Genomic DNA, 144,179 nt, shown 5'->3' with positions numbered 1-144,179 from the left:
AGGAAAAATCTTGGTATTGGGATAAGAGCTATGAAGAATAGGTTGTAGCTGTGTTGGAATGGGGAGATAATGAGGAAAATTTTGCTGCAAATAATGAAGATGAGGCCGAGATTGAAGATGGAAGTAGTGCAGAAGAGGTTGTGGCTGATTCTCCAAATCTAGTAGATGAAGAGAGTTCACCTATTTCCATTGAAGGGAGAGTTAGGAGGCCACTTGCTTGGATGAGAGATTATGAAACGGGTGAGGATCTGCCTGAAGAAGAAGATGAGACTAATCTAGCATTGTTTGCATCTGCAAATCCTTTTTATTTTGAAGAGACTGTGAAAAGTGCAAAGTGGAGAGCTGCTATGGATTCTGAAATAAAATCCATAGAAAATAATGATACTTTGGTACTAACCGACTTACCTGCAGGTGCAAAGAAGATTGGTGTCAAGTGGATTTACAAAACAAAGCTTAATGAGCATGGAAAGGTAGACAAGTACAAAGCATGCCTTGTAGCAAAAGGCTATACGCAACAACATGGAGTTGATTATACAGAGGTTTTTGCGCCAATGGCAAGGATGGATACAGTTCGAATAATTATTGCTCTTGCAGCTCAAAAGAGTTCGACGATTTACCAACTTGATGTGAAATCAGCCTTTCTCCATGGAGAACTAAGTGAAGAGGTGTTTGTTGAGCAACCAAGAGGCTATGAGCAGAAGGACAATCCGCACAAGATATACAAACTGAAGAAAGGAGGTGTTTGTTTAGTCGTATAGAAGCACACTTTGTGAATGAAGGCTTTGAGAGGTGCCATAGCGAGCATACCTTGTTCGTCAAAACAAGCAAAGGAGGTAAAATTTTAATTATGAGTTTGTATGTTGATGACCTCTTTTTTAATGGAAATGATGAATCAATGTTTTATGAGTTCAAGAGCTCTTTGATGCGTGAATTCAATATGACTGATTTGGGAAAGATGAGGTATTTTCTTGGAGTTGAAGTGTTGCAAAGACTGATGGCATTTACATCAGACAAAAGAAATATGCTTTAGATGTGTTGAAAATATTTGGGATGGAGGAAAGCAATTCTGTCCATAGTTCGATTGTTCCAGGTTTTAAAGTCTTCAAAGATGAAAATGGAGTCAAGGTTGATGCAACATTCTTCAAGCAAGTAGTAGGGAGTCTCATGTATCTAATAGCAACTCGACCTGCCTTGATGTTTGTAGTGATTTTAATTAGTAGATACATGGGGCAGCCAACTGAGTTTCACTTACAGGCTGCAAAGAGGGTGTTAAGATATTTGAAAGGCACAACAAATCTTGGGATCTTCTACAAGAAGGGAGGGAATGATAAACTGGTTGCTTTTACTGATAGTGACTATGCCAGTGATTTGGAGGATAGGAAAAGCACATCGGGATGTGCATTCATGCTGAGTTCTGGAGTTGTGTCTTGGTCTTCTAGAAAGCAGCTTGTTGTTTCACTCTCCACAATTGAAGCGGAGTTCATAGCCGCAACATCCTGTACATGTCAAGCTGTTTGGATAAGGAGAATCTTGGAGAAGTTCAGTCATACACAAGGTAATTGTACTACTGTGTTTTGTGACAATAGTTCAACAATTAAATTATCAAAGAATCCAGTAATGCATGGACGAAGCAAACACATAGATGCTCGCTTTCATTTTCTACATGATCTTACTAATGAAGGAGTTGTGGAATTAGTTCCTTGTGGCACACAAGATCAGATTGCAGACGTGATGACTAAGCCTCTCAAGATTGACACGTTTTTGAAGCTGAGAAAGCTCATGGGTGTTTGTGAAGTTCCAGATGTAGCAATTAGTTTAAGGGAGGGTGTCAAGATTTAGGTTTCCTGGTTGTTTAGATTTATTTTGTTTTAATAAATCCCTATTAAGTAGGTAGTTTCCAAATGAGCGGGAAACTATACTTTGTTTCCATGCCTTTCGACTAAAATCATCAATGAAGCTAATTAGATACCTCTTTTTGCTGTTTGAGATCGTTGTGATAGGCCTATTCAATAATGAAAAATCATTCCAGTTTGTTTTAAGCTTGTTCTATTCAAGTTCTGATTCACAACAAAACACATCTCTTTTAATTATGGAAATATTGTATGTTGAGTACAAGGTTAAAATCATCAATGAATAGGGACAACAAGTAGAGGCCATAGCTCTGTATTCCGCTTTAGTAGAAGAGCGGGAAACTCTGCTTTGTTTCTTTGATTTCCATAAGATGGGTGATGCCCCAAGCAAGATACAATAATTTGAAACAGAGTGATGAGACTCAGAGCAACTAGCCCAATTAGAATCACAATACGCACGAAGCTACAAAGAACTAGAAGTAGAAAATAGTATTCTTTGTCTTGGAGCCATCTTAATATAATTCAAGATCTGGTGAGCCACATCAAGATGCAGCTGGCGTAACTTGTCCATATATTGGTTCAACACTTGCATAGATTAGGCAATGTTGGGCCATGTAATGGTGAGGTAGAGAAGATGTCCCACCAATTGGCAATGGGAAGAAAGATCAGAGAGCAAAGTTCCATTAGTGGAGGTAAGCTTGAGTCATTTTTCCATGGGAAAAGGAGAAGGTCAAGACCAAGAAAACTAACATCATTAAGTATTTCTAAAGCATATTTGCATTGGGATAAGTGAATCCCACTAGAAGAACGAGAAATCTCAAAACCAAGGAAATATTTCAATGACCAAGGTCTTTAATTTGAAATTGGTGGTGTAGATGATCTTTAAGTTGCTAAATAAGAGAAAAATCATTTTCGGCCAAGATAATATCATCAACATATATGAGAACAACAGTAAAAGAAGTGGCAATCAAGCATGCGAAGAGGGAGTGATTAGCTTGTGACTGAGTGTACCCTACTGCAATCAAGGTAGTAAATAATTTGGCAACCATTGTCGAGATGCTTGTTTAAGACCGTAAAGTAAAATCGGGAGGGATATCCGTGTAAACTTCTTCTTCTAGGTCTCCATGGAGGAAAGCATTATTGACATCAAGTTGATATAAATGCCAATGGCGGACTGCAACAATCGCAAGGAGACAACAAACAATTACAAGCTTTGCTACATGAAAAAAAGTCTGATGATTATTCCCTTAGAAACAAGGTGAACTTTATATCTTTCAATGGAACCATCATATTTATACTTGATTTTGTGAACACATTTGCATCCAATGGATAATTTATTTGGAGGTAGTGAAGTTAGGGTCCAAGTATTATTAACTTCAATAGCTTGAATCTCCTTAGCCACAACCTCTCTCGATAAGGGATTATGCATAGCCTGCTGGAAACTTTGAAATCCTTGGGTAGAAGAGATAGATGCCGAAAATTCTTTGTGAGCAGGGGATAATTTATCGTATAATAAAACACAAGAGAGAAGGTGTGATGTACTTATAGATGTTCCTATCAAGGAAGTAGATGATGGATTGAGCAAGGAGCTAGTAGCAATTTGATAATGATAATCTTGCAAGTATGAGATGGTGCATGCCACTCTCTTGTGAACTGCCTAGGGGGGGGGGGGCAAAAGACTCCAATGAGGGAGAAATTGGCAAAGAAGGTGAAGAGAGACCTGAGGATGATTCATGCAAAGATGATGGGGCCACCGATCCAATAGGTGGAGTAATAGGTAAGTCTGGCATGGGTAATGGTAAAATAGGAGAATAACTAGTTTCACTTGATGAGAAGGGGAAGGAATTTTCATAAAAGACAACATCATGAGAGATAAAGATTGTTTGAGTTTCAAGGTCATAAACTCGATACCCTAAAAAAATTCACTTATGTGCACATGGATCAAATTTGGTTCGAATAGGATTTGTTATAGTTGCATAGCACAAACAACCAAACACATAGAGGTATGTATATGAAGGCTTTGAACCAAAAAGGACTTCATATGGGCTTTTACCAAAAAGGAGTGGAGTGGGTGTTCAATTGATGAGATAGGTAGCTGTTAACACACTATCTCCCCCAAAATAAGTGGGTAGTTTGGCCTGAAACAAAAAGGTACGAACAACTTCAATGATGTGGTAGTGATTTTGCTCAACAATTCCATTTTGTTGTGGAGTATGAACACAATTCTGTTGGTGAACAATTATCATCCAAGCCAAACTCGAGGCCATTGTCACTTCTAACTTGTTGGATTTGGTGACCGAATTGGGTTTCAATGAGTTTGTAAAAAGAAATAAAAATAGCATGAGTTTTAGATTTATGATGCATTAAATTAACCCAAGTGCTTCATGAAAAATCATCAACTATACTCAAAAAATAATGAGAGCCATATCATAATGAACAAGTTAAAAAGGTCTTGTTGTAGTAATTGAACATTGTTATTGCTAGAAGGATGTTCCACCCGTTTGTGCAAGATGTCATGAGAGATAACAGTGGCTATGGTATGCTTCTTAGTATGAAAAAAATCGAGTCCACCTTCCACCTTGCTCCAATCATCGTCTTCAATGATACATCTTGTATAAGACAATGATCATGAGAGAAAGTTACAACACATTGGCATTATGTGATGAGTTTGTGCACTGAAATAAGGTTAAAACCAAAAGAAGGAACACAAAAGAACTCATGTTCCAATATGGGTAACAGGCACACTGGACCCCTTTGGTAACTTGATAGTTGAAGAGCCAATAGCAGTAACGGTGGATGACAAAGAAACTTAACACACCATGTGGTCGGTGGCTCCTGTGTCTTAACTAATATCCATTGAGTCAGTGGGTGAAGAAATTGAAGTGAGACCAAGAGACATACCTAATAACATGTTATCTGATTGAGAATTTATTACTTTGTATATTGTTGTATCTTTACCTTTTGTGTCCAAGCAAAAGCGAAATTTTTCTCCTTTCTTGATTTCTTTTTTCCCTATTTAGCTATTTGGTTACCAAAAGTAAAAGGTACCAGTGTTTATTTATTGTAAACACCTATTGATTCAATTGAATATACACACAAAAATATTTCTGTTTTGTGCTTAACTTTTTCTTCAGCTTTGAGTCTTCAAGATCTCAGCTTGGTCATTTCACTGTTTGGATCCAATGGCGTCAAGTGGGACAACATCCAACACCTTTAGCAAGACTGATGACCCCTCAAGCCCTTGTTTCATATCATCTACGACAATGGCCCTTGTTTCCAAGAACAAACAGGGTTTCATTGATGGTACTATAAAAAGGCGTGAGTCTAATAGTTTAGATTTTTGTAGCTTCTTGGAATATTAATTCTGTTTCTAAGGAGATTATTGCTGGTTGTATAGTCTATGGATATTCGGCATTGCAAATCCAGGACGATAGATACACACAGAAATGGTTTTTTTTTTCAAAATTTTGTTTTTGAGGAGTTAAAAAAGAGTATTTTTTATTAAAAAAAAGTGGGATATGATACACCTGATATGGAGCATATCATATCGATTTTTTGAACCTTGAATCCAACGTGAAATTTCTAATTTGCAACAGGAGCAATAATTGGTTTCACTTTATTTCACCAAGCTGAAAACTCTATGGGATGACAAAGATGCAATTACACAAAAGAAGAAAGGAATAGGAAGACGAGAATGACCCACTTGTGATCACCGTGGATAGTCTCTATAAGAAGGATGTCTTACATTCTAATGTAAACCAGGTTTGATGTGAAACTAATACAAACCAATTTGCTAGAAACTTTCCCTACTCTCAGTCTTAGAGGTGCCTACTTAGAATACATATGTTTGGTTTACAAGTCTTAGAGGTGTCTATGTCTCTTCCTCATTCAAAACTTGATGGGCACTTTTCTCATCTCACCTCCCATCCAACCCTAACCCTAACCCTAACTAAATCCTTCAACCCTAAATCTTCAGGTTGAGCCCAACTCAACCTTCTTCCCATCCCTTATAATCTTGTAGAACTTCTTAATCTCATATCTTAACTCAACTTTCACTACATATATTAATCCTATTTTTTTTAGTATTTGTTTGTTGATTTTTTTTTGGTTCTTTTAAGTGCAAAATTCAGAAGAAAAAGTGTTTGAATTTTTCTCCTTTTTTTTTGAATTTTTTACTTTTTTATTCCATGCCATTTTCTAAAAGAAACAATGAGATGCTGGCCCCAACAATCTCTTCTAAAATTTATCCTAAACTAACTCCCCCACTTTCTCCTAAATCATCTCCAATTCCTGTTTATTTCCTAACTTATTTCTAATTTACTAGAGAATTTCTCTCCAAATTATCTCTAATTCCTATTTATCCTCTTTGCCACTTTTTATCTATTTCTATGGAAATAAATTTAAATTAAAATTTTAAAAATTATTTAAATATTTTAACAAATTATATTATAACTTTAAATTATTTATTAAAAACACAAAAAATAATTATAATAGATTTAATATTATTCATATTATTAATAATTTTATATTTCTACAAAATTCATCACGAAATTATGTACTAACAATATAAATTATGACCTTCCAGACTATTCAAATTAAATGTTATTTAAATAGTAGAAACTTAACATTAAAAAATAAAATACTATTTCAACATTTCAATAACTAAATATATTAAATAATAAAATACTAAAAATATCTAAATAATTACATAGAATAATATTTAATTATTTAAATATTTCAATAACTAAATATCTTAAATTCAATTAATGAATATTTTAAATATTTTATATATTATTTAAATATTTAAATAACAAAATACTTTAAACAATGAAATATTTAACATAACTATATTTTAAATAATTAAAATAACAAAATTATGCAATAAAATAAAAAAATCATAACATAATATTCAAATTAATAATAATTTAATATTTTTACAAAATTAATAATGGAATTATGTAATATAGTATAAGCTTTAAAATAATTATTAAAAACACAAAAATATAATTATAATAGATTTAATAATATTCATATTATTAATAGTTTTATATTTTTACAAATTTCATCACGAAATTATGTATTAACAATATAAATTATGACTTTCCAGATTATTCAAATAATAGAAATTTAACATTAAAAAATATTAGTTCAATTTTCAATAACTAAATTTCTTAATAAATAAAATACTAAAAATAGGTACATAATTACATAGAAAAATATTTAACTATTTAACTATTTCAATAACTAAATATCTTAAATGCAAATAATGAGTATTTTTAAATATTTTATATAATATTTAAACATTTAAATAGCAAAATATTTAACATAACTATATTTTAAATAGTTAAAATAACAAAATTATGCAATAAATAAGAAAAATCTTAAGATAAAAAATCATAGCATAATATTCAAATTAATAATAATTTAATATTTTAAAAAAAATTAATAATGAAATTATGTAATAATAGTATAAACTTTAAAATGATTATTAGAAACACAAAAAATAATTATAATAAATTCAATAATATCCATATTACTAATAGTTTTATATTTTTACAAATTTCATCACGAATTATTGTACTAACAATATAAATTATGATTTTCTAGATTATTCAAATTAAATGTTATTCAAATAATAGAAATTTAACATTAAAAAATAAAATGTTATTTGAATATTTCAATAACTAAATACCTTAAATAATAATAATACTAAAAAAAGCTATATAGTTACATTTAAAAATGTTTGATTATTAAATATTTCAATAAATAAATATATTAAATTCAAATAATGAGTATTTTTAAATATTTTATGTATTATTTAAATAACTAAGTATTTTAAATAACGAAATATTTAACATAACTATATTTTGAATAGTTAAAATAACGAAATTATGCAATAAAATAACAAATCTTAAAATAAAATAATCATGATAATAATAATTTAATATTTTTACAAAATTAATAATGAAATTATGCAATAATAATATAAACTTTAAAATATTTATTAAAAACACCAAAAATTATTATTATAGATTTAATAATAATCATATTATTAATAGTTTTACATTTTTACAAAACTCATCACGAAATTATGCACTAAAAATATAAATTATGATTTTTCAGATTATTCAAATTAACTGTTATTCAAATAATAGAAATTTAACATTAAAAAAACAAAATATCATTTAAATATTTCAATAACCAATATCTTAAATTCAAATAATGAGTAATTTTAAATATTTTATATACTATTTAAATATTTAAATAAATAAATATTTTAAATAACGAAATGTTTAACATAACTATATTTTCAATAGTTAAAATAACGAAATTATGAAAAATTAATAATGAATTTTTATAATAATAGAATAAATTATATTTTTATAGTCTATTAAATTCAATTAATAATTAAAATTATAAAATTGAAATCAGGATATTATTTAAATAACTAAATAGTATTTTAAATCACCAATTTCACTTATATCAATTAATACTTCTAGAAAAATAACTTTCAAAAAAATAATATTCATTAATAAATTATTTTAAAATATTAATCTATATTTATTATACATTTAATATACTAAAATTAATATTTGTTGTATTTTCAACAATTATTTATAGTCTTTTTATAAATATATTTTCAATAAATATGTATAAATCTATATTTGTTTTGTTTTTCAACATAAAATTTTTAATAATTATTGGATATTAAACTACTGTTATTTAACTTTTTAAATTTAATTTATTATACTTATTGTATTTATTGTATTTTTGAGATTACAATATTTATTGACTAACTTAATATATTTTTTAGTATTTTTAGTATTTTTATGACTATTTTATCTGTATTAGTTATTTATTTTATTTCTATTATCAATATATTTTCAATTATTGTGCATTTTTGCTATAATTTTTTAATAGTTATTGGAGATTAAAGTACTTGTATTTATTAGAGATTAAAATATTATTTTAGATGAAATTAGGAGTGTTGATAACGGCTTGGTTTATTTCGGTTATAGGTTATTTGGCCAACCAAATTGGCATGGTCAGGTTGGGGAGTTGGTTACCTAAAATCTAGTAACCATTAGTGAAAAGCACCTAAACCAGGTTGTATTGGTTTGGTTTGATTTTCGATTTGCTCAATTGGTTTAAAAGATTACATTGAAAACTTAAACTACGTTTATTTATTAGAGATCAAAATATTAATTTAGATGAAATTAAGAGTGTTGATCACGACCTGGCTTAGTTCGGTTGTAGGCTATTTGGCCAACCAAATTGACATGGTCAGGTTGGGGAGTTGGTTGCCTGAAATCTACTCACCATTAGTAAAAACCAACTAAATTGGGTTGTATTGGTTTGGGTTGATTACATTGAAAAATTAATTTTAAATTTAAAAAATTACATTAACATTATTAAAAAATAAATTTATAATATAAAATATTTGAGACTAAGAAATATGAGAATTTCCTCACTTTCCCCTATTAAAAAATTATATTAAAAAAGTAGATATATTAAAAAAATTATATATATATATCTGTGATTGGGTCATTCGATTTTGATCAATTTACAAATGGTCACAATGAAACTGATCCCAATTTCAATCGGAAATATTAGAAACTGAGCAATTCGGGTCTATTTGGTCGGGTTGGTTGGTTTCATCAATTTGATGAACAAGCTTAGCTAAAATAAATTATTGTTATTTTTGTATTATAAAAAATTATTAAAAATATTATGAAATATAAATAATTAATCATTATTTAAACAATTAGAAATATAAAACAATTGTATATTGTTATGTGTTTTATTGTTTATCTTTCCTTGACAAATCCCATGTATCGCACGGGTCCCCACTAATAAATCTTTTTTATGGGCAACATACGGGTGACAAACAAGAGAGGAGATATAGAATAAAATATTCAAAAACATAAAATATGTTATTAAGGTTTTAATATTTTTAATTGGGATTAATCGAATTAATTATCTTAAAAGAAATAAATAATAATATGTGATGGGGCTATACAGTTATCATGCATAGAATGATATACCATATATAATATTATTATATTTATATAGAGTCCGATACGAATTGGGTCGGGTTGCCCTCCTAACCCAACCCAAGTAAAATTGAATTCATAAATTTTAACTCTTACCGTAATCCAAGTATCAACCCTACCCAACCCAACCCTGACATTTTCGGGTTGGGTTCGATCCAACCCGGCCCAAGCTGCAGCCTTACCTGGAACGCTAAATGCCTAAAACCCCACGGCGTGCGGCCAACAGCGGCAGCGCCTAGCGGTAGCGGAGGAGGAAGAGATGTGATGAGAAGATGACGGTGCAATGGTGGAGCATAGCGAAGGAAGCGTTGGATCGAACATTCATAGTTGCCAAGTTCCTCTGCGTTCTCCACGTCACCAACACTTACATCTGCACTCCCACTCTCGTATCTTCTTCTTCTTCTCTCAGTCGAGTATAATTCTCGATTTCTTTGAAGGTGGCAAGTATAATGGGGTTTGAAATTGGAATTGCAGGTGTACGGTCCAAGTATGCTACCTACCTTGAATCTGACGGGCGACCTGCTTTTGACGGAGAGGATATCTACCAGGCTCGGGAAGGTGGGTCCCGGCGACATCGTCCTCGTACGGTCGCCGGAAAACCCTAGGAAGACTATTACCAAGCGTGTGATGGGTATGGAAGGCGATCGAGTGACCTTCCTTGTCGACCCCAAGAACAGCGACCGATGCCAGACTGTCGTTGTATGCTACTTCCCTCTTTCCGTGCTTTCTCACTTCTCTTTTCAATTGGGGTTCTGGAATTTTATGGTTAATACTAGGATTTATATTTTGTTTCTTGTGGTGCTATCTGGACTTTCATGGTTTTCAGAATTTCTTTCTTCTCTTTTAGGATTTATTTACTTATTTATTTGTTTTTACATGGAAAGGTGCCGAAAGGCCATGTTTGGATTCAGGGGGACAACATATATGCCTCCAATGATTCAAGACACTTTGGAGCTGTTCCGTATGGACTGATTCAAGGAAAAGTGTTTTTCAGGGTGAGTTTCTCTTCCTGAATTGGGCAATTGCAGAATGAAAACTTTTATTATTTATTATTTTTTAATTTTTTTACTGAAGTTGTATCTCTTATGAAACGAAGTTCCGTAAGGCTGTTCAATTGATTTCTGATACTAATTGGAGGCACCTTGAGAGTTGTATGCTGTGTCTCTAAAATGGGAAACTAGAAATAGAGATACCAAAACATAAACCTGGTTCTAAGATGTTAATAGTTCATAGCTTCTGCATGTTAAGAAGTTTTCGAGACTTGACACTTCTCATGTGAATTAACGTCGGAACGGCCCTTGCATGCTCTCTTTTCTTAGTGACTCACTGATAACTTCATTGCAGCAAAGCTTTTTTCATCCGACTAATTAACATTTAGGAATTAAAGCTTTCTTTGGGTTTGCATCTTCAGATATGGCCACCTGAAGGTTTCTGATCATTGGGACAACGAGGGTAAAAGTCATTGCATCTTGCAGGTACAACTGTAGCTACGTATTGTTTATTACCCATTTGAACCATTTTTTAAAACCCTGGATGTGCCAGCTTTACTCAATTCGTCAGGATTTCAGAATATATTAAAAAGGGCATGAGAAAATGTTGTACTTTGGGGAGCATATTAGTAGTAGTACAAAGCTAAGATCTTATTAAATTTCATTGGAACAAACGATTTGTGATGATTGCTACTAGTAATTTTCAAATTTTTTTCAAGGACCATGGTTATAATTGTTTATCTGATTGGGTGAGTCACAATAGTGACCGTTTATCTCAATGAACTCTAACTTTTTGAACCTGACAAACAGAAATTCCACTTAATCACTTGAGACTCTTCCCTCCCAAGTCCTAAGTTCTAATATATTGGGAAACTCTAATTGCAATCTAGTAAAAAATGACTCAAAAGAATGGGTCTTAGTGGTGAAGAAAGAGTACCTTTTCTTCTAAAAGTTGCAAAAACTAGCTGACAAGCCACATCTCCACATGAATCTTGTTTACTACATAGCTAGGGCTTAAACTCCCAAAGGAGACTTGGCATATCAGCATGCAATAATAAAAAGGTGTTGAAGGGGTTACCAAATAAAGTGTTCCTGTTTTGTATTCTATCTATGGCCAGGCAGTCTCCTGCGGCTTGCACAACCTCTACGAGAAACTCTTTCATAATTATTCCATTCTTTTGGTGTCCTTGACATGACATCAATCAGAAAATGGGGAAATGGAATTTGACAGGAACCCTAAAAATTGAGAGAAAGCAAATTGGAAAACCTCAAATTGATGTGATGGAAATATATATAATGCTCACTCTAGTTCATTTGAGGGGGAAAAATGAAATATAAAGGCTATTGTAGTAAAGGGAAAATGCAAGACATGGTGAGGTATGAGGTTTATGTGGACAGTAAAACTATATACATGGATAATCTAGTGTGTGATTCTTCAGATGGATGTCTATAGCTTCCGTGTCAGTTATCCACATCATAGGAAATCCATGTAACCACATAAACCTGAAAGTCCATGGTGACATGATGGAATGCTTTTGCCATTTTTTTAAATCAATCAAAACTTAATCTCAATAATATCATGAGGGATAAAAAATAGTAGTACTTTGTCTATTATTCTTTTTGGGGGGCAGGGTTGGGACTTGGGACATGTTAGAGTTAGCCGAATAAGGGTAGATTAGTCAACTCACCTTGGTTAAGTTATGAGCTTATGTGGCAGTCTTATTAGAGGTTCTTTGTCCCATACTTAAGTAGGGGCAGTTTAGTCCTTGTACATTTAATTAGAAGCCTAATCACTATTAAGAGGTTGACTGATAGGGTATAGCTATCAGGTTCGACAGTTCTTTCATCTTCTTCTTCTTCTCTTCTCCTTCTTCTTCTCCTTCTCCTTCCTCTTCTCCTTACTGGTTCGGACTACTATAGCTACAGTAGAAACATGGTATCAGAGCGTGACAACTTCAGTTCGTTACCTGTTTTAGTTCGTGACAACTTCAGTTCGTGCTTCAACTCTCTCCTTTTCTTCTCTGGGCTGTCAATGGAGAAAAGTGGTTCGTCCCAGGCCTGAAACATCACAGCTCTTCTTTTTTTTTTTCTGGTGCACAGAACCTCCTTTCCTAAGAAAACAACTTTAGCAGTGAATGGTTGGCTGAAGCTCCCAAACGAAGGTTGGTTATCTCTCCTCTGTGTGCTGTTGGTATTTCTGGGTTGAAAATCTTCAAGAACTTGAGAGGACTGATCAGAACCTAGAGAACTAGGTTGGTTGTTGCCCTGGTTCTTGGAAAAATTCCAAGAACAGGCTGTGTTTACAGTGACCAAATGGTGTAAGGGCTGCTACTGTAGGTGGCCGAATGGTGCAAGGTGTAATGCAATGGTACTAGTTGAGTTTTTGTTGGTCTTATGGTGCCCTCTTAAAAGCATTAAAGCAGGTCTGTATTGTATGTGACAGCTATGGCTGTGTGGTGGTGCTTGTGATGCACAAATTCTGTTGAGTAGTTGTAAGAGAGCTTGCATGTGGTTAGTAAGTGCTGAATTAATGTCGATGTAGTCTGTGTTTTTTTTTTTTTTTTTGTGAAATCAGTAGTGGTGTGGATAAGAACAAAGGCGCGTGTATCTATCATTGTGTTTAGGGACTGCTGTAGGTTCTGGAACATCAAACTCTTGACAGCAGCACTTAGTTGGTGATTGGGAATTCAGATTAGAGGCAGCATTGAAAGAGTATCATGGCAGCAATAGGAGATGACTGTAGTGATCAGAAACCTAGTGTGGTGGTTTCCTCTGACTATCTAGGTGTACAGATGACCTCAATTAAATTGAATGGTGAGAACTATGTTCCATGGGCCAAGTCGGTGGAAGTTTTTCTCAAGGCAAAGAGAAAAGTGAAGCATGTGAAAGAAGATAAACCATCGGTTGACTCTCTAGGGTTTGATGATTGGGAACAGGAGGATGCTCAAATCATGACATGACAATGGAACAGTATGGAACCCAAAATAAGTGCCAACTTCATGTTCTTAGATATAGCTGAGGACATATGGGAACATGCCAAGAAGCTGTATTCTGGGCAAGATAATACTACAAGGGTATATCAGCTCTATCAAGAGTACTTTGGTCTGCAACAAGGAAATAAAACCCTAGAATAGTACTATGCCAGTATGAAGAACCTCAGAAATGAACTCAATGTCTATCATCCTCTCACTCCAGATGTTAAGGTTCAGCAACAATAGAAGGAACAACTAGATGTCACAAGGTTCTTAGTGGGGTTGAACTCAGAGTATGAACCAGTTAGAGCCCAAAAATTGGGGGGCTCTACCCTTCCTACACTTGAGGAAGTGTTTGCTCGGCTTCGCAGGATTTCTTTGGGACAGACAGAGAATCCCACACAGTCTGATAGATTAGCTTTTGTGACAGCCAGAAGAGGCGGACATGGTACGAAAGGGGGAGGACATGCCTCCCGAGGAGGTCATGGTGGTGGTCGTGACTCAGGGGGAGGCCGTGGCAAAGAAAAAGGCAGCTCTACAAGGAAGTGTACCCACTGTGACAGGGAAGGACATTCCGTAAACTTTTGTTATGATCTTCATGGCCACCCTCCCTCTAAATGGGCCAATCATGTTGTTGCTGGTGGGATTGAGGTTAGTGATAATCAACAGGCAGACCTAACTCCTTCCACATCTACATCTATTTCCGGAAGGGAGTGATGAGTATGAGTGGTTCCTTCAGTCCACTTCACAGCACACTACTGCTACTCTTGCCCACTCAGGTATAGCTTGCTTGTCATCTAAAACCTCTCATTGGATTATTGACTCTGGAGCCTTTGATCACATGATCGGGACTCCAGGTGTGTTCTCTTCTCTCTCTGAAACTTCCACATCTCAAACTGTTACCCTTGCCAATGGTTCCTCCTCTCCCATCTGTGGTGTTGGCAATGTTGACATGGCTTCTCTTTCTTTATCATCTGTTCTATATGTCCCTAAGTTTCCATTCAATCTTATGTCTGTTAGTAAATTAACCAAGACTCTTAACTGCTCTGTTACTTTTTTCCCTTCCTCTTGTGTTTTTCAGGATCTCAGGACGGGGAAGAAGATTGGTAGGGGCATGAAGCTGGTGGATTGTATTACCTTGACGGTGGTGGATCATCAGTTGCACTTTAGATTTCACTCACTCCTCTACAGTGGCATTGTCGACTAGGACATCCTTCTCTCAAGGCACTCAAGATACTAGTTCCGTCTTTGAGTCATTTGTCAGTGTTAGAGTGTGAGTCGTGTCAGTTTGGGAAACATCGTCGTGTTTCCTTCAGTCCTAGAGTTGAAAGTCGTATGTTGAGTCCTTTTGCTTTGGTTCATTTAGATGTTTGGGGCCCGATCAAAATAGTCTTATAATGGTTACAAGTATTTTGTCACTTTTATTGATGATTGTTCAAGAATGACATGGATTTATTTAGTGAAAGAAATGAGTGAATTATTTTCAAATTTTCAAAAATTCCATGCTGAAATACATACACAATTTGGTGTTCCAATCAAAGTTCTTCGTTCAAATAATGGTCGTGAATATTTTCTAACTTCCTTTCAACAGTATTTAGAACAGCATGGCATCATTCATCAAACTTCTTGTGCATCCACTCCTCAACAAAATGGGGTGGCTGAACGGAAGAACCGTCATCTCCTTGAAACAGCTCGGTCTATTCTTCATCATATGAGTGTTCCTAAACGGTTTTGGAGTGATGCTGTACTTATTGCGTGTTTCCTCATTAATCGGATGCCCTCCTTTATTCTTCATGGTCGGTCTCCCTTCTCTATCTTGTTCCCCACCTTGTCTCCCTTTCCATTAACATTTCGTATCTTTGGTTGTGTATGCTTTGTTCACAATCTGAGTCCTGGAATAGACAAGTTGGATGCACGCTCCATTAAGTGTGTCTTTCTTGGCTACTCTCGGACTCAAAAATGGTATAAGTGTTACAATCCCATTACTCGGAAGTGCTATGTCTGTCCTGATGTCACCTTTTTTGAGTCAGTTCCCTTCTTCTCAGGAATTGAAGCATCTTCGTCTCCACTTTTACTTCCTCTTCCTCTTTCGGTCAGTGATCCCGTTCCGGGTGTTTCTGTTGGAGTTGACTCGTCACCTCATCCTGTGCAGATCCCTACTGAACGACCACCAATTCAGCAAGTGTATACACGTCGAACGACACCGGCCCCTCCTCCAGCTTCTACCTTGTCCGCGGATCCTATCGTTGTTCCTGTTGCTGAACCTTCAGGACTTGACCTACCCATTGCCTTAAGGAAAGGTAAACGTAGTTCTATTCTCCATCCCATTTCCAATTTTGTTTCAGTATCTCGCCTTTCCGCCTTACATCGCTAGTTTGTTTTACTATTGTCATATATTTCCATACCTAACAATGTCCAAGAGGCTCTTAGTTCACCTGGGTGGAGGCAGGCAATGGAGGAGGAACTCTCTGCTCTTCAGCATACTCACACGTGGGAGCTCACTACTCTTCCTCCTGGTAAGCATGTTGTGGGTTGTAAATGGGTGTATACTGTTAAATACTTGCCATATGGTAGTGTGGAGCGTCTGAAAGCCAGACTTATTGCTAAAGGGTATTCACAGTTGTATGGAGTGGACTATATGGAGACCTCTCCAGTGGCTAAGATTAGCTCTGTCCGTGTGTTAATTTCCCTGGTAGTTATGTATGATTGGCCCTTATTTCAACTTGACATAAAAAATGCCTTCCTTCATGGTGACCTTATAGAGGAGGTATATATGGAGCAACCACCTGGGTTTGTTGCTTAGGGGGAGGCTAGTAAGGTGTGCAGACTGAAAAAGGCAATTTATGGGTTGAAACAATCGCCCCGTGCTTGGTTCGGGAAGTTTAGTGAAGTGGTGAAGAATTTTGGAATGAAAACAATGACAGGTTGATCACTCAGTGTTCAATTATGACTCAAAAGCTAGAAAGATTTTATTAGTGGTCTATGTGGATGATATTGTCATAACTGGCAGTGACAAATTGGGGGTCGACAAACTCAAGGTCTTTCTGCAAAATCATTTTCAAACAAAAGACCTTGGGACATTGAAGTATTTCTTGGGTATAGAAGTTGCTAGATCAAGACAAGGTGTAAACCTGTGCCAAGGAAAATATGTTCTCGATCTATTGGACGAAACAAGACTATTAGGTGCAAAACCGGCTGAGACTCCTATGGAACCAAATGTTAAGTTGAGCAGTGATACAGGGGAAATATTTGATGATCCTGGAAGGTATAGACGACTAGTGGGGAAGCTGAACTATTTGACTATCACGAGACCAGACCATCTCCTTTGCAGTCAGTGTGGTGAGCCAATTTATGCAGAACCCTCGTATATCTCACTAGGATGCAGTTCTTAGAATTGTAAGATATTTGAAGGGAGCTTCAGGCCGTGGGCTATTGTATAAACCAGGAGGAAAATTTGAAGTAGTTGGGTACACGGATACAGATTGGGCGGGCTCTGTGTCTGATAGAAGATCTACTACAGGTTATTGCACATTTCTTGGAGGAAATCTTGTGACGTGGAAGAGTAAAAAGCAGACGGTTGTGGCTAGAAACAGTGTTGAAGCCGAGTACAGAGCCATGGCACACTACATGTGAATTAGTGTGGTTGAGGAATCTCCTACAAGAAATCGGGTTCCACATGGATAAATCTATGAAGTTGTGCTGTGACAATCAAGCTGCACTCCATATCTCATCCAACCCTGTTTTTCATGAGAGAACAAAGCACATAGAGATTGATTGCCACTTTGTGAGGGAGAAGGTTCTTACTAGAGAGATAAGCACAGAACATGTAAGCTCAGGTGATCAGTGGGCAGATTTGTTTACAAAAGCCTTAAGCTCAGGGAGAGTGAACTATATATGTAACAAGCTAGGATTATATGACATATATTCTCCAGCTTGAGGGGGAGTGTTAGAGTTAGCCGAATAAGGGTAGATTAGTCAACTCACCTTGGTTAAGTTATGAGCTTATGTTGTAGTCTTATTAGAGGTTCTCTGTCCCATACTTAAGTAGGGGCAGTTTAGTCCTTGTACATTTAATTAGAAGCCTAATCGCTATTAAGAGGTCGACTGATAGGGTTTAGCTATCAGGTTCAACAATTCTTTCATCTTTCTTCTTCTCTTCTCCTTCTTCTCCTTCTCTTTCCTCTTCTCCTTACTGGTTCGGACTATTGTAGCTACAGTAGAAACAGGACACGTTAATTTCATGCATATTTTTGTGTAGAATAAAAAACACACTAGGTCATGCTGTTAGCACGATATGCCATATGGGCAAGGTATTTTATGCATTTCCAATCAGTGTTTTAAAAGCGCAAGGCGCAAAAATGGCGTAGGGGTCAATTTGCGCCTGAGGTGCAAGGCGAGGTGCGCCTTTTTGAAGCAAGGCGCAAAAATACAAAAAATGCTAAAAAATAAAAAAAAAATGTCAAAAAAATTCAAAAAATAACAAAAATAAAAAAATGTAAACATAGTATTAATAAAAATATAAACTTAAATTTTAAAATAATGTTTTAAAAACCTATTATCTAAAATTAAAATACATAAATATAAGATGTAAAGCATATTCAAATGAGAATTTAAAAATAAAATCAAACATATAAAACATTTTCAAGCATGTAAAACCTCTAATATCTTTTTTCACTCAATTGCATTACTTCACATAGCTAATGTAATGTAAAACATATTACATTCCTGATTCTCCGAGAACCCCCAATTTGATAATGTTGTTCATTCATTCATCCTAATAAAATGTCTTATTAAAACTATAAAATCACTATTCTTTGTGTGAAAAGTAAGAATCTAAGACCTAATGTGGACTTGTTTGGGCTTGCCTCGAGGGGTGTGGCACGGGGTCCGGGGGCGGAGCCCCCGGCCCAGCAGTTATGTTCAAAAAAAGCAAAAAAACATCAAATTTTCAAAGTGCGCCTTTTGAAAGGGCTGCACCTAGGACCTAGACGAGGCACATACCCTGAAATGCGCCTTGCCAGGCGTGGCTTTTAAATCACTGTTTCCGATGGCTGCTAAAGGAAGCCACTCTTAAAATATGGTTAAGTGGCTACTAGATTATGTGGAAGTGGCTATTACTAACATAAGAAAATGAGCGAGTAAAAGTTACAACATTTTTCCTTCTAGACTAGTTGAAGTGTCAATACTGCATTTGAGTCATCTGATCTGCAGCCAACCTTAGGAGGTAGAGAAAAGGAGAAAACAGGAGAAAGAGAAGAGAGGTCAAAGGATTTTCTGATAAAAAAAAGAAGAAAAAGAAAGGGGACAAAAGACTAAACGGGATATTATGGGAAGAGACTAGACAGTGATCTACCCCACTCAAATCCCACTATATATATACTACTCATCCTTTTAGTTACATGGACCACAACTTAAAAAAAAAAAAGTCTGCTCTTGTAAATACTACACAACATAAACATTCTGCTCCAAAACTACCCCCAAGCTGGTGAGTATATGCTGAATCTAGGAGTACTCAACCTGCCCATTATGGCAGTGCTATAAATATACTTTTCCAATATGGGCCAACCTGCCCATTATAGAGGAATCTATTTTTTTTTTTTATATTAAAATCAATAGCCAGTTTTTTCTCCTTCAAGCCAAGAAGGTGACATCATAAGGGGCCATTACTTGGTGCAATGGTAAAATCTTGGTCTACAAGACTAAAATGTGAGAATATGGGTTCCAAGTTTAGCTCAACCATATGGAATCAGATTAAAGCAGGAGATAGAAGAAGAATCAGATTCTGGTTAGACCAGTGGAATGGTGAAAGCACTCTAAAAGAGTTGTTCCCTGCCTTGTATAATGTGGCTTCAGAAAATGAAGCCTTAGTGGCTGATTCTTTCATGATTTATGAAAGTAGATTGTGCTAGACTCCTTCCTTTAGGAGGAGTTTTAGTGACTGGGAGATTCAACAGGATGCAGATTTCCTTGCTCTGTTACAAAACCAGCAGTTAAATCTTAATTTGCAGGACTCAAGAGTTTGGAAGTGGACCAAGTCAGGTGAATTCACAGTTTAATACTTTTACAATTTTATAGTGGGAAGACTGAAGTCCCTTTTCCCAGTCAGGCCATTTTGGGGAATATGGTTCCTTCAAAAGTCAAGTTTTTTGTTTGGGTGACAGCTTTGGTGAGGTGCCTGTCCAAAGAGATGTTCAGAAAAAGGCTTTAACATTTCAGACTTGTGCTGTTTATGCAATATGGAGGTGGAGTCCTCTGGGCATCTATTCCTTCAATGCAAAGTTTAGCTCAACAGTTTGGAATCTTTTTTTTTAAAAGCTCTGAACCTAGATTTGTGCATGCCAGTCTCAGTTAAGCTCTGTTGGAGGAGTGGCATCTACCTAGATTAACCAAGAAAGTGAAAATCTACTGGTTTTCCATCCCTTCGGCAGTGCTATGGGCTGTGTGGTCAGAAAGGAACAAAAGGATTTTTGAGAACAAATCTGCTACTGAAGCCGAGGTCATTAATTTGATTGTAGAAGCTATTGGGAGTTGGATATCTATACATTCTGAATTTAAAGATAATACTTCTGATTATACTTTTTTGGGGGTGCCCTTTTTTTAGGTCCTTTTTTGTACAGCAACTCATTGTACACAGGACCTTTTTTTTATCAATAGCATCAATTTCATTAAATTAAGAGAATAGAGGGAAAGGAATACAAAGGGAGATAAAGTAACTTAGCTCCCGAAAAATCAGAAAACTCAGGGAAAGTAAAGAAAATTGAAAACTAGCCCAGAAAGCAGCCTCTCTATTCACTCATTGCTTGGCCAACCCATCCGCAAATGAGTTGGCACTCCTCTTCACCCAGCTGTACTGAATCTCTATGTCCCTACCCAGCCATAAGAACTGTCTTTTCTCATTGTTAAAGTTCCACAAACCACTGTCCTCTGTCTTCAACCAATTAACCACCACCTTCGAGTCACCTTCCAGAATCAAACGTCTAATATTTAGATATTTTGCTCTTCGAATTCCTTCAAGCGCTGCAAGGATCTCAGTCCTAAGAGAGTCACCTTCTCCAATAGGGCCAGAGAATAAAGCAGTAACAATCCCTTCCTCATTCCTGAAGACTCCTCCAATCCCAGAGGGCCTTGGATTCCTTACACTGCTGCCATCAAAATTCAGCTTTAAAAAGCCCGAGGGGGGAGGGGACCAGAACGGACAAAGAGTCCTCTTGCATCTTGCAGTGAAAGAAATCTCTTTCCAGTTTCTTAGCAAGTCATCCATAGGACAATCTGAAAACAACTCCAAAGATTTTAGCCAGTGGACCGCTCTTATAAGGATTCGATCTAACAAATCTTCCAAAGTTTTTTCCTTGTCAGAAAATATGCGTGAGTTTCTTTCTTCCCACCAAGACCAGCAAACTGCTGCCCTAATACACCTCCACATAGTCTTCCCTCGCTTCTTAGGCCAACTGAAAAAAGGTGGGGAAAACAAACCTTGGACAGTCTCCGAAGGATACCAAGAACACCCAAAACGGGAGAAAACTCACTCCCAAATAGATTTAGCAACCTTACAAGAGACCATGAGGTGGTAGCCAGATTCCCCATCAGCTTTACAAAGAGCACATCTATTAGGAAGTAGACAATAGTTGGGTCTCTTTCTTTGGAATAAGTCTAAAGTGTTGATTCTTTCTAGGAAAATTTCCCAACAAGAAAACCCCACCCGAGGAGGAATAGGTCTGCTCCAAATTTCCTTAACTGGAAAGGATAACCCCATGGGGGTAGGAGGCTGAGTTAAAGTTTCAAAGAAAGAAGCACAAGAAAAGGTACTAGAGCTAGAAAGGGTCCAAAATCTGGTGTCTTCCTTAGCAGGGTTTAGGAAGACACCCTCAAGGGAGGCTAGCAGAGCAACAGGCTATCCAAGTCCGTATCCCTAATTGCCCTATGCAGGCCAAGGTTCCAACCAAAGCCCGGAGTGGAAGCTAAAGGGACTAAGAAAGAAGAAATGGGTTCATTTTTCAAGTATGAAAGAGCATACAAGGAAGGAAACTTGTCTTTCAGAGGAGAATCCCCGACCCAAAGATGTTCCCAGAAAATTATTCAGTTACCAGAATTTAGACCATACCTGATCCAATGGGAGAAAACTGGAAGCAGATTGTGGATGGATTTCCAAGGAGAAGCAGTTGAAGCCCTTGCCAAGATTCCAGGATCCCAGCCATTGTCTTCCAGCCAATGAATGCTAGCCACAATCTTAGTCCACAATTTATCCCTTTCCAAAGAGAACCTCGATAACCACTTCCCTAGAAGAGCCATGTTCCTTTTCTTGAAATTACCAATCCCTAGACCTCCTATTGTTTTACACCTAGAGACCACCTCCCAACTCACCCTATGATCTCTCTTCTCCTCTCCAGGCTCCCAGAGAAAGTTCCTTATTAATTTTTTCAAAAGATTTGAGACCTTTGAGGGGATCTTATTACTTACAGAAAGTAAACAGGAAGGTTAGTTAGGGTAGATCTAATGAGAGAGACTCTTCCACCTAAAGAAAGATAACTCCTCTTCCAGGCCGCTAGCCTCTTCTCAAACCTCTCCACTACCGGAACCCAAAAGCTGACACTCTTAGGATTATCTCCTAAAGGGAGGCCCAATTAAGTCAGGGGCCAATCTGTAATAGCATAACCTAGCTCATCTATAGATTCCTTTAGGTCTCTTTCGTTCACATTCACTCCCGCCACACAACTCTTGTCGAAGTTTACCTTGAGGTTAGATATCTGCTCAAAAAGTTGTATTATCAACTTTAGATTCCGGATCCAATCGAGGTTCCCTCCTTCATAGAAAATGATAGTATCATCTGCAACTGTAGAAGAGTTAAGGGAACCTCCTCCCTTTCTACTCTCCACCCTCTTATCAGATTCCTCGAGTCTGCTCTATGGATCAATCGCCCAAACCCTCTTATCAGGACCTTTTATTAATACAATTAGACTTTACTATTTGTTAAAAAAAAGCAAAAGTTAGGTCTGTATCTATTCGCTCCTCTCAAGACCTGGAATAGTTGGGGCCAACATTAGGTAATGAGTTGACCCTTTTAAGGTGACTACCATTAAAAAAAATAACAGGTTTTGTATTATGTATTTTGATTTGGCTTTTGAGTTGTACATACCTAACTTTTGATTATCTAGTGTAGCTTCATATGCTTTCTCTGGCTCCAATACTATTTTAGCTCCCATATATCTTAGCTAGCTCAAGAAACCAAATCTGCTCTCAACAAACACTTTCAACAACCCACTGCAGCCACACATTGGGAACGTCTTCCATCCCATGAATGAGAAGGGAGATGTTCCCGATGTGTGGCTGTAATGGCTTGTTGGGAGCAGATCTGAACTCTTGGCTCAATTATTTTTCACCATGAACCTGTCTGATGTTAGAAATGGATGTATATTGTCAAATGGTTGTCTGGAACTTTCCATCTTTCATCACATCAGGATAGCAAATTGACAAGGGATGAATGTGGAAAACCATCTTAGTTTACCTTTATTTAAGATGTTCTTTCTTCTTAATGGCATTCATATTTGGATTTTTGCTCTTATTTTGCCTTGTTTAAGGAGATGCTCTTTAGCCTTTTCGTTGCATTTAAAATGCAATGGTACTCATCTCTCTGCAATACAGGTTGAAAGAGTCAAGGGATCAAGATTCATTGCTTTTCTAATCTTCAATCAAGGTGGGCAAAGAAAACAGCTTGAACTAGAGCAACTTCTTGCGTGGATGGGAATTTCTTTCTTTCACCACCTCAGAATTGAATTTCCGACGGGACTGAGCTACGAGTTCAACCTCACATACAACCGAGAGCTTAATTATAATTGTTTCCTAATCTTAGCAGAAAAGGATTATGATTGTGAACTAAAACTCCTTGTACTCTGTTTTCTCTTTTAGCTGGTCCAATTTTGGATGTGTTTCTTTAGCATGTTGATAATCTCTACAATTCTATTATTTATTTAGCATGTTGCCCAACAACTATTTGGAGACTAACAATGGAGTCGGGGGAATGTTAAGCCATGAAATTTGTGAATACACCAATAGTATCCACAGTACGTCTCTTTTTGTTATGAATTAAAACAATGGAATTGAATTTGAAATTTTGAATTAAACCATATTAAGTGCAAACAAAGAACCCTTGAACTCAAAATGCCAGACTTAAAGAGATGGTTTCATTTTCAGTGAGAGAGAGAGAGAGAGAGAGAGAGAGAGAGAGAGAGAGAGATGATTTAAAAAGATACAATTGGAAAGCCCAAATTCATTTTGGAAATGTGTATATATATAGCGGCCAGTTTGGTTAAGCACGATTTTTTAATAGGTTAATTGAAAACTTGAAAATTGGACTTTTTGCATAAAATTTGACCAATTTTGTCAATTGACACTTTTAGTTATGTTTTAGAAATAATAGCAAATTGAATGAGTGGGATAAAACATGAATTTTTTAGGACAACGTACCTATTTGTTGAAAACAAAATCCATTGAATCCAAAAAGCATTCATGTTTTGTTCGTCTTCTCCAACTTCGAATTCGACTCCATCCATTCAAACTGCAGTTGGTTGGAGGCATTGATTCCAGTCATTCAAACGATTTCAGATTGGGAAGCATCGACTCCATATGACTAGGAAGCATCAACTCGATTGATTCAAACTGCGGCTAGTTAGGAAGCATCAACTCCATCCATTAAAACGACTTCAGATTGGGAAGCATCGACTCCATTTGGCTGAGAAGCATCAACTCTACCAATTCAAACTATGATTGGCTAGGAAGCATCGACTCCATCTTCAAAGCAAGTGTTCTAGAGGAAGGTGGTGAATGATAATGCCAAATTGGCTAAAACAACAAGAAAACTGAATAAAACTCATAATGCTTATCTCTGTAATTAATACCCAAACTAAATATCTACTTATATGATCAACAATAAGAACAAATTATGTGCCTAGATTATCTGATATGGAACAACCTAGGTGGTGTTTAACAGATTCAGGCACCATTTGGCATGGGGAAGACCAGATGGTTTATTATAGAGTTGGAAAGCATTCAACATTACACAGTTTGGATGGTTTATTACAGAGTTAGAAACCATCCAACATCACACAGATCAAATAGTGTTTTATAGAGTTGGAAACCATCTGGCATTACATAGATTGGATAGTGTTTTACAGAATTGGAAATCATCTGACATTACATAGACTAGATAGTTTATTACAGTTTTGAATCTTCAATTACAGTTATAAATTTCAGCCCCACAGGTGATAAAATAGTTTTTACACTTTTTGTTCTGTATGATTCTTATACGTTTACAGACTTAGAAACCATCTGGCACTAAACAGAATAGAAAATTGTTTGCAATTTTGATACATAAATTATAGTTTTAAACATCTATCCCCCACAAGTAGTTACACCACCAAAACCATTTAGAACTCAATGAATGTCTTAGTTCTATGTGATTCTCATATTTATAGACTTCGAAGCCCAAATTGCATCATGCATCTATTGGACAGGTGCCATTCCATGATGTTAAAGCACACAAGCCATGTTTGTGCACGACCATAAATCTCTGCCTCTAGTGCCTCTACTAAGACTTCTTCAGCATTCAAATCATCATATGGTTGCCATTTATATAATTCAAGTTCTAGAGTTCTATGGTTGCTATTATATATTGATATTTTGGTCAAAAGATATTGTAGCTTCTTTAGCATTCAAATCATCATATGGTTGCCAGAATTATAAATGTCAACCATTCATTTCCAACTTTCTATTGACTTCTAAGTCTTTTTTCTTTTACTTACATTTTGCAAATACTCAACTAAACCATCATTTACTTACATTTTGAGAGGAAGGGATTTTTTTTTTTCTTTAAACAAAAGAATACACAATCTGAATTTCACCAATGAATCACATCAATTACTTAAAAAATGAAATACAAGTACAAAGAAACAACAAACAAAAAATAAAATATGTAAAATCTCCCCAGGCCAGTTAAAAAGAGTTGAAATAAGAAACAAGAAAAAAAAAATGGAATGGGACCCCAAATCAAGGTTAGAAGAAGAAACCCCTTCTTGCTAACTTTGAAGTTTGTGAGAAGACAATCAAACAATAATTTTGAACTCAAAGTTGGGGAATGGGACCCCAAATCACTCGGACTTGAGCTTAGAGGAAGAATGGGATCCCAAACCGTTTGAACTCACACTTGGATGAAGAATGGGACCCCAAATCACTCAAACTCAAACTAGGAGGGATATTGCTTTGAAGATGGAGTCTTCCTAACCAGTCGCAATTTGAATCGATCGAGTTGATGCTTCCCAGCCAGATGGAATCAATGCTTCCCAATCTGAAGTCGTTTGAATGGATGGAGTCGATGCTTCTAGCCAAGGTTCAAAGTATCGTTACGTATCAACCCGTATCGGCCGATACGTATCATTCCGAGACCCTTCTGATACGCCCCTACAGTGGGTGTATCGGGGGTCTAACTAGTTCAGGGGATTGAGGGGTACTAGATTGGCTCTCCTGAACCAATTTTGAAAAAGAAATAAAAAAAAACTAAAAAAATGAGTACCAAAATGCCCGATACGCCCCTACTGACATATCGAGCGTATCAATATTTTGAACCTTACTTTTAGCCAACTGCAATTTGAATGGACGGAGTCGATATCAAACTTGGAGATGCTTCCAACTAGCCACAATTTGAATGGATGGAGTCGAACAAATGAAACATAAATGCTCTTTGGATTCAGTGGATTCTGACATTCTATTTTTAACAGAAGGGTAATTTTATCGTTTTTTCCTCCCACTCACTCAATTTGCTATTACTTTTAAAACATAACTGAAATAGTCAATTGACTAAACTTGGTCAACTTTTTTGCAAAAAAGTCCCCTGAAAATTTGCAAAATAAAGAACCAAAACCAAATCGACTGGTATGATTAATTGGATTTTTTGGTTCAACTTTTGGTTTTCCGATTTTTTGAGCACCCCTAATTTGGGTATCAAGCATCACCACCTATTTGGCTTGTTAGACAATTGACGTGAGCCCACAAATCCATGATAGAATCCATTGCTTTGTCAAGTCCCTTGGGATCCATGACTTCATATTACGTAATAAAACTTCCCATGGACCATGGCTTATTGGGACCTTAGTAATGGTGGTCCCGTTGGTAGATCTGTAAATCGTTGTACCAGAGGCCTCGGATCAAATCCACTGCCACCAGGGTTGGGGACCTTGGGGTTGGGGGAGTTTAAGAGGATGGGGAAGGGCCACGCCCCCGTTGTGTAGCCCCATGAAGCCAAAAAAGAAAAAGAAAGAAAAAAAAAAGGCTAAAGAGAAAAGGCTACTCTATTTTTACATGAATTTCTTCTCTTCTCTTCTCTTTTTTTCATGACTTAGGCCATTCATCATGAGCAATAGGTCATTTAAAAATCATGAAATAGTAACCTTAATAAGCCATGGCAGTTTATAATTAACCACAGGATTGAACTGTTGGAACGTTTGGATGCTGACTCATGGTCTCAAGCGTGAAAATCATGTAGGTGTCCATCAGAATGCACTGATCTTTCTGGTGCTGTACTTGTATATCTTTTACGGTTCACTCCCTGCTGAGACTTCCTATTGTTCTGAGACTTCCTATTGTTGGCCCCAGATTACCTGTCGAAAAGAAAATTCGGGGAAGAAAACAAACACCAAGGAAAAACAAAAAACACAACCCTTCCTCTCCTTCTAATCCTGGCTCAAAAATAATCACTTGCTTGAACAAACCCAGCTTGATTGGGATAGAAGATGTCCATGATGCATGGGAGCATAAAGTTGACATTCAATAGTGATTTTACACAAATATGAAAGTAAGAGAGATGTGAGACACGTATTTGGTGATTAGAAGTCTGACAAATTTGTGGCTATTTACACGTGTAGGGTGCCAAAACATGGCAACAACCACAACCTTAATGGCTGTATTCCAAGTGCCTCTCAAGAGTATCACCAGCCCCAGTTGACCTTGCAGTCTCATTGTTGAAGTCCAACCCTTTCTCTTGTATGCTTTTCTGCATATGCTTCCTTTTTATCCATGAATTGGCACAAGCAAGATATTCTCACATGGCATCCACATATTGCAAATTTATATTGGACTTACTCCCGTGACCTGTGCAATTATAAGGCAGTATAAGTATACAGATCTGACCTGCCAAGTGTCATAACTTTTTGTTTGCAGTAGAAGATTAAAAAAGAAAACGATGACACTGTCCATTATGAAGCATAAATGGAGGAAAAAAGTCTGAATAAGACCCATATGATCGAATGTTCTCGACAAAATATGCACACCCCAGAAAGGTAACTTAGGGAAAATTATTTTAAACTTTCTAGTAAAAAGCCTCCATTTGTAAATAAACGATGTACTCTTTGTAATGGAGAAGTGAACTATTGTTTTTCTCACAATCATGGTATAATCTAACTACTTGAGTTTAAATGCCCAGAAATATTGATTAAAGAATTTAAAGAGTATTAACTACTACTAAACCTTGAGCTAAGTTGTTGCTTCATTCACATCTATTCAGTGCTGGAACCCATTTGCGTTGCATAAGATTTCTAAACTAGAGCCCAAACAGATCTAAGTGTTCATTATTTGCAGTGTAAGTGCAAAAACCTTGGTCTTGGATTGTTTTCGCTTTCTTTCCTTTAGACAACATTTTATTAATGAAAAGGATCAGCTTATATGAGACAGGTATACAGTGTAAATGTAACCAGGTTGGTCAGTAGCTATCAATCATGGAAGACATTGTACAAGATCCGGTTAACTTTTTATGCCTGATTCAATTCTAGAAGCCAACACAGGAGTCCATGGATAGTCACTGCATCAGAAACTGCTTTAATTTGATCTAGAACAACTTTGGTAGCAGACTATAGTCTGCAAAGTGGATTTTTATTGAGCATTTAACAATACAAGGTTTACAATGTAGAAATTCCTTTTCTGCCTGTACTACAATGTATGTTTTGCTGATTAATTATATGGAAACAGACCAACTCACTAAGTCACATGTTTTATCATATTAGGACATTTATTATAAGATAAAATTTTAAGAGAGGATTTATAACAATGAAATTCCCATAAAATTATATAAGAATATCTTATAATATAACACAAATTCACAATGTCCTAGTTTATGAACTAGGAAGCTGTATATCTTTTGATGGCACATCCCTACCTAAAATATCTTTTCCACAAAAACAGAAAGTATTTCTCATGAAAGAAATAATTCATGTCACAGACCTATTAGACAAGGAACAATAAAACAGAGGATGCATGATAGCAACTAATAATAGGAAAAAAGAGGGCCCGTAATTGATTATGTATCAATTTGATATTTTAAACATTAATTAAAAAACTTAGAAGGCAAGATAAGAACTACAAAAAGGCTACTCTTATACCAGCAATGCAGTATAAAATATCTATAAGAGAAGAAAAAGCAGAATACAAGAAGAAAAATGGGGAGGAACCTATAGAAACCAGCTTCAGCCTGAAAAGAAAACCTGGACTCTTATCCAAATTCCTCTGGCAACACTCGCGCCCCACTGAAAAGAAAAGCCATATAGAAACCCCAAGCATCAGCACCAGCACACACTAAGAAGAACTGGACTTTACTTCCAAAAATGTAGAGCTAGACAACTAGTGCCCTGAAAAATCTGAAAGCACCAAAACCAACTTCAGCCACTTAGAAGACTCTGCAAGATCCCTTTGAGATCAACCCCACTACTTTCCTCCAGTTGCCTTCCCTGTTTGAACCCTTTCCCTTCTTGGTTCCCTCTGATGTCGGCATCAAGATAGTCCTACAATCAATGTAGGAGTATTCTTGATTATTTTACTTATATGTTTTTTGAATAATTTCTGTTTTAGGGTTGTTTTTGATAGGTTTACTTAATGCCAGTGGAGTCTAGACTGACAGTTATGCTACCCCTCCTGAGATCCCAGATAGCTGGAACCAACATATGTGATCACCTTTCTAGGATAAAATGGAATAAGAAATATAATTTTTTCTTTGGGTTGCAGTGACATTTCTGTAGTTTTGATGAATAGTAACACAAGCTCTACTATTCCATAAAAGGATCTTGTAAGTGATGTTTTATGGAATAGTGAATTGAAAGAGCTCTCATGAAGTGATGCAAGTTTTACTTGTGTTTTTCTTCTTAACATAAACCACTGTTCTCCCTATCTCATCTTTGTATATTCTTTTTTCTCTTCTAATTCTCCGTTACTGTTTTAATCAAGAACCTTTAGACCAGTATCTTCTTTAGAGGAAGCTCTCGTTGCTTGGAACAATCTACCGGAAGAAGCTACTTGGGAAGAGTATTCTTGCTTTCAGCAGGAATTTTTTGTCTTGAGACCACGGCCGGGGGGGGGGGGGGGCATACTGCTAGGCCCATCTCCACTAATCGGTCCACTACCACCGTCCCCATCCAGCATATCCAAAGAATATGTGAGAGAATCTCATTAGCAAGTCAGTTACTACTGAAAATCCCCCCATGTGATGTAATCCTTATATATACAACATATCTGCAATAAAAGGGGTTACCTTTTGAGTGCATAAACCCTAATTCCCTCATCTCTCTTCTCTGTAGGAAGCCTGAGCTCCCTTGAAGAAGCTCCAGAGATAGGCTGAACCTATCAAGGAGTTTTAGAAATTATTTAGTTCCTTAGTTGTATTAGGTGGCAGGGTATGTGTATTTTTATCTTTTCTTTTAGTTCTCTTTTCAATTGTTAATTAAGTAGAGGTATTTCAGACTTTGTACACAGGTTTATTGCTATAAACTTGTAATAAAAGTGGGGCAGGAATTAGAGGATGTTAGTCTTTCTCTTCCTCTCTGCCACAGCCCTATTTTCTTTTCTCCTTCTCTTGTTCTCTTCTCTTCTAATCCCAAATTAAATTTGTTTTAGGACAGACCACACAGCTATTACAAATTACAGCCTGGCACTAGGCACCCCCATTCTAAAACTTCTCTCCCAACCCCTTCTCTTGCCAATGAAGCACCCAATTGAATGAGGACTTAAAGAAGCACCTAGAGAGCAAGCCACCCTCACCTAATGTCTGAATTCCCAAGGGATTTCATCTTGTGCTTTCATTCGTAGAATTGTAGTTTGCAATCATCTTCCACTTCCACATTTCTCATTCCCTGCAACTCTAATAATTTTAAACCTTGAATTAAGCCAATAACTCAGCCCTCAAAGAATTACCCCCACCAACTGGGCCTGAGTAGCTGAAAATTAGATTACCACAATGATAACTTACCACTCCCCCCACACCTGAAACCCCTGTATTTCCCAGGCAGCACCCATCGTTAAGTTTAACCATCTCATCTGCAGGATAGGTCCATTCCACAACCCTTTGAGTCTATCGAATTGGAGTTCAGCCACAATATGCCATCCCATAAGTAGGTCATTGAGAAAAATACCTCTAAATTCCTCACAAATTACAGCTCAATGAGCTACCCTAATTTTATGAGTTCAAATAGCTTCCCTACGTGGGCCTTGGCACAATGGTTGGGTGCTCCATAGTGACCTCGGTGACCAGGATTCAAAATCTTGGAAACAGCCTCTCTGTGTGTTTTGCAGGGGTAAGGCTGTTACATCTGTCCCTCCCCAGACCCCGCATGGGTGGGAATCTCATGCACTACGCTGCCCTTTAAATAGCTCCTTTACCTGTCTATATTTCTCCTAAAAAATCCTGGCATTTCTTTCACCCCATAACACAACACCCTGCACACACTATCACAAGACCTTTTACCTCCGAGTGCACCACCTATCAAGTTATTTTTAAACAAGTCAATTACAAATGGGCCTACCGACGTTTTTCCCAAACAGCATAAAGAATAGATCCCACAATCTAGAGGCATAAGAACAATGCACAAAGAGATGGTTTTTCCCCGTTCTTGAAGCAGCTCTTTTGGATCCTTTCATAGGTTTAATGATTTGGTTGACAGCCTCGCAACAAAAAATCTTGACTTTAGGAGGAGTAAGTTGGGATAACACAAGGATGATGATGATGATGATGATTAAATATATCTATTTAGTTGAAAAAGGAAGAGAAGAGTACCCATTTTACTTCACAAGAAAAAAACTAAAGATAAAACAGATGTCTTTAGTTAAATTGTAAATAATTGGATGTCATAAATAACAAAGAAAAAAACTCAATTGCAAAACCTGGTTTTGTGAGCTTGTGGCAGTGGTCCAGTGCTGAGGATGATATGTTGCAGTTGATCTATTACTGATGAATGTCACTACTCTTGATTGTGTTTGTCTATCAACCGCAAGTGGAGGGGGCATTTCTCTCATGACCCATAGCACAAAGGCTGAAGGTACTGATGAACCTGAAAGAAGTGTGTGAAATTTGCTTGAAATATTTGGCAGAATATTTGAATTGTACTGTTTATAAAAGTTTGTGCATGCTCAAAACAAGATAAAATTATAAAAATATGCACTTAAGCAATTCAGGTAAATTTATTCTTATCTCACTGATCAAATTAATTAACAAAGATGTGGTTAAATTATGCTCTAACATCAAATCAAATTATGCTTTCATTAATATAAAGAAAACAAAAAAGCCATGTACAACTAGAGGCTGTACACAGGGAATTTATAAACAATACATACAGAAAGAATTCCTATACCACCAACCCGCAGTGTTTACAAGATGATTTTCAAAGGCAAAGTGACACATTTCTGCTCTATTAAAACTTCTATAAGTTCTATGTCCTGCTATTCAAGAATGCAGTTTGCCCAATATTTTTTTTTTTGATTAATCTAGGAAAAATGAATTTGCTAATCAGATCACAAAAAATGCATACTATTTTCTATTTTCCAATTGTTTGCCCAATATTTTCTGCCATACATCCTCTTCTGAGCAGCCTTAGTTCTAAAACTCCCCACTGTTTACAAGAAGATTTTCAAGGCAAAAAAGTGCTGCATTCTGATCTATGAAGCTTCTATCAGTTCTATGTGTATTCAAGAATGTAGTTTGCCCAGTATTTTCTGCCATACATCCTCTGCTGAGCAGCCTTAGTTCTAAAACGTCATAGAATCTCTCCTGCCAAATTACCCAAAAGATAACCCATGGAATCATTTGCCATATGATTTTCCCTTTCTTGCTCAAAACATGCAGGTAACATCATTTCAACACCTTCCACTTTTATCCCTGGAGAATCTACATTATAATAGTTGAAGGACAGACATTCTATGGTGCCAAGCACCCCCATAAGCAGGGTTTCCTTGCAATATAGGAAATAATAAGTTTCCATGATGAACAACCTACAAATTATCTACTAATGTTCCCTAATATATTATGCATGTAGACTTTCATTGTTTTAGTTCAGCATTTTTTTTTTATGAATGATTTACTACTTAAGATTTGGAAAACTTGAAATGGAGAAATGTGTAGTGAATAAAATCACAACCCTATATTTGCAGTGGTCCCCAGTTGATTTTGTTTTGTTCTCTTTCTTTTTCCGGTTCAGTGACAATCAAATGGATTTTTTTTTTTTTTTTTGAAAAAAGGGTAAGGTAGGGTTAGAATGGATAGTGATCAAAGACGACAAAGTTTGGTAAAGTTCGGAGCATGTTTGGCATAAAAGGAAAAAAATGTTAGAATTGGGAAAAGAATTAAAAAAAAAACTGAGGAATTTAGGGTTCTAGGTGAAAGTCTGGGAGATATTTGGAGGGATAAAAGGATTTGAGATACGGGGGCATTCAAATATGGGAGGGACAGGAGATGGTTTGACATCAAAAGTCAAAATGGCCAAAATAGAAAATTTCCAATTTTGCTAAAAATTAAAGGAAAAACTCATCAAGATCAGTTCCGATTCTTTGAGAACAGTGAACGAATGTCATTTGATGAAGAACTCATGGAAGTTGATAGCAGTAATAGCTTCTTGAAAGATTAAAAAGAAAATACACATAGAAAACCCAGAATCACTCAAAGGGGTGCCTATGGCATTAAAATCACTCACCACACATAGCATAAGATGCAAAATCTCAAATCACTCACCACAAATAGCATAAGTTTTAGTAGGCTACAATGCTACGTATATACATACATAAACTACTTAACCAATGACTCTAAAAGTTTAAACATGACTAAACTATAACTAGACAAATAGAACTATTAGAATGGACCTACAGACAACAGATAAACTACATTCAAAATATACAAAAATACATAAAATCAACTTGAGAACTTGTTGGGGAAACTACAGTACCTATGAAGTAATATAATACTACTAAAAGAGATGTATTTACACCATCAATGTATTTCTGACGCCAATGATAAAGCACCTACAATCAGAAATTTATATGTTAAAATTTGAACACTGCCAAACTTAAAAAAAAAAAAAAAAAGATCTTGCAGATAACAAGTACATACAGGAATATCAGTAACAAGAGACACTAAGGCACTTGACGTGAAGCATACAACAGAGACAACTGCCAGACCTGCAACCTGCACGCAATAGCAAAATTTTCAACAAGTTACCAGCAGGAGCAGTAAATAATTGGCAACAAATTAAGGACCCAAACAACTAGTAAAACAATGATAAGAATGCAAACATAAAAATGAAAGTAGTAAAAAATTAGCAAAATCAAAAAAAAAATTCAAAAACTATATAATACACAAGGATTGTATTAACAGTGTCACAGGGGAACTGGTTAAGGTGATTAAGCATTTAAACATTCTGGGTCAAAGGGGGTTAAGTGTGAATAGAGGGAAGCAAAATTGCTCAAAATAGCTACCAGAGAGTGCACCAATTGCCCTTAACCAGATTCCTTAATACATACATAAAATAGAATAAATAACTAGTTAGATCTTACATCAATATTTAAACAGTAAAAATAGTGAATAAAAAAAAGTTTTAAAGAATAACCATATAGAAAATACCTTCCACATTTCAGATGAAGCTTTTTCTGATCGTACTCTGCTCATTTTCAAGAAGAGTAGAAGTCCTGGCATTGTAATGCAATGAAAAAAAAGTTTAAGCTCAAATAAAAGATGAAAGCATGATGAGTTTATAATTACAATGCACTAATATTTACCATAGGACAAGGCCACAAATCTTATACACAACCCAATTGATCAACTATGTTAATATTTGTGCCTTGAATATCAAAAAGCTAGGTTTTTTTATAGACAACAGTTAAGCATTACTAATCATGATAAATGAATATTCTATATACAACAGAAGGTGCCAAGAACTTCCAAATGTAAACTAGCTTCAGCTACCTAGCTTTCTAGCTCTTTTCTTTGTAGCTCATAAGCTTATTTTATAATTTTGCCCAGAAAATTTGGTCCTCGTTCACCTCTTTATTTGGCCATTGTATTAGCCAACCATTTGCAGATCCATGAATAACAGATGGAGAAGGAAGGATTTTTGTATAGGCAGAAGGGTGCAAAGAGACTTGAAATCATTATTGGTGGGGTGGAGTGAATAGGGTATCAAGAATCTCCCGAAACTTACAAAAAATCTTTCATAATTTTCTCCAATATTTTGGCAATGAGAGCTGGCACTTTAAACACCAAAAGGTAATAGATTGGTAGGTTGGTGAGGGTTTATTTTATTACGGTGATTATGCCCCTAAACAATACATAGTTTGAATTACAGGTGGAAGGTTTTTTTATAGGGCCTGTCAAAACCGAATCCAAAAAACTAGATTGAAAATTGCCTCCAAGAGGGATCCGTATAAAACAGAGAAGCCAATTTTTGGAACTGCAGTTTTGCATTTCTTATTTTGACTCCACATAAGTGCCACATAGATGCTGACCTTTTTTTATGATAAATAAAAAAGAAATTTTATTAAGGAAAAAGATTGAAGAAGATACATCAGGGTGATAAGAAGTCACCCAATCAAAGGAAAGATCAAGATTGTCTCTCAAATAGATGATGGCTTTTAACATACAAAAAGATGTATTTAGTTAAGTGTAGTTAACTTGAAATGGCTACACCACATTTTTAAATTGGGGTATGTGCATGGGGTGCAGTGTTTTAAAAGCACAAGAGGCAATTTGTGCCCGAGGTGCAAGGGTGCAAGGCGAGGCGCATGCCTTTTTGAAGCAAGGCGCAAAATACAAAAAAATGCCAAAAAAAATAAAACAAACTGTCAGAAAATTCAAAACAAAATATTAATAAAAATATTAACTTAAATTTTAAAATAAATGTTTAAAAAACCTATTATCTAAAATTAAAATACATAAACATAACATGTAAAGCATATTCAAATGAAAATTTAAAAATAAAATCAAACATATAAAACATTTCCAAACATGTAAAACCCACAATCTCCTTTTTTAGTCAATTGCATTACTTCAAGTAGCTAATGTGATGTAAAACATATTGCATTCCTAATTCTACGAGCCGCCTTTGTACCAAGCCCCTCAAGGCAAGCCCAAACAAGTCCATGTTAGGGTCTTAAATTCATAATTCTCATACAACAAATAATGATTTTATAATTTTAATTGCCTTTTAAGAAGATATTTTATTAGGATGAATGAATGAACAACATTGTCCCAACACCCCAGCCCAGCCGCTAGGTTCAAAAAAAGGAAAAAAGTTTAAAAATTTTAAAAGGCACATGCCTGGGCTGAGGTGCAAGGTGCATCAGGCGCACGCCTAGGCACACCAGGCGTGCACCTTTTGAAAGTGTGGTGCCTAGGACCTAGGTGAGGCGCATACCCTAAATGTGCGCCTAGGTGCACCTGCCTTGGCATTAAAAAGTTTTTTGTACTTTTTGGGTTCATGGCATTGGGTTATGTGCATGGGTTGTTGGGGCCTTGGCATAAAAAACTAATGGCACCTACATGTTTATAATAAACTATTGTGCAGTGTGTTTTGTGACAAAACATCTCATTTTCTCAATTCTCAATGTCATGATTAAGTTGGAACATTGTTAAAACACTCTGGTACCAAACACCATCTTAATCATTTTATGAAGTAAACCAATAAGAGAATATATTCCATGGGTTTAAAAGTTAAGACAAAATTCACGACAGTATATGCAACAATCAAGAAAAGGAATGTGCAAAACACAAGCTTATAGGAAAATATAATGGAAGATGATCATTTCTCACCATAGCAAGCTAAAGCTCCACCAAGCAAAAGGATTGCAATGGAAAAAATATCTATATAGACCTGCAAGATTATTACAATTGTTATACCATAAATACACTTGTCAATAAATACAACCGACTGAAATTAAGTTTGGTAACAAATTAAGACATTTTAACCATTCCATTACATCACAACTATTTTATTGGATAAGACAAGAAATAGTATTTTGAAACCTAAAGAGAAAGGCAGCTTTTTTAATGAGTAATAAAAGTTTTATTAAACTGCTTTAGAATTGTAACATCATACAACAACCCATAGAGAGGTGCAAGCTGCAGCCTCTCCTGATAGCTCATAAATAAAGTAGTAATGAATTACATAAATCACAGCTGAGCCCAAAACAATTCTTCTCTATTTACCCCTTGTTTGGCTAATACATCATCTAAAGTATCTATTGATCTCCCCACCCACTGTATGGAAACCAACATGTTCCTTGTCAAACAAATAAATTTCTAAATTTCATTCTTGTAGCACCATATTGTATCCTCGGGATTTTTTAGCCAGCCCACAACCACCTTGGAATCATAGTTTTCAAGGTGCCAAGGTGAGGCTAGGCGACAAGGGGGCACCTTGTCGCCTAATCGCCTAGGCGATGGATTTTTTTAAGTAAAAACATGTATCCTAGGGTAGTTTCTAGGTTCCATAATCATATTTCCTTAATAAACATCCATAATTTTCATAAGAAAAGTATAAACTTCATGTTAAATTATAGAAAATCAACACATTCCAACATATTCATGAGAAGAAAAAGAAGAAAGAAAAGAAAATTCAAAAAATATAGGGGCTGAACCCCTATTTCTGTTATAGGAAAATAAGAAAAGAAAAGGTGAAAGAAGAAGAAGAAGAAGAAGAAGAAGAAGAAGAAGAAGAAGAAGTGTTGATTGGACAACATTTTATGTTCTTCCTTACTTATTGGTTCAGGTTTTGAAGTCTTCGAGGGTTCAATACAGCATTTAGCAATGTTTGTGTTGATTAAACTCTAACAAATAAGAAAATAATAAAAAGGAATTAGTATATACACAAAATGAATATTTTAGTTTAAAAATGTCTGTTTTATAATTATAACTTTAAAAAATTAAGAATATAAAAGTTTTTTATATTCAATGATTAAATGCTCTACCCCCAATTGGTTTGCAAACTGCACCCCTTGTACAGAAGCTAAAAGCTCTTACCTAATAGAATCTTCAACTCCTAAAGGACCTGAGTAGAGCAGTACCACCTCTCCAAACTCATTCCTCAAAGCACACCCCATTCCAGATAGCCCTGGATTGTCCAAACTACTTCCATCGATGTTCAGCTTTAAAGATCCCTCAGATGGAGGAGACAACCTTGTAATTGTCTTATTTTTAATGGAGGAGCACCTCGCTATTTGTTCCCAGTTTCTCCAAAGGTCGTCATAGGAGAATTGCTGAAAGATTTCCAAAGTCTTTAGCCACAGAATTGCCCTATTTAACACACATTCTTTCAGTTCCTGCATTCTCCTTTCCTTCTGTTGAAAAATTCTACCATTCCTTTTCCCATAAAGTCCAAATCAAGGCAGCACGAGCATATCTCCACATAATTCTCCCTCTTTTAGTAGGCCAAGGGAAAGTAGAGCATTCAAAAATCAAGGCAGACTTCAGCTGGAAAGCTCCAAATACTCCCAAACAACGAGAGTAGCCAAGCCCGCCCATAAGTCTGCAGAGAATGGACAAGATATTAGTAGATGATAACAATCCTCCCCATGAGATCTACAAAGGATACACCAGTTGGAAGAAATATAAAGGAAAGGTCTTCGCTTTAGTAGGTTATATAAAGTGTTTGCTTTCCCATAATACACTTCCCAACAAAATGTGATAATCTTTGGGGGAACCAGCCTGCACCAAATTTCCTTTGAAGGAAAAGGTTGTGGGATAGAGGACTGGGAAATGGACTTGAAAAAAGAAGCACAAGTAAAGGTCCGTTTGGGTCTAGGAGCCCACTCCCTTTTGTCTAGCTTGGAGGGATCTAAACAAACCTGGTTAAAGAAACACAGTAAATCAGAGAGGGATTCAATTTCATCATCCCTTAAACCTCTACGGAAACCAAAGTCCTAGGTAGGACCCATAGGTGTTCCTGAAGAAGAGAAATTTTGAAACTGCTGCTTTTCTATACAATGAAACAGAAAATAACAATAGGGAAAGGTCCTTTAGAGGGGTGTTAGCAATCCAAATGTCTTCCTAAAACCAGACACCATTACCAAAGCAAATATCCTACCTAACGAACCCAAGGAAATGAGGAAGGGTGTTGTAAATGGACTTCCAAGGTGCTGTCAAGTTAGCCTGCCTTGATACGCCAGCATCCTACCCACTTGCTGAACTCCAGTGATTGCTTCCCACCACTTCATGTCAAAGCCTCTCACTCTCCAATGGTCATCGCCAAAGCCATTTCCCCAAAAAAGCTTTTTTTTTCAACCCCCTCCCTATTCCCCCCCCCTTCCCCCCTTTTCTTTACTTATACACACAATTTTCCACTTAATTAAATGATCCTTTTTTCCTTGTCCTGGTTCCCGTAGGAAATCTCTCATTAACTTCTCTAGCTTCCTAGCTTCCCTAGGTGGTATCCTAAAGACAAAGAATAAGTGGGTAAGTTTGGCAATGTAGATCTTATTAAGGTGATTCTACCAATGAGATGTAATTCTTCTCCCACGAGGTTAGCTTTCGAGCATTGGATTCCAAAATCTGCTCTCCTTAGGATTTGCCCTAGATAGGACATAGGCCAGGGAAAGATGGAACACTGAAGACACTCTGCAATAGCCTCAACCTCTCCATCCTCCAACCTGCTATGCAACTCTTTTCCAAATTTATTTTCAGATTGGAAATCCTTTCAAAACCTTTGATTAGCTCTACCCCCTTCACAAAAGATCATGAGGTCATCTTCAAATTGAAGGTGGGTAACTGGAATCTGGTTCCTCCCTACTCTCCACCCCCTAATGATATCTTCTCTATCAGCCTTGTAATGATTCGACTAATCACATTAGCTACTGAAGTAAAGAGAAAGGGAGAGAGGGGATCCCCTTGCCTAACACCCCTGCCAGCTAGAAAAAGAATCCACCACATCATTAACGAGCAAGGCCGTGTGTTGATCTACCATGATTTATGCAAGTTCACCAAAATTTGGGATTGATTCCTACCTTCAGCAAGGTTAAGGGATTATAACGTTTGGAGGATGGGCTGCCCCACTGAGTGAAAAAATAAATAAATAAATAAATAAAAAGCAAAGCTTCCAATCATCATCATCATCTAATCCTTGTCCCAACTATATGGGGTCAGATACAGCATAAACCTTCCAATGGTTTGAGAAAATGAGAATAAACTTCTTATATAAAAATGAGAATAAACATACCCGGGCCAGTGTTGAAGAATCAATGGGATTCTTTCCCATGCCAATCCAGATTAACACAGAAAATGTTATCATTAAGACAAAGACTAGCACAATCACCTGGTAAAAGATGTATCAAATTAGTTTGATTCTGTCCAATAAAATCAGTCCAAGTGCTTCTAAATTTGCTGTTGTAACATCAATAACAGATATTGAAAACTTATTATGAAAACTATCTAAATATATACAACATGAAACTATTATCATCAACATACCACAATCACAAACTTTTGTCTACTGCCAACATGAATAGATGGAAAAGGGCAACATTTTCTATGACCATCCATGTTAGATGGACCTGGTTCATTCTTTGACCTTTCCAACAAAGCATCTCGACAACTATTGTCTTCATCTTCTTCATCTTCATCATTTGCCTGATGGCAAAGGTCAACCCTATAAAACCAATCCCATAGAAGCATTAATGAGTTTAATTGGCTTCTAAACCTAAAATATATTTTATAAACAAGATCCAAAAAGTAAACCTTCACATAGTACTTGTAGCTTTCAGTACCAAGTTTTTTTAAAGCCAAAAGGCAAGGTTTATTAATATATGCTCACATTACATATTGAAGATAAAAAATCAAAAAGAAAAGTGAAAATATACAACATAAAAAATCAAACTCAACATTCTAAGAAATAATGCAATAATCATATTAATGCATGTAGTAAATATTAAGTATATTTTATGGCATCTGATCCAAGTCCTGATTCTTGATGTTATTTAATATATAGATTAGATTGTACAGTTATCAGATTGGCATAAACAGCATCAATAGGATAGATGTTTATGAGTCAATGTTATGAAAATTGCAATCATATTATAAATCGTAGAGAAAGCTGAATCAAATCAAATCATGAATCATATCATATATCGAAAGATTGTTTCTATTTTTACAAACTTAAAAAAGTTAAATGTAGATTTTCTAAACAGATAAACATATATAAGAAAGTGATTTTATCATATTATTAAGCAATATTTACCATATATATACCTAAAACCATAGAATTCACTAGTCACTGGCCAGGAAATTGTTGTGGTCCCCTGTTCTTTGCCTCAAAACCCAGGTACATGTGTAAATTCGGTCTTGGTTACTGACTTGGGAATTGAGCCTGTTGCAGGTATTTCTATCATCCATCCAGGTGCCTTGCCTTAGAGAGAAGGGGTGGATAGAGGTTTGGTGGTTGAGAAAGGGGAAGTAGGATAAAGTGGGGGGCAAGAAAGAGAAGAAGTTGATAGGGTCTAGGCTCTAAAAAGTGCTTTGTTTGAAGAGCTTAAAGAAAAGGAATTAGCTGAAGAAGAGGAGACATGTTGTAGATAGGATAGTGAAGTTAGAGAGGGAAATCCCCAAGGAGTGTGAGCTAATTCCGATAGGTAAGGAGAAGAGAAGGAGAGGAAGAGGAAAGGGAAGGAGGCGATGAAGGTCTACTCTAGGAAGAGTGAGGAAAAGAAGAGAGGAAGAAGAAAGAAGAGACCAGAAGTGGAGAAGTTGTTATTTGATGTAGAAGGGGATATAGAATATAGTGGAAGGAGGGAAGGAGAAAAGGTACAAAGTAGGAATTCATCTTGAGATTAGGGGTACAAAGTTAGTAATATGGAATGTTAGACGATTGGAGAGTGGAGGTTAATCAAGGATTTGCTCAGAAGAGAAAGACCAAGCATTGTCATGATTCAAGAAACACAATTAGGAGAGTTGGACAAGAGGTGGATTATAAGTATATGGGGTTCAAGAGGCATTAGTCGCTTAGTGGTCCCCTCTCAGAGGCTTCAGGGGGAGTGTTAACCATGTGGAGAAATGAAATATTGGAGTCAGTGGAGGAATTAATTGCAAGGTTCTCTGTCTCGATGAAATGCAGAAATCTTGACGATGGTTTTGTTTTGGTTTTATCCAATGTGTATGGAAATACTAGATACTTCCATGCTTAGGCTAACGGTAGGAGACGAAAAAATGTGGACAAGTTGGAGGTAAATGGAGCAATTGTTTCAAGTCAAGAAGAAAATGCTAAAGCTTTAGTTGATCAATTTCAATCCATATACAGAAGACCCTTGAATCAAAGAGAGAGTTTGGAAGGTTTTGCTTGGTCTTTTTTTTTTTGTCCCATAGGTAGCAAGGTGGCTGGATAGGAATTTTGAAGAGATGGAAAGTAAGAACATTGTTGTCTTGATAAATAGATCTAAGGCCCCTGTCAAACTCAGCATTATTCCTGTCTGTCAAACTATTTGGCAGCTTCGGAGAGTTAACTTCCTCCAATCTCAGATCAACATCAAAGAGAAGGCTAGTGTCAAGCACATCTTCCAATAAAACCACTTCGATAATCTCTTCTAGTTTATCTGTATCTGATCCAGACGATAAAGAATCTTCCTCTTCATCAAACATTTCACAATCAATCCACCTGCCATCTTCCACATCTCTCTCCTCTTTGTGTGTCCTAGCATATCTCGGATTTGGGCGATCCAAACTTGTACTGTCTTCCTCTTGGTATTTTAGGGTTCTTGGAACCCATTGAAAGTTTTCCTTGTTCGGCATACTCAGGTTGTTCTTCAACTGGGTCTTCTTTGGGTAAGAAGATAGACCCAGACTTTTGTCTATAGTCCCTTCCCTCTTTCTTACTCTCATGTGACTATTGAGTGAGTCACGTAAGACCTCCGCCCGGTTCAACCCCTTGGCCTGACTGGCATGTTCCTGTTTGGTTCAGGCTCATTACCTTCCACAACTCGCCCCTCGTCTGACCCCCTTATGACTACATCGGCAAAGGATGGCCCCACCTCCTGATTTTTAACATTTAATTTTTTTAATTAACTTCTTTAATTAGGCTGCCGCTCAATAAATCCCTGCTGCTCGACTTTTCCTTTCCCCTAATTAACTTCTTTATTTTCACCCTCTCTCTTCATGCCACGTGGGTTTGTAGACTCCACATCATCATTGTCTTCCTCCTTCGAACACTGGCTCCACAACATCGCTTCAGCTTCCATCAGGATCCAAATTTTCCTCAAAAGGCCATCGGAGAAGATAGCCACCACCCAAGGAACCTCTTTCAGCTTCAACGCACGCAGCTTCACTTCAACTGCTCGCAAATTGCTAAAGTTGCAATCCACCATCAAGCCCCCCATTGTAGAGATTATCTTCTCAACGATCATCTTCCTCCAGAAGTTAAACGGCAGCCCTACTAATTTTATGTTGAGATTTCCCACTGATATGTCCTACTCATTACAAGACATATGCCACTCTTTGATAGTAATCAAACCTGCCTGGATTACAAGTGAAGATAGCTCAGTCTTCTCACCCCCTGCATCTAGAACAGCTTTTTCTCACTAAAAGGCACTACCATTGCATCCAAAGGAAGCCTAAACTTCTTTGCAATATCATCGACAATCGGCTGCTAGTCTATAATCTTCTTGCCAGTAGTTACCACATATCTGTTCTACCATGCCCCTTTCACCACTCCGAACTCCCATCTTTTGTGTTTTCAGTGAGTAGGAAATCATAGGTTTTAGGCTCTGTTCTACAATTACCGTTTGTCTTTCCTTTACATCACTGTTCACCGTTTCATCCCCTATTGACACCTCCACTTCTTTCTCCCGTATAATCCTTTGCATCCCATTCTTCACCTCCTCTGTCAAAACTAGGTATTCCTCTAACCTCCCCACAAAGAGTCTCCAACCATTCTTTTTATTTCCTTCTGGAATACAGACAATCTTCCTCTTCCCTTGCCTGAAATACTCTGTTAATATTATGTACCAGCCTTTCTTGTTGTTTCTCAGTTCAGGTGGCCCTTCCATCCATTTTCTTTCTTCATAAAAGTGGCTCCATCCACGAATCCTTTCACCCACACCACAGCATCCCTGAATAGATAGACAGTGGTTTTTTCTCTCTTCTCTAATCTTCAGAAAAGCTTGGTCGTTGTTTCTGCGGTCCTCAAACACACACTTCTTTGCTTTGAACTCCATCTCGCAGCCGGCTTGAATCCTTTGCTCCCCATAACCCCTTCTATTTGGCCTTTCATCATCTTCTTTTATTCACCTCTTACCAACTCCTTTCTAGTCGGGACAAGATATCCCTGGCTGATGGCTCTCTTGCATCGCATGTCCTGACTTTGTCATCTATTCTAAACTTAATATCAACTGCTTTCAGTTAGTAAATTAACTTAGTCTCTGAATTGCAATTTGACCTTTTACCCTTCATATTTTGTTTTTCAGGACATGAAATCTTAGAAGGTGATTGGGAGTTGCCATGAGGCAAATGGGATATATCTTCTAGACATGCCCAAGCAGTGCAAAGTACAACATCAAAGAACTACTTTTGCTTCAGAGTCCACTAGTCATATTCAAGGTTTAAAATGTTAATGTCGATGGAAATGTCGCTCACCCAAATAAAGGACATATGTCGAATGGAGATATTGTAAAAAGTATAGACATTGGGGAAATATTGTGAAATATATGAAAATATGCACTAATATTTTGTGCAATGATTAAAGAAACATAATTACGCCTTTCTAGATTATTATGCATATTCCAAACCATCATAAAAAGCTAAGCAACTAATATTAAGAACAAAATGATGAACAACAGGTTGTCCTATGGATTTCAACCATTTAATATTTTAACATTTTATTACTATGAAATAATATCACATGCATGTATCTCATTTGGTTCTAATAAATAATTAGAATAAAATCATATAAACCTTTAAATATTTGTATTATTATAAAATATTTTATTTTCTTCTAATAATTAATTAGAGTAGTCGATCAAGACTACAATCAGTTTTGAATCCAAAAGTAAAAAAAAAAAAAGGTTTCAGATGGAGAAAAGAAGAAGAAGAAAAGAAGAAGAAAAGAGAGAAGCAGAAGTACACAAGGGTTTTAGAAAAGGAGAGAGGGACAAATTAACTAATCTGCCGACCTACTCTTACTATTTATATGTTTACTAATTGTAGAAAAAAAGGCAGAATTGCCCTTAATTCTTACATGGCAAATAAACTAATAATAAGACTGAAATAACAGGCTGTAACAACAAAACTGAAATAACTACCAACTAACACTGACATAACTAACAAAGAATACATGCTGTGCTGTCATACGAACACAGTGGGGACCACAGCCATGGGGTCCACATCAGTGTTCTCTACAATTAGTTTAGTCATTTTTATTTTTTCTGAGCATTTTATCTTTAGTATTAACCTTCCTATTATTTATTCATTTTTATTGGCTTTAGAATGAGAGTCTACAATATTACCATATAAAGTATTTAATTTTTTATTATTATAAATATTTTATTTATGCATTTTATTTTTTTCTAATGTGTAATTAATTTAGTCATTTGCTTTTATTTTTGTTTTCTAATGAATATTGTATATTTTATCTCAAATATTAATTTTCTTATTATTTATTCATTTTTAGTGGCTTTTGTAGTGAGGGTCTACAATATTACCGTAAACCTTCATGTACTGTAGTGAAATAAAGATTCTTTTTATTTATACGTTTTCATTTATGAGGTCTATAATATTACAATACACCCTCTTGCATTGTAGCATGTTTATAAAGATGTTTTAAAGATTCCATTTCTGGGCTTGCTATTGTGATGATCCATATGCTTCCATAGACCATCATGGATTGTGGCAAGCCTTTAAAGTTTAAACAAACTTAAGAGTTAAGGCTTAAGGATTCAATATTCATTCGAACGAACCCTTTGGCCTCCTAAAATCTCAAAGAGATGCAGAGTGTGTCTGCAAGCAGTGAGCAACAAACCAACACTCAATGAAAGAAGAAGACCAAGAGCATTCTCCTCCTCCACCTCTCTCTCTCTCTCTCTCTCTCTCTCCTTTTTTCCTAGATTTTCATGGTTATTGACTGTGAGAGAGAAATAGGGTTATTGTATACCTGAATCGAGATGAGAGCAAAATGGGAGCAATTTCTTCAAAGTTTCATAGGCCAAATGTCATGCTTCCAAGAAAAAGGTATTTTAGCACATGACGACTCTTGTGCTTGGTTAGATCCTAAAGTTGTAAAGCTCCAACTCCAGGTACACAAGCTAAAAACCTCTTATTTTTCCCCCTTTAACATCTCTTTTTGTTTGACATGAGATGCTTGTAGTTCAAATATATGTTGAGTTGTTGACATATACTTGGAAATATTTCAAAATATTATACATTTTGGAACGATATGGTCGACACTTACCGAAATGGTCAAAATATCGACCGATATATTGTATATTTTAATTCATGTGAAAGTTTCGTCTTTGGGTCTCGACACTGACATATGTTGGGCGACATTTTAAACCATGGTATTATGTTATGTCATCATCATTTAGGTCATTTGTCTTCTTCTTCATCAAGTCATTGTTTCCAAAACTGTTTAACGGAATAAGTCTGTCGAGTCTACATTGTGAGTCTTGTGAGTTTTCAAAGCATCATAAGAACACTTATTTTGTAAGCAATAAAAGATCAATTATTCCTTTCAATATTGTTCACTCTGATGTGTAGGGGCCTTTCAATATTTGTATGGGTGGATACAAATATTTCAGCCTGTTTATTGATGATTTTTCACAATATACCTAGATCTACCTTATGCGCTCTTGTGCTTAAATGCTTAAACTTGTACAATGGTTTCACGAATATATACTCACCCAATTTGACACCCGTGTTGACAGATGTTGTTGTACACAGGTTTAGTACCGCAAGGGTACCATTGTAATTTCCCCATATTTTATGTTGTACGACCAAACTAGTATAAATAATAACTACTGCACACGCCTGCAGTACTTTTTTTGGGGCTTTCAGTCCTCTCGCCCCTCCTCTCTTCTCTTCCTCTCTTCCTCCTCTCTTCTCTTGCTCTTGCTCAACATGATATCAGAGCAGTTAGTCGTCCAGGCCTGAAGGGTGGTGTCAAGAAAATTTGTTGTGTTCAATGTCGAGCAGTTAGTCTCTTCATCTCCCAGAGTTGTATCCATCGAACTACAAATTTGTTGTGCTTAGTTCAACCTTATGCAAGAAGATGCCTACCTGACTTTTCATCTTCCAGCGCAGAAAAGGGTTCTAGTTATAGAGATTTTTCATCTTCCAGCCCAGAAGTTGTATCCATTGTCTATTCGACTGTAGAGAGGCTATCATCTGATGTTCAAGAAGGTATTGTTCATCTACTGCTCGGGTGCCCTAGTATTCAACTGAATTTTTTTTTGTATTTCTTTGCACCCTTTGATGGATTGTTGATGCCCTGAAGTTGGTATTGTATTTTCCATTAACTGTTTGGCTACCCTATTGATTGACTGTTCGGGTACCAGGTCTACCGATTAGGTGTGTGGTGAACTTCACCTTGTATTTTCCATTCTGTTTGGGGGTCATATGACTTCTGTAACATCGTAGGTCATACAGACCTGGTTATGTATTGCAACTGCAGTGTTGTTTTTTTTTTTGGATTCCTACAAAATTGTAGGTCATACAAACCTATTCAAGTGCTGCAACAACAGTGTTTGATCTTGGCTCCCAGTGAAACCGTAGGTCAGTAGGACCTGGTTGTGTGCTAAAATAGCAAGTGTTCTTTCTTTTGTGGACTGAAGGTCATAAGGACCTGTTTCTGTAACAGCTCTGTAAGGCAGTACTCCATCTTTGGTTGTTGTCTTCTCTTAAACCCGAAATCATGAGTAGAGAAAATTCAACCACATCTAGAGTTTCCTCAATGCTGAACAGAATGGGTGGGGGCGACCTATCCTTTCCTATGGTTGTTGTCCCTCTTGATGGTTTAAATTACCTAGAGTGGTCAAGAGGGATCAAGTTATACATCACTGCAAGGGGGAAGATAGGCTATATTAATGGGAGAATCAAATAACCACCTTCTGGGAATGTTGAATATGACAGATGGAATCAAGAGAACAGTATGGTTATGTCTTGGCTCTTGGTTTCCATGCAACCTCAAATAAGGAAGAATTTCATGTGGGCTGAAACTGCAAATGAGATCTAGGAACAAACAAAATCTACATATTCAAAATTGCGACACTATGCCAAGATCTATCAGCTGCAGGCAGCATCATCTACTTGTAGATAGGGGGAGAGATGTTTATCAGTATATTACTCTGACTTTACTTTTGTTTGGAAGGAGTTGGACCATTACTAGAATGTGGATTGGAAGTGTGATGAGGATGCCAAAATGTATAAGAAACTTGTTTCCCAGCAAAGAGTATTTGCCTTCTTACATGGTCTGAATCCTATGTATGAATCTATTAGAGTACAAATTCTCGGCTCCAAGGATCTCCCATCAGTTCAGGAAGTCTATGCTCTTGTACAATCTGAAGAGAGCAGAAGGAAATTGATGAACAGCCCTGGTGGGGATGTAGTTGTGTTGGCAGCAAAAGGGGGTGTCTCTACTAGTGTGGGATCTTCTTCCAGGAAAGGAGATCTCCAGAAAAAAATAGAAGATAAGGACAAATTGTGGTGCCCTCATTGCCAGAAACCCCGACACACCAAAGATATATGTTGGGATCCTCATGGGAAACCAAAACGGGCTCAAGATCTGACTAAGAAGCAAGGTTCAGATGTGAATAAGAGGACCGGACAGCAAGGTACAAAGAAATACCACATGGCCAACATGGTTACTCGAGAGAATCAGCCCCCCATTTCTATTGTGACTCAGACACACCTCACTAGATTTGACCCGAGGGAGGATATTATGAATTCCTTCCATGACCATTTAAAGCTCTATGGTAGAGCAATTCGCCAGATGGATGCTCCTCCATCTACCTCATTTGCATCTACGTCAGGTAACCCTGCCACAACTTTCCATGTTGCTTCTCACACCCCTGACTCTCCATGGATCATTGATTATAGTGCGTCAAAACACATGACCGGTACGTCCTCTTACTTTCAAACCTATCACCTTCTTTCTGGAAGAGACAAGGTGAGACTAGTCGATGGATCATACACTTCCATAGCTGGTCAAGGAACCCTCTCTCTTTCTCTTGGTCTTACCCTTTCTGATGTCCTTCATGATCCAAAATTTCCCATTAATTTGTTCTCTGTTAGTAATGTTACTAATTCCTTAAATTGCTCTGTGACTTTTTTTCCTTCTCATTGTGTGATTCAGGATCTGACCTCGGGGGGGACGATTGGTAGGGGACGTATGGTTGATGGACTTTACATGCTGGAGACTAAGGCTGGTCTTCATGTTGCAGAGTTTATGAGTCAGTCCTGTAAGAGTAAAGTTTATTTATGGCATTATCGTCTTGGTCATTTGTCTGAGTCATTGAAAGTTATTCCCAAAACTGTTTAAGTCAATGTCTTTCCGATTTTTCTTGTCAAACGTGTTAGTTAAGTAAACATTGTAGAACTCATTTTCTTCAGAAAAATAGTAAATCTGAATTTCCTTTTCACATTGTTCATTCTGATGTATGGGGCCTTGTTACTTTACCGTCTGAGAGTGGCTACGAGTATTTCATTACCCTCATTGATGATTATTCTAGATATACTTGGGTATATCCGATGCAAACCAGGGAGGAAGTACCAAAAATTATTCAAGATTTCCAGCGGATGGTCTTCACTCAATTTCAGACTGAAATCCAAATTTTTCAGTCAGACAATGCAAAGGAATTTTTTCATAGTGATCTCATGGAGTTCTTTGCTTCGCGTGGTTCACATCACCGTAGCTCTTGTGCCCGAACACCACAACAAAATGGTGTGGCCGAACGGAAGAACCGACATCTCCTTGAAGTGGCTCGAGGTTTACTACTTCATATGAATGTCTCCAATCATTTTTGGCTTGAGGTTGTTCTTTGTTCTACTTACCTCATAAACCGTATGCCCTCTCGTTGGTTAGAGTACAAAGCCCCACATCAGCTTCTCTTTCCTAAGGCTCCCCTTCTTTCTATTCCTCCTTGTGTATTTGGTTGTCGGTGCTTTATCCAAAATCTGTCTCCCACCCGTGGGAAATTGGATTCTCGTGTTATCCCTTGCATATTTCTTGGTTACTCCTTCACTCAAAAGGGGTACCGTTGTTTTGATCCTGTTTCTCGGAAATTCTATGTCTCCGTGGATGTTTCTTTCTTTGAAGATGAGCATTTTTTTCATGTTTCTCCTCAGGGGAGTGTAGGCATGAGGAGAAACTGGTTCAACTCCCTTCTCTTCTTGATCCTCCGCCTTTTCGTGTCTTTTCTCGTCGCCGCAAAGGCCAACCAAATTCAAGAGCTATGGAAATCTAGAAGTTGTACCTCCAGTGCCATCAAACTCCTCGGGGGAGGATCATACCCTCTTAGGTAACTTGGCTCCCAATGATGTTCCTGATTCTATTGAAAATGTTTCCTCTAGTACAAATGAGAACATTTCACCCTCATTCGTGCTTTCATTACCTCTATTGACAGTGTCCCTATCCCCAAGAATGTGGTAGAAACTCTTTCAATACCTGAATGGACAAATTCCATGAAGGAAGAAATTAATGCCCTTCATAAAAATGGCACATGGGAACTTGTTGATCCTCCTAAGGGAAAGGTTCCAGTTGGATGTAAATGGGTGTTCATTGTCAAGCATAGGGCTGATGGAATGGTGGAGAGATATAAAGCTCACTTAGTGGCAAAGGGGTTTACTCAAGTGCACGGAGTTGATTATGCAGAAACTTTTGCCCCTATTGCCAAGATGAACTCCATTAGAGTTCTTTTCTCTCTTGCTTCCAATCTGGATTGAGATCTACATCAGCTTGACATCAAGAATGCATTCTTGAATGGTGACCTTGAAGAGGAAGTTTACATGATTCAACCCCCTAGTTTTCTGGCTCAAAGCAATGAACATAAAGTGTGCAAGTTGAAGAAGTCTTTATACGGCTGAAACAATCACCAAGAGCTTGGTTCAGCAAATTCCATGTTGCGGTTCAGCAGAAAGGATACAAGCAATGTCAATCAGATCACACACTGTTTGTAAAAAGAGGAGAAGGTAAAATTGTTGCCTTAATAGTATATGTGGATGACATAATTGTTACTGGTGACTGGAAGGATGAAATTCAGAGGTTGAAGTTTTTTCTTGCCACTCAGTTTGAAGTGAAGGATCTAGGACCTGCCAGATACTTCCTTGGAATTGAAGTTGCCCGATCAAAAAAGGGTATCTTCATTTCTCAAAGGAAATATGTCCTAGATTTACTTCAAGACATTGGAAAGATGGGGGTGAAGCCCACTAACTCTCCCATTGACCCCAACCATAAATTAGGTGACAGCCAAGGTGAACCTCTCAAGGATGTGAAACAGTTTCAGAGGCTTGTAGGGAGATTGTTATACCTTTCTATGACTCGTCCAGACATTGCATATGTTGTTGGTGTCCTCAATCAGTTCATGCATGCACCTAGGTCCTCTCATCTTGAAGCAACAAAGAGAATCCTCCGATATCTAAAGAAGATTCCAAGTGCTGGCTTGTTATTTCAAAGGCATGGACATTTGAAAGTTGAAGTTTATACAAATGTAGATTGGGCTAGATCTCAAAGTGACAGAAAGTCTACTAGTGGCTACTGCACCTTTATAGGAGGGAACCTTGTTACATGGAGGAGTAAAAAGCAAAACGTGGTGGCTAGATCCAGTGCTGAAGTTGAATATCGTGCTATGGCCCATGGTGTAGCTGAAGGTATGTGGATAAAGAATTTGTTGAGTGAGTTGGGTTTCCCAATGGACAAACCTATGACTTTATTCTGTTATAACAAAGCAGCTATAAGCATTGCTGCCAATCCAGTGCTACATGATAGAACAAAACACATCGAAGTTGACAAGCATTTTATCAGAGAGAGTCATCACAAGCGAAGTATGTACTCCCTATGTCAGCTCTGAGAACCAACTTGCAGACATCTTTACAAAAGGGCTAAACCATTCCAGACATCATGATCTCTGTGACAAGTTGGGCATGATTGATATCTATACTCCAACTTGAGGGGGGAGTTTTGACAAATGTTATTATACACAGATTTAGTACTGCAAGGGTACTGTTGTAATTTCCCCATATTTTATGTTGTACGACCAGACTAGTATAATAATAACTACTACACACGCCTGCAGTACTTTTTTGGGACTTTCAGTCCTCTCGCCTCCCCTCTCTTCCTCCTCTCTTCTCTTGCTCTTGCTCAACAACTCACATCAAAATATTCCTATCTGACAATGCTAAGGAGTATTTTGAGAAGGATCTTACCTCCTACCTTGATAGATTTGTAGTAGTCCATCAAAGCTCTTGTGCACGTACTCAGAAAGGAAAAATAGACATCATGGAAGTTGTAAAGAATATTCTTTTTGCTACCCATGTTCTTGTGAGACTTCGGGGTGACGCAATTTTAACAACCACCTATCTTATTAACTGTATGCCTTCTCAAGTCTTGGGGTTGAAGTCTCCTTTTGGTGTCCTCTTTGCTAGTGCTAGTGTTTTCTCCATTCCTCTATGTGTCTTTCGTTTCCTCGGTCATGCCTCCACACAAAAAAGGTTCTACTGTTTTGATCCCATTAGTGGCACCCAGTTTGTATCCATAGGTGCCACCTTTGTAGAGTTGGTTCCCTTTTATAGTCATTCTTCTAAGGGGGAGAGTCCAGTAGAACTGTTTTCTTCACCCCTTCCTTTATCGCTCCAATTGAGTCTTGTGTTGAGTCCTCCACAGTTACTTCCATTCCTATGGAGGGCTCCTCTCCTTCAGGGTCTCCCATTCCTGCTCCTCTTGCTAGTCCTCCAGATTTTTACCATTCATCTGATTCTCTAAAGGTGGCACCAACGGAAAAGACTAAGAAAGCCAAGGCTTGTTCCCACATCTCCAATTGAGTCTCAGATGCTTCAAATCACTAAAGAGAGGGCAGGTCTGACATCTCCACCACCAGCACCATCTTTTCCATACCTCGACCTTCTTATTGCTCTAAGGAAAGGTAAGAGGAAATGTACGGCTCATTGTATTTCCAAATACCTTTCTTATAGCTTGTTGTCCCCATCCTACTATCCTTTCTAGCCTCCATTTGCTCTCAACCCATCCCAAATTCAGTGATTGAAGCCTTAGCCAAACCAGAGTGAATGGATGGCATGAGGACTAAAATAGAAGCACTTCATAAAAATAGTACTTGGGATATTATTCACTTACCAATTGGGAAGGAACCCCTTGGGTGCAAATGGGTTTACATTATCAAGTATCATGTTGATGGGACCATTCAGAGATATAAGGCACATCTCATTGCCAAGGGATATACCCAGGTGTATGGGATAGATTATAGTGAGACCTATCTTGTTGCTAAGATGACTTCTATGAGAATTCTTTTATCTTTAACAATAAGCTACGATTGGCCTCTTTATCAGTTTGATGTTAAGAATGCATTCCTGAATGGTGATCTCATTGAAGAGGTATATATGTCCCTTACCCCTGGTATATATGGTAAGGAGATGCAAGGAAATGTGTGCAGATTGAAGAAATCACTTTATGGCTTGAAACAATCTCAACATGCTTGGTTTGATAGGTTTAGGGCAGCCATTTTGCAGTTTGGATACACTCGGGCTCAATCAAATCATACCCTCTTTGTTAAGATGAGAAACAATCTGGTCACATTTGTTATTGCTTATGTGGATGATATTGTTGTTGCTGGCAGTGATACATAAGAAGTTAGTGATCTCAAGAAGTTCCTCAATTCTAAATTTGAGATCAAAGACTTAAGGGTGTTCTGGTACTTTCTAGGCATTAAAGTTACTAGATCCAAGGAGGTTATCTTTATTTCTCGGTGGAAGTATGTGCTAGATCTTCACACTGAAACTAGGAAACTTGGTGCTAAATCTGCCTCCACTCCTATTGATGTGAATAGGAAACTTGGTGCTAAATCTGCCTCCACTCCTATTGATGTGAATTATAAACTCTCAACTAATGATGGAGAGTTTTTAGCTAACAGGGGAGTATTTCAAAGATTATTGGGGGAAACTTCTTTACCTATGTATGACTTGTCCAGAGATTTCATATGTTGTGAATGTAATCAGCCCGTTCATGCATGCTCGCTCCTAGAGACACATATGGCTGCTGTAGAAAGGGTACTATCCTATCTTAAAGGAACTCCTGAGAAGGGTATGTTATTTGCTAAACATGGTCATATGAAGGTGGAAGCATATAGAGATGTTGATTAGGCATGTAATGTTGATGACAGGAGGTCCACATCAGGCTATTGTGCTATGGTAGCTAGGAATATTGTTTCCTAGAGTAGTAAAAAGCAGTCAATGGTTGCTAGACTTTAGTTGAAGCAAAGTACAGGGCTATGGCCCATAGGGTTTCTAAGTTGTCATGGCTTAGATCTCTCCTTGAGATGGGTGTTGTGTGTGACAAGCCACCTATGTTATATTGTAATAACAAGCTGCTATTAACATTTCTACAACCCAGTTCAGCATGATAAAACTAAGCACATTGAAGTAGACAAACACTTTATACGGGAGAGGGTGGCTTTAGGAGAGGTTTACCTTCCTTTCATTGCGCCAGAGGAGCAGCTAGCAAATTTTCTAACTAAAGGAGTTTCAAAAGCAAAGCTTCAACATTATGTAAGCAAGTTGGGCATGATTGACATCTATGCTCAGCTTGAGGGGGAGTGTAGTGAGAATGGGCCGAGTGGGCCTTAACTTCTTTATTTACTTAAGTAATGTTGTGTTTTGTGTTCTTTTAGTTATTGGGCCTTAGTTATGAGCCTCTTTTAAGTTCCTTCACCAAGACCAACATCTTCTACTAAAACAGCAATCCTTAATTCATCATTAACATTGAACTTCCGGTTCCCTTTTCCTCCAATCTTCAAAAACTCCTGCAGGTCTCACAGATCTCCTTCCACCCCTCACTAAAAAATAAAATCATAAAGAGTTGTGTATCTCCCTTTTAAGTTTTACCGTCTTTGTGCATTGTAACTTCTTTCCATTTCTACTTCCGTCTTTCTCGAACCTACGTTTATTTTTGACCGTAAAGATCCTTCCACAAAAAGAGAAAACCACTCTATTTTTTTATAAGTAAAAATTCATTAAAAATCAAAAGGGGTAGTACAATCAGATAGCTGACAAGTCATCACCCTAATGCAATGCAATCAGAAAATCAGAATGAGTTTTCCACATTACATAATTGAATACCCAGAACCTCACTTAACTTAATCCCCAGATCCTCCTTATCAGCTTGCCTAAATTCTGGGAGGACCAAGACCCAGTCTCCCACAGATCTGCTAACACCAGCCACCATCCAAACCCTACAGCAAGCTCTGCCCTCGCGTGTTCTTCTGTTACTCTCCTTCCATATGTTCCGAACTACAGCAAGAGGGATGCAGATCCAATTCAGTTTCGCCTTGTTACTTCCGACCAACTTAGGCCGCAAAGCAAAGACATCTGCAACCTAAAACTAGGTGGTATCCAAAAAACCCCAAACATAGTAGTAAATATTCGCCACATGAAGCTAGCAACCTTGCAGGTGATAAATAGATGATTGACATTTTCCTCCTGCACTTCACATTCCAAATGTGTTTCTTGTAAACAACATCAGGGTTGTGATTTCTCAGAAAATTTTTTATCACCTCCCTTCTTCCATCCCTCAAGCCTCTCACTTTCCAAGAAATCAACTTCCCTCCCAACCAAGAACACCATCACCATGTTTGTTTCTCTGACCTTTAGTGTTAACTTTCCATTTAAATTGGGACTCTTAATGACAAACCTCTTTTCTTTGATAATGCAAACTCTTCTTCATGTTATTTTGTCAAAACCTCAATCTTCCATGAATTAACCTTCTCCCAACTTGTATAAATTGTAAGGTTTATGAATCAAATCATAGGATTCAAACAGAAACTGTAAGATTTTTGAAGAAAAGGATTCAAACATAACATTGAAATAGAAATCCTCGGGATTCACAATTCAAATCATGAAGCATATCATTAATTGTATGGTTTTGACAACATTAATATAAGCATTACCATGCCTGCAAGTGAATAAAGAAAAGTAAAAAACAAACAAACAATAGAAAAATGTAGTAATATCAACATATAATTGAACGGAGGAGATTTTTATAATTCTACCAAATATTAAGTATGACCAGTGCAATAAAATATCCTAACCAATAGACTCATTTTTCCCAAAGTTTTTTTCATGTTCTCTACTTTCTTCTTCTCTCCTTTACTTCTTTCCCAGTTGTGTGCAGCTCCTGATTTCTAGCAAAAATAATCCATGATTAAGTCCAAGTTGAAGGTGCAGGATTTCCAGATTGGAAGGAAAAGGAAGTAGCCGAAAAATGTATTACTAGTACTAACAAGAGATGTTGCAAATTATGAGGCCCAGATACTGATATGGGCATGGAGATGGATACAGGAAATGGAAATACAACTCCATTCCAAAAATTCCTAGACACAGATCCGAGTACAGCTATCCTATGTAACATGTTTTTCTTTGAAGGATAAAATAAAAAATTTTATTAAAGAGAAAAGAAAAGAAATACATCAGAAAGGTGATAAGGAGGCATCACCAGGAGAAGAATAACAGCCTCAAGGTCCCCCAAACAAACCCTCTAACCTCACACTTTACAAATATTAGATTACCCCACCCATTCCAAGCAAATATCAAAGCAAAGCCCCAAGAAAACCCAACAATACAAAGGCCCTCAACCCAAGATCTGAACCAAATAAAAAACCCCTCCTCGCAGCCCAACCAAGACTTCAGTCTTCATCTTGAGCAAATCTTCCTAGATTGAAAATTCCTCATCCCATGACTTAGCTCCCTCCCGATAGGCTTTATTCAACTTCTCTTCCTTTTTTTTTCTTTCGAATTCCTCAAAAGCCCTTCTGGCAAACTCCTCACCACCCCAAAAGCACAGACCCAGGCTTTTACCAATGGTAACCTCTCTTTCTACTATTTTCTGGATATTCACTCCACCTGAAACCCCGTTATTTTCATCATTATTTTGCTGCAACTAGTTCATATCAGGCTCAGAATCCGCAACACTTAATTTGTTTCCCTGTTGTTCCTTCTCCCAAAGGGAAAACAAAGGATGAACTTGCATCAATGTCCTCCTATAATAAGAGAGAAGTGTCATGATTCCTCTCAATCTTTTCCTCCTATAGACCCATTTATAATTTTTTGTAGGTCTTGGCCCTGCCAAGCCGAGTTTTAGCTTAGAGAATATCTTTGTGGCATGCACAATATTATGATTTCTAGAGCTATGCGGTTTCCTACTGACTATCTCAATGGTCTATTCCCCTTCTTTCTCTTCAGTGTTGCTCCTTCAGCCCAAGTCAACACCCAACCTTACAATCCTCACCTCTTCAAAATGCAAAACATTCTCGGCGAAGTTGTCAACCTGAACACCGGTGGCTTTCCTAACACCTGAGGCTTCCTTGCCTACAATCTCATCTTTACTCGCAACCTTAACACCGCCACTGCCACTCCTTTTTCCATCCTTCTCCCCCCTTTCCAGCTTCTCTGAACCAACTGCACCATCCTTGTCCAAAGTCAAAAACCCTGATCTTTCACTGCCACAACGAGCTGTAGCTGAAACACCAGGCTCGGAGGAGGCGTGCTATCACCAAAGAAGGTGTGCAATTGTCAAAACTCTCTTCTGGATCGCCAGCAACCCTCTTCTTGCCACTTTTATCAAACTTTGTGATCACCCATATCCATCTTTCACCCTTTCTATCTCTAAACTCCGTCAAGGTGCTCCTACATACAGTTCTGCTTTTTAAACTTGGTCTGTTGAGCCCTAGAAGCACTCCTCTACTAGATTTCTTAGCTTTGCTTTCCTGTCTTCCACTGTGCCCATAGCCGTTGAGATCTTGAGCTCCATTCGAAAGTCTTTTTGGATGAGCCGAACACTTCAGCCGTTCATGCTGACCAGAGGTAGAAGATGATCTCTCTACTTGAGTCACGTGATGATCTAAGAAGTCACCTGACCATCTTGCAAGAAGGCCCCTTGGTTGAAAGTGATTGAGGGCAGAACCTTTTTAAGCCTCAAAGAGAAAACCTTGGCAATGATCTTATAGATGCTGGTTACAAAACTGATGGGTCTAAAATCCTTTGGGTGACAGTCTCCATCTTTTTGGGAATCAATGCTAAAAATGTTGCACTCACCCCTAAGTTAATAACACTCCTACCAAAGAATTCGATGAAAACATCAAAGAGGTCCATTTTTTACAATCTTCCTAACAATCCTGGTAAAAAAGACATGGTAAAACTATCAAGTCCTGGTGCCTTGGGTCTATTCATAGAAAAAACAGCCTCCTTAATCTCTTCCGACCCAACTTTTTTCTATGTGATCCCTGAACTCCTAACTCAAGCATGGCCAATCCAACCCTTACACACTTAGACTCCCAATTAAAAGCCATCTAAAAATAGACTTGAAATGGTCCACAAAGGCCTTCAGCATCTCCTCCTGTTGATTAATCACAACTTCAATATCCAATCTTGAGATAAAGTTCTTCCTTCTATCATTGGCCACAACATAAAAAACCTAGTATTCCCATATAATCTCTTAAAACATGAATCAGTAATCATTTCTCAAAATAAATACCACTTTACATATTTTACAAGTGTTAATGCTATATAGTACATGTAGAAGTACCGATGCATTATCCAGTATTGTATTCCAACACTCATAAAATAGGCATGCACATGTATCCAGGTATCATAGGATGCAAAGCCTAACAAGGGAATAGAAAATATCAGGTGTATGATACCAAGAAACAAGTTCCAATCATGACAAGTTACTAAAACAGAAACCCCAGCATTTTACAAGTTTTAAAAATAACTAATTGAAACCGACAAGTAGTAACAAGTAGAGAACATACCAGAAAGATAATAATAGAAGAAATGCTGCTAGAAAAAGAATGCTAGGAAAGGCTGCAATAGAAAAATATATATCATTGAGAGCTCTGGCAGCACATGCTGATCTATATATTGACCTAACTATAGCAGGTTGTAGATGATTTCAAGCGTCAACATATCAGAGCACAACAACATACCCATAAGTATAAACCCACAAGCATGTGACCAGCACAACCATCCCTTGCAAATAGCAACAAGGGTCGATATAAAGTAAACAAAGTAACCTGCCCAAGGTGAAACTAATTTAAGCAATCTCATAATTAAATTAAAGATGAAAAGGAAGTAGACAATGGATGTAAGATATCTATTAACCATCCAATCGTGGGTCGCAAGGAAGTATACTTTGTTAGACATCAGAAACTTAAAGTATCAAAATGATCACGAAAAGAAATAAGAAAAGATATGCATCACAGTTCACACAATATGATAAACCAATTAGACACAGAAGGATATATGAATTTTGGACTAAACTGAAAGAATTTAAAGATGAAAAATCAGAAATGAAAGATGAAAAACAAATGGCTAGACTATATGATAGTAATGATGAACAGAGATTTCAGCGGCCAGAGATTAGAAGAAAGACAAATAAAGAAAGAAGAGTTTCTGTAATAGAGAGAAAACAGAAAGCTTAAAAAAATAAGAAAAGATGGAGAATTACCAAGAGGAAGAGCTTCCACAATCAAAATTAACATTATTTAATACGTCAAATCAGACTCCTAGTTTTAATTACAATAATTCTATTTATATACTCAAATTATAAGGTCAGATCAACTTCTTTAGAATCCAAACACAATTTGAGAACTGCTAAACAAGAAATTCTAATTGGAATAGGTCTAAGACTACCCTGTATATAACCCATACAAACATTCATATAGTAACTCCTAATTCCTACTACAACTCCAAAATCAAGATAAAAAATACCATCAGTTTTTCAATGTTATCAATCACCAATTCAATGGAACTACTCATTCTAGATTCATGTTGCCAGCCTCGTTTATGTGGGAAAGGTATAGATGAACATCACATCCACACATCCGCAGATGCACATTTTTACAAATGTAAGGTCATTACCCAAAGTTGGTCCCAACTGTCTATGGTATTGGGAGTGGTGGACTGTGTTAGCATAGGGGTATTTCTGTCTTTATACCTTGATTAATGTTGCTGATCTGTAATGTTGTGTTGGAACACGTGCTCTTAAGTAAGGGCACATAGGTCTTTTCAGTTATGCTTTAATAATAATATAAATACTTACTGGCCGACTGGGAGAAGTCAAGTTGACTCTTTCAGTTCAAACCAGAATTCTCTCCTCTCTTTCTCTCTCTCTCTCTCTCTCTCTCTCTCTCTCTCTCTCTCTCTCTCTCTCTCTCTCTCTCTCTCTATCACCTTTTCTTCTTCTACATAACTGAACTCAGTCAGGCCGAACTCTAAGGCAGACCTGAATTCTATCATGGTATCAGAGCTTCTTGAATCTGCCTAGATTTTTGCTTGCCTAAGGTTCATTCTCTGCGCACCCTATCTAGGGTTTTCCTTTTTTTTTCCGTGTTCGATTGGAGATAAGGGAAAGGGCTGAAAAGGAGTGATCGCCCTCTTCCCTTGGAGGTCTCTATGCCTCTAGTCAGGTCGTATGTGGTCGGTTGCTGTGATTTCTGAGATCGCCCTCTCCTAGTAGAGGAAGAATAGAGGGCCAAACTGTGTGGGCAGTGGCTGTTGTGTGTGCAGCGACTGTTGTGTGTAGACTGCTTTCCTGCTCGTATGGGTGTTACTTCAGCAATAAGGTAAGAGATTTCAGTGCATGATATCTGTTATGGATTAAATAGGAGGTGTGTTTCAGACCATATGCTAGGGTTTCGGCCAGTAAGTGCTAGGGTTTATGCTGGTTTCTTTGTGCATTTTGAAGGAAGAGATATGATCATATAGTGGTGAGATTTCAGGTAGTTGTAGGAGTAGGGTTTGTGGTGTGAGCACACTTTTCAGCAACAAGTGCTGAAATCAGTGTGACAGGTGTGATCTAAGGTTTGTGGTGTAAAGAGCACACATTCCAGCAACAATAAGCGCTGCAATCAGTGTGACAGGTGTGACCCAGTGGTGTTAGTGTGCAAATCTCAGTGATAATAGAATTCAGCAAGTGTGTAGAATCGGTGATAACATAATGGGAGACAATAATGATTATAAACCTAGTGTGATGGTGCCTACAGACTACCTAAATGTTCAGATGACCTCCATTAAATTAAATGGAGAGAATTATGTGCCTTGGCCTAAATCAGTTGAAGTCTTTCTGAAGGCAAAGAAGAAGGTAAAACACATTAGAGAGGAGAAACCCTCCTCTGACTCTCACGAGTATGAAGACTGGGAGCAAGAGGATGCTCAGATCATCACATGGTTGTGGAACAGTATGGAACACAGGATTAGTGTGAACTTCATGTTCCTTGATACTGCCAAAGATGTGTGGGACCATGCGAAGAAATTGTATTCGGGATGGGACAATACAACTAGAGTTTATCAGCTTTATCAAGAGTACTTTAACCTGCAACAGGGCAATCAGAGTCTTAAGGAGTACTATGCCAACATGAGGAACACACGTAATGAGTTGAATGTCTATCATCCTCTCATTTCTGATGTCAAGATTCAGCAACAACAGAGAGAGCAGCTTGATGTGACTAGATTTTTTGTGGGACTAAAATCTGAATATGAACCAATACGGGCTCAGATATTAGGGGGATCAGCTCTTCCGTCCCTAGAAGAGGTATTTGCTCAACTCCGGAGGATTTCTATCAGATCTACTGAGAACTCTAACATCTCAGATAGATCTGCATATGGCCGAAGTGGCAATGGTGGGTCTACTCATAATCGTGGTGGTGGTTGTACTGGGAGCAGAGATTCAGGGGGAGCCCGTGGTAGAGGACGTAGCTCAGGCCCGAGGAAGTACACTCATTGTGGTATGGATGGACATACCATCAACTATTGTTATGATCTACATGGTCCTCCCTCAACCTGGGCCAATCATGCCACGACCGGTGACTCAAGTTCCAGCTTTAGACAGGAGAATCATTCATCTGACCAGATGCCTCCTACATCCACAGATGATCCCATGAAGGAGATGGTGAGTGTTCCCCATGATGAATATGAGAGGTTTATCCGATCACAACAGAACACGACGACTTTTGCTCACTCAGGTATGGCTTGTCTGGCATCTACACCCAATCCCTGGACCATTGACTCTGGATCCTCCGATCACATGACAGGAACTCCAGGTGTGTTTTCCTCCTTATCTCATTGCTCAACATCACAATCTCACCCTTGCTAATGGTTCCACATCCTCAATTTGTGGTGTTGGTAATGTTGACCTAGATCCTGTATCCCTCTCATCAGTTCTATGTTCCTAAATTTCCTTTTAACCTTATGTCTGTTAATAAGCTGACCAAATCACTTAACTGCTCCATTACCTTTTATTCTTCTTTGTGTTTTTCAGGATCTCAAGACGAGGATGAAGATTAGTGGAGGGGATGAAGCAGGTGGACAGTATTATCTTGACGGTGGTGGTGGTAGAACTTCAACAGCTCTCCAGTCATCTCTTTCTCCGTCGCTAAAAGTCTTGAAGTCCTTGGTTCCGTCCTTGAGTCAGCTTTTTGTTTTGGATTGTGAGTCGTGTCAGTTTGGGAAACACCATCGTGTTCCCTTTAGTTCTAGGGTTGATAACTGTGTGTCAAGTCCTTTTTCTTTAGTTCATTCAGATGTTTGGGGTCCTTATAAAGTGATGTCATATAATGGATACAGATATTTTGTCATTTTTGTGGATGATTTTTCAAGGATGACATGGCTCTATTTAATGAAGAAAGAATTGAATTGTTTACCATTTTTCAAAAATTTTATGCTGAGATTCGTAACCAATTTGGTACCCACATCAAAGTTTTTCGTTCTGATAATGGTCGCGAATATTTATCCTCATCATTTTAGGAATACCTGGACCAACACGGCATTATACATCAGACCTCGTGTACCTACACCCCACAACAAAACGGGGTGGCTGAGAGAAAGAATCGACATCTCCTTGAAACAGCAAGATCCCTAATGCATCACACGCATGTTCCCAAACCTTTTTGGAGTGATGCAGTGCTTACCTCTTGTTTTCTGATTAATCGGATGCCCACGTTCATCCTTGATGGTCATAATCTGAGTCCTGGGAACGACAAGTTTGATGCCCGTTCTCTCAAGTGCATCTTAATTGGCTATTCTCGGACCCAGAAAGGGTATAGGTGTTACCATCCTGGTTCTCGACGGTCCTTTGTGTATGCTGATGTCAGTTTCTTTGAGTCTACTCTGTTCTTTTTGGGGTCTGGTGATGCTTCTTCTTCCTCATCACCTCCTCTTCTTCCACTTCCCGAGAAAGCCGCACTTAGCATCTGAGATTGATCTACCCATTGCTTTGCGGAAAGGTAAACGTACTTGCACCCTTCATCCCATTTCTAATTATGTTTCTCTTACTCACCTTTCCGCTTCCCATTGCCAGTTTGTTACCTTGTTATCATCAGTTATTGTTCCTAAAGATGTCCAAGAAGCCCTTGCCTCTCCAGGGTGGTGTCGTGCCATGGAAGAAGAACTCTCAGCCCTTCATCATAATCATACTTGGGACCTCACTGCTCTTCCTCCTGGGAAGCAAACTGTTGGTTGTAAATGGGTTTATACGGTTAAGTATCTGCCTGATGGTAGTGTTGAACGCCTGAAAGCGCGATTAATTGCAAAAGGGTACTCCCAAACCTATGGTATTGACTACACAGAGATCTTCTCACCGGTTGCTAAGATAGGGTCAATTCGTGTTGTGATCTCTCTTGCAGCCATGTATGAGTGGCCACTATATCAGCTTGATATCAAGAATGCCTTTTTGCATGGTGACTTACTCGAGGAGGTCTACAAGGAGCAACCTCCAGGGTTTGTTGCTCAGGGGGAGGATGGTGAGGTGTGCAGACTAAGGAAGGCTATGTATGGGCTTAAACAGTCTCCTCGAGCATGGTTTGGTAGATTCAATGACGTGGTAAAGAAGTTTGGTATGAAACAGTGCAAAGTTGACCATTCTGTATTTAGTCATGACTCTCCGGGAGGAAAAATACTATTGGTGGTGTATGTAGATAATATTGTTATTACTGGGAATGATAACATTGGTATTGACAAGCTGAAGACTTATCTACAGGATCACTTTCAAACAAAGGATCTGGGTAAAATGAAATACTTCTTAGGGATAGAGGTAGCAAGATCCAAGTATGGGATTAACCTGTGCCAGAGGAAGTACGTGCTTGATTTGCTGGAAGAAACAGGCCTGTTGGGTGCCAAACCAGTTGAAACACTCATTGACACAAATACCAAGCTAAGCAGTGATTTGGGTGAAGTGTTTGAAGACCCTGGCAGATACCGACGACTTGTGGGCAAACTGAACTACCTAATCATTACCAGACCAAACATCTCATTTGCAGTTAGTGTGGTAAGCCAGCTCATGCAAAAACCTCTGATTCCTCATTGGAATGCAGTTCTGAGAATTGTGAAGTATCTAAAAGGGGCTCCGGGTCGCGGTCTGATATACAAGAGTGGAGGAAAACTTGAAATAGAAGGGTACTCTAATGCTAATTGGGCCAGTTCTATGTCTGATAGGTGGTCTACTACAGGCTATTGCACATTTCTGGGAAGTAACCTGGTGACATGGAAAAGTAAGAAGCAGACGGTTGTGGCAAGAAGCAGTGCAGAAGCAAAATATAGGGCTATAGCGCACACCGCTTGTGAATTAGTGTGGCTAAGGAACCTTCTACAGGAAATAGGGTACAACATTAACACTCCAATGAAGCTCTATTGTGATAATCAGGCTGAAGTTTGAAGTTGACTGTCACTTTGTGAGGGAGAAGGTGCTGAATGGAGAGCTAGACACTACACATGTTAATACAAGAAATCAGTGGGCTGACTTATTTACAAAAGGCTTGAGTCGGGGAAGAGTGGACTACATATGTAACAAGCTAGGAGTATGTGATATATACTCACCAGCTTAAGGGGGAGTGTTAGCATAGGGGTATTTTTGTCTTTATACCTTGATTAATGTTGTTGATCTGTAATGTTGTGTTGGAACAAGTGCTCTTAACTTAAGTAAGGGCACATAGGTCTTTTCAGTTATGTTTTAATAATAATATAAATACTTACCGGCCGATTGGGAGAAGTCAAGTTGACTCTTTCAGTTCGAACCAGAATTCTCTCTTCTCTCTCTCTCTCTCTGTCTATCTATCTATCTATCTATCTATCTATCACCTTTTCTTCTTCTACATAACTGAACTCAGTCAGGCCGAACTCTAAGGCAGACCTGAATTCTATCAGACTGGATACAAAGATTTTACAAATGTAAGGTCACATCCACACAAAGTAGCTGCTCTCAAACTCAAACCCATGTTCTCACACTTGTCATCCTGAGATTTTACCATTACAGCAAGCAATGGCCCTTACATATTTTTACAAAATAGTGAGGATAATTCCACATGGACTGTATAACATCTTTACTGGTGGAAATATCATGCTTCGGAAGAGCATGAGAACTCTCTAATGCTTGAGAAAGAAATTCCAAAATGGCATTTGACATATACCACTTCTAATATTGGTTGATATGCACAGTATAGTACTAAGTTTTAAATGGTCCATTAGAAGACATAGCTCTTGATAGTGTAATGATGGAACAAGTTCATGTAGCTTAACCCAAATAGTTGGGATATGGCTTTAGCTGTGTGGTTTAGTTGAGTATTAGGTCAGATGATGAACCTTATATCATGAGTACCATGGAGGAACAATGAATATAACTTTGACACATACTTCAGCAATCAAGAGAAACAGTTGACCTTTTCCTGCTATGAGATATTCAGCATTACTTATCTTCAGATGGAGATGATCAGATGATAGAACATCTATCTATATAAGGAAAACATCCATGATCCACCCTTAGCCAGATACCTGAAATGTTACTCAGTTGGGCTGTTTGGGTGATTGTAATAACCCATTCTTTGCAATGTTTGGGGTTTTTCTGTTCTTGAAATTAACAAAAGTTATCATTCATTGATGCTAATGAATATATATATATATATATATATATATATATATATATATATATATATATATATATATATATATATTACCAAGTCCTAAGAATGTGATTGCAGAAAACAATGCATATCTTTATCTTCTTTTTGCATCGGAACACACAAGCCACACAAGCCCTATTTACCTGAACAGGGAAATTTCACAGATAATCTACAAAAGGTTAATAGCTCCAAAATGGAGCACTTAAAGTCCATAAGAACCTATTATAATGATATAACTAGAATGACATATTCATATTCGAGTTTGAGCAAATAATGCTTAAACAATGGCCAAGTTTAAGTTCAATAGACCCCACACCAAAAGCTCCTTTAAAGTTCGATAAGGATCTTACCTAGGTTGGCAGAGCCAATCATGAGATGGAATACCTGCAATTTAACATTACTTGCATCAAACACCGCATCTTTTGGATTAAATGATATAAAATGAAGAATCAAGAAGAATCATTATAGCACTTACAACTAAAATCAAATGGAGATATATATTTATGCTTATATGTTGATCTCTCTATTCAACAGGTAATCGCCCCATACCAAGGCCTGTCTGCAAGCACCCTCGCTGACTAATTACAGATCTAAAAGGGAAGCCCAGTGCACAAGGCTCCCGCCAATGCAGGGTCTGGGGAGGGACAGATGTACACAGTCTTAACCCTGCACATACAGAGAGGCTGTTTCCAAGATTTGAACCCTGGTCACCCAGGTCACCAAGGCCTGCTCAGAACATATCTGCACCCAAAACTGAGTACTGATGCCTTGCCCTTGGGCCGGATCCATTCAATTATAACCAAGTTGCAATGTTACAAAATTCCATGCATTGAGACATTGGGAATTGAGTGAGGAGAGGAGGAACATCGTTTCCTTGTCATGTACATTCTATTTTGGGAGTGCTTAGGTGCTATCTCTATTCTCTACCCTTGTACTACCTATTCTTTTTTCTCATAAATGAATAAATAATGCTTTATTTATTACCAATCAAAAAATCAAATAAAAAAAAATCTGTTTATGGCACTTGGAGTGGCTATAGAAGGATTTATGAAATTTATTGTGATAACAAAGTTGCAATTAATAGTGCTCATAATCCATATAGCATGAATGGAGTAAGCATGTGAAAGCAGTGTTTTAAAATGAGGAGGCATGGCTCAAAGCACTCGACTATCCTAAGGCATAAAGAATAAAGCAGAATAGAAAAATGTGGAAGCCTCCCAAGTATGGATTTTTTTTAATTAAAAGTAAATAAATATAGTAAATATCCCAAAAAATAGAAAACTAATAAATCATCCATAATTATAAAAGTACCATCAGCCATCAATACATTACTTGCAAAGTTGCAATCAAAATTTCTGAATTAGCAATTAACTTAAATTGCATAGAATTAACATAAAGAAGTCTGTCATCTCAAATTTAAATGAATGTAAAGCATTTTTTATAAGTAAAAATTCATTAAATTTTCATTAAATCAGTAAGGATAAGTAATTGTTACAAGCTTCATATAGGGAGGCACGAGGTGCACCCTCACTCTTAAAGAAAAAGCAGCACAAGAATTACAAATGAGCCCAATACAACTTAACCCTAATTACCCCTTGCTTAGCTAAGGAATCAGCCAACGCATTAGCTTCCCTCCCCACCCATTGTATAATCAAACTCATCTGTTGTGTTAACCATCTGAACTTCTTTATTTCATCTCGATAACACCATATCACTGAATGAATCTGGATCTTCTAGCCAGCCCACCACCACCTTGGAGTCACCTTAGTAGGAATCTGCTGAATTAAAAAAATATGAAAGATAGTAGTTTCTTGAAAAGAGAAGGAAGAGAGAAGGAGAAGAAGGGAAGAAGAGAAGTTGAAACGAAAAGAGAGCAATAATCTTGCCGCCCCCTTCACTTATTATTTATACTAAAATAAAAGAACAGTACAAAGACAACTATGTCCTTATAGGGCGGCAAAACATAAAACAGAATATATAACACTCAAAAAATATAATAAAATTTGGACTCACATAACTACTGTGGTCCCCACCTCCTATCTAACAACTAATGTAAAACATCTACTCAGAAAAACATCATAAAACTAATAAATCTTCAACACTCCCCCTCAAGTTGGGAGCAAATGTCACACATTCCCATCTTCCATAGATCATGTTCAAGTTTGTTCCTTGCCACCCTTTTAGTGAGAACATCAGCCAGCTACAACTCTGAAGAGACATAAGGCAAACAAACTTCTCTGATTGTTACCCTTTCTCTTATAAAGTGTCTATCAACTTCAATGTGTTTTGTCCTATCATGCTGAATTGGATTGTGGGCAATATTGGTTGCAGCCTGATTGTCACAGTATGACATCATAGGTTCCTCTACTTTCACCCCAATCTCACTCAAAAGAGATCTAACCCAAAGAAGTTCTGAGACACCATGAACCATAGATCTACACTTAGCCTCTACACTTGACCTTACCACAACCACTTGCTTCTTACTCTTCCAGGAGATCAAGTTTCCACCAACAAAGGTACACACTCCTGATGTAGACCTCCTGTCATCTAAGCATCTAGCCCAATCTGCATTTGTATATGATTCTAGCTTCAAATTCTTAGGATTTGAGAAAAGAATGCCTCTGCCAGGTTGCTTTTTCAGATATGCAAGTATTCTCTCAATAGCTTCCCAGTGCTGAACCCGAGGTGCATGCATGTACTAACTCACAACACTGACATCATAAGAAATATCTAGTCGTGTCATACACAAATACAGCAGCCAGCCCACCATTTTTTGATATCTCCCCACATCCTTTACCAATTCACCATCCACACCATTAATTATGTGATTTGGATCAATAGGAGTGTCTGCTGGTTTGGTCCCCAGCTTCCCAGTCTCTCGTAGTAGGTCAAGTACATACTTTCTCTGTGAAATGAAGATCCCATGCTTGGATCTTGTAACTTCAATCCCTAAGACGTATTTGAGCGCACCAAGATCTTTGATCTCAAATTCTTGCTGCAATGATTTTTTTAGATCATCAATCTCCTCCAGATCATTTCCTATCACCACTATATCATCCACATACACAATCAGAATTGACACCAGAGCATATTTCCTCTTCACAAAGAGGGTGTGATCCAGACTGTGTCTGTGTGTATCCAAAACAGATGAGTGCCCCTCTAAACCAATCAAACCAAGCCCTAGGTGACTGTTTTAGTCTATATAGAGATTTTCTGATTCTGCACACCTTTCCTTTACCAACATTTTCATAAAAGCCTTCTGGAATGTCCATATATACCTCCTCCTGTAAATTACAATTGAGGAAAGCATTTTTTACATCAAGCTGGAACAAGGGCCATGAACAGGTGGCTACTAGAGATAAAAGGATACGAACTGAACTCATCTTAGCTACTGGTGCAAAGGTTTCCAGATAATCAACACCATAGGTCTGAGTATACCCTTTTGCTACCAACCTTGCCTTGTACCTCTCTATCTTGCCATCGTGTCACGGGGATAATCATTGGGGCCCTGTGCGGCACTCGAAAGGGGCGGGTAAGCCTACACAACAAAGCAAACACACACAAAAAGGCAACAAGATGGAACACGAATTAGCAAAAGGCTATTTGTATTGCAATAATCAGTGGCAAGCACAAGCACACAGTGCAATGTCGAGGGGATCTCGGGCTTAACCTTTACACGCTTATGAGCTCACTCGACTACCTACCTCCCCTCAAAGAGTACGTTAAGCTTCTGGGGGAGTGACAATAAGAAACATCAAAAAGGTGAAAAAGCATACTACAATATTACAATAGTGCCATTGGCAATCCCCCATATAAAAGTACATGCATAGCCCACCCATGACACACTTGGACGCTGGAGTGGCGGATGTAGGCACGGTGGTTGGCACTTGATGGTGCGGCGAAGAGAACACTTGTTACAATCAGCCTTATAATTCACTGTGAATACCCCATCCACATCCGACTGTCTCCTTGTCTGGGGGGAGATCAACTATTTCCCAAGTTTGGTTTTTAACCAAAGCATCCATCTCATCTTGCATGGCTGTTTTCCACTCAGGTTTGGAGAGAGCCTCAATAACATTCCTGGGTATAGACATAGAATCTAGGGAAGAAAGAAAAACACAATAGGAGGGTGATAAGGCACCATAGGAAAGATGGTGTGAAATGCAGTGGGTTGTACACTTTCTCTTCCCCTTACGAAGTGCAATGGGAAGATTAATGTCAGTGGGATCAGCTGCAACAATGGTGTTAGGGACAAAAACATTATCATCAGAAAACATAATAGGCTCAGGCTCAAGAGGAATACCTGGAACTGTATCAGCCGAATCTGGAGTTTCAGAAAGACTAACAGAGAGTAGTGTGGGTTGAGGATGTGTGGAGTCAACCATCATCTGTCGGCGCTGATATTGCTATGGGGTTGCCTGTAGTGGCTTAGGTAATGAAAATGGAGGTGCAGGTGCTGGCTGAACTGATGTAGATGCTGCCTGAACTAATGGAGGCACCATAGAAACAGGAAGAGGAACAAATTGTGAGTTCTTCTCCCCAAAACTCTCCCCCTGAGGAGAACCACTCGAGAAGAAGAATGTGTATTCAAAAAAGGTAACATCCATAGTGATAAATCTGCTCCTCGACACTGGGTCATAATAGCAATACCCCTTTTGGTTCTGAGCATACCCAAGAAAAACACATTTCTTGGCCTTAGGATCCAATTTCTTGCGATGAGGGCCAAGAATGTGAACAAAAGAAACATAACTGAAAAACCCTCAGAGGTATATGAAATATCTCTTCATCTAGAAAAAGAAGGCTAAATGGCACCATAAACCCCAAAGTCCGTGAAGGAACATGGTTAATCAAATGCACGGCTATAAGAATTGTATTTCCCCAAAACTGCACAAGAACTGAAGCACACACCATAAGACTCCTTGCCACCTCCACAATGTGTCGGTTTTTCCTCTCAGCAACTCCATTCTGTTGCGGTGTATATGCACAACTGCTCTGATCAACTACACCATGTTCTAAGAGATACGTGGTCATGTCCTTCTCAAAATACTCTGGCATTATCTGATCTAAAAGCCTTAGTTCTCACTTCAAATTGTGTGAGAACCATCTAGTGGATTTTTCGTACTAATTTAGGAACCGCATCACGTGATCTCATCAAATATTATCCAAGAATATTGTGTATAGTCATCCACAAACAAGAGAAAGTAACGGAATCCTCCCATGGAAGGGATTTGATATGGCCCCCATACATCAATGTGAACAATATTAAAAGCCGAAGTACTTCTTTTATTACTTGGTTCAAAAGACTGTCTACAATGCTTTCCTAACTGACAACTCTCACACTCCAAAGTAGATAATTGAACAGGCTCAAACAACTTTGGGAAAAGACATTTCAAAGAACTAAAAGAAAGATGTCTCAAGCGATTGGGCCAAAGCATAATTTGGTTCACCGACTCTGACCCACTACTACAGCTGCTGCTAACATGATGGACCTGTCTCGGAATATCATCCAGAAGGTAGACTCCATTCAGCTCACAACCACTCCCAATCATCTTCTTTGACTCCAAATCCTACAAAACACAATTACCAGGAAGAAAGGTCACAGAACAATTCAAATTTTTTGTCAAAGAACTAACAGACAGTAGGTTAGTATGAAGTCTAGGGACATGTAAAACAGAAGCCAGAGTTATATCATTGGTCACTCTAATTGTCCCCTACCCAGCAATGGGCATATGTGAACCATCTGCTGTAGAGACTCTGTCTCTACTAGAGCACAATTCATAGGAACTGAAAATGGTAGGGGCATTAGTCATATGCTCAGATGCTCTTGAGTATATAATCCAGGGAGGTCCCTCCTTACCTGAAGTGGATGCAAGATTTGCAGTTGCATATGAACTACCTGTATGTGCAAAGGAAGTGGTGTAGTTGGCTCCTACATTTTGTTGTCCATCTGGAACGCTAGAGCTGGGTGAATCTTTCTTACTCATAAGCTATCCAAACCTCTCCAATTCTGTTCTCACTACTGCTACTGCAATGGATTCTTAATCAATTTGGAAGAGAGGGGCTGAAGAGTCTCCTATAGTGGCTCCATTTGCATTTCCCTTATTGTTTCTTATCCGAGCAGGCATAAGATTTGGATGAAGCTTCCAACAAGTGTCCCTAGTATGCTTAGGCTTCTTGCAATAATCACACACCAAGTCCTTCTTATCTTCCCTTCTAGTCTCACTACTCCCCCTGTCTCCATTCGGCTTAGGTTTTGTTGTACCAACCATAGCCAACTGGTCAATCCCAGGCTGTCTCAGCATTACATTCCTCCTACTCTCCTCTCCAGAGACAAAAGCATAGGCCTGAGACAGTGTGACACCCTCCCTAGAAAGAATATGCTGCCTAGCAATGTCACATTCAAGGTTCAGCCCTGCCAAGAAATCAAAAACCCTATTCCTCTCAACCAGTTTGTGATAAGTTGCTGCATCATTTACACTTTCCCATACCACAGTTTCTAAGTGATCTATTTCCTACCATAGGGTTTTCAACATGGAGAAATGCACAGCAAGAGGTTTTTCTCCCTGTTTCATACTTATCACCTGATTTCTTAACTAATAGGCTCTGGCTTCATTTTGCTTCTAAGAATAGGTTTCAGTCACTCCATCCCAAATCTCCTTAGTAGTATTAGCCCATAAGAAATTTTTTGCAATATGAGGTAACATAGAATTACACAGCTAGGACATTACCATGTAATTCTCCTGCACCCATCGAGAAGAGTCTGTATCAGGTTTCTTCTCCCCAATGAGATACCCTAATTTTCCACGGGCACCAATAGCCATCTTAGCTAATTGTGCCCACTCCAAATAATTTGTACCATCAAGTTTACTGTAGTAATGATCCCGGCCCAAAAATATCACTACTACCTCCAACACCCAGTCCCATAGTACCGGTAGATTTCATCTCGGTATTCCAACTCTCCATCTTACTTCAAATAGTTCAACAGTAAGAAAAAAAGATTGGAGACCAAAAAATAATTTAATATTACACACACAGAAACCAACCCTTCCGGAAGAAAAAAACCCTAGCTGGAGGGAAATCTCTCTCCTCTCCACGCCTCCCAATAGAGAGAAAAGTGAATCAATCACTCCGAGAGGCCTAGAAAATTTCAGAAACCAAACCACCCTCTTCCGAAAATCAAAAGAAAACTAACAATACCTAGGCGCCCAAGACCAGATCAAAAACAAAGAGTCCAACTTTTCTAGGACTCTTCCCCGTACTCCAATTCTTCCTAATTTTGGTGCCGAACAATAGATCACCTTCCTGATGTCTAGATCCCACCAAAAACTCCAAGAACTAGGCAATCTATAGCAGAACGATCAGCCCTTAACTACTTCATGCAGTCGGTTGATCTAAGGCCGCATAAGAATGCTTCAAGAAACCCTAGCCGATGCTCTGATACCAAGTAGGAATCTACTGAATTAAAAAAATATAAAAGAAAGTAGTTTCTTGAAGAAAGAAGGAAGAGAGAAGGAAAAGAAGAGAAGAGAAGTTGAAAAGAAAAGAGAGCAATAATCTGGCCACCCCCTTCACTTATTATTTATATTAAAATAATAGAACAGTACAAAGACAACTATGCCCTTACAGTGCGGAAAAACATAAAACAGCATATATAACACTCAAAAAACATAATAAAATTTGGATTCACATAACTACTGTGGTCCCCACCTCCTATCTAACAACTAACATAAAACATCTACTCAGAAAAACATCATAAAACTAATTAATCTTCAACACCCTTCAATCACCAGGTTCTCCAAGTTCATCTCTTTTGCAATTTGAACACCTTGTAGGACTGAATACAGTTCAGCCTTTACAGAGTCTCCATTCCCCACAGGTCCTGAATAAAGTGCTACCATATTCCCTTCCTTATCTCTTGTGACTCCTCCAATTTCAGAAGGACCTAGGTTGCCTTGACAACTCCCATCAAAATTTAATTTCAAAAACATTCAAAGGGAGGTACCCGTATCAACTTTGTTAAAGGAGAACCGTCTAAACAAATCCAAAGTTGGTAGACAATGTACAACCATGGTCATTACGCAATCCATAATTTGTTGTTTGATTCTCTCCTTCTCTTGAAAGATCCTAACATTTCTTTCTTCCTATAAGGTCCAAATCACTGCTGTTCTGGGGCATCTCTACATTATTCTTCCCCCTCTCTTCGGCCACACAAAGGTAGATGGATCAAACAACATCTTAATCTCCATTGGCATGTTCCACCTACACTAAAACAAAGAAAAGAACCAATCCCAAATATCTGTAGCAAAAGAACAGGAAATTAGTAAGTGGTAACAAAATTCACCATCAAATTTACAAGTAGTGCACCAGTTCAGGGAAATACACAAAAAAAGGCCTCTTCTTTTGCAAGTAATCCAGAGTGTTAACTTTCCCATAAACTACTTCCCAACAAAAAGCCTTAATTTTAGGGGGAATTGGTTACACCAAACCTCCTTAACAAAAAAGGAATGGGGGATAGGGGGCTAACAAAGAGCATTAGAAAAAGAGGCATAGAAAAAAGAAACCTTTAGAACTTAAGTACCAAACCCTTCTATCCAATTTAGAAGACTCTAAGCAAACTCCTTGAAGAAGAAAAAAAAGCTCTGACAAGCATGTGACTTCTTCATCCTTCAATCCCCTTCGAAACCCAAAATCCCAATTATGACCCAAAGGCAAAATAGGAGGGGTTAAAATTTTTGAGATACTCTCATTTTTGTACAAGGAAATGGAATACAAACTTACAAAGAAGGAAACAAGTCCTTTAGAGGCCGATCACCAAACCAAATGTCTTCCCAAAATCGAATTAAATTCCCTAAACAAACAACTAACACCATACCTGATAAACCTAAGGAAATGAGGAATAATGCTATGGATTGCTTTCCAAGGTGCTACCAAAAGTAGCTTGACATGATACACCATCATCCCATCCACTCTCCAACCTCCCATGAATATTGTCCACCACCTTGTGCCACAAGTTTTCCCCCTCTAATGGCCATCTCCATAACCACTTCCCTAAGAGAGCCATATTCTTATTTCTCACACAATCTCCCAATTAATTAAGTGATGTTTTTTAGCCACTCCCAGCTCCCAAAGGTAATCCCTCATGACTTTTTCTAATTTCTTCTCATCCCTTGGTAGAATCCTAAACATTGAGAAGTAGATTGGTAGGTTAGCCAAAGTTGATCATATAAGGGTGATCCTACCTCCCAATGATATATAATTCCTCTTCCAAGCAATTAATCCCCTTTCACATCTTTCTATAATTGGGTTCCAAAATCTACTTTCCTTAAGGCTCACACCTAGGGGATGACCTAAGTAGATCAAAGGCCAAGGGGCGATAAGACACTCTATGCAACCCCCTACCAAATTTAAGGCATTGTTCTCCATGTTAATCCTTGCTATGCAACTCTTCTCTAAGTTGATTTTCAAATTTGACATCCTTTCAAACTTCTTGATCAATTCTTTAATCTCACCACCCTCTTAGTATCTCCTATATTGTCTGCAAATTGGAGGTGAGTAATTGGAACATTGTTTCTGCCCACTCTCCAACCCCTAAAATCATATTCCCGATCAGCCTTAGAGAGGAGTCTATTATACACATCCGCCACTAAAATAAAAAAGAAAGGGCGAGAGAGGATCACCTTTTTATAGTCCTCTACAAGCTGGGAAGAAGTCTTTCACCAATCCATTAACAAGGATAGAAAAATGACAAGACTAAATACAACCAAACACCCAATTGGAACTCCCCAAACCCTTGTTGTCACATCACCTCTAATAAGAATTTTTGGTCCACCAAGTCATATGCCTTTTCTAGGTCCAATTTGCAAACAAAACCTTCCTTCCTAGATCTCTTCATTTCCTCTACACATTCATTGGCTATTAGGATTTGGCCAATTATTTGTTCCCTTGAACAAACGCTCCTTGAAACTAACTGATGAGGAAGGGAAGTACTACTTTAATCCTCAAAGACAAAACCTTAGCAATTAGTTTTTAGATACTAGTCACTAAAGTAAAGGGTCAGAAATCCTTGGGTTAGTTGGCATCAAGTTCTTTTTTTTAATTAAAGCCAGGAAAGTTGCATTAACTCTAGGGCTAACAATATGTGTATTCGAGAATTCTTTAAAGACTTCAAATAACTCATCTTTCAACACTTCCCAACAATCCTAATAGAAAACCATTGTAAAGCCATCAGGACTTTATGTTTTAGATCTGTCCATAAAAAATAAAAATAAAAGAAAACCTGCTCTTTTTATTTCTTCTTCACAATCCTTTCTAGCCACCTCGATACCTCCTCTTCTAGTAAAGGCCATTCTAATCTTTCTAAATTCATTTTTTCACCCCCAAAGGTCTTCTGTAAAAGGATTTGAAAAGGTCCACAAAATCTGAGCTATCTCATTCTGATTAGACATCACTTCCCCATTTACTTCCAACCTAGCCACAAAGTTCATACGCTTTCTACCATTGGCCATCACATGAAAGACTTTTGCATTGCCATCCCCTTCCTTGATCCATTTATGTCTTGATTCTTGTCTCTAGCGGATTTCCTCCCTATTAATGACTTCCTCTAGTTCCTTTTTCAACTTCCATCTGAACTCCCTTTCTTCTACATTAAGGTTTCTCTCCATTTCCACTTCATCCAATTCTTCAATTTGAGGTATTCTTCCATTATGTTCCCTATTCCACTTCTTTATTTTAGATCTCAATATTTGCAATTTTTTTGTGGAACTTTATTCCCTCCCATCTTACCCCCCCCCCCAAAGTCCTCCTTCCACCATTCCTCCACCTTGCGAACAAAATCCAGATGTATCAACCACATATTTTTTAATCTAAAGGGCATAAGACCATGCAAAAAATTTTTTGAACCTAATCTAATGAGATGCTGATCTGAAGTAACTCTAGGAAACACTCTAGACACCAAACTTTCTCGATGATCTTCCCATCCTATATGTTGAAGACAATCCTATTCAGTTATGAACACAATGAGTTTTCCTAAAAGTTGGACCAAGTGAACCTAGACTGCAAAAGAGGAATCTCCTTCAATTCACACATGTCTATGAATTCATTAAATTTCCTCATACTAGTGGTGATTGAATGATAGGGAATAGAAGTTTCATTGGAGAACCTTATCACGTTGAAGTCCTCGCCCAAACACCAAGCACCCTCCCACAAACACCAAATTGCATACAGTTCTTCCCACATTTCATTCCTCTCTCTCTATAATTATTTGGTCCATATACGTTGGTGAACACCCAAGTCAATCCATCCTCCACATTCTTAAACTTTACCCAATACCGAATATTTGCCAATTAGCTCCCCATTGATTCCAAGACTTCATCCTTCCACAAAGTCACTATACCCCTTGAAGCCCCCCAAGGCGGTGCCTCAATCCATCTCACACCCCTTGATCTCCACAAACTCCTAATCCACCTTCTATCCAATTCTACTAGTTTAGTCTCTTGCAACAACATGACATTAGGATTCTCTCTTTTTAATAAATCCTTTATTACCCTCATTTTCCATGCACTCCCTAGTCCTTTTACATTCGAACTGATTATTCTCATTCTTTCACCTTTGAGCTAAAACTCTCTTCCTTTTCTCACTACCCTACTTGGGTTGTTTCCTTCTACCTCCCCACCCACTAAATTCAATATCACCCTCCACATCAGAGATTAACCTCTCAACTTCTGACTTTTCCTTCTTCCTCTTTTTCCTTTGTTCTTCACCCTTCCTAGAGTACATTTTCACCTTCTGATTCCCATCCACCTTGTGAGCCTTCTGACATTGTATGTCCTCTCTTGCAGTTGTGTTAGCCTTATCTTTCTCCTTTCCCTTCTTTTCTATCCCTATCGGATTCTTGATTATTCTCCTCAACTATTTCTTCCTTTCGTTTGAGGTCCCTCTCTACATCTCCCTTCATTCATTCTGCTTCCAACCCTCTCCCTTCTTCTACAATCCTTTCAATTAGGCTTACTATTGCACCCTCTTCCTCCCTCCTCAATCCTTTGGGTTGGGTAGCTGGTGTACCTGTTTCAGGCAAAGCACACATATTAATAACCAACACTGAAGGGACACACATACCCGGATTCGGTGTGGATTGAGCAAGTTCCAAGGAATCAGAATACCCCTGTTTGGAAGTCAAGGCATCAGACCTATCCCTTAAATTGGGCTGTTGTAAAGTAGGGGTGGGAATGATAACAACTCTGTTTGAACCAGAAACCTTTTCTACTACACCCTTCTCTGTTACCTGATGCAAACATTCCTGATATCCTCTTGTCTTACTTTCTGTGCTCCCTGTCCTTGCTGAGAGTTTGGAGGTAAATTCCTTGTGATAGGAGTAGAGGTAACCTGTTCAACTTCGACTAAGCACACTGCCGGCCCAGCTTCCTGTCAGGCTCTCTTCTTTTTCTTCCAGAAACAGCTCTTCTATGTTGAAACCCTTTGCTTCATTCATACCAATCCTCATAGTTTGATCGATGCTACCCATGCTCAAGTATTCAGAGGAATCTGAGTCGCAATCGCTGCTTCTACTGTCGAACTCTGAGTCTTCATCTTGATGTCACTCTTTCCCTTTGCTACTGCACCTGCTGAATCTTGGGTTACGGATTTCAAGAGAATTAATATTCTTCCCTTTGCTAGGAGGTTTACATCAGAGTTTGCTGCCCCATCTGCTCGCATCGGCCTCCAAGGAACCCTGACTTAAATGAGGAGGAATATGATAAACAGACTTTGTTGTCTATCATCAGGCCTCCAGTTGTAGTCACATGCCCTTTAAGTTGGTTACATGCTGAGACTTCTTGAGGCCCAAGAGTTGGGCCCAGCTTCAAACTCAGTTATATTTCGCCTGTGAGCCTCAAAGGGACAGATCCAAGCCCATTTTTATTCCTCATATGGTCACTTATAGTGACATGTGACTTGTTTGGCCCAAGAATTTCAGTCTGGTTCAAGGCTGGACCACTGATTTGTTGATCCATATTCTTTTTCAAATTTTGAAATTGGACCTGCTCCACATGCCAAGTTCCACCAGTCATTGCCTCAGCGTAAGACCCAAAATCCCCTCCTTTCCTTGGACTGCATTTCTTCCCCTGTGCCCTTGCCTTTTCCTCTACCCAGTATTTGTTTTACTGTTTCTACGTAACTTCCAATTACTTTAGCTTCATCCTTTTGGCCTCTGCCATGTAGGAACTCTTCTTCAAACCTTTCATCTTCCTACCTTCTAGCAGCTCTCCAGGTTGTAGCTTCAATGGCAGTGGTCAACCAGACTGAGTAAACCAGTTGATCATCTGCAACTAGTATTTTCCTTGGGATTTCCTTAATCTTCTATAGTACAACTTTTCTCATTAGATACGGGCTCCATTTTGCCACTGTGAAGTTGCCAGATTCTCCGGCAACATTCGATGCAGTTACATCTACCACATCTTCTACTAATTCCAGCAGAACTTTCTGCTTTTCAAAGGGAGTTAATATCAACCCCCCCCCCCCCCCTTTAACTGCAAGTCCTTGATTATAGTTTCGGCTATTTTCTTCCAATTTAGTGCCAGTCGCCTCTCTCCCAATTTGCTATGGTTCTGAATATACCTCCTTTACCTGTCATAACCCGAATTTTAACATCATCTTCTTTTCCTTCAATTCATTTTTTTCTGCCTTTTTGTCTTCCTCTGACATTAGTTTCCCTAACCTTCAATGCTGTGTTCCCTCTGCATCTATAACACTCGAGCACAAAATTCTTTGCTTCTATTTTCAGCACTCTTCTCCAACATGCAGCATGAACGAATCTTCCCAGCTAGATCCTTCTTCAGCTATAACTCACTATCCTCCCTCCCTCCCTCCCATTGGATGGATCTGGAATCTTCTTAGCTAGATCCTTCTTCAGGCATCTGAATCCCATCTTCCCAGCTTCAATTCCACTCAAAGTGGCATTTAAGATGTATTTGGCTCCTTCTAATCTCTATCAGAACTTCTCTTTCTTTAAAATGAATGTAAAGCATTGAAAGCAAATAAAGCAATGATGACTCAATTTCTGTTTATAATACTTTTTACAAATATTATAGTAAACAACAAAATATTATAACAAGTTTAAAGAGTTTTTCTCCTAGAGATTATGTTAATATGTAAAGGGAGCACAATGAAATGGTAACCCAACTTCTACTTATAATATTTTCCTATGACAATTAGCTTAAAAGTAAGAGTATATGAGGATTGTGTTTCCTTTATAAAGCATAACATAGGTGTACACCTTTCTAAGAACCTCTAGGCTAATGGCAGACACCTGAAGCTATTTTCACCATTCCTGTAGAACCTTTACACATTTGTGCATTTCCAGGTGTATGCTTCCAGCTATTTTCACCATTCACATATCTGCCATATGTAAGAACTGAAAATCAATAGCAAACTTTTTGATCAAAGGCAGTACAAAATCAAAGTTACAGATTTTTTTTTTTTTGGAAAAAGATAGGATAAAATTTTTTTTATATTAGCAGAAAGCAAATAGTACAACAGGACAACCAGGATAGCTCCACACATGGGAGCAATAACCCCCAAGGCAGATACAACTGAAATATTCCTCAAATCCACTGAAATAAAAGGCTGCAACTTGGACTGTTGGGAAAACTCCTTGGTGGCAGAATCCCAAGATCCAATTTGCCAGTGGACATACTAATGAGTAATGAGGTCTTCCACTGCCCTGAATTTGTTTTTCATTTTTTTTTTTGAAGATAAAGAAAAATTTTATTAAAACAAAAGAGGATACAAGGAAAGGTGATAAGCAATCACCAGAGGAGAAAGAAACAAGCAAGAAAACACCCAACAAGATGAAAACCAGCCAGATCACTCATGGCCAATCCCTCAAAACCAAACCCCTTCCAAATTACACATAAACAATACAAAAATAGGTTGAAAAACACCGATCTTCATAGCACAAAAATTGATTCCCTTACACGCCCACACCCAACCCCCAACAAAAGACCCAAAAACAAAAACCCAACCCTTACTTGACATCGACTCAATCAGTCTTCTTGTTCAAGTTTTCGAATATCTTTTCGTTCCTTTCCAATTACAGCTGCAGGAACCAACTTCTAGATTAATTTCTTTCTTGAGCTCACCCCATGAAGATGCCAGGCTAACAGTAGCTCATGAAAAAATGAGGGCATTGTCCACCTAAGATTGACTGCCCTGAAGAAGTGCATCCAGAGTTGGTAAACCACTTAACAATGTATGAAAAGATAATCGACACTTTCCAGGTCCTGTCTGCACAGATCACAGGCTTGATCCTGAATCTTCATTCTTCTTTGTAAGCTGTCCTCAGGGATTTGCCAAGTGCTGCAGACCAGATCAGGAAGCCAACTGTGAAGGCACAAGAGATCTCCAGATCAGATTGCTAGGGAACATAAAGCTTTTGGTTGTTCTCATGTTTCTGGCAAATGACCTGACTGAGAAGGTACCACTGCCCTCCCATTTCCAAACCCATTCATCATCAGTGAACTCTCATTTTCTGGTCCTCCAACAGATGTAAGAACTCCAACACACTGCCCATTCCCAGTCATGAAAGCGTGTTTGACAAGTTGTGCATTTAAGATATCTATGCTCCACTTGATGGAGAGTTTAGAGAAAATAAGGCTATAAACTAGAGTCATGGGAGTCTCAAGTACTTGTCCTTTGTCCTCTCTATTTTATAATTTTTTTCTTTTAATTTACAAACAGCACATGCCACACACCAGCACAGCTTTCCCAATCACAATGTGTCATCAAATATACTTGCCTATGTTGCACAACAAAGTCCAATATTTTTGTCTGCAAAAATAGATGGTTAAGAACATAAATACGGAGTTAAAAATGAAGATAAGTTACCTTTTCCCGTGTCCAGCCAAGTTGTTGAGTCCGCAAGTGTATCCTTATCAACTAGTAGAAAAAAAAAATGAACACAGGTTATTATGTGCACCTCGAAGAAAGTAACAGAACAAAGCCTTCCGTTTACTTTATTTTTAAATTAGTATAGCCATATGGATATCTTCTTCATTAAAGCATCTCAACCCAAGCATCATTCAGCAGCTTAAATAAGATGGGTTGATTAGTGGATACAAGGCAATAGTCACAAATTCAGAGTAAATATAAAATCAATATTGTGAGTGACGTTTCAGTAGGTGCACCTTGGCTCATAGGCAAGGTTCATTTTGTAGGGTGCAACTCATTTGAACACAAGTGCAGCACACCTGGCTCACTGTCAATTTTTTTTTTCTGATCAGAAATAAGACAATATTTTTCATTAATATAAACAGAAAATATACATCTTTAGTACAAATCTGACAGCATAGCCATGCTATCTCTCCCCACTATGATATTTACAAGTTTTCCCAAAATAATTGATTCCTATTCATCCCTTGCTTGGAAAACTGATCAGCCCAAGAGTTAGCTGACCTTGGAACCCATCATACTTTCACCTGCATGTTTCTTGTCAGTCACCTATATTTCTTCATCTCATTTCCAAATGTCCATAAAGCTTTTCCCCATTCTTTGGACAGTTGATTATCACCTTTTTTTATCAGCAAAAGTAAATCTATTTTATTAAATTAAAAGTAGGAATGATTAATACAACTTGATTGTCTGTAGTGTCAATCCCTTTATAACCCAAGTTACATGGATGCCCAAAAGTATTGTTGCCTCATAACCCATTGTTTTGCTCAGGAGTCAGTTAACCCATTTGCAGTCCTGATACATTTGAATTCAACCTCTAAATCTCTTGCTAGCTTTTCCACTTCTCTTAGCATGTCCTGTAGGGCCCACGGGGTATGCCTGTTAGATTTTGCCCATGAGATGACCACTTGTGAGTCTCCTTCCACCTCATCATTCTAAAACCCAATTGTTTAGCTAGTCTGAGACCTTGCAAAAGAGCAAACAGTTCAGCCTTCAAAGAGTTTCTCAAACCAATTGGCCCTGAATAAAATGCCACAATCCTCCTCTCTGAGTTTCTGATGACCCCTCCTATTCCAGCCGTACCCAGGTTTTAGAGGGAACTCCCATCGAAGTTTAGTTTTACTTTATTACCCGTTGGGGCTTCCCACTCCATACAAACTGTCTTTTTTACTCTCGATGAATGTGTTACTTCAGTTCAGGCCCTTGATAAGTCTGTTACTGAGAAAGTTTTGAAGATGTCTAAGGTCTTCGCCCAAAAGGCTACCTTTATTTTTGTAGTGTCTATCACTTCCTCCAAGGTCCTACTCTTCTCCAAGAAGATTCTACTATTCCTCTCTTCCCACACCACCCAGAAAATTGCTGCCTTAGTGGCCCTCCAAAGCACTTTCCCCCTTTTCTTAAGTTGCCTCAAGAAGTAAGGATTGAACAGACCCACCACATCTTGAGGGGGCCCCACCTGCACCCAAAGAAAGAATTGAAAAACTCCCAGAGCTTAAGCACAAAGGAACAGGAGGTTAGTAGATGGGATAGGGTCTCGCCACTATCCCTACACAAGAAGCACATGTGAGGAGAAAGGCACATAGAAGGCCTTCTTTTCTGTAACATATCACAAGTATTTACCTTTCCGAGAAAAAATTCCCAGCAGAAAGCTTGAATTTTAAGTGGGATAGGCTTACTCCAAATTTCTTTCATTGGGAAGTTCACCCCTTGATGGTTAGAGGAGGCAAGGAACTTAAAGAAGGAAGAACAAGTACAGAGGCCATCTGGAGATAATGTCCAAATTCTGGAATCCTCAAGGGAGGAGTCTAGCAAGATCTACCTTAAGGTATCAAGTAAGTGTATCAAAGAAGAACACCCAAAATCCCTTAACCCTCTTCTGAACCCGAGGTTCCAATTTAATCCATTTGGAGAAGGTGTTCCTATTATTGATATGGGTTCTCCTTTAAGTTGAGAAATGCCAAAGAGATCAGGAAAGAGATCCTTAAGTGGAAATTCCCCCACCCACAAATCCTCCCAGAATCGAATTTTGTCACCCCTTCCCACATCAAACCTGACGGAGTTAATAAAGATTGGGTAAACATCATGAATTGCCTTCCATGGAGAAGCTAAGGAGGTGTGGGGAGCAATTTTTGCAACCCAGCCATTACCTTCCAACCCATTAATGCTTACCATTACCTTGTACCACAGCCTTTCGCTCTCAAAAGGAAATCTCCATAACCATTTACCAAGTAGGGACAATGTTTCTAAAGACAATATTCCCTAACCCTAGGCCCCCTTCTTCCTTGGGTTTGCTAACTAGTTCCCATTTTACAAGATGGTCCCTTTTTTCCTCTCTCAATTCCCACAAGAAGTCCCTTATGTACTTTTCTAATTGTCCTACTATCCTAGTTGGGATGCGAAAGGTTGAAAGGAAATAAATTGAAAGATTTGCCAAAGTGGCTCTTATCAGAGTAATTCTTCCACCCAAAGAGATGAAATTCCATTTCCACAAGGCTAATTTCCTAGCAAACCTTTCCACCAGCTTCCAAAATCCATCACATCTAAGGTTCCCTCCCAAAGGCAAGCCTCAGTATATGATAGGCCAATCTCTAATCTCACACCCCAGTACTTCAGTAAACCTCTACAGGCCCCTTGCATCCAAATTAATTCCTGCAATCCCACTTCTACCCCAATTAATCCTCAAACAAATCTCTAACCATTTCTGGATCAGCTCCCTCACAAAACAAGATTGTGTCATCAACAAATTGGAGATGGGAGACTACCACTTAGTTTCTACCTACCCTCCAACGGTCCAACCCCTAATCAAACCCTGTAAATATGCTTTCACCACCAGTCTGCTTAGTACCTCTACCACTAAGGTGAATAGGAAAGGGATGGGGGGTCTCCTTGCCTTATTCCTCGCTTGGATGGGAAGAAGTCTTTAGCCACACCATTGATTAGGCTTCCAACAGCACTTTCTGGTTCACTAGATCTTAGACTTTCTCTAGCCACACCAAGGAGAAACCTGTGGAGCATAACCCTACCTATGAGAGGTAGATGCAAGAAAAGTATCGGTTAATGAATTCTATGCAACCTCATATCAATTAGCACTATTTGTGGATGGAGACTACAAAAGAGGTGTGGGATAGTGTTACAGAGACCTATTCCCAAAAGTTAATTGTTTCTAGGGCCTACAAGTTGAAGAATGATGTCAATAATTTAAGACAAAGGGAGAAACCTTTGGTTGTTTACTTCTCTATGCTGATATCCCTTTAGCAGGAGATTGACTTGATGGAGACTATTGTATGGGGTTGTGCCAAAGATGCAAAGACTCATAGGAAGCTAGTTGAGAGAATTTGGGTATTCGAGTTCCTCACTGAACTCAATCCCAAGTATGATATTGTCATACAGAATGTTCTAACAAGAGATGAAGTGACCTTATCCCAAGCCTATGCCATGGTTAGCAATGAGGAGAGTCGAAGACAAGTGCAGGTTACAGAAGTCTCAACAGATCACTTTGCCACTGTTGGGGTGAAGCCAAGGGTCGGTACTAAGAAGAAAAATGTAGTATGTGAGTATTGCAAAAAACCCAAGTACACGAACGATACATGTTGGAAGCTACATCCAGAGCTCATACCTCCTAGATTCAAGAACAGCAATAATGCTAAGAAGACTAGGACTGGGGAGAGTGGAAATGCCAATGTAGCCACCTTTTATGAGGTTGAAAAGGGTTCTAGTAATGAGAAGTCAATGGGGGAACAGCTTGCAGCTACTAGAGCAGAGTATTAGAAGTATGGGTGAGTTATCAGCCACTTAGAATCTACTACTGCAGCTAGTACCTCTTCAGAAAGTCGTTCCTCTACTGCATATGCCCATTCAGGTATTTGTGCTACTACAAATCATGCTTTTATCTCAGGTAATCATAGGATCCCTTGGATAATAGATTCTAGTGCATCTGACCATATGACTAATGTGTATTTTCTACTTACTAGCTTTTATCTGGCCAAGACAAGATCTCCCTTCCCTTGCCGATGGGCTCCCTTGCTCCTATCTCTGGCAAGGGAAACATCAAAGCTTCAGATACCCTCACCTTATACTCAGTTCTTCATGTTCCTAAACTAAATACTAACTTGATTGGCTACTTTCAATTAGTAATTTGACAAAATCCGTGAACTGCAATGTAACCTTTTTTTCCTTCTTACTGTGTTTTTCAAGACATGAAATCTCAGAAGGTGATAGGGAGTGGCCATGAGGCAAATCGGATATACATGTTGGACATAGATGTAAATCAGTCCTCTAATATCAAGTTTAAATTCAGTGATTAGCAGAATAAAACATATCTGAATAACTGTATAAGAGAAGAAGATGGCAAAGAGAAGAGGTAAGAGAAGGAGTCGAATTAATTCTCCATTCTCCTCTAGCCCTATTTTATTAAGATCTAAAAAATTAATGATGACAAGTATGCCCTTAAGTGGGCGGCCAACTTGGCAGTTACATTAAGGAAATAAACAAGAATAAATAACAAGCCCATTAAGTGTGGCCCATCAACATAAAATAAAAGATATTACAAGAGAGGTTGTTAGAGCCCATTCGGCACAGTCTCTTTACACTCCCCCTCAAGCTGAGCATAGATGTCAATCATGCCCAGCTTGCTTATATAGTGTGTCAATTTCCCCCTTGGGACTCCCTTGGTCAAGATATCAGCCAGTTGCTCTTCTGATGTGATGAATGGTAAACAAACTTCTCCTAAAGAGACTCTCTCTTATGAAATGCCTATCAACCTCAATGTGCTTAGTTCTGTCATGTTGAACAAGATTATGTGCAATGTTGATAGCACTTGGTTGTCACAATAGAGTATCATTGGTTTCTCATAGTCCACCCCCAATTCCTCTAGAAGGGATCGTAGCCATAGTAATTCTGACACACCATGAGCCATTGCCCTGTGTTCTGCTTCAGCTGAGGATCTAGCAACTACTAATTGTTTCTTACTCCTCCAAGACACAATATTCCCAGCAACCAGAGCAAAATAACCAGAGGTGGACCTTCTGTCATCAATACATCCTGCCCAATCTGCATCAGTAAAGGCTTCCAGATTCATGTGACCATGCTTAGCAAATAGAATATCTTTCCCTGGAGTACCTTTCAAGTAGCACAGAACCCTTTCTGCAACAGCTGGATGAGTATCTCCGGGAGAATGCATAAACTGACTAATAACACTTACTGCATAGGAAATATCTGGCCGAGTCATGCAAAGGTATAACAACTTCCTAAGCAGTCTCTGAAACACTCCCTTATCAGGAAAAGGTTCACCATCAGTGGCAAAAAGCTTATGATTAGGATCAATGGGAGTGGAGATGGGTTTAGCACCAAGTTTACCAGTTTCAGCAAGAAGATCAAGGACATATTTGCGCTGAGATATGAAGATACCATCCTTAGATCGAGCAACTTCAATGCCCAAGAAATACTGAAGATCTCCCAAGTCTTTGATTTCAAATTCAGAGTTGAAAAATCCTTTTAGTTTGCTGGCCTCTTCAATGTCATTACCCGTGACCACAATGTCATCAACATAAACAATCAAGAAGGTCACCAGTCATTTTTCTTCAAGAATAGTGTATGATCAGATTGTGTTTGAATGTAGCCAAATGAGACAAGAGCAGCCCGAAATCTCTCAAACCAAGCCCGAGGAGATTGTTTGAGACCATAAATAGATCTGTGTAGTTTACACACTTTGCCTTTCATTTCTTTCCCATACACTCCTGGAGGTAGAGACATATAGACCTCTTCATGCAGGTCTCCATTCAGGAAGGCATTTTTAACATCAAACTAGTGTAGGGGCCAGCCAAAAGTAGCTGCTAGAGAAAGTAAAACCCTGACTGAAGTCATCTTAGCAACAGGAGCAAATGTCTCAAGATAGTCAATGCCATACATTTAGGTGTAACCCTTAACAACCAACCGAGCCTTAAATCTCTCAACAGAGCCATCAGAGTGATACTCAATGGTAAACACCCATTTACAACCCACTGGTTCCTTCCCTTCTGACAAGTCCACAATATCCCAGGTATGGTTCTTATGCAATGCATCAAGTTAAGTCATCATAACATCCCTCCATTCAGCCTGAGATAATGCTTCCGGTACAGACCTGGGTATCAAATGGGAAGACACAGAGGCAAGAAAGGAGTAGTAGGAAAGGGAAAGAAGGTTGTAAGATAAGTGTTTGGAGATACAATGGGTTGTACACTTCCGCTTGCCCTTGCGAAGAGCAATAGGAAGGTCAAGGTCTAGGACAGTCAGAGATGGGTCAGTAGAGGGCTAACCTGTTTCCTCAGGAATGATGGGAGTGGCAAGACGCTCTTCTGAAGGAGTGGAAACAACCTCCACATGTCTGAATCTCTGCCTTTGGTACCACCTTTGAAGAGCAGGAGCAGAAGGAGGAGGAGGAGCTGGGATATCAGAGGTAGGTCCAGTGGAAGAGGTGGACACCCCATGATCAGACTCACAAGAGATGGGAAGAGGAACGGCTGGAGACACAGCAAAGGGCTCATCAGATTTCTCCCCCTCGAGGAATACTAAAGAAGGGAGTCAACTCAGCAAAGGTGACATCCCGAGATACAAAGCGGGTGCCACGAACTGGATCAAAACAGCAATAACCCTTCTGTGTGGAAGCATATCCCAAAAAGACACACTTATGAGCCTTACGTTCAAACTTGTGCCTTTGGTGACTATGAATATGCACATAGCAAGTACACCCAAACACACGGAGAGGAAGAAAAAAGAGATCCTCATCCGGAAAGAGAAGACTAAAAGGAGTTTTAAAGCCAAGGATCCGGGAGGGCATACGGTTGATCAGAAAGGTAACAGTAAGAACAGCATCTCCCCAAAATTTTACAGGAACATGGGATGCAAACAAGAGGGATCTGGCAACCTCAACCACATGTTTGTTCTTTCTCTCCGCCACCCCGTTTTGTTGTGGAGTGTAGGAACAAGAACTTTGATGAATAGCCCCAAAAGTTTCAAGATAGGTGGAGAGGGTTCTCTCAAAATACTCCGTAGCATTGTCAAAGCAGAATATTTCGATACGAGTATTAAACTAGGTGAGGATGAGTTCATGAAAATTTTTCACAATAGCTGGTACTTCATCCCTGGATTTCATGAGATAAATCCAAGTGTAACGTGAATAATCATCAATAAAAAGGATAAAGTACTTGTAACCCCCCATGGTTGGTATGTGATATGGCCCCTACACATCAAAGTGAACAATATGGAAAGGAGAAAATGATCTTTTATTGCTAATTGAATAGGAATGTCTACAATGCTTTGCCAGCTCACATGATTCACAATGAAGACTCGATAAAGACACTCCTTAAAAGATATCTGGGAACAGATGACTCAAAGCAGAAAAAGGCAAGTGACCAAACCGAAAATGACATAATAAAATTTTGTTAACAGACTCTTACACGACTGACTCTAAGGCAACTCCATGAGGTGGTCCCAGAGCTTGATCTAGTGTGTCCAGCAAGTATACTCCGTTCGCCTCATGGCCACACCTAATCATCCTCTGAGACTGCAAGTCCTGAAAAACACAATGAGTGGGAAAGAAAGTTATGCTGCAATTCATGGACTTTGTTAAGCTACTAACAGATAAGAGGTTTGTGTTAAACTTAGGGACATGAAGAGCAGGAGATAAGAACAGGGTGTCAGAGGTCTTTATATCACCTTTACCAGAGATGGGGGCAAGGGACCCATCGGCAAGGGATATTTTCTCTTTCCCAGAGAGAAGGTGATATGAGCAAAAAAGGTTAGATAGACTAGTCATATGGTCTTATGCACCGGAATTGATAATCCAAGAAATTTTATGATTACCTGAAGCTGAAGCATGATTTGCAGAAGCACAAGTACCTAAGTGAGTAAAAGTCGATGAGGATGATGTACTGTTGGAAGGGTGAGCTGAAGAAACTGTAGCTTCCAGGTGATTTAGGAGTCTCCCATACTTCTCAAAATCCAGCTTCATTGCAATCAACTGTTCAATGGTTGATTTCTCTTCACTCTCCTTACTTTCCCCTTCAGGTACTGTAGCAACATTAGTAGTCTTGGGTTTTCCCACCTGACTGCCCTTCTTAGGGTTATTATTGTTCTTAAACCTATCAGGGAGAAGTCCAAGATGAAGCTTCCAGCAGGTGTCCTTTATATGTCGTGGTTTCTTGCAATATTAACACACCTGTTCTCTCTTCTCAATAGGGCCCTTTGGTTTCATTCCCGCATGTGCAAAGTGTTTTGTAGGTGGACTCTGCAACTGAACTTGCCACCTACTCTCCTTACTACTTATCATAGCATATGCCTGTGAAAGAGTAACCTCATCCTTGGCCAAAATATTTTGTCTGATAATATCAAACTCAGGGTTGAGTCCAATGAAAAACTCAAACACCATATTTCTCCCCACCAGCTTTCTGTACATTTCAGCGTCCTTTTTACTCTCCCATACCACTGTCTCCATAACATCAATTTCCTGCCATAGGGATTTTAATATATAGTAGTAGATTGCCACACTCTTCTCCCCCTGTCTCAGGTTTTTCACATCACTTTTCAATTTGTACGCTCTGGCTACATTCAGTTTCTGTGAGTAGGTCTCAGTTACACTGTCCCATGTCTCCTTGGTCAAAGACATCCAAAGATAGTGCTGGCTTATATGGGGTTGCTTAGAGTTAACCAACCATCCTATAACAGTGTAGTTCTCTTGCATCCAATTTTCAAATTTAGGGTCTGTCTCTTCGGGTTTCACCTTACTGCCTGTGAGATACCCGAGTTTTCCTCTACTACAAACATAGATTTTTATAGACTGTGCCCAAGCAAGATAGTTCATCCCATCTAGCTTAATTGTGGTCACACCAGTCAAAACGAAACCACTGAGGCAGGTCAAAACACCGGCACCTGCTTGAACTCACCTCCGTATGTCTCCATTAATCAAACTGAAATCAAAGAACAAAAAATTTTGACTATGTAAACTTACTTGAAGCCAAACCAGAACTTGGGTGCTTGAAAAACTAGGGTTTTGCTCCGTCCAGCAGTTGAGAGGAAGAGAGAAGATGCTGTCACACCTACCAGACTAACCCAAACTCTTCCAAACCCGAACCGCCCTCCTTTAGCAGTCACAAAACACCTTCCAAGCACAGAGCGCCACACCCGAGCTTCACCTTTCCTGGTAACCTCGAAAATCTCTAGTCAGCTAGGGTTTCGGGCAGCAGCAAAACAGCAACACTTCTTGGCAAAATCTAGCCAGAACTAAACTCTCCAAACCCTTCTAACAACTAGGCAAGTGATTCTCTATACTATAGAGAACCTATCTCTCCATACACTCTCTTGATTTTAGAGTGTACAGGAACGAAGAAAAAGAAGGAAGAGGAACTAAACCTGCTCTGATACCAAGATGTAAATCAGTCCTCTAATATCAAGTTTAAATTCATGATTAGCAGAATAAAACAGATCTGAAAAACTGTATAAGAGAAGAATATGGCAAAGAGAAGAGGTAAGAGAAGAAGGAGTCGAATTAATTCTCCATTCTCCTCTAACCCTATTTTATTAAGATCTAAAAAATTAATGATGACGAGTATGCCCTTAAGTGGGCGGCCAGCTTGGCAGTTACATAAAGGAAACAAACAAGAATAAATAACAGGCCCATTAAGTGTGGCCCATCAACATAAAATAAAAGATATTACAAGAGAGGCTGTTAGGGCCCATTCGGCCCAGTCTCTTTACAAGCATGCCTAGACAAAGTGAAGTATCACCTCAGATAGCTACTTTTGGTTCTAATGTGTCAAAGTTAGTCAATCACATTTTGTTATGTCATTATCGTTTAGGTTATACTTCTTTTATTCTGTTGAGTCAGTCAATCATATTCGGTTATGTCATTATCGTTGGGTCTTATTCCTTTTTCTCCATTTAGTCTTTTGTTTCCAGCTCCTTTTAAAGAAACTAAGTTGTCAAGTTTATATTCTGAGTCATGTGAGTTGTCAAGTTTACATTTTGAGAGGTTTGGGGTTATACATCAAAATTTTTGTCCCCTTACTCCAGAACATAATGGAGTGGTAGAGAGAAAGAATTGACATGTTGTTGAAGTAGCCAAAAGCATTCTTTTTTCCTCCCATGTTCCAGTGAGATTTTGGGGTGATGCAGTTATGATAGCTACCTATCTTATCAGTCGCATGCCTTCTCAAGTCTTTGAGTTCAAATCTCCCTTTGTTGTCTTGTTCCCTAAGGGTGAAACGCTTCCTATTCCTTTGTGCATCTTTGGTTGTACATGCTATGTTCATGTTCCTAGCTCTCAAAGACATAAGATTGAACACCAAGGCTCAAAAGTGCATTTTTCTAGGATATGACTCCACACAAAAGGGTTATTGCTGTTTTGATCCCACCAATGGAACTCATTTTGTCTCCATGGATGTCACCTTTGCAGAGTCACTTCCTTTTCATGGCCATTCTCCTGAAAGGGAGCATCGCATTGAGTTGTTTGCTTCACCAATTCCTCTATTGTTTCCTATTGACCTTGGGGTTGAATCCCTTAGGGTTTCTTCTGTCTCAGTGATATAATCTTCTTCTCCTAGTTCATCCATTCCCGCTCCTCCTCCACCTGCTAGTCCTCCAGTTTCCATTACTCATCCTATTGTTTAGAGGTGGTACCAAAAACAAAAGCTACAACATGAACAAGTTGTTCCCCCCATTGATTTAAAAGGGGCGCCTCAAGCGAGGTGCATTTTAAGGTAGGCGCCTAACCCAGGTCCTAGGCGCAACCCATTCAAAAGGATTACGCCTGGTGCACCTAGGTGTGCGCCTGGTGCGCCTTGTGCCTTATCCCAGGTGTGCGCCTTTTGAAAATTTGCCGCTTTTTCCCTTTTTTTGAGTCTGGTCGTTGGGCCGGGAGCTCCACCCCCGGACCCCCATGCCACGCCCCTCGAGGCCAGCCCAAACAAGTCCATCGCTCGCTCACCGAAGTTTAAAGAACCCCCTATTTGGTAATGTTGTCCATTCATTCATATTAATAAAATATCTTCTTAAAAGCAATTTAAACTATAAAATTATTATTTTTTGTGTGAAATCTAAGAATTTAAGACCCTAACATGGACTTGTTTGGGCTTGCCTCGAGGGGCGTGGCACAAAGGCGGCTCGTAGAATTAGGAATGTAATATATCACATTAGCTACTTGATGCAATTGAGAAAAAAAAAGAGATTGTGGGTTTTATATGCTTGAAAATGTTTTATATGTTTGATTTCATTTTTAAATTCTCATTTGAATATGCTTTACATATTAAATTTATGTATATTTAATTTTAGATAATAGGTTTTTTAAAACTTAAGTTAATATTTTTATTAATATTATGTTTTATATTTTTTTTGAATTTTTTGCATTTCTTTCGAATTTTTTGCATTTTTTTAAATTGTGTGCCTTGCCTCAAAAAGGCGCATGCCTCGCAGTTATTATGCTCCATACCTGATAAAAGAGAGAAAGATAGGAATGATAACAGTGGATTACCTTCCAAGTATATGCAAGTGTAGCCCTTATAGATAATCCGGCATCCCAGTTATTATGCTCCATTCCATGAATGCTTGCCACTACCTTATGTCAAATCTTCCCCGCTTCCTTCCCATCGTATAACTTAGAATCCAAATTCCAATTAAACCAATTTGGAGATAAAGAAGGGCAGATAAACTTAGACATAGGATCATTCTTATAAGTGAGAAAGATTGAAAAGAGAGGGAAACGAGTCTTTGAGAGTAGACTCCCTGGCTACAAATGTTTTAGAAAGCTGATATTATTCCCCAAATGAACTTCATACCTGATAAAAGAGAGAAAGGTAGGAATGATACAGCGGATTACCTTCCAAGTATATGTAAGTGTAGCCCTTATAGATAATCCAGCATCCCAGTTATTATGCTCCATTCAATGAATGCTTGCCACTACCTTATGTCAAATCTTCCCCGCTTCCTTCAAAGAAAATCTCCATAACCATTCTCCCAACAAAGCCACGTTATTCTCCCTATTCTTACAACCCTATATTCTTTGGCTTTATTCATAACATCCCATTTAATCAAATTATCTCTCTTTCCTTCCCCCGGATCCCAAAGAAAACCTCTCATGACCTTCTACAAGTACTTTAGATAGGGTGGATTTGGTTAGTGTAATTCTCCCTCTTCCTCACTACTAGCTTCTTGGAGAATTTTTCGAAAGTAGGGTGGTCCTATAATCTATTTTCCTTGGGGCTAGTTCTTAGAGGTAAGTCTAAGTATCTCAATGGTCAACTAGCTATTGAACGCCCTAAACAACCTGCCAACTATTCAACCACCCTATACTCTAGATTATCTCCAACAACACAACTCTCGTCTAAATTAACCTTCAAAATTGAAATATGTTCAAATAATCTCAGTACCAACTTCAAATTCCACCCAATTAGACTCCCTTTTACTAGATAAGATGATATTTTTTTATCAATAAAAAGAAACTTTCATTAATCAGAAATGAAATTGTTGAAGATTAATTAGTTTTATGATGTTTTTCTAAGTAAATGTTTTATGTTAGTTGTTAGATAGGAGGTGGGGACCACAATAGTTATGTGAGTCCAAATTTTATTATGTTTTTGAGTGTTATATATGTTGTTTTATGTTTTGCCGCCCTATAAGGGCATAGTTGTCTTTGTACTATTCTATTATTTTAGTATAAATAATAAGTGAAGGGGGCAACCAGATTATTGCTCTCTTTTCTTTTCAACTTCTCTTCTTCTCTTCTTCTCTTCTTCTCTTCTTCTCCTTCACTCTTCCTTCTCTCTTCAAGAAACTACATTCTTTCATGTTTTTTAATTCAGCAGATTCCTACTTGGTATCAGAGCATTGGCTAGGGTTTCTTGAAGCATTCTCATGCAACCCTAGATCAGCCGACTGCATGAAGTAGTAAAGGGCTGATCAATCTACTATAGACTGCCCACTTCTTGGAGTTTTTGGTGGGATCTAGACATCAGGAAGGTGATCTACTATTCAGCATCAAAATCAGGAACTGGAGTACGGGGAGTGCCAAAAAAGTTGGACTCTTTGTTTTTTATCTGATATTGGGTGCCCAGGTATTGTTAGTTTTCTATTGATTTTCTGAAGAGGGCGTTTGGTTTCTGGAATTTTCTAGGCCTCTCGGAGTGATCGATTCACTTTTCTCTCTGTTGGGAGGCGTCGGGAGGAGAGAGATTTCCCTCCATCTAGGGTTTTCATCTTCCGAAAGGGTTGGTTTCTGTGTGTGTAATACTAAATTATTTTTTGAAGGTCTCCAATCTATTTCTTTCTTATTGTTGAACTATATGAAGTAAGATGGAGAGTTGGAATACCAAGATGAAATCTACCAGTACTGTGGGACTGGGTGTTGGAGGTAGTAGTGATATTTTTGGGTCCGGGATCATTACTTCAATAAACTTGATGGTACAAATTATTTGGAGTAGGCACAATCAGCTAAGATGGCTATTGGTGCCCGTGGAAAATTAGGGTATCTCACTGGGGAGGAGAAGAAACCAGATACAGACTCTTCTCGATGGGTGCAGGAAAATTACATGGTAATGTCCTGGCTGTGTAATTCTATCTTACCTCATATTGAAAAAAATTTCCTATGGGCTAATAGTACTAAGGAGATTTGGGATGGAGTGACTGAAACCTACTCTCAGAAGCAAAATGAAGCTAGAGCCTATCAGTTAAGATATCAGGTGATAAGTATGAAAAAAGGGAGAAAAACCTCTTGCTGTGCATTTCTCCATGCTGAAAACCCTATGGCAGGAAATAGATCACTTAGAAACTGTGGTATGGGAAAGTGTAAATGATGCAGCAACTTATCACAGACTGGTTGAGAGGAATAGGGTTTTTGATTTCTTGGCAGGGCTGAACCCTGAATGTGACATTGTTAGGCAGGATATTCTTTCTAGGGAGGGTGTCACACTGTCTCAGGCCTATGCTTTTGTCTCTGGAGAGGAGAGTAGGAGGAATGTAATGCTGAGACAGCCTAGGATTGATCAGTCGGCTATGGTCGGTACAACAAAACCTAAGCCGAATAGAGATAGGGGGAGTAGTGAGACTAGAAGGGAAGATAAGAAGGACTTGGTGTGTGATTATTGCAAGAAGCCTAAGCATACCAGGGACACTTGTTGGAAGCTTCATCCAAATCTTATGCCTGCTCGGATAAGAAACAATAAGGGAAATGCAAATGGAGCCACTATAGGAGACTCTTCAGCCCCTCTCTCCCAAACTGATTAGGAATCCATTGCAGTAACAGCAGTGAGAACAGAATTGGAGAGGTTTTGACAGTTTATGAGTAAGAAAGATTCACCCAACTCTAGCCTTCCAGATGGACAACAAAATGCAGGAGCCAACTACACCACTTCCTTTGCACATATAGGTAGTTCATATGCAACTGCAAATCTTGCATCCACTTCAGGTAAGGAGGGACCTCCCTGGATTATAGACTCAGAAGCATCTAAGCATATGCTTTGGCACAATCGCTTGGGACATCTTTCTTTTAGTTCTTTGAAATGTCTTTTCCAAAAATTGTTTGAGTTTGTTCGATTATCTACTTTGGAGTGTGAGAGTTGTCAGTTAGGAAAGCATTGTAGATAGTCTTTTAAGCCAAGTAATAAAAAAAGTACTTCAGCTTTTGATATTGTTCACATTGATGTATGGGGGCCATATCAAATCCCTTCCATGGGAGGATTCCATTACTTTCTCTTGTTTGTGGATGATTATACACGACATTCTTGGATAATATTTGATGAGATCACGTGATGAGGTTCCTAAATTAGTGCGACAAATCCACCAGATGGTTCTCACTCAATTTAAAGTGAGAACTAAGGCTTTTAGATCAGATAATGCCAGAGAGTATTTTGAGAAGGACATGACCACATATCTCTTAGAACATGGTGTAGTTCATCAGAGCAGTTGTAAATATACACCGCAATAGAATGGAGTTGCTGAGAGGAAAAACCGACACATTGTGGAGTGGCAAGGAGTCTTATGGTGTGTGCTTCAGTTCCTGTGCAGTTTTGGGGAAATACAATTCTTACAGTCGTGCATTTGATTAACTGTGTTCCTTCACGGACTTTGGGGTTTAAGGTGCCATTTAGCCTTCTTTTTCTAGATGAAGAGATATTTCATATACCTCTGAGGGTTTTTCGGTTATGTTTCTTTTGTTCACATTCTTGGCCCTCATCGCAAGAAATTGGATCCTAAGGCCAAGAAATGTGTTTTTCTTGGGTATGCTCAGAACCAAAAGGGGTATTGCTATTATGACCCAGTGTCGAGGAGCAGATTTGTCACTATGGATGTTACCTTTTTCGAATACGCATTCTTCTTCTCGAGTGGTTCTCATCAGGGGGAGAGTTTTGGGGAGAAGAACTCACAATTTGTTCCTCTTCCTGTTTTTATGGTGCCTCCATCAGTTCAGGCAGCATCTACATCAGTTTAGCCAGCACCTGCACCTTCATTTTCATTACCTAAGCCACTACAGGCAACCCCACAGCAATATCAGCACTGGCAGATGATGGTTGACTCCACACATCCTCAACCCACACCACTCTCTGTTAGTCCTTCTGAAACTCCAGATTCGGCTGATACAGTTCCAGGTATTCCTCTTGAGCCTGAGCCTATTATGTTTTCTGATGATAATGTTTTTGTGCCTAACACCATTGTTGCAACTGATCCCACTGACCTCGATCTTCCCATTGCACTTCGTAAGGGGAAGAGAAAGTGTACAGCCCACTGCATTTCACACCATCTTTCCTATGGTGCCTTATCACCCTCCTATTGTGTTTTTCTTTCTTCCCTAGATTCTGTGTCTATACCCAGGAATGTTATTGAGGCTCTCTCCAAACCTGAGTGGAAAACAGCCATGCAAGATGAGATGGATGCTTTGGTCAAAAACCAAACTTGGGAAATAGTTGATCTCCCCCCAGACAAGGAGACAGTCGGATGTGGATGGGTATTCACAGTGAAGTATAAGGCCGATGGCAAGATAGAGAGGTACAAGGCAGGGTTAGTAGCGAAAGGGTATACTCAGACCTATGGTGTTGATTATTTGGAAACCCTTTGCGCCAGTAGCTAAGATGAGTTCAATTCGTATCCTTTTATCTCTAGCAGCCACCTATTCATGGCCCTTGTTCCAACTTGATGTCAAAAATGCTTTCCTCAATGGTGATTTACAGGAGGAGGTATATATGGACATTCCAGAAGGCTTTTATGAAAATGTTGGTAAAGGAAAGGTGTGCAAACTCAGAAAATCTCTATATAGACTAAAACAGTCACCTAGGGCTTGGTTTGATAGGTTCAGAGAGGCACTCATCCGTTTTGGATACGCACAGACGCAGTCTAATCACACCCTCTTTGTGAAGAGGAGAGATGCTTTGGTGTCAATTATGATCGTGTATGTGGATGATATAGTGCTGACAGGAAATGATCTGAGGAGATTGATGATCTCTAAAAATCATTGCAGCAAGAATTTGAGATCAAAGATCTTGGTGAGCTCAAATACTTCTTAGGGATTGAAGTTGCAAGATCCAAGCATGGGATCTTCATTTCACATAGAAAGTATGTACATGACCTACTACGTGAGACTGGGAAGCTGGGGACCAAACCAGTAGAAACTCTTATTGATCCAAATCACAGAATTAATGGTGTGGATGGTGAGTTGGTAAAGGATGTGGGGAGATATCAAAGAATGGTGGGCCGACTGTTGTATTTGTGTATGAGACAACCAGATATTTCTTATGTTGTCAGTGTTGTGAGTTAGTACATGCATGCACTTCGGGTTCAGCACTGGGAAGCTATTGAGAGAATACTTGCATATCTGAAAAAGCACCTTGGCAAAGGCATTCTTTTCACAAATCATGAGAATCTGAAGCTAGAATCCTATATAGATGCAGACTGGGTAGGATACTTAGATGACAGGAGGTCTACATCAGGAGTGTGTACCTTTGTAGGTGGAAACTTAATCTCCTAGAAGAGTAAAAAGCAAGCGGTTGTGGCAAGGTCAAGTGCAAAGGCTGAGTATAGATCCATGTCTCACGGTGTCTCAGAACTTCTTTGGGTTAGATCTCTTTTGAGTGAGATTGGGGTGAAAGCAGAGGAACCTATGATGTTATACTGTGACAATCAGGCTGCAATTAATATTGCCCACAATCCAATTCAGCATGATAGGACAAAACACATTGAAGTTGATAGACACTTTATAAGAGAAAGAGTAACAACCGGAGAAGTTTGTTTGCCTTATGTCTCTTCAGAGTTGCAGCTGGTTTATGTTCTCACTAAAGGGGTGGCAAAGAACAAGCTTGAACATGATCTACGCAAGTTGGGAATGTGTGACATTTACTCCCAACTTGAGGGGGAGTGTTGAAGCTTAATTAGTTTTATGATGTTTTTCTGAGTAGATGTTTTATGTTAGTTGTTAGATAGGAGGTGGGGACTACAGTAGTTATGTGAGTCCAAATTTTATTATGTTTTTGAGTGTTATATATGTTGTTTTATGTTTTGCCACCCTATAAGGGCATAGTTGTCTTTGTACTGTTCTATTATTTTATTATAAATAATAAGTGAAGGGGGCGGCCAGATTATTGCTCACTTTTCTTTTCAACATCTCTTCTTCTCTTCTTCTCCTTCTCTCTTCCTTCTCTCTTCAAGAAACTACTTTCTTTCATATTTTTTAATTCAGCAGATTCCTACTGAAATTAAGCACAACAGAGGAGATAAACTATCTTAACTCCCCCCAAAGAGGTTGGGGCCCCAAAACAAAAGCAGTGGAACAGAACTAAAAATAAGCCCAAAACAAAGAATCCCTAAGAACCCCTTGCTTGCCAAACCCATCTGCAAATGAGTTAGCAGGTCTCTTCACCCAACTGTACTTTATCTGCAAATGAGTTAGCAGGTCTCTTCACCCAACTGTACTTTATCTCAATGAGTTAGCAGGTTTCTGTAACTCCACGTATCAGCCTTGTCTTTTAACCAACCAATTACCACCTCCAAACCACCTTCAATTACAAGCCTCCTTATGTTCAATTCTTTTGCTCCTTGGATTCTTTCCAATGCAGCATAAACCTCAGCCCTAAGAGAGTCAGTCGCCTTCACCAATTGGTCCTGAGAAAATTGATGAAACATTCCCATCCTCATTCCTAAAGACTCCCCCAATACCTGATTGTCCTGGATTCCCTCTACTACTACCATCAAAGTTCAGTTTTACAAAGCCAGTAGGGGGAGGTATCCAGGAAGGATTTATAGTCCTTTTAACCTGGGCAGAAATAGCTACTTTCCAATTTCTCAGCAAATCTTCCAAAGTAACACTAGAGAAAAGATCTGAAGATTTCAGCCAATGGGCCACCCTTACATGGATTAGCTCTATTGAAGTTTCATCCATACTCTTTTCTAACCTTTGTACCCATTCAAACCTCATTTCCATCTCTCTACTCACCCATCTAAATTTTTTTAATTCATTTCTGTACTATCAAAGAGCTGCCTCTCCAATCTACAGCCATTCCATCACCATTTTTGAATCTCCTTCAATAATTAGCTTGTTGAAGTCCGTCATCCTTGCCCTTTGTACACCTTCCATGATAGCCATGACCTCAGCTCTTAGACAGTCTCCTACTCCAATCAGACCTGAAAACAGAACCATTATATGACCTTCTGCATCCCCAAAAATACTTCCTATCCCGGACGGTCCTGGATATCTCATACTGCTTCCATTCAAATTAAGCTTGAACTTGATGTAGGTTGTATCTTAAATAATTCAACCTATGGAAAACTAGAACCTGCCAAGCTACAACCTTCACATTGACACAATGCTACAACCAATTGAGCTAATAAGCTTTTAGAAATATTTTACTTCTTTCAGAATATAGATTTTCATATTATTATGTAATAAGATTTCTCTTTAATTTTTCTTAAAAGTAGCAACTAATTGAATTCGGGCATACTCCTCGCCTTGCACCTCACACCTTATGCTCTAGGAACCCTGTGTTTTTTACTTGCACTTCCAACCTTTAAAACAGACTGTGAAAAAGTGTTGAACTTCCAAAGAACAGCCAAAATTTGAGGGGTATTCACGAGTAACTGAAAACATTATTTATGCAAAATGCTTTAGATATTTAAGGAAGCCCACCACTAATAAACTCATCATCCTGCTCAGTCTAATGACCATAGAGTGGAATTTTAACTATGGAGTTGTAGTAACTAGTACATAGATGCATACTCTAAGACCTTGAAGACTGCATGTATGTTTAGGTAGAAAGAGAGGAGTTTGAATAGTCTCTTCCGTGAGGATTTCAAGATTCGATCTATCAAAAAAGAAAAAGAAAAAAAAAAAAGATTCCAAGCTTTCTGATGTATGGAAAAGGGTAGTAGAAATATAACACTAAAAATCAAAGCCGATAGTAAATAAAGCAAAAGTGTTGGTAATCTTTTACCAATAACAAGATGAAGATTGTTCACTAGTGTCAATGTTTAGCACACCAAACTTCCATTCTACAGGGGAAAAAAACATATTTTGTGAAGTTGACGTCTAAGGAATTTAAAGCAAAAACTGAATTCAAATGTCATTAACGGAACTGCTCATATACGCCTTGTATTCATTAACAAACAAAAAAAAAAAAAAAATGAGTTGACCATTATTCTACCCAGACGAAGTTTAGCTACCTAATAACCACTGAATTGAATCTATTCCCCAATAAACAATAAAATTGTAGCAACCCAGTGTCCCATCCTGCGCAGGATCCACACCGCATTGTTGCATTCCACCCTCAATCCATATACTCTTCTTAAAATCCATCAAGAAATCGCATTTTCAAGTCATTCCCATTCCAAATTTTCAGATTTCGATTCCGCTTCTTCAATTTCATAACCCAACATACAAGACAAATAACAGAATCAAAACTATCTAATTAAATACGAAAACCCCCGAATCAAAATAAAAAACAGAAACAAACAAGTTTCAAATCAGAAGCAGCAGCAATTCATACCTGCGAAAATGCAATGGCAGCGATAGAACCATCGACACAAGCAAGCACCACATTAACGACTACCAGGACCGGTGGAAAGCATCGGCCGTTCTCCAATGTGAACAGCATCTCCCAATAACGCATGCACGGAGACACCCTGAATAACCTCCTCCCCTTCCCCCACTCCCAAGTCCCACCCCCCACCCCCTCTCTCTCTCTCTCTCTCTTCTGTGGCTGACGATGCTGTTTGTTTTCTAAGTACGGTCAGAGTACGGTTCCGAAAGAAGAATCTTACAAAAGTTCTTGCCCCCCCCCCTCCCCCCCCCCTCTCTCTCTCTCTCTCTCTCTCTCTTTCTCTCTCTGTCTCTGCAGATCTGCTCCTTCGATTCGCTTTTCTGTCCTTTGGTCATGGAAGAGCTAAGAAGAGAGTGCTCGGGGACAAATTTGAACCGAACGAGGTTTAGTGAATTTTGGTTTTCAAGTAGGGGCATTTTTGGCAAAATGGAGTCATCAAAGTCTGTGTCCTTGGAGTTGGAGATGCTCATGGTCTTGTCGGATACTCCCACGTGGCATGCTCTCACCGTGGAGGATCCTCGATCCGTTACAATAATGACATCTATTCCCTAGCACCCACGTAGCCCAAACGCCGATTCCAGATTTGTAACACTCTCTCTCAGGTAGATCGCAATTATGGTCTACGAAACAAGAGCTGGGCCCCACAGAAAAATCCTACAGGCCCAAAATCGTGCAAGTGGTCCAGTTAAAACACGTCACATCAAACGAAAAAACATTTTTAGTTTATTATATTAATTTTATTAAAAACGTTTTATTTGATAGTGGGGACCCCTGCACGAAGTATTGTTCTCAACCGTCCGATTGGAATTAAGGGTGGGGCTATGAAAATTTAGTTGGTTCTAACAGTACCATGGCATAAATTTTGACAATATTCTAAGGCCGACATTCAGTTTTTTTTTTAATGTGGATGGTTCAAAGTGGCCAAGGCAGCCACGGTGGTCCGGGCCCACAGTAGACACGGAATAAGGTCGTGGCCGGGATTGGGAAATTTCACGCGTGGCCCAATTATACAAGTTGCGGAAAAAGGCATGACCTTTGACACAACATGTTGCCATAAGATGGAACATTGATTTTTAGTCAATCTAAAGGTGTTGTGGGACCTATGTTTTGATTTGAAATACTAACTCCAAGTTGTCTTTGACTAGATTGAAAGAATGATGGTGAAGGTGAACCAATTGTATCCTTGGTTTGTAATTTGTATCATTGGATGGTTAGAATAAGTGGATTAGAGTTTAAATAAGACCCCTAAAATGGTATTTGGGCTTGTTGGGTTGTGTTGGGGTAATTTGATGGGGTTATCGATTGCCACTTGGCAAAACTATTTTTTAATAAATCTGGCAAAGCTTAAAAAACTAATCGGCCCAGGCCAAAACTTATGAATGGCCATGGGGGATGGCTCCTCTAGGTCCCCCTTGGCTCCACCCCTTATGCCTTTGAAACAAGTTACATTTAATGGACCTGATGTATTTGGTTTGATATAAAATAAGGAAGAAAATGTTAAGTTGATAAAAAAATAACTAATAAATTTTGTGAAATTAAAGTAAATTTGTATTTTAGTTGTTATTATTAGAGATGTAGCAAGACATTATTTATCTCTACTCAAATTATTGAGTTTGTTGTTAGATTCCAAGCAAATTCATTTTGATGATATAACAAAACCTCAGGTGAGAATTGCAATAATCAAAATTGAAGAATTTCCGAGAAAACCTTTGTGAAACAAGAACAATTCGAATTGAAAGCAACAAGAGTATTCTATAATGTGAGTTGTGTAAGAAATTGATTAAATTACACCCATTTTATAGATTTTAGAGAGTTACCATAAAAAACTAACAATTGAAGAGGCTCTTCGTACGATCACATATTTGATTTATGTGACTATTAACAATTAATAATCAATTCATGATTACTGAATTTTACTTAAAATGTAAATGGTCACGTTTCGGCCTCCTATAAGAGTTTTATCTCACCTTTGCACAAGCATGTGTGATTTACAATTCATATTAGATGTGATTTGTAATTTTTATTGTATTTACACTTATGTTTTATGATTGTATTTGTTTCTACGATTTAGACTTGAAATTCAATTTAATTTGCAATGAAGATTTGAGTTGACAATCTTACCTATGATGGGTTATACCGTCTCATCTCCAACTTTAACACACTTTCATTTTGAGTGTTGTCTCAAAATATAGAACCCCCTTATGTAGGACTACGTGACTAGTGCGAGCAAAATGCACATCTCAAGCACCTAAACATATCATACACACATGTGCACACATGCACAGACATTATGTAATTGCAAATCTATATACTCTCCTTGTCACACTTTTAAGGAGTAAATAAACTCCTATTTAAAAGCTCAAAACAAATCTTGTAAATTTTCAATGTGGGGACAATGTGTAAAAAAGGAAAATAAAAGACAAACGAGAGTGTTATTGGGGATTTTGAAAACCACTTTTCAAAGTGCATATGAAAGTGTACTCAACTATGTAATCAATTAATCAAACACCCATGGAATTTAATCTCTAATGAGATTATAATCCAATAATTACCATGCATTTTTATTTGACTTTCTTTTTATCTCGACAAAAAAATTGAAAGAATGTTCTTATAAAATTTTGTGAAATTAAGATAAACTTACATCATAATTATCATTGCCAATTTGTATCAATATATATCTCTCATAGTCATTATTGAATCAATTGTAGAAATGTAATGAACCAAAGTTCAACATTAAAGTTGTATTTTGTTTGATACAAAATAAGAAAGAAAAAAAAAATCTAAGAGAAGTTGCAATCAATATTCTCTAGTGGAGGAAACCCAAGAAAGAATATCTAACAACAACAAGATATGTTGTAACAATCGATGATTAAAACAACAAAATAGCACTAATTCCTCAATTTTGCAACCCACAAAAGGTAGAGTGGCCTTAACCTTTACTCACGTATAAGGTTGTAATCACATCGAACTCGGATTGGATGTAACAAAATATATATCCGACTGATTACTAAGAACCTACAACCGAATCCAATCGGATTTAAAGGCTCATATTCGAATCCTAATGGAGTCGGATTGAATTCAGATTTAATTTGACTCCATTATAAATTTTTTAAAATACCAAAAAAATAAAATTTTATTTATTTTTCAACTCTATATGTAATAAATCAACCGAGTTATATGGGTCAAATCAGAATCCGATTCAATTACATAAATACATCATCTGAATCCAAGATAATCAGACTGGGTCTCAGATTTTTGGGTATCATTGACAAGCCTACTTACATAGGTGGTCATAAGAATTAAGGATTTCTCTATGTCTCTAGAACAAGACTAATAAAAAATAAGAGGAGAATAACCAAAGATGCCTAAAGACAACCTAGTTGTATTTAACATTCAAAAGATGATTTGTTATAAATCTAGTCTGCCTTCTATAATGCTAATAGAGAAGAAATACTACAAACTTCATTGTCCAAATCTCGTAATGAAATAGATAAACAAAAGGGTGGTTGAAATGAGCAAACAAATATAAACTTATAAGGAAAACTAGTGATTGGTGGAGTTTGACACATGTGCTGGATGTTAGGCTACATCTCGATGGATAATCTATTGGTGGGCCAACTCTTAGATACGAGGTGCGATGAATCTCAATTTGAGACTCATCAATTTTCTTGCTTATATACTACCATTACCTTAGGTTGTGAGTTTGTTGTCTTTATAGTTTGAGTGGGGTTGCATTGTAGTAATAGAAAATTGTAGTACAATACAACAACTAGTAATCTCATTTCGAATCTACCCATAGCCTTCTTTGTAATCTCATTTGTATTTTCAAACCTTACTACAATAGGGCTTGTTCTAAAATCTTGCTCATCATTGTGGTACGTGATTTCAACAATCTTAGAATTCTTGAGTTTTTGCAAGTTTTCCATTATAACCTATAATCACATGGTCTATGATACTAATTGTACAATAGTCTTGGGCCTCGCCGTATCCATAGGTGTCATTATTGATTGCATTGCAACCATTATTGTCTTCATCGTGTATGCTACCATCCTCATCACACGCTTGGGTAATGCACGTCGCATCGATTACGCCCCCATAATACTAGTTCTCGTAATCTACAATTATATTCTTGTTGTCCACGATCTTGTCAACTTCAGTAAACTTGCAATCAATAGGGTTTGTGACTTTGTAAGGTGCATCATCCTCCTTGGGTTAGGAGAACCTCATCTTTAAGCTTGAATCTTTGCATGTATTAAACTCACATTTGACATGGCTCATCATTTCACAATGAGTCTAGATCTCGTGAATCTATGTGAGTTCTTCAAGATTGATTAATATCCCAACCTCGTCCTTGAGTTGGTCATTGTTTTGTGAAATCTTAGTGAGACCATACTTAATTGGCACCGTCATGCATCTAATGTTGGTATGGTTCTTTTAGCTCAATGCACTTATTGTATGATCTTGACTGAAATATGATCATAAATAACCCAATAAATAGAGAAGGTAAAAATTAAATATTTAACAAACCCTAATGCTAATATTTTATAACATAAGAGAATTGATTTCTCTCTTGAATCATTTTGGTCCATTGGACTAAGAAATATTAAATCTTTAAATTCGAGATTAGTTTAGCATATGATCTTGATCTCCACAAGTGCAAAGATCGAAGTGGTAGTTTATGCCCAAGCTTTGATGCTTCCAAGAATTATTGCAACAAGTTAAAGATGACATAACTTAAGGTTTATAGTCATCAATCTTTTTCCAACAACAAGTTAATGCCATTATCACGATTTTGGGTGATGTTTTTCACCCAAAATACTTATAGAACAATGATAAAAAGGACATCAATTAGGTTTGGCTGAAATATGATTTAAAACCCTAGCAAAAGGTCTTTTATAAGAGTAGGCTGAATTTATCTATGCAAGGAAAAGAGAACACATTGTTTAATCTCATCTTTTTGCTCTTTTTTTATAGACAATGGAGGTTACAAGAGTCATTTCCTAATTCATATAGGTTTGCTAACATGTTCTGGATAATTTTGGAAATAATATTTCTCTATTAATTCAACTCAGATAATATAACATTTCTAGTTAAGTATCTTAATGAATTCTTGTAATCAACTTTGACTTTCATGTTAATAGTTTGACTAAGCCTCTTTAAAAAGATACCTAATTAACTTATAACATCCAAATAATTCAATAAAAACCTTTTATTAATGGTAGATACCAACTTGTATGGTGTGAAGCCCATAACTAATGAGAGAGCCAACTTAAGCCCCATGTACTTAATACTTAAGTGGGTAGGGTTAGTCACTTAAAAGTGGGGAATCCATATGGCCAATTCACCCATAGTTGTTATATAGGCTTTAATGAATTGGACCATTAAGTGCCTACACACTAATGTACTTAGGACCTTACCATCATAAAGGTCCAAGTCTAATTTGTTCATCCCATTGTATGATTCTTAAGTTGAAACAACCCAACAAATTATTTAAAATTAATTTCTCTACTATTAACAATCGACAACACATATAATAGAAATGAAAATTTTCCTCTTAGTCTTTTTCACATGGTATCCTCTACTATCGATAAAGTTAGGTATCCACCATAGAAACTATACAGAGAATTCTTTATGTTGTAATCTTGAACCCATTTGTATCAATAAAGGCATATTGGTACTAAAATGCACATGGATTATATTTTTTAGTTTTTTTTTTAATTTGGTTTTGGGGGAGGTTTCATACATTTTTTTTATTAAAAAAAAGAAGGGTCCTAAAACACCTGCAAACAAATGTATCGAGACCCCAAAGATACGATATGATATGCTTGTATCGTAACAAAATTTTGAACATTCTTTTGTCGTAACATAGTAGCAAATCCTATCACATTGATCATCATTGGCATAACATCCTTGAATATCCCAACATACTTATATAGTTGACCTCACAAGGATCGCATTGGTTTCCATATAAAAAAAGACAAGTTTGATACTTAGCTTAATACCAATATCAAGTATAAGGATTAAAAGAAACACCCAATTGTTCCACCTGTCATAAAGTCCAAAAACACATTAGGCTCAGCCTGTTCAATGTTTCTTGCAAACATTCTTTCTCACACCTCACATCACAACCTCAAAATTTGATACCTAGTGCTCCACTACCTTGGACAATATGGAAATGGCAATCGACCGGTTTTGGATTAGATCCAATCCGATCTAAACCTTATCAAATTGGATTTGGATAGTCCATTATAATTATTGGATTGGGCCAATCCAAAATAAATTGGTCCATATTCTTATTAGTTTGAATTGGGCCTAAACCAAATTTCCAATAATCTGATCATGAGGCCAAATCCTCGTCTAATTTGAAACTAATCAAAACTAAAGTCGGCATAAAAATACTTTTATGAAAGTACATTTACAAAAGCACTTTTACGAAAACACTTCTACAAAAGCACTTTTATAAAAGTAATTTTTTAAAAAGTACTTTTACGAAAGCACTTTTACAAATAGACTTTTATAGAAGCAATCTTATAAAAGCACTTTTATAAAAGTACTTTTATATGAAATCACATTTATGAAATGACTTTTACAAAATAACTTTTATGGAAGTACTTTTATGAAAGCACTTTTATGAAAATACTTTTATAAAATCACTTCTAGAAAGCACTTTCACGAAAGTACATTTATAAAAGCACTTCTATGAAAGTACATTTATAAAAGTACTTTTACAAAAGCACTTTATGAAAGCACTTCTACGAATGTACTTTTAAGCACTCATACAAAAGTATTTTTATAAAAGCACTTCTATAGAAGTACTTTTATAAAACTAGTTTTACGAAAGCACTTTTATGGAAACACTTTTACAAAGTGTTTTTTTAAGCCAAAAGGGTATATTTTTGTAATTATCAAATTTTCTTCATTTAATATATTTTTTTAATTTCATATATGTTCTATTTTTTTTATATAATTTATGATATTTCATTTGGTTTGGATTGGATCCAATCCAGTCCATTTACATTTTAATGGATTAGATTGGATTGGGTCCAATCCATTTGTAAATGGACTCACATTCGATTGGATCGGGTTGGACCAAATCCAGTCCAATTGACACCTCTACTTGTTAGGATAAACCCCCAAAGTCTATCCATCGATTGTAAACATTTAAATTCATATTGCAACAAACATGTGGCATCATATCTAATACTAATGTAAATTGAGGGGTAATAAAGTAGAACAAACCCATGCACAAGAAATGAACGAACTTTTATTAATATTAAGTTATGTATAGAGGTGTAAAGTGGATGGCACAGCCCATGGGTGGCCCACGCAAAGTGTGGTCCATGCCATGGGCCGGTTAGCCCGTGGGCCGAGCCTTGGGTTAGATTGGGCCGTGCAACAGGCCAAAGCTATTTATTTAAAAAAAAATTGATAAAAAACTTAAAATTTTAATTTTATATGAATTTTGTGTATACAATTGCTTATATATACAATAATTAAATAAATTAGTATAATAAAATTAAAAAAATATTTATTTTATTAATATATTATATACTATATATTATTATATAATTATAATTTATATAATATATATTATATATAAAATATGTATACAATATATATATAGGCTGTGTCGGGACATGCTGGGCCGGGCCCTGTCAACCCATGGACCTAAAACCACATGCCCAACATGGCCTGCATGATCATGTTCGCTGGTGCAAGTTCGTGCCAGGCTGCAGGCGACACGTCCCGATTTGCACCTCTAGTTATGTACAATACATCAATTAGAGATAAGCATACACATTATCTAACACCAACTTTAATGAATATGATGTTACTAGTGCTTTGAGGTAGGTGCAACACAAGAATGGCAAGGAGAAAAAATTCCCTCTTCATTTTGTTCTTGAGTAACTCCCAACTTCTAATTTCCCATTTTCCCTGTTAATAATAGGATTGATAGAAATCAACCCACCAAGTAAACATACAACCTCACAAGTGAATGACCACTAAAGTAACATTCACTTCTTATGCCATGCACCTATAGGCCAAGTACTTATCTACATTGCACAATCAGTTCATGAAATCTTTAGAGTGGGCAATCCCATTAAATTCTACAATTCCATACGTGTCTTCATCCTATAAATGTCATGTTTGATGCTTGTGAGTCATTGTAGGCCTACTGTGCTGGTAAGCTTCACACCCAGTTGATTCCCAAGTAGATGAGTAAGAAAATGGGTGAGGAGTCTGGTGAATAGGTAGGTGAGGATGATGAATGTGACAAGGTGAGTGAGAAGATATGAGTGTTGCTTGTGGTTTATGTGCTTGTAATAATAACGAGATTTCTACTTTGATTTCGTGGTTAAACATAGCTCAAATATTGATATGGGTGGAGGGTTTATTGTAAATAGTACCAAACGATGGGGAAAGTAATCTAGGTTGAGTCATTGTTGGCTCTTATACCAATTGATGCAACCAGTACTCTTTAACAGAGGAAGAATCACAAAGACTATCCAACAATAACAACATACATTGCAATAGTCAATGACTAAAGTACAAAAATAGCATTAACCCCTTGGTTTTGCAACCCACAAAGGTAGAGACCTTAACCTCTACTCCCATAGACAATTGTAATGATTTGAAGTTTCTTTGTGGCTCTATAATGAGACCATTAAGAAAGAAGAGGAGGAGAACTAAAGACGCATGAAGGTAAATACCTACTTGTATTCAATATTCTAAAGATTACCTATTACAATGCTCAACTTGGCTTATATAATGTTAAGAGAGAAGAAAATATTACAAACTTTGGTGTCGAATTATTATACCAAAATAAATAAACAAAAGGGCGGTTAAAACAAATAAACAAACAAATATAATTTTTTAAGGGAAATTACCAGCTGGTGGAGTCTAACTCGTGATCTATTTGTTTGTCAAGAAATTGCATGATTGGACATCCCCATGTCAGTTAGCTCATAGATACGAGGTACAGGGGTGTAAACGGAGCGAATTCGTACCAAATCATGCTTGGTTCGAATTCAAAACCAATTAAATAGATGAATATTCGAATTCGGTTCAATATCCGACAATTTCTTAAAACAATACATCGAATTCGATTTGAAATACATTTTTAACACCAACCTCTTCACCAAGGGAAGAAGAAAAAACCTGGTTTGAAGTTGTTTTTTTTTTTCATTCACTGTCGATTTAATATTCAAAAAACAAAGAAAAAACAAATTAATTTTTTTTTTCAATCATAGCCATGTATTTGACATCGCTGCAAAAGCATTGCTATTAGTGTGGTTTGCAATGGAGAGATTGTCCACCATGTTAGTGTGCTCTACAACATCAAGAGCGAAAAAAGCAAGAGATAGGGAGAGATGAAGAGAGAGAAAGCGACCAAGGAACAAAGAATAAAAAACACTTGTATGTAAAAAAATAAAATAAAAAAAGAGAATGAAGAAAGCGAGATTAATGTTAAAACTTACAAGTTGCAGACCAAAACAAGAGAATTTGTGAAGAAGAAATGTTGGAAATAAGAACCGAGGAAGAAGAAAGATGAACAATAAATGAAAAGTACATAATAATTAATGAAATACAGGCCTTTTGATAAAAATATTAAAATATTATTTTGTTTGATCCAAAAATCATCATGGCATCTATATCCGTTCAATTTTTATTATTAAAATATAACAAGTATTAAAATATTACTTTATTTGATCATAAATAATCATAGCATCTCTTTCTTCATTCAATTCTATATTATTAAAATAATAATATAAAAGAAAATTTCAAAAGTCATCGTTCGTTGTACTCCAATAAGATAATATATTAATATATTTATTTAATATGAATATAATTACATCGCTAATATCGATATACACGTATAATAAATATTATCGAATCAGATTGACTCCTATTTGAATTCGATTCGATTAATTAATCGATTAAAACGCTTCATTCAAATTCGACCGCCAATGACATCTGAATAATCCAAATTCGATTCAATTATGTTGAATCTCGAATTCGAATTCGAATTTTAAAATACCGTTTACACCTCTAACGAGGTATGGTGTGTATCAATTTGGGACTCATAAACTTTTGTAGATCATGCAAGCATGACTTCATTTTCTATCCTACCCTTAGCTTGGGTTGTCAGCTTGTTGTCTTTGTGATTTAAGTTAGTGTGACCATTTTATCTCGAATCGCATAAGTCCAACCTAAAAATTTCTGGCTTGGCCTTGAATTCTGTATTTAGGCCTGGCCTATGTCTGTATCCCACAAATTTTAGGGTTGAACCTACACTTCAAACCTGCTTGCATATATTTAAACATTTTTATATGTATAATGTATATACTAGCGGGGACTCATACGATGCATGGGTTTTGTTAATCAACAATAAAACAATCAAGACATATAAACAAATTAAAAGAATCAAAACAATGGTCCAATCAATTTTATATAAAAACAAAAAGAAACTATAATAAGAATGGTGAAAGCAAAGTTAATTGCATAATTCATGGAAAAGAAAGTTAACGTAGTTCATCAATGTTTGCATAAAAGATAAAGTCAATTAAGTTCTAAAATATTAAAATAATGTTGAAACATTCTAATTGCCTCATTACTGCTGCTAAGCTTGCTACAAAATATAATTAAATTAAAATATTGAATTAACGTATAAATATATATATTAAAATACTATATACATAGATATAATTAAAATTTAATTACCATGATCGAAAGATTGTATTCTTTTGCAGTGAAAGGATTGAAAAACAATTTCATGTTCTTAACAAAAGTAATAATAAATTTCTCTATTATCATGTTTTCATGCATAAGTAATTAAGGAAGATACTTATATAATTTCAAAAACTTAAAATTAAAATTACCTTTATAATGCCTCACTTTCACACAATTTTCAATAATAATTATGGTATATTTTTCATTTATGGAATGTACAAATAAATAGTATATGCAAGATGATTCTATAAAGTAAATTTTATCGGTACTAACCTGTTATTTACAAAAAAAAAATGTCAAAAGTAAATAAATTAAATTTACCAATATTATGTATAAAGATAATGACAATTATATTTAGTTACTGTTAATCTCATTAAAGGATATTTCTTTATTGCATTTGAGTACACTTCTGAAGTGCGACCCACATTAATAATTACTTCAATTACATTTATTATTAACAATATAGTTACTAAAAATTATGTTTAAACAAATCGATAATATTTTCTATAAAAAGAATTTATACATAGTTATAAATATATTCTTATCTACATACTCAACAATTTTGTAATTTTGTGAAACGACACAAAATTGTACTTATAATATGAGATTCGGTGCAACCTTTCATGCTTGTTACAATTTCTGTAATACTTATAAAGTAAAATTGTATAATATTCTACTTATAGTATATTCGATTTTAGCATAATGAATTCTTAACAATGAAAACCAATACAAAAATCCTTCACTAAGCACAAATTTTGTTAATTTCTGTATTAAACAACTTTAACTTTACATCATCACCCTGTGAATAGAGTAAAGAATAAATTCAATATATCTCTATTTCAAAATTAAAAAAAAAAATTACTTAGAAGTAAAAAAGTTAATTGAAAATCAACAAACAACATATTACAAACCTTATGGGGATGTTTGGTATTGATGTTATTTATAAAAAAATAGTGCCACGTTGGAGCCAACTCAAAGTTTCCACTTTTTTGTGACTTAGAGTATTATTTTGTTCAGGTATTTTTTGAAAAATTGGTAAAATGCACATATTCCTCTTAAATCGTGATGCTTTTAATCCACAAAACACCAAATTTGGCATTTCACGCATCAACAAGTCGTTACTACCCAACGATTCTTTGATGCGGCATTGGTCATTTATACGAAATCAAAATCTATGTAAAAAAATGATAATGAAAATTGCCTTACAAACAGCAAAAAAATGAAAAATGTTTCTTACTGCCTACATGGTAGAAATAGAAACAATAGTAAAGAGAATAATATCCTCCACCTTGGGTGCGTTTTTTTCTTTCTAAATACTATCTATAAATCTTATCACTTGATTGGTATGTATATATATATCCAATTTTTTGATAAGGCATCCCTTAAGGTCCCAATAGGGAACCAAAAGATGCATTTTAGGGTGTACGACGACATGCGTTCTATATTAAATACAAAATAGGAGTTTGTCAACAATAGAAAGTAACACCCTAAATATAAATAAATACATAAAAATGTCTCTAAATATCAACAAATTGAATAAATATGCCAAATATATAAAAATGTCTTAAAACCTCAACAAAGTCAAAGGTTCATAATAAATCTAAAATTAAAATTAAAAATCTATCAAGTAATTTAATAATGTTTCAAAATTTATCATTTTTATTCTTAGAAACAAAAATGCTCCATGCAAGACCACCTGAGCATTTTAAAAATTAAACTTAGAATATTAGTTCTATGATAAACATTAGGGCAAATTTCTTAAACTACCCCTATGGTTTAGGAAATTGACTAACTCTACCCTTATTGTTTACATATTATCTTAAGGTACCCTCAAGTTTTTTGACAATTGTTTAAAATCTCCCTTGTTGTTAACTTTCCGTCACACTTCGGTTACATGTGATATCACATGTAGCGATGCAAATGGATCGGATCCGACACTGTTCATGTCAGATCTGATTAGATCAGATAGGACTCGATCTGAATTCGAATCCTATTAGATCTTTTGACTTGTTTCCTTTAAAAATTAATAAACTATTAAAAGAAAAAGTAAAATATACCAATTTAAATAAAGAAAAAATAAATATTTTAAATTATTTTCATCATATATATACATGATTTTTATAAAAAATAAATAATATAACAAATTTATAAAAATACAATATAATTGTTATATTTATAAATAAATAAATAACATATATATGCATTATATATATTTATATTTATAAATATATAACACATTGGATAAGATCTTCTCAAATTAGATATGGGTGAACCGAATTCGATCTGATCCGAAGATCCAACCAGGGGTTATCCAAATTTGACCTAATAGGATCGAATCTGAGATCAGATCGGATAACCATTTGTAGCCCTTATCATGTGATTGGTATTTTTTTTGAAAATTCTTAAAATACCCTTTTGAAAATCATCACACTCTTTTCACAATGAAAACCCACTCCTACTTTGTGTATGTCTTTGTTTTCGATTCCGACTCTAACATAGATTCAAACTTTGTATCCACCTCCAATTCTGAATTCGTGATGGCGGTAAGCCATTAGTGATTTTGATCTCGCAATTTTGTCTTTAATCCTCCAATTTCTTTCTGAAAAGCTTGAGATCCTTGTAGTTACAAAGTTTTTAACACTAAATACTTGTCGTTGGTTAGTGCTAGTTCGTTGAATTTCAGGCATGAATCATATCTAGCATATTTAGGGAGGATTTTTGATTTAGGCATATCTTCTACAAACATCATAATGGAGATGGAAACATCATTTTGCCCAAATAACTTTCCATCTAAAGTCTTCTCATAAGACTAGTTTTCTACCTCAACTAGGCCATGATCAGGCTTAGAAACTCAATCAGGCAAAATGAGTGCTCATCTCGACTTAACTCTAATGCCCATTTCTGCCACTGAAAAATGGATATGGTTGTCTGAGTGCACAATAAATCTCTTGTCATCAGCAACATATTCATTTTTATACCTTGGGCGTCCTATAACAAAAGCCAAAGAAATGGGGTTTACATAGGGACCCATATTACTACTACTTGATTTTATGCATTAACTTTGTTGTAGTGGGTGATGTAATGACTTGGCTGAATAGATGTTAGGATCGTACTGGGATTTACGTGTGTTTGGGAGTTAATTCGTATTGAGTAATGAGCAGATGGAAGCACTGAACGTTGTGCTGAGATAAGTGGCTACCGGATCCTGTGGTGTGTCAAGGAGGCCACCGGTGGCAATATGACGTCCATGGGGCAGATTCTGTTCTAACTTCTAACAGAGTCTAGTTTCCTTAATTTCATCTAGACTCGAGAGGTTCTTCCTTTACTTTATCTTGCTCCCTCTACCTCCACTCTCCCTTGTTCTATTGCCCACTAGCACACTAGTGACGGTTACGCAGCTCTCTCTTGAATGGAGACGAAACAGTAGAAGTGATTCAATGATTGTGTAAGTTTTATTTTGAAAAGTTGAGGAATAATGGAGGACAAATTTGACATTTCATTTTTTAGTGCTTAATGGCGATGTCAATTGTTAGAAAACTTGGGGGTACTTTAAGGCAATACGTAAATAGTAAGGTTAGAGTTAGTCAATTTCCTAAGCCATAGGGGTACTTTAAGAAATTTTCCCTAAACATTAAAAAATGATGATACATGTTATATTAGAAAAATAATTAAATACCAGTTAACGCTACTCAATGTTGGGCCTCATTAAGAAGATTCAAATTATGTTCAACTTCTACTACAACAACCATCATTGCATCTTCCTCGTATTACTTCAAGACATACATTAGCTCAAGGAGTTCAAAAGGCGTTTGTTCTATAATTTTTCTAAATCTATTTTCTATAATGGTGGTGGTAATGTCAACGCATACACATGGTGATAAATATCGCCTGACGTTGAAAAACTACATTGCTTTAATAGCTTAAACAAATATAGTTTGGTGTAATAGTGGTCTTTGAGAGATGCCCCTTATTCTTCTGGCCTTTGGTCAAATTCAATCCATAATCTATTGATATCATGCTCCTCATCCATAAAAAAATCTATTGACTCTAAGGGGTTGTCTAGATTTCCATGAGAGGATATATTTACAATTGTACCCTCTCATTTTGGTCCAAGAGTGTTGACAATAGCATCTATGATAGATCAAGTGGTATGTGTAGGGATGGCAATTTTCCCCGACGAGAATCCGACTTCCCTGACCCTATGGGTATTGTTTTGGTGGGGCAGGGATGAATAGGAATCCTCGATTAGGGTCGGGGTTGGGGATGGGGATTGAGGTCCCCACCCCAACCCCGATTATATATTTATATATACATTTAAATGTTATTTATATTATATTATATATATATCAAAACATATTTAAAACATTATTCATAATTTAAAATTTTTATTTATTTTAAGTAAAATTATTTTTTTTAAATCTCTTATCTAAAAGAAATTTGGGGATTCAGGTCCCCACAGGGAACTCATCCCCATTGGGGATTAGGGATGGAGGACAAATTTTATCTCCAGTAGGGATTGTGGATGGGAATGGGGATTAATTTCAAAATCAGGGGCAGGGATGGGGAATATGATCCCTGCCCCGTTGCCATTCCTAGGTATCTGAAAACCATAATCTTGTAATTATGATGCCACTTGAATTTTTTTAAGGGCAAATTTCTTAAACTACCCCTATTGTATAGATATTTGACTAATTCTACCCTAATTGTTTAACTATTGTCTTAGAATACCCTTATTGTTTCTAACAATTGCTATTGTCGTTTAAATCATAACGGAAAAAGACAAAATGTCCTTTTTGCCCTTAAGAGAACAACTCCCTCTTCCCCGACTTTTTCTCATTATCTCATTTCTCTCTCCCTCTCTTCCATTGTCTCTCTCTCCATCAACAAATCTACTATTCACAGTCTTCTTCATTTGGACCCAGAAGACAATGGAGAAGCATCGCCATGCATCTTCTCTTAATGTAAAATCTAGAGTGTTTATTTAGAGGAAGACGTTCAGTTCGTCTAAATTAAACTACTCATTTTGTTCTAAATCAGATCGACTTAACACAACTATCGATCTCTTACCAATTTATTTTAGGAAGATTTTCATTTCTTGAAGAACATGGGTATCAAATCTAATCGAGTTAAAACAACTATCAATCTCTTACCACTTTATTAACAGGAAGATGTTCACTGTCTTCTTCATTTGGACCCAAAAGACAACAGAGAAGCATCACCACGCATCTTCTCTTTATGTAAAATTTGGACCGTTGTTCCTTTATTATTGCCAACCATCAACAACTCTCCATTGGAGAATAATCCCATTCTTCTGTGCCCTTTGGTAGATGTGAGGCACATTGACCCATCACCCTAGTGCTAGTCACTCTCTTCACGTTCACAAGTCAGCTCCTATTTGTCCCATAATCTCTTGTCTCAACTCTCACCTCTTTGTTTCTCTCTCGCCCTTCCTCCTCACCACCACCGACCTCATTCCAACCATTTCCATTGCAAGTCAAACTAGTAGCGATAGTTGCTCCCGTTCCCTCTGCCCTGCTGCCCATTTCAACAAACGGAGAGACAGAGCTCCATCGCCATGGAATAGAGCACATCCGAGCACAAGGAGTATGATGCCCAGTTCAGGGTTGCGATGAGCATATTGGAAAGGGGGTCTGGACTAAGAACTGGGTCTCGATCACCAAATTCTAGCAAGCTTCAAATGATGTCAAAGGAGATCACCAAATTCCAATGAGCTTCAAATGATGTCGTAGGAGTGGCATGAATCTGAGGTCTAGATTGACTCCATGTTGTCTCCCTCACAGGAGTCTCAGATTTGAGATCCAGTGAGGGATACTACATAGAGTCTGAGAGAGACGGCATGGAGTCTTAGATTTGAGATTTGAAAGATACTTAGATCCAAGATTAGGATTGGATCTGACTGCCGAAGGAGCATGGAGTCGAAGTTTTTCAACATGGAGATACTTAGATCTAAGTCTTTTTCGGTTAATCTTTGTTAGAGCAATCCACTATGCAGGGAAAGAGGTGAGGAGAGAGAGAGAGATTTGAAAGGGTGTTTTTGAAATTTTTTAAAAGAATATCGGTCACATGATGTTATATGTGACTGAGTGTGACGAAAAGTTAATGGTAGGGGGGTTTTAGTCAATTGTTAAAAAACTTAAAGTACTTTGAGAGAATAGTTAAATAGTAAGGGTAGACTTAATCAATTAGCTATACATTAGGAGTAGTTTAAGAAATTTGCCATTTTTTAAAGCAATGGTTTATTTACCAGTATACCTTCAACCAACATTTCTTCGTTAAGTTCTCTCATTATCCTTCTAATGACCAATTGGTGGTTGTATTTTTTATAAACAATAGAATGATATGACAAATGACTTCAAATAACAATAAAGTAAGGCACAAAAGAGTCATATGAAACAATTATTATTATTATTATTATTATATTTTAAATAATGTAGCAATACTAATAATTCAATAATAATAAATCATAAATTATTATATTACTATTATTTATATATTACTTGTTTTTCTTTAATTTCTATTCTTCCAAAATCTATGCATTTGTTAACAAAAAAAAAAAAAAGTGAAGTTTAATCTCCTACCTAATGTTTGGAAGAGTTTGCAACCTTGGATGAAAATGTGGACTGTTGAAATTTTGATATGTTTGCAATGTTGCAACCTTGGAAGAGTTTACAAGTTGAAACTTTTCATTCATAGTATAAAAGAGTCCAAAATTTGGAAGATTTGAATATGCTCAACCAAGAACCTACAATGTTGGAGTAGTTTGAAACCTGGAAGAAAATATATTCAACCAAGTAAAACATGAGATGGGTTTCAGATGTTTGAAAGAGAAGGCAAAAATGTTTAAAACTTACAATGAATGTGTAGTGGTAGAAAATAAATTGTAGTGACTGAAACGATTTTGAGAGGATGTAAGGGTTGGTTTTGAGAGGACGTAAGAGAAGAATGTAAGAATGGGAGAAACATGTTCGTTTGAGATGTTTTGGCTCCCAAAGGTGTCTTTGGGAGTTCAAACACCCAATCCCAAGTGATGTGGAATTATTAAATTATTTTTTTTGAAAAAAAATGAAAAAAAAAAACTCAAAATAAACAGGAGGTGACAAAGTGTGTTTCCAAGTTAACTAAAACACATCAATGTGCCAGCTCAACATAGTGCAATTTAATATATAGATGTAGAAATGTACACATGTTATTTTATTTTTTATAAATAAACATTATAATATGACAATTATCATTTATATTATATAATGTATAAAATAAATTTATTGTATGTTATATGTCATTTAATATAAATTATTTTATATGCAATATTTTATATATTAAAGACATATGCCTAAAATCAAGCCAGACTTATGTTTCAATCATGGAACCCAGGTTGGGTTGGGCTTAGGCCTATGCTATAGCCCTTAATTTGCAAATCCTGTTCCGATCCGACCCATGATCACCCCTAGTTTTGAGCGAGGCTATGATACGGAATCGTAGTACAATACAATGAATGCAAATCTTGCTTCGGATCTATCCATAGCCTTCTTTGTGGTGTCACAACCTACAGTCTTGTTGGTTCTTTTCAGCTTTTGCTGCAAGAAGGCTTGTTTGTGGTCACTTATTGCTAAGGTATGCAATCTTGACATAATCTCATATCTCATGAATCTCACAATTTTCTTTATCTCAACTTACAATTTCTTGGCCTATTTTACTAATCGTATTGCAATAATGACACTCGTTGCATGCATTGATGTTCTCATAGCAATTCATGATCACATTGCAACCATCATTGTCTTTGGTGCAAATGCTATCATCCTCAACGCAACCTTGGATACTTTGGGTTGTATCAATTAAGATCCTGCGATGTAGGGTCTTGCTATTTGCGGTTACTCTCATGTTGTTCATTGTCTTGCTACCCTCCGTGAATTCATAGTTTGTAGCCACACGCCTGCATCACTAGGATGGTGTTTGATAAAATTGACATCTAATTACTAAAAAAATAGAAAAATATCTCTTTACAAATTTGATATTTGAAAACAGTAAATCAATTTTTTATTAACTCTTTAAAGACTAAAATATTTAAAAAATGAGGATATTTGAATCATTATGAGCATCTAAAACATGTACGAATGCGTTTCATGCACAAGCCATCTCTTACTATATTAGATCTATTATCACATTTTTCAAATCTACGGTTAAGACGTTAAAACGAATGAGATCAAACCTATAAAAAGCATGTTTCTCAAATAAAAGCCAAAAAAATAAAATTTCATTAAGCTTATTTATACCCCTACAATTTTTTGCATTAATGTAGGTGAAATTTCACCCAAAACATATTAACCAAGGCTTGAGGAATTTTTTAAAATTAAGGTAAGTTTTTTGTTTGATTTATTAAGGTCTTTTTTCCTCCCCCTCTCTCTCTAAGTCAATGACTCATAAAAAGCATGTATCTTCATCACCATTCATCTAACACACGAATACACACACATACACACACATATTATATATATTCGATAAGTTAAAAAGAGATTCATTTGCCATACTTGCCACATGATGAGCAAATAAAGTAGCATTCAAAGGAATATGGGTCAATTTGAAGGAGAAGAGTTGATTTGCTTGTAGGCCCTGTTCGCTTTTTGGGATGTTATTTACCCAAGTAAGTCCATTTATCCATGTTCTTTTGTTTCCCAACTAAATAACAGAATAACCATTTTAGGCATAAAAATCCATTATTAAAAGGGGCAATTTTGTCCATTCAAGTGTTAGCAACTTTCCCCTAGGTGGGAAAGTTACTTACCCACGTAGGAGATGGGTATCACTTTGATATCTAGGGAAAATAAATTTTTTGTGGACCACACTTAATTCTGAAAAAAGAACATGGATACTATCCCATTGGCCAACTTCCCCCTCTTAAAATCCAAAAAATGAACATGCCTAAGTTTACAATCTTCGATTGCCTAATGGGTCATCCAAGGTTCAAAATTTTGATACGTATCGGGCCATTTCGGTCGATATACATCGTATCGGGGGCTTCCAGATATGCCCCTACAAGGAATGTTTCGGGGTTTAACCCAGTTCATGGGGGTAGACAAGCCTTAAACCGACCTCTCTAAGCCAGGTTTAAACAAAAAAGAAGAAATTAGATCCGATACAGGCCAATATGCTCCTACCAGCATTTCGGCCATATTGATATTTTGAACCTTGGGGGTTATCTATGAAGTTTAGGACTGCTTCCACGACTAACATGGCATCAGGCTCTAACCACAACTACCCTACCTCCAAAGGCTGATCCCTCAAGGTTAAAATGAATTCCTTTTCATTCCGCATCCAATGTTGAACAACAATGGGCCACTTGAAATGTTTTTGGTTGATTAATATAAACTAGTGATAGATATGTGTTGTTGCTTCATACATAATCACTTCAACTAGAATGATTAGACTTCACTCTCTTGAATAAAAAAAAAAAAAATCAATTTGACATTTCTACAAACAACCTTCCATGCATGAATTATCAAGGCATGCCTACTTCAATTATAAACAACCTCAAATAAAGTTGAATGCCAATTGATATTGATCAATCCAAAATGTTTCAAATATAAACAACATTGGTACAAACCATTAATAAAAGTATCATAATCAAAGTTGGCATCATCATTAGCCTTAACCCAATGCTTAGTGGAAGGGACTATCACAACTCTTGTGGAGAAATGGCTCTCCCAATCACTTGATGTTGCTCCAGTCTTGGTGATTAAGGAGGAGCTTTCCCAATAGTTTTAGGTGTTCATCTTAGCTTTCCAATGGGTGGGTTCATTTTATACGGAATATTAGCTTATTTTTCAAATTCCAAATATTCTAGCACACCATAGAAAGGAAGGCTGATCCTTCCTCTCCTAATTGCACTTGAATGTCACCAAGTTTAAACCATCTACAATTCAATTAGTGATAGTGATTGCATATATTATATCAATTCGCAATTTGAGAGGGCACCCAAACAGACCATACTGCTCTTGCAAAGTCAAAATGGAGGAAGACATGATCAAATGACTCATTTGTCAGACAACACCTTAAGCAAATAGGGTCAAACCCCTCTTCTTGTGAATTAGTACATTTTGGGCATTATAGCCCCCGACAACACCATATAAAATTCTTGAAGAAAAAACATTCATCTCAACGGTTTTGGAGCTTTACGATGTTACTCTTGAAATCACAATTAGAAAACAAATGCAATTTTTAAGTAGGGAAAATCAAGGTTCTGTTTGTTTGTAGTGCAAATCTGAAGTGGATACAAATTTTGAACCCTTATCAGTTTATATATGTTTGTTTGTACACATGATTTGCACTCGTATTTGATACAAAATTTGTACATTTTGTCTCATTTTCACTCACTGACATTATCACAAATTTTACATCTCAAAAACTGATGCAAAATTTGCACCACCTTCTTCCTACTCCAGTTCTCCCATAAAGTGAGAACTATTTTATTTTACTTCTCACAAACAAATAAAAATAAAGTTAAATCTGAAGAAAAAGTAAATCAGAATTTTCACAAAGCTTATTTGCTCTCCCATACATGTAAGTGAAAATGAAAATTGCATTGCAAACAAACTAATAGGGGTAAAAGTAGCCCCCAATAAACCTGAGACATGCACGCCCACGCCTATGTGGGCGCCCTTGTGACAGCCTTAGGGACAGCCACGCCTCTTCCTACGAATGCCCACCTTGGCTGATCATAGGGTTGTCAACCGAAGGACCTGAACCGATTGGGCTGGTTCTAGTTCTAGGAACCGGAACCGATGGGTTGGTTCCAAGTCCTGATATAATGTCCCGATTATTATTGGTTTGGACCAGTTTCACCCAGTCCCGACCTGAGCTATATGCATATATATATATATATATATAATGTATAATATATATTAAACATATATTTTTATTTATTTATTATAATCAGGTCTGTTGGGTCATACCCGATTGTTCCGATAACCAATCAATTCGATTTTGGGTCTAAAAATTATAAACCAAATTGGATCTAGTTCGGTTCTGGGTCCTCAATATTTCATTTCAAATCGGTTCCGGTTTTGAATGGTCCCAACCCAAACCCGACCCATTGACAACCCTAGCTGATCAGTGTCACCTTAGGCCAACATGGCTCATCTTATGCCCTAGGGCTCACCTTGCACTAACATAGCTTGCTACGGACGACCCGACCTCTACTCTAGTTAAACTCTTGCGAAGATAAGGGTAAAAGGCAGTTCGGCCTATGTGCCAAGTTGTATGCATAAGAAAGCACATTTCACTGAGATGAGTTGCATAAGAAGAAATGCACCCGAACTTCACCACATGTACGAGGAGTGACCATCTACCAGCATTGTTTGGTTATGCATCACGTCAATCAGTGGACCCTGGGCTTCCTCCATGCACAAAGAACATGGTGCATGAACCACCTAAACATGTCCCACATCTTGTCTAGGTATTCATGTCCCCACTACTAGGTGTCTAAGCCCACTGCCAAGTGTCTAGCACCTATTTGACATGTTTCATTTGGAATGAGCATCCTTAATCTATATAAAGGCTAGTTGAGCATTCATTGTATACTTTTTGGCTTCATTAATTACCGCCCTATATACCTTGGACAACTCGACCCTTACTAACTTGCTCATCGGAGTTATAGGCCTGGAATATCACCCTGTGCCCTTTGATTTCTTTCTCTTGTAGGTACCCTACCGGTCTCCGATCTACCTCCAAACCTAAACTACAACTTTTGATCTTCATCACAAACTAAGCCTAAGATTCTAAAAAATCACCTTAAGTGTCAGCTCTTTCATTATTCAACAACCTACTTAAATTGAAAGGAAGTTCAACAATGATTAGTTATCTATGAATGATAAACTTGATTATAATCAGAATACTAAAGCAAAACTTACTATTGAGTTTTGATAAACTTAATTAGATCTCCCTTTGATGAAAAGGAATCCTAGCTACCAAGATGTAAGAAACACCATGGAGTAATCATAGAATGTTCTTGAATGTTGTGGAAGGCCTCTACACATTAACCAATGGGTATATTTATTATTGACTAAGTATATTTACAAGTTAGGTTAGACTTAGGGAAAGGGCAAAAGCCCAACTTGAACCCACGTAAAATTGACCCTAACCTAATCCAATAGAGTCAATGCATGTTTTTCATTTAACGTGATCCACTAGGATACTTACGTTGTGTTTGGTTTGAAAGAAAAAGGTAAAGAAATCTATACATAAGCTGATCCACAAGGATATTTGGGGTGTTTGGTTTGAAATAAGAGGTTGGGTAACTATACATTAACCATTCCTTGCCTTTTCATTCTTTTCCCTACCTTTTTCTTTCAAACCAAAAACAACCTTAACTAAGGGCATACTTCAATGGGGAAGGTGATAAGGACTACCCAAAAAAAGGATGTTCTACTATTGGGACAAACTATTTTGTAATAACAAAACAAAGACTTTTTTGCTAAAACATTTTCTCATTTTTTTCTGATTTTTTGTGACATCTTACAATTTTTATTGACATTTGGTGGCACACGGGTTTATCTTCTAAAGCTTTTAATATCAATTTTGTTAGGAATAAGGTGCAAGTGATTCCTGAATAGTTAGCTCTTTTCTTTTAATTACCTTTTCATGTTATTAACCACTTAGGGCCTGTATGATGCACGAGGTTTGTTAAAAGAAATTAAAACAAAAGGACCCTTTGTACAACACCCAAGATTTGTCAGAATTAGTTAATGATGGTCATGAATAGCTATTTGTAAGAGGATAACAATTAGTAAAAGATGTTCAATACTTGCTCACAAAGAGGAAAAATACATCCTTATAAAGATAGGTAGAAGAATTTTTCTCTAAAGAGGCCAAAGGTTCAAAACTTCCTGATGGAAGCAATTTAAATAACTAAAAGACAAAGAGGGATAGTATGAGGTAATGCAATAAGGTGTGTAAGCAATTACGATAGTCTAGTGCACATGGCTCTTGCCAATGCAGGGTATGGGGAGGGATAAATGTATGCAGGCTTATGACAAAGAAGCTATAATATGGTGTGTAAACAATATCTACAAAATCGATTTTATATTCAGAATTTGGTATTATCAAATTTGGATAGTTTCAATATGATTATTAGTTGAATTAAAATATGACTTGATTTGATCTAGTATATATTAAGGGTGGAAATTTGTGTTCTTTTGTTGTGTTGAGGCAGGAGTATTCAAATATATGGATAAAAACAAACACAACATGATTAATTAATTGTGTCAAATTTTCAAATAAAACCATGACTTGTTTATTGTGTAAGTAACATAACATGACCTGCATTCCGAATTAACACGAGTAACTCATTTAATTCTATATTAAATGACACATATAATCAAATTAACACAGAGTCAACATGATTAACATGTTTAACTTAAACAATAAAAGGTTTAAGTATTAAAATTATCATTCTATTATTCATCACCTAAACAAATTCTTAAAAACAATTTAATGTCCTCATTTCCTACCATATTATTCATTTGAAACTTTGGGTCATAAATGGGTCATTTTTGAGTTAAGTGGGTCAACATGAAATTGACATATTTATTAAGGTGAACTCAAATATACTAATTTCTTATGTTTGAGTTGTATTTATGAAGCACATGCATTGCACGTGAGAAATTTTTATTCATATTAATTAGTTTAATTTTAAATATATCATAGTTAATATAGAAATTGAAAATTAACAAAAACTAATAATATGATTAAAAATAAACTTAAATTCTTGTAGTAAATGTGCATGTGCATTGCATGTGGAAATTTTAAATTACAATAACAATTACTATTATTATTATTATAATTATTATATTTTGTATTCCATTTCTGACATAAAGAAAAATAAATTTCATTTTAACAATTATTTTTATTTAATATTAGACTTGTTCGTGGGCTGTCCCGACCCAGTCTTCTCCTAGTTGGGCTTGGACATGCTCTTAGGCATGCGGTCTTGAACTCGGGCCCAAAACACCAAGCCAACCTTTTTTTTTGGGGGGGGGACGGGCTTGGGATTTGTCCAAAAAGCTTGACCCGACTATCTTATATAGTAAACATATATTATTTCATATATCTTAAATATTTTCATTATTACTTTGACCCAAAACCATAACCTGACATCCCCCCTTTGACCTTTTCTCTTTAAACCAAAACTCTATTCAAAGTTTTGAAACTTGAAGTCTCCATTCTTTAACCTTCAATTTGTTTTCTTAGTCACACACACACACACACACACACACAAACACACACACACACACACACACACACACACACACATCATGACAACAATTGGAAGCATGAAACATCAACAACGACATCCTCCATCTTTCTCTCTAGCGAACAATCTTCTATAGCTGCAACAGGCAGTCCTAACTCATCTAATCTAGTTCTAGTGACACCTTAGTACTCACTAGTCACCACTCACCACCACGATAGGGGCCACAACCCATAAGGTACCACCGCACCACCTCCCACCAAATCCTCACTCTCTCTCTCTCTCTCTCTCTCTCTCCCTCCCTCCCTCCCTCTTTCTTCAATTTTCTCATCACTAGTCACCACTGCCCCACTTCACACTTAACCGTCACCACCGCCCCATTTCACAATCATAGACCCCCACATATCACCGCAACAATCGGAAGCATGAGACATCAACAATGAAATCCTCCATCTTTCTCTCCGACAAACAATCTTCTATAGCGGAAACAAACAGTCCTAACTCATCTAATCTAGTTCTAGCAGCACCATAGTACTCACCAGTCACCAGTCACCACCATGATAGGGGGCAACCCACAAGGTACCACCTGATAACTCTGCATTTTGATGCCTTAAGGGCATCAATTCAAGGGTATTTTTAGCCTTAGAGTAGTTAAATTGTGTCCTTTTCCTAGTTAATTTCAATGTTGCGACCTCTGAGGGTCTCTGTGCAAATTTTATGCAAAACTGGAAAGTTTTCATGGCTAAAATGAAGCTTTTGGGAAGTTGGTGTGAAGTTCAGCTGAAAGATGGGGTGTTTTTGTGAAAAACTGAGAGCAGGAGGGCACCTCTTATCTACTAAACCCAATTTGGCACCTCTCCTACTGTATTAGCATCCTCCCCACGCCTTAGCAAACCCTAGGGCGCCTTTTAACCCATTCTTTTCACTCTTAGCGAACCCTAGCTGCCCCTAGGTGCTTAATTTCCACCCTCCACATCTTTTAATCTCAACCACTCATTCTAGGGCACTCTTTTTGCAACTTTTAAACCCTAGAGCGCCACCTAACTATTAATCCTCACCATTCAGCCCCTCACCAATAGATCTCAGCCCTCCACTCCATCTTATATCTCAGCCATCCACTCTAGGGCACCAGCCACCTTTTTTAATCTCCACCTTTCAGCCCTAGGTGCCTCAATCTCCACTATCTATTTCTGGGTGCCCAAATCTCATCCCTACATAATATTGGGCGCCCTCTTCTTTTCTTCTCAGCCCTAGGATCACCCCAGAATCATCCTAACCCTCCATTAGAAACCCTAGGGCGCCCATAACTTTGCTAAAACCCAGTTGCCGCCCCCTTATTTCTCTCTAATACCAATTGTATCCACCATTCTCTATAAAAAGGACCCAAGAGCTCTTGAGAAAGGGTTGGATTCTGCCCATAGGTAAGACGAAAGGATGTTCTTGAGAAGTTCAAGGGTAGAGGAAGAGGAGGACACCTAGGCAAGAGGAGGGGTTCCTACTTGCAGTTTTCCAAAGCCACTATTACCACCTCTGGATTTGAATCCCAACCACTTTTACTTTATTTTAGTTTTAACTTTTGTTTTTTCAATTCCAATTTCATTATTTCTTTTCTGCAATTTATTTTCATTATGTTTGATCTTCATTTTCTTTTTTAAGGATTTGCAATTCGGCCAAGTAAGACAGAAGGCCTAGCTCAAGAAGTTCAAGGGTCAAAGGAGAGATCCAGAGACTGCTACCTCTGATCGGATTATAGATTTTTATTTCATTTCTTTCATTTATTTATTTATGTTCCTGCACGTTTAACTTTTAGTACTGTTCGAATTCTATGTTTTCCTCAGTTTAATTAATTAATTTTTATATTTCTGCACTTACCTCTTGTGTTCTCTTGTCTGGATTTGAGTATGTATTAATTTTCCCTCGCTTCCCTATGGATATGACATGTTCTCACCCATTTTCTGCATTAGTATTTGTTTGAGATTAAAAAAAAAATTATAAATGTTTAAACTGGTGTTCCGAAGTGGTTAACGACACGCTTTCGAATCACACCACCTCCCACTAGATCCTCTCTCTCTCTCTCTCTCTCTCTCTCTCTCTCTCTCCCTCTCCCTCTCTCCCTCCCTCTTTCTTCCCTTTTCTCATCACTAGTCACCATTCCCCACTTCACACTTAACAGTCACCGCCGCCCCATTTCACAGTCACCTACACCACCACCAGATCACTTATTTTTCTACATTTTGAAATTTTTTCTTTGGTGAACAAAATTATTCTAAACTTCTCAAAGACAAATACTCAAATCAAAAAGCAATCGAAGAGATTTTTGTTTTATTGTGTGTGTTTTACCTAAAATAGGAAGTAATGTTTTTGTTCTATCAATTTGATCTTTCCTTAAAACAATAGAGGGATTGCAACTTGCAAGGTAATAGGATGGGATTGGGCTCATGATTTAATGAGGGCTAGACTCGAGCCCTAATTATAGGCCTGATGGTTGGGCCATGTTCATGCTCGGGCTTGATCAAATGCTGTTAATAACAAGTGAAAGCCTGGCTCAAGCCTAGCTTGGCCCAACTTGTGAACAAGTCTATTTAATACGATGGATATATAACATTAGAAATGCCCCTAAATGTTTTCGACAAAATTCTATATTTTTTTTTCATTTTTTGTGTTCTATTTTTTTAAAACATTTATTATTCAATAATGACATCATGAGTTTCTTTTGAAAGTTGGATCAGTGACTGACCATCTAGATAAGAAAATTGCTTTGCTTTCGTATCAATTTTAAATTATATATTTCATCTACATTATATAAATAATTTTTACTTATCACACTTAATTTTTGTTTGACATAATTAATATATAATATTGTATACATTTTTATATATATTCTTTTGATTAGTTATACTTTTTATTTTTATTTTTAAAAGATTTATTATTTAACTATTGTATCATCGATTAATTCATTTGTCCCAAACCACTAACCAACCACCCAAAAAGGAAAATAGTTTGTTTTCTAGGTTGGTGCTAAATTTTGTATTACATTTCCATCATTAATAAAATTATTTCTTATGTATAATACTTATTTTTTGTTCAATATAGTGAATAATATTAGATATGTGCTCAATATCTTTTTTTATAAATATATAACATTAGATATGTGCCCAAAATTTTCTCTATCTTTTTATTTTTGTGGTTCTTTGTATTTTATATATTTAAAAATTTTATTATTTGACTATGACATCATTTCATTTCTAGGTTAATATTAAATTCGACATTCCATTTTCATCATTAATAAAAGTGCTTCTTATACATCATACTTTTTTTTGTATAATGAATATACAATATTAAAGATATGCCCAATTTTTTATTTTTTGTATTTTATATTTTATGTATTTTTATTTTTTATTTTTTAATTATGGAATTATTTATTAACTCATTTGACCCCAAGTGGTTTAATTGCTTACTCACCACTAAGAGGGAAGAAAATCGTTTTGTTTTCAAACTACTTTTCAAAATATTTTTTATACAATTAAAATTAATGTTGTGGATTTAATTAGTAGAATTTAATGATGGGAAAAAATATATCTTAAATATAAGAATTAATGAGAGAATATACCTTAGATATGAGATTTGATGAGAGAGAATAGGAAAATAGCTTTATTTCCAATTGGTTTTAAATTTTACATTCCATTTCCTCCATTAATAAAAACATTTTTTATTTATCATACTTATTATTATTTAATATGTTGAATATATAATGTTAAAAATGTTCCTTCCTATTTTTTTATTTCTGTATTTTTTGCATCTTATCTATTTTTTATTTTTATTATTTAATTGTGGCAACATGGGTTGGGCCATTTGACACAAATGGTTTAATTTCTTACCACCACCTAGATGAAAATACTATTTTTCGAGGTATATTTTAAAAGTATTTGTTTTTATGTTATTGGAACTATTAATTTATTATGTATGGATTTAATTAATAGAATTTAATGATGATAGGAAACGAAAATGACTTAAATATATGATTCACTGAAGTTGAATGTAAGTTACAACCTTAAATGTTGGAGTGGGAGGAAATTGAATGCATTAAGTATCTTAAAATTACCTCTTTATTTCTTGAACATTGAATCAAATTTGAATAATCATTTCTCTAGTTCGATTTGAATTCTAAATGTGTAACCACAACCATAGTCGATGAAATCAAATTTTTTGTGTAATAATGAGCCAATAGCCATACACACAAAGTGAGAGATTAGAGTAATTGTGAGGCACACATTTGGTGGCTGATTTGGGGCATTATTAACAATGTTTTAAAAACTGACCCGCTTTTGCCTCCAAGTTGCACGTAACCAGTTCGACTATCAGGTCGAACGGGTCAGGTCATTCCATGCCAACATATATACACATATGCGTATATATGCAAATACATATTTTTATCATTAAATTGTGTATAAATATGTTTTACATATAATACATATAATATATGTATTATTTTATGTTTAATTTATGTTTTTTTATTTATTTTTATTCATAAAAAGTATTAAAAATTGTGATTTGAGGCCAAATAAGGTTTTTTTTTTTGCAAAATTTATGGGGCAATGCACTTTGGGACACATAGATCTCGAAAAGTTACCTAGTATAAAAAGAAAAACCACCCCAATTGGACATCAGAGTGCAAAGTTATGGCCTTCAAAAGTTTGCATATACATTAAGTGTGCAACTCGCGACCTGATGGCCGAGTTGAACGGGTCAATGGTTGAACTGTTCGGATCAAATAAACTTTTACCAAGTCAATGATTTTTTACCGTATGATGGGTGTCAACAGAACCAGGCCCAAAATCAAGGTCGGGGTGATAGTTGAATTGCTCAACCAGCCAGGTTAATGAGGTCAATGATAGGTTGAAAACACTGATTATTTTTTGTTAAATAGCACCCTCTATTCCTAAAGCTAATCTAGACTTATGGCAAAGTTCAGTAGACTTAGGGGCCATTTGATGATGATTGAAGTTATTGAATTTAAAGACATATCTCTTTTATCTTTTTTGTGGATAAAATAATTAAATACTAAATAATTATTTTAAGAAGTATAACCAACTTTAGCTTTGACTGAAGCCCGTAACCTCCTAAAAAGACTTATTCACTAAAAGACAAACACAATAAACCTTTTAGTTCAGCCACTTCAACATTACCATTACAAAAATTGGCCCGTGCTTACCTAACAAGGTAGTTAAAATCATAGGAAAAATGTATCTATAAAGCATTACTTGGATAAACATCATCTTAATAATGATTCCTCGGTTTGTTATGAGATCCTTTCAAATTCCAAAGAACATGATTGAGGAGATTGATAGAATTCAAAGGGGTTTTTTTTAGTCCAACTCTGATGGTCGGAAGCCGATTCACCTTATGAAGTGGGAAAGAGTTTGCACTCCTAAAGATAAGGGTGGTTGAGGCCTTAAGAACCTTGCATGGGTTAATGAAGCCAACCTTGCAAAATTAGGTTGGAAAATCCTTATTGGTGAAAATAATTCGTGGGTCAGAATAATTAAAAGTAAATATCTAAAAGCAAATAAATTTTTGGATGTGAAAATCAGGAAAGGTATCTCATGGGCTTGTGGAGGAATCCTCTAGGCTAGAGAGCTTCTTATGAAGGGTTTGGGATGGAAAATTGGTAATGGTAATCATCGAATTTTTGGAGAGATAGATGGATTGGAGATAAAGCTATTGCTCATTTGGTTCCCCAAGGAAACATTGGTAATGAGGGACTCTTAGTGAGTGATGTGATTGATCAAGATAGGAAAATTTGGAATAGAGAGAAAATATGCAATCTTGTTCCTTATGATATATGGATGAAGATCAAAACTATTTTTCATCCCCTCATAATCTAAAGTGGATGAATTGTTATGATAGTTTAATGCTAATGGCCAATTTTCTTCAAATTTTGCCTATAGATTGAAGTGTGCCAATATTTCAAATCCAACAAATAGGTTTAATTGGAATAGAAACATTTGGAAGCTTAAGTGATCGGCTAAACTTCAAGTGTTTATGGTGAAGTTTAGCCGGTCACTTAATGGTGGTTGTGATGTTTGTGGTGAAGATGAGGATGTAGATCATATTTTTAGAAAATGCTCTATTGCTAGGATTTGTTGGGGAATTATCCTCCCAACTATTCAAGGGCTTGACGATCAAGATAAGTCCACAAAATATTGGTGGCTGGACCTTACAAAGAATTTGTTGCTCGAGGAGGATTGGAAAAAGGAAAAATGTGTTTTCTTGTTATGGCATCTGTGGAAGAGTAAAAATTTGAGGCATTTTAAGAATCTTTTGACTCCTCATTTTAAGGTCATTGATAATGTCCTAGGCTCGCTTATGGAATTTCAAGATTGTTCAAATAAGCCTGATGGTGAAAGTTTAACCAAAGGCTATAGTTATATAAGGTGGGATCCCCTTGATTTTGGTGTGATTAAAATTAATTTTGATGCCTCTCAGATGGAGGATGGTATGTGCACCATTGTGGCTCTTGCTAAGAATCACTTGGGTGCAGTTTTGGATATTAAAGCTTATAATTTGGGTTTTATCTCCATTAATAGGACGGAAGCGTGGGCTGCTTGGGATTCAGAAATTTTATTGTAATAATTGAGGGTGACTCCAAGATAATGATATCTTATCTTAACAAGTCTAGCCTGTGTGCATAGAACCTGAGGAGTGTCATTCAAGATTGTTGGGAGCTCAAGGAGAGGTGCGGGAAGGGGATCATCTACAACCATGTTTATTGAGAAGCAAATCAGGCTATGGATTGCCTGGCTCATCATGCTCATGAAGCACAGTTGCTGAGTGATAGCTATGTCTCTCTGAACCTTTGTAAGTTGCCTTGGCCTTTTGCGTTTATTTGTTGTAGTGATTTGTGGGGGCATACTACCCCCGTCTTGTGTAGCCCCTTACGTTTATTATAAAAGAAAAATCACAACGAACAAGATTCTTGATTCAGATTTGATGGTTGGCCGTATTCTCTATCAAAGGGGCCATTTCATAAAGGCTCAAGATGCTGAATTTAAAGACTTATTGTCTAATCATTGAAATAATTAAATGATAACAATTTTAAACATATAAATATATAATAGCCTACCAACTTCAGTTTCAGCCATCAAGGATAGGAATGGCAACAGGGTGCGGGTTCGGGGCGGGGATCATATTCCTCGTCCCCGCCCCCATTCTGAAATTAACCCCCATCCTCGTCGCTAATCCCCATTAGGGATAAATTTTGTCCTCCATCCCCAATCCCCGATCTGGATGGGTTCCCCACGGGGACCCGAGCCATTGAAATTCTTTTAGATAATAATATTATTTTTTTTGAAAAGTAAATTTACTTAAAATAAATATTTTTTTTAAATATCAATAATGTTTTAAATATGTTTTGATATATATAATATAAATAATGTACATTTAATATAAATAACATTTAAATATATATATATATATATAATCGGGGTCGAGGCGGGACGGGGACCTCAATCCCCATCCTCGACCTTGACCCCGACCGAGGATTCCTATTAATCCTTGTCCCCGTGCCTGTCCCGCCAAAACAATCTCCATCCCCAACCCCATCCGGTTTGGTCCCGTCAGGGACGGGGAAAATTGTCATCCCTACTCAAGGATTCCTATTAATCCTCATCCCTGTGCTTGTCCCACCAAAACAATCCCCATTCCCAACCCCATCCAGTCGGGAAAGTCGGGTTCCGTCAGGGACGAGGAAAATTGTCATCCCTACTCAAAGAACTAAAAACCCTTAAAAGTTAAAACCTTATTTACTATAAAAGCAAAACACACAATAAACATTTTAGTTCAACATTTTAACTATTTATCAAATGGCCCCTCTATCCCTAGGCCTGTAAATGGTATTCGAAAATCTGAATTCGAATTCGAGATTTGGTATAATTGAATCGAATTTGGATAATTTGAATCGAATATTCGGTCGAATTTGGATATTATTTTTTTACCGAATAAATTATCAGATCGAATTCAGATATACATTGATCCGAACCGATTATATATATAATATAAAGATTAAAAAAAAGAAAATGAGAAATAAGTTCGAAAACTCATTTCAATCTTTTGAGTTCAAACCTCACCCCCCTCTCTCTCTCTCTCAAGTTTCAACTTTCAAAACCCTAAAACCCTAAAACCCTAACCCTCCATCACTCCCTTCGTTGTTGCCGGATGCCGCCTGAGCAACCACCATCAGTCCATCACTGGTCACCACCCCTCATTGTCTGAGTAACCACCAGCCTTTTGTCGGATGCTGTTGTCTCTCATTTGGACATCTTTCCTCTTACATCTATCTTTCTTCTATCAGAGTCTCAGTGAGATAGTGACCCGCCGCCAAAGCAACCACCATCACTGACGACAATGTCAGTGATAGCGGTTGAGCACCGATCACCGGCCATAGCTTAAGCTCAAAGTTCAAGCTCAATGCCGTCTCCTTCATCGTTGTTCAAGCTCAAGCAAACCTCAACCATCCAGCATCACCGACCTTGTGCTGCAACCCATCGCATTTGCACTGCCAGGAACCCACGTCGTCACACACTCACACTTGGCCCACCGCTGGGAACCCACGCCTACCGCCATCAATCCCCTGCCTCTTTTCTCAAGGTAATTTGTTTTTCATAGATTTCATAGATTACAGATTGGTTTATTGATTTATGAGCTAATTTTTTCAACTCATTTTCGTATGCTAAATTTCTAATGAGATAGAATAGATTACAAATTTTTGATAGTGATTTATTGGGTTTTTGGTTTCTGGTTATGAGCTAGATTTTTCAGATTAAATGAGATAAAGTATATTACAAATTTAGGAATTGGTTTATTCATTTTCCTATTCTAATGAGATAGAATATATTACATATTTTTGAATTTTGATAGTGTTTTAGATAATGATTTATTGGTTTATTGGTTTCTGGTTATGACTTATGAGTTATATTTTTCAGCTTTAATGAGATAGAATATATTACAGATTTAGGAATTGGTTTATTCATGTAGATAGTGGTTATGTTGCAATTTTTTTGTCCTAATTCCTAAATGATATTGTGAATATGTATTGCTTCTCATTTTTAGTAATTTTATTTTATGATTATCCATTTACTTTGCTAGTTCTAAACTTTTAATATTTTTTACACTTTATTTTGTGTAATCTATATTTAGTTTCCTTTTTTACTGCTGAAGAAAATATTAAATGTCAGGATCGGTTAATCCTTCTCAATCTAGCATTGGACCTAATTCCAATAGTGAAAATGGTGAAAATCAAGGTTTAAAATTTCGATACGATACGCCTGATACGGGGCGTACCGTATCGTATCTTTTAAAAAATGGTACAAGATATGCATGGAAATTAGACGTTTTGTATTTTTTAAAGCGTATCGGGGGTATATCGGGTGTATCGATAGTGTATTGACGAAAAAGATACAGAAAAAAACTAAAAAAAAAAAATTAAAGGGGGAAAGCAAGCTTCTTTTCCCCAAAATAAGCCTTCTTTCAGCCCCAAATGACTCTAAAACTCAAAACTTCATTCCTAGAGTACTAGATTTGCAAAATTTTGCAAGAAACAAGTGTGAATTGTTAATTTTTTTTAAAGATTTTTCAAAATTTGAAAAAATATGGCAAAATGGGTAAATTTTTTCAATCTTCTATAATATCTTGTGATTTATTTTTTTTTCTTGAATGTTTAAATTTATGTTGATCTACATTTTTTATATTCAAAATCACAATTTTTTTGTGCTATCAGTAGATTTATGGAAATTTCATGAAGATATTTGGGGAAATATAAATTTACAAAAAATTTGAAAAAGTAAATTTTTTCTTTGCCTATAAAGACTAAATATGTTCAAAACAATGGATTTATCTATCATATCCATAGAGCAATTGAAATTTCTTATTTAATAAATTTTTTTATTTTTTATATTTTTAGAAATAAATAAATAAATAAATAAATAAATAATTATATTTTATCATTTGATCACAATGATTAAATATATTATAATTCTATGGATGATCTATCATATCCATAGATCAATTGAAATTTCTTCTTTAATAACTATTTTTTGAATTTATTATATAATGTTTATTAATCTTTTTATAATTTATGGAAATGAATAATAAATAATAAATATTTAAACAATAAATAATTATTAATTATATTTTCACATAGAAGTTGTGCCAATGCATGTTTTATGGTTGGATAAGAGAGTTGGGTTTTTCTCATCCCATAAAACATTAAAACTTAAGAATTATAATTTATAAATCATAGTTAAGAATAGGATTTTTAATGAAATTATAATTAGATATAATATATTTCTTCATAAAACCATTAAAATATATTAATTTAATGTATATACACCTCATTAAGGTCTTATATTTAGTGTTGTTGATATATTTTTATGATTTATTAAAGTATTTATAGTGTTTCCAAGCATATCTTAATTTTTCTCCTATACGCATGAGTATCTAAGGTGTATCTCGATATGTATCTTAAAATTGCCTTTCCAATATACTTGGTGTTTCCAATACTTTGAACCTTGGTGAAAATGTGAATAGCCCTAGTGCTGCATTGCATCCATTGGTCCGTAGAAAAAGAAAAAGAACTTCTTAAGTGTAAAAGCATTTTGACATAATCCTTAATGCAAAAAATGAGGAAAGGGTTGTTTGCAATTAATGTAAACAAGACTTTAATGCAACAAGCACTAGTGGGACCACTCATCTAGCTAATCATGTCTCAAGGTGTCCACGAAGATTACCAAAATGACAAAGAGAAATTCAACGACAAATGTTGGAAATTTCTACAAATGTAAGTAAGTCAACCTGCAGAGTAGAGGAATGGAGATATGATCCCATAAAAAGTAGATATGACTTTGCAAGATACCTAATCAAACATAACCAACCATTTAGCATAGCAAAGCATGAGTTTTTTGAGATTTGGGCTACTGGTCTTATTCCCATGTTTAAAATGGTTTCACACAACACAATTAGGAATTATTGGATGAAAACCTATGAGGATGAGAAGGAGAAGCTTTATGGCATTCTTGATAGGCTTGATTCCTGGTTAGTCTCACTACTAATATGTGGACATTAGGGCAAAATATTGGATATTGTTGTTTAACTGCACATCACATTGATGATAAGTGGCAATTGAGAAAGAAGATTATAGGTTTTCGAGTTGTTAGAGAAGCATGATGCTATAAACCTTTCTAGAGTCATCAAAGATCTTATTTTGCATTTGGACCTTGATAGTAAAGTGATGACTTTCATTGTTGATAATGCTTCTGTGAATGATGCTGTAATTAGAAACATGAAGGAGTGGTTTTCTGGGTAGGGTAAACTTCTTTTGTTAGGGGAATTTTTTCATGTGCATTGCACAATACATATTTTGAACCTCATTGTGCATGATGGGTTGGATGTTGTTAGGCACTTGATGGGAAAAATCAAAGAATCAATCAAATATCTACAAGCATCAAGTCAAATAAATCTAAAATTTAAAATGGCAAAAAGTCAATTGAAGATTCATAGTAAAAAGGAGTTGGTTTTAGAATGCCCCACAAGATGGAATACAATGTATGATATGCTCAAAACTACACCTGAGTATAGGGTTGCATTTGCTCGATTGGAACAAATTGATAAAGAATATAATCTTAATCCATCTTCTGAGGAGTGGGATATTGGTCAAGTTGTTTATGAATGTTTGAAATATTTTTATGAGGCAACTAATGCATTTCTAGGGACTACATATCCAACTTCCAATTTGTTTTTTTCCGATATTTGTGAGATTCGTGTGTAGATTGATGAATGGCTATTGAGCAAGTATGATTATGTTCAAGCAATGATTTGGAAAACGTTAGTAAAGTTTAAGAAATATTGGGATAAGGTTAATTTACCTTTAGTAGTAGTAGTTCTTGATTCACGATACAAGTTGGCATTTGTGAGGTATAATTTGCATTGGGTTTATGGTTATGTTGGAGAAGATGAAGTGGAAAAAGTGTGTGAATTCCTTTATAACCTTACTCTCACTATACAAATTATGATACCTCATCCATTCCTAATGAAAAGAGTAGTCCCCTTGAATCATCCATAACAAGTTCAGCTTCGGGTGTAATGCAAGAGAGTAAGAACAAGTATCTCAAAGGTTTTCAAAAATGGTGCACAAGTGATGAAACAACAACATCAGTGTTCTACTACAAAAAATCAAAATTAGACCAATACTTGGAGGAGTCCTTGATTCCAGAAATGCCAAATTTTAATGTGCTAAATTGGTGGTCAATTAATTCTTTTAAATTCAAACTCTCTAAAAAATGGCTTGTGATGTTTTAGCAATTCAAGCAACCACTATAGCATTAGAGTTAACATTCAGTATAGGTGGTAGAGTGTTGGATCCTTATCGGTATTCATTGCTTCCAGAAACAGTGGAGGCTTTGGTTTATGCACAAGATTGGATTGAAGCACCTTCTAAACCAAAAACTCCATGTAAGTAACTATATTCATATATGTTTTTGGTATCAAGTTTATTATCTTTTTACAATGAGTGTATTAACCGCATTCTATGTTTTTCTTTGCATTTTTAGTTTGTTTTAGTTTCTTTTGATGAAGCACATGCTTCTTCTGTGTTTTCTATCAGTAAATCTATTGGAACTCCGAGGATTCCATCCTCAAATAAAAGTGGAAGTGAAAGTGCAAATACAAATTTTGATGGAAACAATGCTCATGAAAGTGGTGCGCCCAATTAGCATATGTAAGATTGAAAATAATTTTCATTCTTTTAAATATTTATGAATTGTGATTGATGTTTTCCAAGTTTTGGTCATTTTGGACTAACATGTGGTTTTATTCTTTTTCTTGCTCTTTCTTCTTCTTCTTCTTCTTCTTCTTCTTCTTCTTTTATAGGCTTAAACTTTGGTCATTTGCATGAAGGATAGTTTGGAGCCTTGAATAAGTTAATTGGTCATTTGCATGAAGGATAACTCATTAGCTTGAACTTTGGTCATTTTCCTTGGAGAGTTAAAGCCTTGAACTATCTTTTATAGTTTTTTATGATGGTTGTATGGATAAATTGGTTATTTTAAACTATTTGGGACTGATTTTGATATATGATAGTTAGTTTTTTTTTTTTGTTTTGTTGAGTTGACACTTAGTATAATTATGTGAGTCTTTAGTTTTGGTACTTTAATGAATATGGTTTGGACTATAATCTAAAGTAATCAAGCAATTTTGATTGTTGAAGTATTGAATAGTTTATGCTTTGATTAATAAGGGAAGCAATGAACAGGTAATACTTGAGTTTTGACATCTTTATGTTTATTTTTTCAAAGTATAGTTTCAAAGGAGTTTTATTAATTAGGTTTTTAATTTTTGCAGACTTTTGATTTGAAGTTGAGGGAAGACAAGTGAGAATCCACTCCAGATGCAACATTGGGTGATAGGCAAGTGAGGGAATGGGATGTGTCATCTAAAAATCCTTACCAAACAATCCTACTTCAAAAGCAAAATGTTGTCCTGTTACTGGTTTTTTTTTTTGAGGTAGACTGGGAGTTGATTTAAAAGCAGCTTCAAGAGGCATCCTCGGAACCAATTGGTGTACTGAATGAGGTTGTTAAGGCTAAAGTGAAGTGGGTAGATTTCTTTGGGAAAGAGCTGCTAGAGATCAAGGAATTTGAACTCTGGTTGGTTTAATCTCCTCTTTTCTCTTAAATACCCCAGGTTTATTATTCTCTCGATTGATTTCCCCTTGATGGATTTAACATACTTCAATGCAATTTTTTTCTCATTAGTAATCCAAAGCATTTATATTTGAACACGTAAATCCGTAAAAATATAGCAGCGAAAAAAAACAGATAAATGCATTAACAAATTTAGATTTGATGAACATATTAATGGTTTAGGTGATGATATCCTTGAAATAAAGGTGCAGAATGAAGTCTTTCATGTTATAGAAATTACTACCAGGTTCACATTGGTATCTCTTTCGATATTCTAATGGTTAACTTAGAATAGATGAGTGCTCTGATTTATTCGATGCCTCAAGGTCAGACCTCAACTCGTCTGAGGATTTACAGCACTTTAGAGCTAAAGATGTAGAATTCACCAAATCTTACAACTACTTGGTTGGATAATTCTTCTGCTTTTTGGTTCATAATGCAAAATTTGATTTTACTGGAGGAACATTAATATGCCGATTTGGAAAAAAAAATTAAACATGCATTAACTAAGATTAATTGAATAGTTGTGACCTAAGCTTGATAATTTGTTGCAATGGGACCAGTTCTGGCTTTTGTATTTCCAACTGGTTTGGTTTTTGTATAGATGAACAGTTTCACCCAATATTGTTTAGGGAGTTGGGAATTACAAACCATCCACACTTTCCCCTATAGTCATATTGCCTGGACTTATTTACTACACTCCTCATCAGCAAGTTGGCTAGAACTGCCATGTCAATGACTTGCATATAGTGTGAACATAGGAATTTGATCACAGGATTTAAAATGTCACTGCCGTAGAGCCACTCTCCTTCTGCAAATGGATCCACTCATGTGTAAATTCCTTTATTGCACACATGGAGAGTGGCTCTAGCGTCAATTATACTGATACCTACTGCCATCTGATTTGGACGACGGAGGCAGTGGTAGTCGGGGCTGTGCTTCTTCAGTCAAAATGTATTCAGTATGTCCTATTGATATCTGCTTCATCCTGTATGAGACACATGGTAGATTATGGAACAGAGACTGTTTTCAGGTTCCTTTAGCTTAAGATTGAAGTTTTTGACATTTACCCTTCAACAGAGAAACAAAAGGAAAGTATTAATCAAAGACATCTGTATTGGCTAGAAGTCCATTGACTTCCATAGTTTTGATGATTTGGCCATTTGGGTCATTTTTTTTTCCATTCTTTGCAATCAATATTAGGTGTAAGTGGGTTATTGATTGAAAGACTGGAATTAATCTAACCCCTAATTTGCAAAATTTGTCTATTATAAAACAATTACCCTAATCGGATTCAAATATATTCGAAAAGCCAATTGGTCAAATTCGAATGGAATCGAATATTTAATTTAATAATCAAAATCGAATTTGAATTGATATATTTGACATCCATTGAATATCGAATCGAATTCAAATATTAATACTTATAATCGATTTCGAATTCAAATCTATCCTAATTCGACTCGAATTCGATTTATTTACATGCCTAAATGTCCCACCTACGCCATTTCCCAGAGGCCCAGCAACGGATGGGCCGCTGGGCCTGGGGCGAGTCATGATTTGAGACATTAAGAAAGATGACAAGGGCATTTTGAACAAATGCGATGTTCTTTCACTCTATAAATAGGGGTGAAATGCAAAGCTAGGGTTTTATAATTGCCTTTGAGAGAACCGGGCGAGCTTAAGCTATCCCACGCCGCTGGGTTCCGTTGCCGGCAGAAAGAAACCTCCAAAGCCCCCTTCTCTCTGCGGAAAGAGCTTCTTCCCACCTCTTTTTGCAGGAGAATAGGGGTCTTAAATTTCTTCATTTTCTTGCGTTCAATGCGGACAATCGTATACTTTCTTTAGCTATACATTTTCTTCCTTCAGTTCACATCCTTTTTTTATGTTTCCGTTGGGTTGTGTTTGATTTGATAGAAAGTTGAGGGAATGTTTGTTATACTTCTTTATCCATCATGACCTTTTCATTCATCTCAGCAGAGCTGCAGAAGAGAAGGGCTTCTTTTTGTCTTCTTCCTCTTCTGCAGGAGAAAAGGCCTTACATAACTTATTTTCTTTGTTCGATTTTGTTCGTTCCTCCTTGGCCGATCCAATGGGTGTTGCGTTGTAAATGGAGTATGCGATCACTCAATTTCACCCGGCCTAGATCGATTAATTTTTTGGGGCAGCCTCAAGGGTTTGACATGTTTTTTCCATCATGTTTTATTCCAGGGAAACTGCCCTAAATCACACCGTCTTTGAAGTTACAATATTTGACAATTTCTCTTCTACTTTATTTATTTATTTTTGATTAAAATTTTGTTTTCTGTTTAATTTTCTTAACAGGTATCTTTGTTTGAGAAAGTTAACAATCCCTTAATTGCAAAGTTTGGATTTCCATTAAAAGTAGAGGATGTAACCACCCAATTTGGGGTTGGATCAATTCGAGTGCTAACAGAGCTGCAGTTGCAGCTACCCACTGGGACAGAGGAAGGGCATTGATCAAGGAAGAATGTCACTGACTCACAGCCTTTTCTGAATTCCAGGATCTGCATGCATGCCTGAATTTTGGGTTGTGTTCTGTAATGTTTTTGTTGGAGCCCATTTTAATCTGGTATTTGAATCATTGTTTGAATGGCTTCCTATAAGCTTTCTCTGCTCTGTTTTTTTTTCCTTGGATATGTCTGCTGTTTCTTGCTCTCAGAAGATACGTTGGTATGAAGAAGCAGACTTCTCTTTATATCTGCAGAAGGCAAGGGAAACGATGCAATCATTGTGAATTTGTGACGAGATCATGAGAGGAGTCTTCACTCTTCACATCCATAATCTTCTTTCTGTTGTACTATGGGCTCCAAGCCTCGAAGTGTACAAATACAAATAATATGTATTTTTAAATTGTCTATTTGCATTTTTGTATTTATACTCTTTCCAAATGTCAATTGGACTGCATTTAGTTCAATTCCATTTGGTCCAATAAGATGGGCAAAGACCAATCCAATCCGATAATTATTCTGCACATATTTGGATTAGTTCAATTCAATGTCTGGACCCCGTTTATTCGTCTCAAACCTTTATTCGTCTCAAACCTGTTCCATTGCCGCATGTATTCTTATGGATCACATATTGCTTGCTTCCATATGGACCATTATGTACAACCACTAAAAATATGATTCACATCCTCTTCTTCTCCACAAAAATTAGTCTCCAT

At 37.0% G+C, this 144,179-nt stretch overlaps 3 protein-coding genes and 1 long non-coding RNA gene across 7 annotated transcripts; 3 read left to right on the top strand and 1 right to left on the bottom strand.

The window, feature by feature from the left end:
- Window positions 1–10,021: 10,021 nt before the first annotated feature.
- Window positions 10,022–23,906, top strand: LOC148866940 (mitochondrial ATP-independent inner membrane protease subunit 1a-like). The gene is made up of 5 exons (XM_088980313.1): window positions 10,022–10,290; window positions 10,379–10,603; window positions 10,789–10,899; window positions 11,316–11,379; window positions 23,505–23,906. Exons 1-4 carry the CDS (start codon window positions 10,177–10,179, stop codon window positions 11,337–11,339), a joined length of 474 nt encoding a protein of 157 aa, XP_088836439.1. The 5' UTR covers window positions 10,022–10,176; the 3' UTR covers window positions 11,340–11,379; window positions 23,505–23,906.
- A 3,702-nt stretch (window positions 23,907–27,608) lies between these two features.
- Window positions 27,609–102,609, bottom strand: CAND3 (tobamovirus multiplication protein). 4 transcript variants are annotated; one of them, XM_088974436.1, is made up of 14 exons: window positions 102,212–102,609; window positions 82,161–82,211; window positions 66,632–66,665; window positions 59,319–59,405; window positions 59,145–59,196; window positions 40,612–40,789; window positions 40,361–40,456; window positions 36,961–37,021; window positions 34,777–34,841; window positions 34,267–34,341; window positions 34,103–34,178; window positions 32,052–32,218; window positions 29,354–29,428; window positions 27,609–28,001 (listed from the first exon to the last, which is right to left on the bottom strand). In XM_088974436.1, the coding sequence occupies exons 1-13, from the start codon at window positions 102,332–102,334 to the stop codon at window positions 29,369–29,371; spliced, it is 1,125 nt and encodes a 374-aa protein (XP_088830562.1). In that variant the 5' UTR covers window positions 102,335–102,609; the 3' UTR covers window positions 27,609–28,001; window positions 29,354–29,368. The 4 variants fall into 4 exon arrangements, with proteins under 4 accessions (XP_088830562.1, XP_088830565.1, XP_088830563.1 ...); XM_088974439.1 differs by lacking the exon at window positions 29,354–29,428 and adding an exon at window positions 80,551–80,672 and having other exon boundaries at window positions 102,212–102,378; XM_088974437.1 differs by lacking the exon at window positions 29,354–29,428.
- Window positions 102,610–133,301: 30,692 nt separating this feature from the next.
- Window positions 133,302–133,889, top strand: LOC148866938 (uncharacterized). Its single transcript, XM_088976443.1, has one exon. It carries the CDS (start codon window positions 133,302–133,304, stop codon window positions 133,887–133,889), a length of 588 nt encoding a protein of 195 aa, XP_088832569.1.
- An 8,755-nt stretch (window positions 133,890–142,644) lies between these two features.
- Window positions 142,645–143,873, top strand: LOC148866937 (uncharacterized). Its single transcript, XR_016108871.1, has 2 exons — window positions 142,645–142,825; window positions 143,318–143,873. It is a non-coding gene; the product is annotated as an uncharacterized LOC148866937 (long non-coding RNA).
- The last annotated feature ends 306 nt before the right edge of the window (window positions 143,874–144,179 follow it).

The sequence above is a fragment of the Nelumbo lutea genome, chromosome 3 (assembly GCF_056320005.1).
Source record: "Nelumbo lutea isolate HS-2025 chromosome 3, American lotus-T2T, whole genome shotgun sequence".
Classification (NCBI taxonomy): Eukaryota; Viridiplantae; Streptophyta; class Magnoliopsida; order Proteales; family Nelumbonaceae; genus Nelumbo; species Nelumbo lutea.
This window is presented reverse-complemented; position numbering and strand designations above follow the sequence as displayed.

Excerpts from the sequence above, each read along its gene's own strand:
- LOC148866940 (XM_088980313.1), top strand. The coding sequence starts at position 10,177 with ATGACGGTGCAATGGTGGAGCATAGCGAAGGAAGCGTTGGATCGAACA. Across the intron at positions 10,291-10,378 it reads ACATCTGCACTCCCACTCTC|GTGTACGGTCCAAGTATGCT; the intron begins GTATCTTCTTCT and ends TTGGAATTGCAG. Across the intron at positions 10,604-10,788 it reads ACCGATGCCAGACTGTCGTT|GTGCCGAAAGGCCATGTTTG; the intron begins GTATGCTACTTC and ends TTACATGGAAAG.
- CAND3 (XM_088974436.1), bottom strand. The coding sequence starts at position 102,334 with ATGCGTTATTGGGAGATGCTGTTCACATTGGAGAACGGCCGATGCTTT. Across the intron at positions 59,197-59,318 it reads TTGTGGGTTTATACTTATGG|CCTTTCCTAGCATTCTTTTT; the intron begins GTATGTTGTTGT and ends TTTCTATTGCAG. Across the intron at positions 29,429-32,051 it reads CCACAAGCTCACAAAACCAG|TGGGGCGCGAGTGTTGCCAG; the intron begins GTTTTGCAATTG and ends TTTTCTTTTCAG.
- LOC148866938 (XM_088976443.1), top strand. The coding sequence starts at position 133,302 with ATGGTGAAGTTTAGCCGGTCACTTAATGGTGGTTGTGATGTTTGTGGT.